Here is a 113,451-nt window from a genome sequence, read left to right as displayed (position 1 = left end):
GAGTTGCAAATGTGTTGTTTCATGACTTTGGTGTTTGAAATCTGTTGTTAAAACAATAAGTATAGAGTTACATGTAATATAGTCACATGTAACTCATCCACTAATGTTCTTGTTGTCAATAGTTTTGTTACTGGGGAGTAGAAAATTCAATCAAAGAGCCTGCATAAATGATTCCCTTGAGTTGTAACATACATTTGTCCTTTGATTCTGTTTTTTATTGTTGTTTTAATAACAAGTTGTTTTCACAAAAGGCAAAAACACACTTCAAACTGTGACAAGATCTATTTGACATGATGACATGATGAGAAAGACATCTGAGACACAAATATACAAGGAAAATAAAAACTATTTAACAATGTTAACCCTTTTTTCAACTTATTTTGCAGGGTTTGAAAAAGTTGAAACCTCCTCTTAATTACTTTTTATGTCGTTTTTAGTTGGAACATTGAAAAAAAAAAAAGATCATGCAATTATTGTACATTATTTTATGAAAAAATTACAAGGGGACATGAGGAGATACTTATTTTAGCCACTTGACAAAAGACTCATCAATCTATACCAGCTTTCGTTTACAATGTCATTTCTGTGCACGGCTTTATCTCACATTCTTTTCCGCCTGGAAACTGAAGTCTGTAAATCGCTAGCTCTCCTGCACCAAAGTCCACAGAGAACATCAGTTTTTCTAGGATTCTAAAAATAAAAAAATGAGAAAATAACGCATTTAGATAAGGCTATCTAATGGCGAGATAAAGCAGCAAACATATTCTTAAGGTGTAGACCTTATTAACTGAGTTTTGTTGAGTGGCTAAAATCTTTTTAACCGTCTTTTGTCCTTCGTATCCCTGCGGGCAGCCGTGTTCTCCGGGAGAGCAAATACGCTGTATATCCAGAACACAACAAGACATTTCAAGAAGGGATAGTTTGGATTTTTTTGATGTACGTTGTATGATGTACTGATACATACTCTAGTCACCAGCAAAGTGCATGGACGGGAAGAAGAAAAGACGCCTGCAGTCTTTCATACCCAGTAGAATGGGATGTTGCACAACAGAAAGCTAAAGCACATCAAAGACTCTACTGTACAGACTTGAAGACACAGATTAAAAGCTCCTGCTAATGCAATAGCAAAGTGGTACAGGTCTGATGGACTGTGTGTGTGTGTGTGTGTGTGTGACTCAGCGTGTCTTCATATATTTTAGTGCTGAGTCTTTCATGTTTGGCACAGTAGCTGCATATGTATCCACTCCTGGGATCATCTATGACAACAGGCACGATGCACATCCTTGAAGTGTGTACTTCTTAATCCCTGCTCTTTCATCTCAGGGTTTAGGACATTTGAATTTAAATATAGAACAGGTACAGTGTGTGTAACACACTGCAGGGTTTGCAGTAAATACTGTGCGTTTCGTGTTTTGGATCAGAAGCTAAATAAACCGAGCGTTGTGAGAAAGTGTTTACATCCTTTCTGGTCTCTGACGGCCACCGTAGTTCCCCCGACGCACTTGGGAAAGGGAGCGGTGGACTGACTTCATAAAAATGTAATTTTGTGGCACCACAAACATTTCAGCAAACATTTTCACAGCTATGGTTGTAACAGGCTGCGTCGTCACGTCGCCCATTAGCATCGGAATTCCCACGGTGAAGCCTCTAATTACGGCGTCATGTTGATCTTCTGCATCACCTGCAAAACAGCTGCCACTCACACCGGTGTCGTCTGTTTCCCTCTAAATGGGAACGTCATTTGCAAATGTAACATCATGCGATTACCAAACGTGGTGAATGGGCTCCATATGATGACCATGGTAAACATGAGCACATAGAGAGATCGATAACACCTTTTTTTAACCAAGGGGAAACCAAAATTGAAGTCAGCTTTACTGAGAAGACAGTAGAGAGGAGTGATTGTCGAGAAAATCCTGCTTTTTGAGGAGCCGTCACAAACACTTACTGCGTTCCTAGAGGCACATCCAGCTTTTCACATTGTTGCCAAAGAGCTGAGGTTGCCCAGTGGCCTGAAGGTCACCGCGTATGTGAGAACAGCAGCAGCCAAAGCCAAACCGCGCTGAGTGATGAGAGGGTATTTGTGGCAGATGTGACCGGTTCGCTGAAAAACCCTCACAGTGACACTCTCCCCTCTCTACTATCAACCATCAGACATGATTACCACTCTCACTCCTTGATCCAGCGGCTGTCGGAGCTCGCTCCTTTGATTTCTCGTGACTCTCTCTGTCTATCTCTCTCTCTCTCTCTCTCCTGGAGCCAAAGTAATCAAACATGATGCTCAGCTCAGACAGAGACTTGACCCAGGGACTACATTTGTTCAAGTCATGCTGCAGATGGGAACAATTTGTCAAACATCTGTCATTTTTATTCTGAGTAAATGAGGGCGTGCTTAACACTTTTTTTTGTACTGCTTTCCTCCACTCCACTATTTAACAGCTGACTGGAGGGAAAGCAGACACTTAGACATGAATTAATCAGCTTTTAATCCACCTCCATACATTACTTTACGTATCAAAAACATGAATTATATAACATAGAGTGATAGCTGTCTGTGTCCAAACAGTCAGACCATTACCAGTGTAGGAAAGTAAAGCAATTTAATGACATCAAAAACACCAAATAACATTGTTTTTTTTACCATGCAACGGATGATTTTCTTTTTTTAAACAAAACATGGAGACTTTTTGTGATCACGGTGCTAATGAATAAACAGAGTAAGGCTTGTTAGGACTGGGGTAGCACTCGCTACGGAATAATGCAGTGTTGGTGGATGTCAAACACGCAAGCAGATCCATCACAGTAATCTGATCGCAAGAGTCCATATGATCCAATACAGGGATGATGGAACTTTCTTCTCCACCGACTTCACGTTTTCCTGAAAAGTGCCGAGAGCCACTCAACCTAAAAATACTCGCCGTCCTCTGTGGCTCTGCAGCTAAATCTGAGTTATAACACTGATGACGTCATCCTGTTGACGTTCATATGTATCTGGAGTTGCAAACACGTTTAATAAGAGGATTTCTGTGCTGCAACAGATCTAGACATTTCTGGTAAGAAAAAGAAAGAAAAAGAAAAGATATTTAAGATTATCAAAATGCTTGTATTTCATGACCCATGCTGCGGATTCACAATATCTAGGCTTCTGCATATAAAGTTGATTTTTTTCTACCCTGTCTCTGCACAAATAAGAACAGAACATTACGTCCCTATATCATTATTTAAAAGAGTTGTTTCAATTCTTGAAAACTATGCTTTCTTGCCATGAGCAGGTTGATAGCACTCCTGTGTCTGTTTGCGAGAAACAACAAGTATCAGCTGAAGCCTGTACTATGAAGCAGGATTTGCGTTTATCCACATAGCGTCAAGTTGAACGCGGGTTTTTTTTGATCCTACAAAGCTGCTTCTGCTTCTTATAAAGGTAAATCGCTATGGCAACTGATGTTGAAACTCTAATCTGCCAAACCTAACCACAGAAGGTTAGGTCAGTGACAGTGGACACACGCCTGTCACTGAGTTAACCACTAACCAATCAGATCACAGGCAAACCAGATCATCATTTGGACAGAACAAAAAAAAAGTATTCCTGATTTTTCCCCCGCAATAAATCTGAAGTTTTTTCAAGCTCTGATATTAATCAGTGTTGACGCTGTGACTCCGACTGCTGAGAAGCCTCTGATGTGATTTAGTAGGAGAAAAAAAAAAAAAAACACTCCACACACGGATCAATAATTCCAGTGAAGAAAAATGATCAGCTCTTCTCTTTACATCTGATATCATCTTTACTTTGTTCATCAGACAAAGAGGTAAAAACGGTCATAATTCATTGAGCGTCCCTGTGTTTATCTCTTTGTTTGTTTTTTTGATATATCCTTCGGTTTGCCATTTTATATTTTGCTTTATTAGACATCACGTCTGTCTGTTATTGTAACCGACACAAGTGTCTTCTTTTTTATCATACTAAGACTTTATATGAGGCTCTGATGAACTTGGTTAAGTTTGGATTAGTCTGCTTATGTCCAGAAAAATAAATGTCTCAGTGTCAGTGTCGCCCAACCCAGAGTCACAACAACATCAGTCAGTAAAAATTTCCCTGAGGAGTTAATGGTCTCAATCACTAGTTTCAGCTCTTCCTCTTCCCAATAGAACATGATGTAGATTTTGTGAATTATGTTCCCATTCCGAGGTACGGTGAGTGGACATGTAGCTTCATATTCAGAAACACAGACACCAGACTGGTATCAACCGTCTCATGCATTCCCTGTCGAGGAAGCAACTTGTGTATTTCCCAAATAATGTCAAACATTTCGTAGAAAACTGTGACACCAAAACCAGAAATAGGGGGTTACACGTGTGAGACATTTCACATCAATCGTCTATAAACTGGAATAAATTGTCATTTTACTTATTAAAGTATAATCAGGAACATACTGTAATGACCAGTAATAGATAAGTCTTACAAAACACAGTCATTTCTTTTGCAGTTTACACTGTCCAATAGCTCTAAATGTTCATAAGCAAAGTATAACTACTAAATTACAATCTCCTCTAACATCACAGGGAGGTTTATGGTTCAAGACTCGATGCTTGTGATACAAAATGATATGTCAACTTTCTGGTTATCTTGTCAGGTATAAAACCACTGGGAAAAAAAATAAGTTAATAAGCAACCTTTATACACATCTTACAACATATTTACTGTATCCATTTCAAATACAAAAAGGTCAGTAATATTTGCTCCAATTGGAAAAATATCCACGTGATGCCGCGTGTGGGCCGCTGCAGGATGGAGAGTGAACTCGTTTTCTACAGACAGTAATACAGCTGAAGTCATGGAAAGAAAAAAAATCAAAGCCCTATAAATGGTTTGTGTGATAATAATTATATAAAAAAAAAAAGACACTCGGCACGTAGAATATACACTGTATATACACCTTTTTTTTTTTTTTGACAAAACAGAGCTTAATACAATGAGAAGTGTGCAGTGTGCAGCTGGCAACGACACATCACATTTGACACAAAACGTGCGCTTAGTGTGGATAATGTCTGTCTGTGTTTTGTTTCGTCCCGGGGGGGGGTCGAATGAAAGCGGTGGGGTGTGGAGGAGGAAAGACGGATGTATGTTTGCTCCTCACGCCGGGGTCTGAGTGGTGGCTTTGATCTCAGCGGAAACCCTCTTCTCCTTTCGGCCCGCGTACTCGCCGATGAAGGAGCCGTCCTCGTTGAACTGAGCGTCCTCGTCGCCGTAGTCGACCAGGCTGTCCCCGCTGTCCGCCGCCTTGATCTCCCTGCTCAGCGAGCGTTGGCTGCCCTTCAGCGGCTTCTCGTCGTTGTCGCTGCATGAAAAGGGGAAGAGTGGATTTGAGAATCGTCTCGTTTCGCCCGTGGCTTCACGCCCGCGGCTTACGGAGAGGCGAGCGGGCTGCGGGCGTGAGCTATCGCCGCCCTTTCTCCCGATGAGCCGCTGTGATTGGCATTAGTGTTTTCCTCCGGCTGACCAATTGGAAATGATCTCACTGATGCACCTGCTGAGACAATTATCAGTGCTTCTCCCTGCATGCACCAGAGCATCCGACACAGTGAGGAAACACTGAAGGGGACAATAAAATGGTGCTGAGACTAAAACTGCACACTGTGTGGTCCTGAAATGCACTTTTACAAACGATGTACTTTTACTGGATTAGTTTTTGTTAGTAACTAACTTTCCAAACTCTCTGCTGGTCAGAAATTGTCATTCAGCCTCATTAGAAGTAATTGCACAGTTTAACCTTAACCTTTGACCCTTTCCACTTGAAACTGAGTTACAAGGGCTCGTGGTTAAAATCTGGCAATACAAAATGTGACGCCCCCTACAAGACTGTGCTGTAAGAGTTTTGCATAAACCAGATTCAGATTCAAGTGATTCTGACCACTATCAGACCAACACCGAGACTGACTGCGGGACTTTCTTGGCGTTGTTGTTGAATCATTTCATAATAACTTTTCAGCATAGTCTAAATCAAGCGATCCGATCTGTTTTCAGAGAAAGTGGGTGCGCCTATTGGCTATTTTACGACGCATATTCTGCATGCGAGTCCCTTCAGCGGTGTGATTGCCACTACAGTACTGGCGACAACTCTCTATGCTGCAAATACACCGACAAATATGCGTCTGAAAGATAATCTGACAACAAACTAGTGTTTCAGTTGTTTATGAAATGAGTGCGTATATAATACAGAGTGAAAATACCTTGGAAGCAGATGGTTTTTTTTTTATGTGACCAGGCTGTTTTCATGTGAAAACATAATAGTATGGATGTAGCCTATTACTTGGCTCTGGAGTCTCGTAATCTAGTCTTCAGCCAAGAGACAGTAGCTGTTACATGCTTTTTTTCCCTCTCTTTGGGACTTTTTAACGTCATTTACCATTTTAATAGGATGACCCGACCACGAACTCGGGAAAGAAATTTGTGACAAATTAAACAAAAAAGAAAAAAGGAAATCCAGTCACAATTTTTCTGTGACTTCATCACATCAGCATTTGTTGTGCAGATGCAGATTGTGGAATTACACTGGGGCTCTGTGCTGCAGCAGACTGTTATGAATTGGACCACTACAGGATTAATGAAACGTGGCCAGATATTACTGCCCTGGAGATGAGCCGCTTTCAATTACACTGATTGGTTTGAGCCTCCTGCTGTGCACTGTGCAGTCTGCATTTAGCTCCGCGAGGACGGAAAATGGCTGCATCTGATCGCCACTGTGGATCTCTTTATGGCGCCAAATCGAAACACATCTCACACCAACACAACATCAAAGCTACAATCACGATGTCCTATAAAGGGGAGGCTAACAGTCCGACAACACTGATGTGTAAACAGCTCAGGGGACACGAGCGCTGTTCATCACATACATGCCAGTTACTCAGTTCATCAAATGCCTCGAACAGAGGAGGTGTGGGGCGCCGCGTGAACCTCGCGCACGCTGGGTCGTCATTTCAGCCAGAGGAGAAATGCACAGAGAGAGAATTACAGAGAGAAGTTAATGGAAAAGAGCTGCGAGCAAACGAAGAAATTCATACACTGTTGTGCGTGAAATAGCGCTGCCGCCGTTACGCTTACCTGTACTCGCAAAATGTGTCGTCATTCATGCCCTGGGACTCAACGTCTGGGTGAAGGTCTTCTTTTTCCTTTACTGGTGCACAAGAAAAACGAAGAGGAGATATCAGTGGTTTCCTCAGGAGATGGCTACCAATGAAAAATCACAGTTTCCCCCTGACTGGCAAACGTTATTTGAACGAGTGAGATTCTCGCTCCCTTATTCCCTGCACTTATTCACTGGATGAAAGGTCACGGCGATAGCTAATATAAATGTACATTTCGATGTATTTTTTGGTGTAAAATCTCAGTTGTGTGTTGTGTAAACATTCTGATTTAAAACAGTAAAGAAAAACACTGTCAAATGGCTTCACACAGAGATGAATAATCAACTCCACACGACTCTCCCCGTGTTTCTCAGTATAGCAGTTTTTAGATCTTGTGTCACTCGGCAACATTACCGTACTGTACAGAGGGAGTGATTTGCCTTATGTCAAGAACACACAGACACACAGACGACAACACTGTGCTAGTAAAGCGAGGTGACGGCAAACAGGTTTTCAAACTGTTTTAGCGGTGAAAGTAGTTCAGCAGGAAATGCTCCCTGATAGTATTGCTTGACAGAGCCCTTTTTCAGACAAAAAAAATGCTACATCATTTCTATTCAGACCAAAGAGAGACAGGAAATCACACCTTCAACAAAAATGACCAAAAGTACATTTAAAAAAATGCATGTAATTCTATATAAAATCAAAATAAATGTTATTATTTTCTAAAAAAATACAATAATCAGTTGGAACAGCGGGATTTAAAATGCTATTTTCCTATTTGCAGAGTGATAGGAAAGGAAGCACACGGTGCAAGTGTGTGAAAAAGGAGGTTGTTTCGAGCAATGGGCGATAATGAGAACTTAATGAGAAAACAAGGGACATAGCAGCTTCTCTCTCTTCTTTTTTTTTTTTTTTCCCCGCTGACAAGTGAAGCCATCGTTGCTCAGACGACAACCTGATGGCCATTAGCTGTGAATAATAAAGCTGATCAGGACCCTCATGTCCACAACAGGAGGCACATCGCTGAGATACCACAGCGCTCGTCATGGCAGCCGCCCCGTGCGCAGCATTTGCATTTTGTCTCGCTGTGCGCTGCACTTTGTTTAGATTGTGGCTGGGGAAAAAGCTGTGTGTCTAAATGATGTCACATTCAAATGCTCCATCCACACACACACACACACACACACACACACAGTGTAGAAAGGCTCATTTTCCTATCAATACAAAAGCCTATTTTTATGTATAAATTTGCATTAAAATAATTCGGAGGTCTGGGGAAAAGAAAAACATATCAGCTTACATGCAGGTATTCTTGTAAAGGCTCCCAGGATAAATTGATCAGTTCTTTCATAGCAACAAACAAGGGAAATTGGAAAATAATGACGCTCTGTGCAGCTATTATTATTTAAGCAAGGTGATATCTGCGTGTGTGTGTGTGTGTGTGTGTGAGCACCTACCGGAATACTTTCCGCCTTTATTTCTGTTGACAAAGCAGGCGATCAACACAATGAGTGTGAGCAGAGCAATGGCGCTCATCAGGCCGATAAACCAGCCCTGGGTGGATATTCCTCCGTGGATGCTGGCCAAACCTGAGGAGACAACAACAGTCCCGGTGACTTTGACACACCTTGGCCTTTTCATCCCGACATTTGATTGAATGTTTACATTGACAAAGTCTATCTGATGCAACCGCAGACGGCGGCGTGGGCGCTTTGCAACTGATGGAAACAGGCCAGTGTTAATATTAAACAGCTAATCCTGCTTGTCTAATTAATCAACGAAGAAATGCTGCCCACATATTAAAATTCCCCACAGTGAGTCTGTGTGGCTAAGATTCTACTGATGCCTTGAAGGGCACTGTGTTCCCCTTCGTTCTCTTTTTTAAAATCAATTCATGCTGTTGGGTACAGAGGTATACTGCATTCACCTGACCTGAAAATGTTTATAAAAAAACTCGGGTTTTTTTCTGAATTGCAGAGATAATAATGAAAAAGAAAAAATCACCTGTTTTGCCATCATATAACCAAGGTTACCAAGTGGGTACTTTAAGTAAAACTTTGTTAGCCAAACAGGAGAGGAAACGTAATTTGAACTCATTTTAAATAGGACATTTCTTATTACGTGAGAAAAAAAACTAAAATGTCCTTTCTTTCTTTTTAAAAAAAAAAAGTTATCTAAATATATCTGGAAAAAGAGCAGAAAATAACATATCTTCTTGATTCAGAAAAATACCTGAAGATTATTGTCACCAAATTCAAAAAAACTATTTATTGAAAACATTGCTTGGTGCTTTAGAAAGGTAGAGTTGAATATATTATATTATTTATAAAACTTGAAAAAAACAAAAACTGAGTAGAATATATTTTTTGGGAAAAAAATATTGTTCTTATTCTTGTTATTTAATGAGAGCTTTGCTTGGTAATTCAGAAAAATAAAGGTACTGTAATATGCTTCCATAATTTTGGTCTCCCTCCTCACCTGTGGAACACCTTCAAGTATTCTATAATTCTCAAGCCAGCTTCTAAAGGCATGAGTTGCACAGTGTAACTCAAGCAACTCATGCGTTTGACAGGTTAAAGCCTGTCAATGATATGGATAACATGAGCATACAGTTCTTCATGTTCGCCTTCAGATATCCTGATATTTGCAAACCGGTCACTAACAGCTGAGCTGACATTTAACCAGGCCCAGAAGTGATGGAGTAATGAGAGAAGAGGAAGAAGGAAGAGAAATAGTCAGGAAGAATTGGTCAAAGCAGGTCAAAGTCCTCATGGCACAGTTAGTGAGTGTTGTCATTATGAGACGAAAGATGTTATTCTTCACCTTCTGTGGAGGAGACGAGCACACGTCTGACGTTATTGTAAGGACATATCAATTATATAGACAGGAGGGGACACACACACACACACACACACACACACACACACCAAGTGAATCCCTCAACAGCACACACGACAGGAGCGACGTGGACGTGGAAACTTCTTTTAAAGGTGAAGAATAAAAAGATCTTTAAGGGTTAACAATCAAACACAAATATCTGTTTGCTTGTTATCTAGAGTCCATTTTTTCAGAATTGATTGATTGTTTAATCCATAAATGACCTATAAAAAGACCAGTTCCCAGACTCAAAGGCAGTGTCTATGAATCTGCCTGTACAAACTAAACAAAGGGAAGAAGCTGAAACCAAAAGATAGTAAACATCTTTGCTTGGATATATGATTAAATAAATAAATAGATAAATAAATAACGTTTCACATAATATTAAAAATTGTACAAAAAAATAGCTTAATCTAAAAATTTGAATGAAGAAAAACACAGTAAATGTTAAATTATGTTCAAGAAAAACAAGTCAGCCATCCACACTTGAGAGTTGTAGTTCTGGTTATATTTCCTTCGAGTACTCAATTATTAACGCTCTCTTTTATGATCACATATCTTTTTTTAGTTGTGTTATTTGCTTTTAAAGCAATTCAAAGCTTCCAATAAGTCCCGACACGAAACGCGCCTTTTGAAACTGAACAGAAGAGAAAGGGGAAAAATCTAATAAACGTGGTGAATGATATGCATCATTAGTATGGTTTTACAGCAGCTGTCTCGGCGAGTCAACAAAGCACAATCCACTTCATTTCCCCATGGCAAACATGCAAATCTTCCACTGCATCTCCAGCTCAGGTGTGTTATTTGCTCAGGTGATAATTCAGCACACAAGGACACCTGCGTCTGCGGTGCCACTGCCCACCCCAACCGCTGCACATGACACCCTCAGACTAATGTTGATGGATTAGTCCCCAACTATGGTAATTCCAATTATGAGAGCTGTGTGATGACTTCAACTGACATGGACCGCCGTACTAAAAATATCTCAGAGGCTGTCGGCTGTGGTTTTGTCACGACATTTTCTCGCCTTGCTATTAAATGCGGCACAAAGCAGCTGCTCGCCCAGCGGGGAGTCCAGGCTCTGGAAGACGCCCCCCTTCAAAGTCAGGACGACTCGTATGGAAGTGGAGGCTGGGAAATATTCTGATATAGGAGCTCTCTACAGCTTCCACTTATCCACTTATCTCGGTGTCCTGTGCATATTACCCTCCCAGTATGAGTTCACACCTCACTGATGAAGCTCAGGAGGACATTTCTCCTCGCTGCCGTCACTCGGCTCAGATGTTGCCCTGGACGACTTCTTCTCCCGGAGCTGTGTTGCTGTTTACACAGTCGAAGATTACATGGAAATGTCAGGTGACGGTTGGGTCAATATCATGCCGTGTACAGAGGGACTGGGGGCCCGAGAAATCAATCACTGACAATTAGACATATTTGTCTCTTTCAATCGACTCCGCGCTCGCATCAGGTTATGGATCTAGAATCCAAGATTTCCCCGTGGTACGGCAGTGAAATTAAAACCAGCTTTTTCATTAGCATCCACTTGTCTTATAACAAACAATGAAGCAGAGCTAATACTCTACAGTCCAACTCTTGGAGCCACTGGAAACCAAAGGCATATGAAATACAAAATTAAGTGCATTAAAGATTACAATATATAGACACTCATGTTATATTGCTTTGAGTAGTGTAGTCACATGAGCCAAAATGTTTCCCACACTCTTAAATCCACGGAAGTCTAAGTTCAAAGTAATAGGCCGTTTCATTTTGGGCGCCTTTAAATGCTATTGTTCTCTTTATCCGTCTCCACTGTTGAAAAAAAATGACAATTGATTGCATTTAATGAGAACTAGATCAGGCAACAACAAGTACAACGCACTCAAATCGCTAGTCGATCACTTCCATGTCTCCCGTAAAGGATATAGCAAATGTGCCAAAACATTTGCTCTCACATATGAGACGTCAGAGTGAGGAAGGACATATTTGGTACGACTAGTTAGCCAGTGTGTTGTCTTAGAATTTTGCATTTTGATTGTGTGTATTGTGTATTAAGCGTGCACGGAAGTGGTGACTTTAGTGAGATATCTGCCACACAGATATCCCATCCAAACGACGTCAAAGTCGGCACCGGTTTAAGGTCTGTCAACTTGGACAGTTTTCCAATTAACAGCCAGACATTCCTTGCACTTATAGACAAGATGCTAAATTGAAACTGATAACAGAGGTGCGGATCAAAGTCACAATTAAAAAAAAGAGGAGGAGAAACAAAAGTAGGGTCTGTGTCAGTAGTTTTTCAAATTGAAATCGCAATTTGAAACAATGCAAATAGCAAAATGGAAAAGGCGGCAATTGTATTCTTCTACAGTATTTTTGATTGTTATACCATGTAATAGAAATGCAACTCTTATAGTTTGCACATATTAATCCTTGTATTAGTATAGAATTTAGTGTACAATTTTTATTGTGTCGTGTGGTAACGCATCATCATTTGTTGTTGTATCTACGACACGATGAATACTGAAGTGAAACTTGACTAAATCGCAAATAAAATCAGAATCTGTCAGAAAAAAAAAAAAACATTTAAACAATTCAATATTTTCTACTAAATGCTTATTCCGAGCTGAAAGAGGAGAGAAAATTGAATCAATGTGGATTATTTTCTCATGGACAGGTATGCGATAAAGCTTCAGCCAACCAATCTCTCATTTATCAAAAAATAAAACAGAAGACAAGGTAGCAATGTGCAAGTATGTGTGTGTGCATGAACACAGCGTAACAGCGGCGAACAGCACAGCTCCTTGTTTCCCATCTTTCGGGAACTTCCGGGCAAGGAAGCCTCGAGTCTGGGGAGAAGAGGCCAGTGCTTCCAATATTTGAAATTTGGTTTGCAGAACTTGTCTGGAATGTTAAAGGTCACAATTTCCTATCATTTACATACGGAAACATTGAATACAGAAAATGAAATGTAGATAAAGTAGCTCATTAGCCTGCACAATACACGTTTCATTTCTGTTTTTCGGAATATCGATTTTTACGGTCGTAAAACCTAGAACCTAAACAAGTATTTGATTCTATTTATTTCCCAACTTTTATTTGACTTTATGGTTTGAAGCCTGTGGTGTGAGAATGTGCTGCAGCTCTACCTATGGTGGAACGAGTGGGTTTGGTCACTCGAGACTTTGGAGTGCGTGGAGGTGTGGGGGAAGCTGACTTGCCTGAAACGAAAAACAGATCTTGTGGTTATCAATTGGGGGATAGAGCCCCGGGCGCTACCTTCTACTGTTAGCACGCATGCCACTTTCAGCTCGAAAATTAGTGACTACATACAGAAACATCGTCTAAGGAAGAAAGAAAATGACATTTTTCATGTGTATACACCAGGTGAGATGTTGAGACGAATAAATCTGATCTTGCCTTTTAACCGCAGCTCCATTTTCTTTTTTGCACATCATTAAATGGGAGAAGGATGAATGTTTGGCATGTCTGATCTTCATTCCCGGCTTCATTTAATTCGTCAGCTTGAGTTAGACGTGTTGCGCCGACTCGGCTGTTGCTCGGATAAAAGTCAATATTCGTTTACAGTCGCTAATGAGCCCAGATTAGTGTGAATTCATAATTAGGCGACTCATTACCATTACTATTAGAGAGGAAAGCGCAAACTTTATCTTTGAGGAGAAGTTGACATTTTTCTAATGAAAGGAGGCATCACAGATCTCGCTGCTGACGGCAAGGGCAAACAGCCGACAAGGTCAATTATCTGTGCGGGAACACAGTGTTTTGCATTTTTTGATAATGTACAGGAAACATAAACTGTGCTAAGATGTTATGACACCCACGCCTTGACGAATAACTCAGGCTTGCAGCATCCACACCTGTCCACATTTTCTAAATCTAAACATGCACTCACTACCGACAGAGCTCCATAGTGACTGTCAAACATGTCATACCCACATAGAGATTCAGAAATCTGCAATTCCAAAGAGGACAAGAAAATTACAGTACTGCATGTGTCAGTGTTGAAGAAATAGTTCTCCACCTGTCATTAAAGGGTTGAGAACTTTGTTAAATAACTTAGTTAAAGGTATTGTGTGTAGACGTCACTTCGATCAACAAACAGAAAAGGAATACAGTATGTTTTTATGGGCAGAAATTTGATTTACTACCACTAGTATGTTTGTATAAGTGTATCATCCTTTTAAAAAGAACATATGGTTTTCATATGGTTATATGGTTATATGTGCTTTAGGCAGGGGCCTTAGTTTATGGAGGTCTTAATGTTCTGAAATGTTTGACTTTTGAGGTGGAAGCTTACTTTGCAAACAAAGAGCAACAACAGGGCCACCGTAGTTTCCTGACACTCTTTGGAAAAGGATGGTGATGTCACTAATTCCTGTGTTTTTGTTACCTTGCTAAAACCTTCAATGGATTCTGCCATTGTTGGTTGCCCACCACCTTTGAATCTGTTACGCATTATATATATATATATATATATATATATATATATATATATATATATATATATATATATATATATATATATATATATAATCAATCAATCAATAAATATCACAAATAACGTCACAATACCCGTCGAAAAATGTCAATTTGGTATTTTTTCTGCTGGAGTATGTGTAGGTATGACATGCTACAGTTTCTACATAGACACAGATCTACATACTGAGGCCAACAGTGGAAGCCATAGTGGAAGCTGCGGGGAAAAGCAGAGAACAATCAAGGACAAAGACAAAGCAGCAGACAAACATTGCATTGCTAGGCAAACGATTACACAAGCGCACACGCATACACATTTTGAATAATAACACGCAGTATTATCAGAGGTAATGCTGACGGCAGTGCTCTTTTTAGTGGCAGGAGAGCGATGGCAAGAGAGCAGCGTTAACTGTGCACAGTAGAGTTAGCACAGAGAACTACATTGCTCAGCGCAAACACACGCAGACACACACAAGACACACAACCACTGGACTGAACATTAAATTTGTTTTTAAATTGTCCTTTTCACTGTTATCAATTTTTCTGGCTTTTCAGCATGCAAAAAAAAACCCTACCCTTCAGCAAAAATGAGCTTTCTTACCATCCACAACAAGTTATTTCTTGCATATTTAGCACCTGCAGTGTGTTTCAACATTACGTTGAGCTAATGAATTATTGAAAAACACAATGTGTGTACGCTGCTCCTGCTGCGGGCCCATTAAAGGGACACTCGGGTGACTCCACATTCATTTTCCGATTTCATTTCCCGTCCGACCGTTCATAGCGGTGGCCACTATCACTCAGGAGCTCGGCTTAAGTTTGAGCCAGCTGAAAAATGGTGTGCAGTCCTCACTCACAAGAAACGACATGTAATTGAAACGAAAAGATTACACGCGACAAGCCGGCTCATTATGATTACTAAGCCACCGACTTCATCGTGATTACACCGTTCAGCATCAAAATCTTCACTTTACCTCCTGCTAAAAGCTATTTTCTTTCTTAGCTGATTGTTTCATAGCTCATGCTCTCTGTCCAATCAATAGGCACTTTCTCTCTGGTGAGAATTGAAAAACCTCCATGACACCCACATACAATTGTTTATCCACAAAAATTACTTAAAAGGAGATATGAAATGCTTGGCCTCCCGGGAATGGATCATATTCTGCAAGTTCAATGCCATTTTCGAACAGTGACACGGCCTCGTCACCGACAGAAGATTCCTCAGCCTGAACGCAGCCTCGTTCTCGCTCCCTCATTCACACTCACATAAAGGAGGGTCCAAATATGCACCAACCAATACAGAAAGCTCCTTTCTGACCCCCCCCACCCCCACCCCCATCACTCACTTGTTTCTAAGGTGGTGGTGCACTCCTCGCTAACAACAGGCCCGCAGCCCACTGTGGTGCATGAGCGCAGGTAGAACTTGTATTTGCTCAGGGGCTCCAAGTCGCGCAGGATCCGTTTGGTGGTCATCGGGTTGCTGATGTCGACCGTCTGCAGTGGCCCCACCTCTTCTGTGTCGTTAACTAGATGTAAGAAAAAAAAAAAAAGGTGAAAAACCCAAAGACAGTAGTAATGACAAGAGGGAAAAAAAAAGGAACATTTCCCCGTACATATACTGTACTTTGTACTGAGCTTCATTTTATATGCCTCATCCCTACTCACATTTGACTAAATACCTTTCTCCCACATTTTCAAGTCCTTGTCCTCAACATGTGACATGAAGCCATTTCATTTCCTTAGTTAGCAAATTAAATCACACTAAGTGCTGCTCCTGGTCGTTTTCTGCAGTGTTCATTTCAAAAGTGATTTTTCTTTCTTTCTTTTTTTCCAGAGAAAATTAAGTACTTTTGGTCACAGTCTTAAATTTATGATGTACTTTGGAACACTCCATCGTAGAATTACGGAGCTAACCGATTTCCACACCCACCCCCGTCACCCTACACATATAAAGCAATTCTAACGGCTCCTACGCAAACACATATCTAAATTGTACTGAAATTACAGTCACAAAAAGGTGAAATAAGTGACCTTATTTTTAATTGCTATTGGCCGTTAGTTCAGATCCTGTCTTGTCCTTATATCTCGTTTGCACTTATAATAAGCCTGTAAACCAATGCTTTTTATTTTGTAATTACATCACATCTTTAAATAAAATACATCATTACATTTATTTTTCAACGATTATACCCAATCTGTTGCCTTCATCATTTGTGTGTTGCCCCTGTTTCCATTCATTCAACTTTCTCTATGCCGGTGGATCAACACTCACTATTATATTTACTTTCAGTGACAATTTCCTTCAAGTTAATTATAAAATAATTATCTAGCATGTGATTTAAGCTCCAGTGTCTAACCACTGTCTCCAAAACACTGCTAGCATCACTACTCTCTCTTTCCCCCCCAAAAGTACATGGAACAAGGGAATTAAAGACAATAAATGTACTTTTCTTAGCGGGTTTCCATCTCAAGCTTAAAAACCACCTGCTGGAAGTAAAAACAGACATGTACGAAGTTTTTGCAGTGAGTGACAGGGACGCTGCTCCGAGGAAGACATGTCTCCTCCTGCTTTGTGACACTCACACAAAGGCTGTCTGCACGAATCAGGACTATGAGGATTAGGAGGAAACTTTTCTTGGACGCTTCTTATAATTTTCACCCAAGGAGGCGGACAGTGACATCAGTCTTTCTCCACTCCTCAGGTGAGCCTGAAAGGATTAGTCTCGGTCCATATTCTAACTTTTACTCTGCTGTCTTCCTGTCTTCCTTTACCAGTGTCACTGTTGTGCTTCTGCCGTCCCTCCGGCAAACACATCACGCCGTGTGCAGTGTGGGAATGCCGTCACAGACACACAAACAGAATACTGCATTTATATTTAAAAAGTAATGCACAGCAGCTTTAAGTGTTTACTACGAGGGGCCAGGTCTGGCTTTTGCTGTGTTGGCAATAAAAATGGCAATTTATAAAAATGCAACACAGCAGCTTTTTAGACATAGTACAGTGTACAGTGGTCACCAGGATTTTTGCAGGCATTAGAGCGGGTGGTCATTCCGGCAACAGGAAGATTATGTATGCCCGTTCTCATCTATCCAGCATGATACAGACAATTAATTTGTTAAAAGCATCAAACAAAAGAAATATCATTTCAATTGTTTACTTTGCTTTGCCAAACACCAAGTGTTCAGCTTGTGCAGTTTCAGAGCTGCAACTCCTCCAACAAACTGGCCTTTCAAAACACGCCCCACTGACAATTACAAGACATTTCGCCAATGCCAAAGAAAGCAAATGTCACTTGTCAGTTTGAATTGCATGTTTTCGTTTTTTTGGCATTATTGAGGATTGAAGACTTGTTATTTGCTGCTCTCTTTTCTTTCCTTTTTTTTTTCTTGATAAATGCTCCTTTCAACCTCATTTGAATTTAGCAAACACATGCATCTGTATCCCGCACATTCACATGTGGAACATCTCCGTGTTGTTTTCTGCACTTTGACTATGCCGGGATGGGATCTCATTTTTCACTACGTTAAAAAAAAACAAAAAAAAACACCAGGCAAGTAGGTAGAGCGCTGGCATTTATGTTCTTTGTAACAAAAACAAACACAGCAGGTGTTCGAGGTGACCTTTGCTGTGAAAAAGGTGCGACGTCTCTTTGGTAGCAAACAGCGACAAGAATGTATTGGTCTACACCTCTTTTTCCTCCTGCGTACCACCTACTGTGATCAGACATTGCTTTTTTTTTGTGATTTTTTTTAAACAATAAAAGCGATCTTTTTCTGGTAAATTATGCAATACAAGCTGGTGCCAAGTAGAGGCCACAAACATCCTCTTTCTTCTCTGTGGATGGATTCTTTCTCACTTATCCAGACACACTGACGCTGGTGCACATGATCTTATAGGCTTGGTAATAACATCCATCCTGAGAAACACAATCACAAGTAGACCGTGTTAAAACCGTAGTGTGTTCCTTTTAAATATAACCAATATCCATTATTATTCAAAGGAATGACCTATGACATCACACAGTGCTGATTGTGCTCCACCAGCTCCACATACAGCTCTCTGAGTTTCTCAGTGTAGCAGTGTTTATCTCTCATGCCCAGTCATACAGTAAGTGACAAACTCATTCAGCGGTTTGATGGGATAAACGCTTCTCGTCCCCTCCTGCCCCTGCTCTGCTGCTGTATACACACAAGCGCTCCCTCAGGTCAGGTCTGCAAGTACTGCTTGACCGAGCAACCAAGAAATAGTTGCTTCATTGTTTCTCTTCGCAAAGACCAAACAGAAGCAGAATAATAAAATCATCATCAACAACAACAACAACAACAAAAATCACCAAAAGTTACACACTTCAGCTTTAAAGTTGTCTGTTCATTAGCCAGAGCAATGAGTAGAGACAGAGTTATAAAGAAAAGTTGAGAGGGGCTGAGTAAATCAATGCATGCAGCTCTACCGTGAAATAAGATTTGAACCAACAGAACTAGAAATTACGTGTTGATCGGGGGTTAATACTGTGCTGAATGTCTACAAATAACTAAACACATGGGCTGTGAGAAATGTTTCACTCCTCTGAGTTCACTGTCAAAATGCAGCGTGTCAGACGGCGTCAAATGAGGAGGCGGGCCTTGGTGCATCCTGAGGACGCATTTGCATACAAGGCCAACACTGAATGTGGTTTTAATGGTGAATATGGATCTGAAGATGCATTAGGAAAGCAATTTGGGTGCGTTTCAACTGAACTTTGATCCGAACACTTTGGTAATCGGGTCACACAGGATGGATGTTAATACCACGTCTAAATGGGCCAATTGAGTGAACTGGCTGAAGCTGCAGAAAAGCAATACGTCCAAATATTCTTCAGCCTGCCGGGGCCAAGTGGGCTGGCCTCGTTTAGTGTAGAATAAACAAAGACTCTGAAATCTGTGAATTGCCCAACCAACCGAAAGAGTGAGTTTAGCCCAAAGGAGAAGTAAAACAGAATTAATTGTAGCCATTATCCACCCGTGTGTGTGTGTGTGTGCGGAGTATAAACTTAAAGTGTTCTTCTCATGGCAAGTTACTCCACTGTAACAGAATAAAATGCTCTTTTAAAATTCATCAATGTGTACACACACAATCGCTAAAAATCCTCACATAAGTTTAACTTATGTACGTATAACTTTACCTTTAGAAACAAAATTGCATGTATAAGAGAAAGTGCCCAAATGGACATTTGTGAGACGGTTCTCTTCGTCTTGACTTGTTTTGTCATGTCTGTGTACAGCACTTTGGCCAACTGTGTTGTCTCTAAAGTGCTTTATAAATAAAGTTACTGGCAGTTCTCTGAGGAGCTGTTCTCATGCAGCGTCTGAAAACGTGTAAAAAATGTGTGGAAAGACCCGAGTTGTTTAAAACTATGAGGCATGAACATTTGCTTCTTTGATTGAAAAAAATAAATAAATCAGTTAATGCAACTATTTGTAATTTCATTAAAAGAGAAAAAAAGAAAACGTTTTAATCAGTCTCTATAAATACACCTTAATAGTCGTGAATCAAAACAAAAAAAAAATCCAAACAAAGACAGCGGAGTGTCAGGATCCCATTTCCCTCACAGCAGCTTTGCTGATCAATGTGGGTGCAAAAAACAAAACAAAACAATAAAATATCTAAATCTGTGTGCATCCTCTCATTCAGCAAATTATTCAGGAGCTTTGTCTGAATGATGGAGGTTTAAAGCTTTTTATTATTTTTTAACTTGCAAAGACTAGTTTGACCTAATTCTTTGGCCCGAGTTTAAAAAGATAGACTCAAAATGCTGCATTCCAAAAAATGGATATATTTTTATCTCATTGCAATAGATGCGCACTACATTGCTTGTGCATGTGACCACAGCATCTACACAGCAGCGAAGGAAGCTTCATGACAGATATATGTATATATAAAAAAAGCATTGATCTTCTTCTGTGGCAACTTGACACAATGATCAGAGGTTTCACATTTCAAAGCACTTTAGTAAGACCTGTTAAAGGAGCCTATTACCACATGCTTGATGTGTTAAACAATATTATAATAGTGAAACCTGTGAAACGTGAAGCGATTAAAAGGCTGCTCTAAGGATGCGCGTAGCGCGTCTCAAACAGCTGTCCTGCAGCAGGAGATTCCACTTGTGTCACTGATGATTCATCGATACCCCTCAACATTTCTCGCCTGGCTTCCTACGAGAGGACTTCAAAAAAAGTCACACTTCAAGGAGTCCATCAGCTTTATGGCTGTGGCACAATGAAAACGTCCTCCCCCTTGAAATAGCGTATGACATTTGGCCCTCTTGTGCAGCCGCCAAATCAAAGTCAATTAGCCGGGAAATGTGGCGCTGAAGCGCTGTTAAAAGTTAGATGTTAAGCTCCGTTATGACTTTTGTTTAAAGTCATAAAAGGCTAAGTGAATGTTTGCATGTGACGTGATAAGTGATGCTATCCCCTCAAGACTGTAAGCCACAGCTCAAGACATTCCCCTGCAGACAGTACGGAGTCAGTAACACTGGACCTTAACAGCCTGTGACACGGAGGCCTTGGTCAGCACTAGTTTGGCCAAGATTGGGACACACAGGGCAGGAGACGTCACCCTGACAGGTTTCCTATACACACACTCTGACCTCACTGTGACCCTGTTTGAGCAGCACAATGATTTTTGCTTCCATGCCCAGGATCATGGATTAGACAATCACCAGTGAGTCTAAGATAAATCACCGTTCTTTCACTGATACGCTCGATGAGTACTGCACACACTTGTGTTTAAACTGTACATGTTTTGTTACCACTTTGTTTGTTGCTGCCACTGAAATCTCAGAGGAAGAAGCTGTGCGTATAAAACAGTGAGGCTACTTAGATCTCTGACACGCAGTCATTTCATACATTTACATGACATTGGTAAAGAAGATTTGATTACTGTGCTTAAACCTGGACTTTTAAAATGCATGTAAACACGTTAGTCTGCACTAAATCTAATTTCCCCAATGTCGGACTGACACACCAAGACACAGGAACACAGAGGGATGTGAACACTTGTTAAACTCAAGGGGAAAACAATGTTTTGGTAGCAAGACTACTGCATCAACCAATGTATACACTGTAAATGTTTAAGGACGAGACACAGGTATACGTACTGAGCTGATACTCGAGGAGGTACCCAGTAAGAATCCCATTAGGCTCCAGTGGTGGGGCCCAGACCAGGGAGACGGTGTGTTTCTGAACATCTGTGACCCTGAAAACAGGATTTTTCTCCGGGACTGTGAGGGCAAAAGAAGGCAACAAACACACACACACACACAGTAAGCATTTGGTTGGATTCTGCAACCCAGTTTCCTTGGCTATTATTAGATTTTCTCTTCAGTAGTGGCGAATCAATAGACTTCATGCTGTTTTTCCACAAACTCACCTCCCTCTGGGGTTTTGAAGTTGACGGGATGGCTGCCGGGGCCGTTGCCCCGCCCGTTGAAGGTCATAACAATGAGACTGTATTCGGAGAAAGGAGTTAGTCCCGGTATCTTGGCGTGGTTCCGGTCCCCGGGGACTGTCAGCGTGTTTTTGTCTCCGTGGTTTTTCTTTGAGTCCACCAGGCTGCGCAGACGCCACCAGTTTATCTACAATGTTACAGACCGTCACACACTCAAAGACATCAACGTGTACGTCATACAAATTGAGGTCCTGATTAAGTTATTATTAATCTTTCTTTTCTGGTGTCTTCAGCATAGAGACCATCAAGCTGCCCGAGCAAAGGACAAGGGAGTGGGGTGAGACATGCAAACGCTGAGGGCGAGGTCAGGGCCCTTCCTTTTAAACTGTGTCTAAAAGCAAAGGTCTGTTTTTAAAGTGTTACCCTGTAGCCTCCCAGATGTCCATGTAGCTTGTCCTTGTGTACACGCATCCAGCTAACCTTGACCAGCGTGCTGTTCATCACTTCCACAGCAACATCATCAGGCGCAGCAGAGGGAACTGCAAAGGCAAACACACATTAGACTTCACAGTCAACTGAAAATGAGTCAAAGGGGAAAGCAGAGCAGTGTGGGGGGGGGGGACTTAAAATAATACTCCTGAAAGTTACTATTTTGTAATTATTAAAAGACAAAAAGTACAAAACACATAGATACATTTGGAGATCAGCTATTTACAGAAACACGCACTGGGTATTGATCAGTCAATCAATACAAAATAAGGGACTAATGGAGAATAAGGGGTAAGTAAATACAGCAGTTTCTAACACCACATTAGAGCAAGGACACTACAGTGAGAAGTGTCATGACCTGAGGTGACCTCCGTGGGGCAAGTCCAGAAGAAAGCTGAACACAGGAAGTAGAGGAAGGCTCTATAAAGATCGTGGCTTCATCCGCACGCTGTTTTATTTGAAAATGGCATTTTCAAACTAACAATCTGCATTTTTCAGCTTTGTATCAGGAGAAATTGTTACTTTGCAGGTGTGTTACATACTAACACACCTGCAAACATATATCAGGTGACTAGTCAGGGACACTGAGCATGCACGAGCTGCTGTAGACTCTCAGTTTGCTTCGTTTCAGAAAATACCACAATGAGAAACAACAACTAAGAATAACAAAAATAACAAAAACAATGAATCATCAGCACTCTAAAAAAAAAAAGAAAAAAGAAAAAAAAAGCTGTGTCTGGATGCATCCTCTCCTTTCAAAGCTAATTTCAGAGTAAACAAAGACCAGTTTCACCTACTTCTTTGGCCGAGTATCAAAAGATACACTGAAAGTGTCTGCCACGTTCAAAAATGTTGGGTTTTTTATAAATAAACAGATGCACATTGTAGTGGATGGACATCATGACCGCATCCCCTCATCTCCATTGAAAAAACCTGAAAATCTTAAACCTCTGGATTTTGGTGGCTCTTAAACCCCAGAGTAGTGTGAAAATCACTACCACTAACATAAACAGAGGAGTGTGGAAATAGCTTGCATTTCATTATGAAAGTGTTAGGCCTGACTCACAGTAGACACATGGTGTGTGCAATGTAGCTGCATTCTGTCACGTTTTGAATTTTCACACCCATGTTAACAGATGAGAGTGTTCACACTGCCGGTATAATGCAGATATTATTGCTGTAGAACAAAAGACTTGGAACTTTTAAACGTCTCCTCATTCTCGAATTAGGTTTAAAGTTAATCACATTAGCACATTTTAATGTGAAACCACATCGTTCTCTGTAAACATCACATATAATGAAGCGACGCTGGCTACTTTGCACTTTGGCAGCTCCGAATGGAAGCCAGGAGGTGAGTGTGAGGTTTTGTGCAATTCGATCTTCTAATTCCCAGAAAACCATTTAAGTTCACGTCAGTAAACTTCAGACATATCCAGCTGGACGATCTGCAATCTCCCCTCCACGGGAAATAGCAACAAGAAAATTCATCGGTTTAGCTTTGGTCAAGTTTTCTCATCAAAAGTGAATTAAAAATATTTTGTTTGCCTAATGGAATTGTGTTATAGCAGCATTTGTCAAATGTTTAGTTCATGTCTCAAGACCAACACTATTATTAAGCTTATAGTTGTTGAGGGGTGAAAGAAATGGCACAACAAGCAGATTAACATGACATCATATTTGACTAAGAAAAGCCAACCACCAACCACCTTATAAACAAATGTGTAATCATAGGTTTTTGGTTAAAAAAAACTGTGCTGTGAAACCGATTGAGACACAGCTCCTGCTGATGGTTGCCGAAGTGGGGACACAAGGAACAACAGATTTGAGCCACTTCATTAAAGGCTCCCTTAATAAAACGTGCTCCTCTGTAAGTCTATATGATATCTCTCTTGCTACTTTATCTCGATGTTAAACTGCACCAAAGTCCATCGTGAAAATATTCATGGTCATGGTAAACAGGAGTTGTTGACACACGATTGCAACCATTACAAGGTCAAATGACTTATTTTGTATCTACTATCTAAGAGGGCATATATGTACATATGTTGGCGATTGACTATGTGTCAATACTACAACTTAAACTATAAATGTAACATTTTTGGTCAGCTGAAATAAAAATTAAACTGCAATAAACTGTCCTTTATGGTGAACCAGTGGAGGAGCCTGTCAGTTAACTGTCCACACAATTTTTTTTTCTTTGTGTCCGCTGACTTGCATTACTTCCTATGAGCTACTGGTCACATTAGACCAGATAAAGCTGCAGCAGCAAACCCAACCCTTGACAGTATTGAGCCAAGTGAGGTTACATTTCACTTTAGGAGTTGCATTTCTTCGCACTTAATGAATTTATGTCCAATATACACTCTCCATTTAGCTCTACTAACTCCCGGGGGAAATATCAGAATCTTTAGCAGTTCAGCATTCCACATGTTCACAAGGCAGTTACAAAGAAGCTATACTCACAATCCTCTCCTGAGTAGCCGGCCACTATCTTGGGCTCGGGGCCCCATCCCTGATGGTTCTTGGCTTGGATCTTGATCTCGTAGGGAACAAAGGTGGGAGTGTCCTTCACCACGAATGAGTGTCTCTTCACCATGTGCTCCTTCCAGTCCTCGTCCACGTCTTGTCGTCTGTAACTCACCTTATACTCAAGGCCAGGACCATTGTGCTCGATGGGCAACAAGGGCTGAGGCGAATGAAAGTGGGCACAAAAAAAGGAAGAACACTAGTGTGAAGAGTTACAGACTGACTTTCGCCGTTGCATAAGGCGCTTCACTGCTCAATGTCACTGCCTCTGTGGGATTAAGATGACAAGCTAGACCAGTGAACTGTGTTTGGATCACTGGCAGATTTCTATCCCTTTCTCTATTAAAACAATGGAACAATTGACCTGGTCTTGCAGAAAGGCTTTTCTTTAATATAAAGCCTGGTATATGTCTTCACTTGGTATAACCCTAACCCAGATGAAAAGATTTATCTCCTCACAAAAGTCTGACCGTGAGAAATAGAATGAGACACGCTTTTTCTACCAAGACGAATCATTAACAGCGGGAGAGCTCATGAATCCAGGATTCATGACAAGGCGGCCAGATAATAAGTGAAGGAGAGATTCATCTTTCGACAATGAAGCTGAATTTATTACTGTACGCATTAAAAGAAAAATGTTCACTTTCACGGGCCCTCCTTTCTCTTTCAAATCAAAGAAAATGAGCACCTTTCATGGCCACGCCAGAATATGGCCTTTCTAAAGATTTGAAACACAAAATGAAACATCAAAAGTGGGCAAATTCCATTTCTTACATTCCTATTGGTAATTGCTTATTGAACACTGATAAAATATTATCTCTATTCTTTTAGAGAATATCTTTGACTTCCAAAAGCTATGATGGATGTGAATAATTCGCTTTGCAAGGGTGATACCCATTACAGAATCTACTGTGAGAGGATAATAAAAGACCAAACTCCTTTCCTTACCTCCCAGTTGATATCCATTTCGTGTGGTAAATGACCCTCGATTTTGATATTTTCAGGGTTCTTATCGGGGGCTGTAGAAAAAGAAGGGATATAGATTTTGTCAGCATAGTGGAATAAATCTCCAGTGAAATAGGCACACAGCCGAGCAGATTTTCAACAAGAGTAGAATCAATTATGTAGCAGGTCTGAGTGTTTCGAAACTTCACAGGGCTGCAGCGTTGGCAGCTCAAGTGGCCTGGAGGAGCTTATCAAAAAGTATAATAAACAATAAGGGAAGGGAGGAAGCCTCAGACCTGCTGGGACGGTTTTGTATCTCTCTGTGGGCTCACTGGGAGGGCCCTTCCCCACAGCGTTAACTCCAGACACGCGGAAGCAATAGTCGACGTGACCGTGGAGTTTAAGCATGGCCGAGTTGTGGTTCCCGGGTACTCGAAGCAGCTCCTTCCAGTTTCCAGGCTCCCACTGGCTTTCCTCGTACTCGATGATAAACTCTGTTGAAAGGTGGAGAGACAATCAGCGCTGTGGCTCTTGCCAATGGAACTGCTTATCTAACCACCAGCTGTGAGGGAAAAGTCTTCAAACTTTGCTCTGTGCCTGTATATTCCTCAGGGAGCCTCATCATAAGTCGCGCCTGGATGAATCAATAATAGACTCATTTTTGAAAGACACCGTCAATCTAATCTTTCAGCACGCAGCGACGCCCTAGATGTGTGTATGTCTTATGAAAACCAGCCAGTGCACGATGCATTTATCCAACACGTACTATGAATATGCTACTACACTGACACCTGTGCACATGAATGCTACTTTTACCTGTGATGGAGCTGTTGTGATCGTCCCCGGGGATCCATTTCAGTTTCACGCTTTTGCTCTTGTATTCAGACAGCATCAAGTTTTCAGGCGCATCGGGGACATCTAGCAAAACATCAAATCAACAACACAACCACATGAAAAATCGCAGGCACATCAATGTGTGCAGTGACAAAAAAAAAAAATGTAAAAAAAGGCCAACGGAAGGAATGTTCAATGAAATCAACAGCCAAACATAAACAGATGTGGAACAAGCTGCATGGCTGCATGGGCTTCCACTGTTTATTTTAGACTTAAGGAGGTTGACAGTGTCTCACAGACACAGCACTACACTGCGCTAATTAAGCTACAGTGTGCGAGTGCATGCGCTGCTTTGGCTTCCTGACACATCGATCCGCGTGTGACTGGGTCATACATTAACGCTGCACCGGGGGTCTCCCGGTCCTTTGACTCTGCAGCAAGAAATACTGTTCACATGTGAGCTCACCTAAGACCATGAGCAGCGCTGAGGCCGTGACTTGGTCCACCGGGGTTCTTGCCACACATGTGTACACACCCTGGTCCCCTTGGCTGACATTGATAATGTGAAGAATACCATCCTCCACTAAGTATCTGTTGACAGAAAGATGGAGACACAATATTGAGTGATGAAATGGAAGAGAGTACAACGACTCTCCGGTGAGTCTGCAAGAAAAAAAAAAAATAAATAAAATAAAATCAAGTATCCCACCTTGAATTCTCGGTGTAGTTAAGGGCTAACTCTATATCATCTTTTTCCCACAGGAGCTCAAAGTCGTTGCTGAAGGACTTGTCGTACTTTGCCAGGCATGAGAGCTGGGCCGTGGTACCTATTAAGATCTGCTGGTCCTCCGGGGCCGTGACGATGCTCGTGGGATCTACCGGGGAGAAGACTGTGTTAGATACACCTCGAGGACTGTGGGGGCGCCGCAAGCACTGTTGCATGGCAATGTGCAGTTTACCTTTCACATAGAGCATGGCGTCGATGGCAGAGGAGCCCTCGATGTTTTTAGCCAAACATGTGTACTGGCCCGTGTCGTCTTTCTCAACACTATAGATCTCCAGGGACCCATTATCGTGAACCGTAAATCTCGGACCCTCCACAGATTCCGAGGAGTCATCTTTGCTCCTGAAAAACATAGCAGAAAATACTTTGCATTTTAATAATGGATAGGTACACACATATATAATCAGCTGATCACATGGTAGCAACTCAAGTCATTTAGGCATGTAGACAACAGGTCTAGACAGAGGGAAAACTAAATTTAAAAATGCAGTGTGCCAGGACAACTTTATGCGTGTTTCAATCTCAGGGATTAAATTATGGAACAGTCTAACAGATGAGTTAAAGCAGAGTACAAACATACATCAGTTCAAAAGAATATACAAAATACACATTTTAAATAAATAGAAGGATGATGAACACAGCCAGGTGTTTAAAGCCAGACGTATTCTCGTGTTGTGCTGAGAACATCCAGAACATCGTATACAACACAGTAAATATGGAAATATTTGGTGATGGGATAAAGTATAAAATGTATAAATTGAGAGTTGTGTGTAATAGGAATGGGGTATAGGTACATACAAGTTAACACTTCTGCGATGTAAAATGTAAATGTGTCATTGTAAGTGTTGCACAACGAACTATAACTATAAGTTCAAACTGAGCATCAGAATGGAAAAGAAAGGTGATTTACAGTAGGTGACTATTAACTGCTGATCTGCTGGATTGTTCCACACAACCATCTCTGGTGTTTACAGAAGTAAAAATAGATTCATATCTCGTGACCAGCAGTTCTCTGGACAAAAATGCCTTGTTGATGCCAGAGGTATCATTAAATTCAAATGCATAAATAAACCGAGTATAAGGCCATGGATGAGGGAAGTGTCCAACAATGAAAGGGAACATAAATGATGAGTAAACAAGGCAATTTTAAAAAGGTCTGGGGACTTTTTTCCAGACCTGGTTTGGATGAGTGATGTTGGTGACCTGCTGGCTAATGAGGAAGCTTCTAAGTGAATTGTACTTGGGACATCTGATGGATCTATGTATTGTTTTTGAAACGTGCCTAAATTATGATTTTGCAACTGAATCAAACTGCTGTAAAACGTATTTCCAATTATATTTGACCACTGAATAACCCATTCATTTTTTGTTTTGTAAATATTTGTATCTCTACATAGCATTTTTTATGCATAAATCAACAAAAGCAATAACCCGACGGATAAACACTACACCGTGAACATGAAATTAAATTTGCTGACAATAACATGCCTGTTAAGTGACAGGTGTGTTTTACAGAAGCAGCAGGTCGGTGATTCAGATGAACAGTGCACAAAGGGATTGCATGCACCAAGCAGTTGAGAGCTACTGCTCTCTGCTGGTGTGTAGTAGACAGGGAAGAGGAAAAAAAATGCAGGCTAACCAGGTGATCGTGGAAGGAGGAGAACTGAAAACCTTGCAGTGCATCATAACTCCCTTCCGCTCCACAGCAGAGTAATCCTCCCCGTCTTTGGTCAAAATCATGGGGGGCAGATCTGCAAACAAGCAGGACAAGTAGAAACGTGTCATCAGTCAAAGGTTGTTAGGAGAGCAGAGGAAGATGGAACAAGTTGTGACTGCAGAACTGTCATGACTATAAGAAGGCAGACAATACATCTACCTGTTTAAATAGCAGTTATCCACCAATGAGTGTACATTTCAACCGATTTATGTCAGTTAACATTTTCCTGAGGAGTAAATGGTCTTAATTGCAAGTTTCAGGTCTTCAATAGAAGGTGATATCAATTTTAAAGTATGAGTCTCCATTGTGAAACTGGAAGAAGACATCACAGATGTGCACTTTGCAGTGTAGCAGCTTAAAAAAAACAACAACACAGCAATGGAAAGGTAATCGTGGGTTAAATGAGCTCACATCAGCCAATAAGGCCATTTCCTAAAACTACTGTCCTTGATCCAGGATACAAACAGTCGTGGGGAATCGATTTGGTTGGAATGAATTGTGTTTGACTCAGCTACTCTAGGTGGTAATATGCCAACGTTCACTCACCCTGCTATAAGTTGATGTATCATCAAAATAGTCTTGGAGACATTATTTGAAGGGTGAAATCCTACACCGGATTGCTTTAAATAAAGGATACATATTGGCAAAATCTCAAGTTGCATTTCGTGTCTTTCCGTAGCATACATTTGGTCTCCTGGTCAGTCTGAAAAATGCAATGGTCTGAATCTTGCAGATTGTTTTTCTCACTGTTGTCTTCATACGGAGGTGTGACCAGCGTAACATGCACAGAACATACACATGCAATTGTAACTACACTCCAGAATTCCATCAAATAGAATTTCAACATGTTTACATGTATTTTAAAAGTCTGGTTTTAGTTGGACTAACAAAATAATTTTAAATTCTTGTCTTTGTTGTGCTAATTGCAGGGTTGTTTATGGATTAAAAAATCAGCAGTCAGGCTGTCAGTAACCTGTAATGAAAGCAAAGACGTAAACAATAGAATAATGAGTTAGCCAAGCACGTGCACCTTATCAGTGGTAGTCGAAGCTTCCCATTAAAATTGTCTGTCTCGCCTAATCATTTACAGAGCCAGCAGCTGGGACTGAGCATTCAGACGCTGTCCAGTGTTATTAACTCCTGTGTCACCGAGAACAAAGTCGCCACACAGGTGAAGAGCGACGTTGTTTTTTTTTATCTGCCTTGTAAAAGCAGCACATGTTTGTCTTATGACACCGAAATCAGCATGGGCTTGTGGGGGAGATCGTAAGCATATAACATAAATGTCAAGGAACAGCACTTGTTGCTCCACAGGGAGCAATTCCAGTCTGATTGAAGCAGCGCAGCTTGTAGAAAGCCTCTCTCGTCCGCACCTTCCCCGGAATCGTCACTGCTTTATGGGCAAACGCCAACATCATCTCCGGCTCAGGAGTTCGACTCATCAGGCAGCAGTCTGCCAGTGACTCACCACAGTGATTCATACACATTGGAATAACATGACACAGAAAAGGATCTGTGTGACTACAGCTGTCTTACATACTCATAATCATGATGTTTGCATTGGACAGCAGCTTCCCATGTCTGTTGGAGGCCTCACACTGATAGACAGCACTGTCAGATGCTTTGGCGTTATGCAGAACAATGGTGTCATCGAATGTCTTCCTGTTGGCTGCCGGCGTGTCTGTGATCAACCAAAAGTAGAGTCAATAAAACTTTCATTCAATAAGCATTCAATAAAGAGGTAATAACATATCAACTGGTAACTGACATTCATTTATAGTAAAAGCTCAACAAAACCTCCTGTAAAATGAGTACATTTGGCAATTGAACCTTGCAAATGTAAACACAGGACATAAAAAGGTGACACAACAATAAGAGATTAACAAAGCAGAAAATGACACAGTCAAACACAACAGAAACCAGACAGAGCCTGCAAGCTCATTAAACTAAGAAAAAGAGAAAAAGGGAGTTTAGTCTGTTTGGGTTTAGGTGCATTTTAGTTCTATAAGGTTTTAAGCAATGCATTAAACATTATGTTGAACTATAATATAAATACATTTCCATAGTTACATTTCTTGGTGATAGTATTATAATTTGTGTTAAGTGCAGCGTCTCCTACCATTATCACTCCCTGCTCCTTAAATAACAATTTAACAAACTCTTACTCGTTAATTGTTTTTTTTTTTCAAACCTTCAAAAAAACACTGCCCTCATCCAAACAGCCACGTTTGCTTCTCAACACATTTCACATCTGAGTCCTTCCACTATATAATGTAAAAACTGGGCCGTCACACTTTTCATCACGAGTGGCATTGTGGTATGAAAGATCTTTCTGGTCCGTTTCCCTTTCCCTTAGACACAATGTTTTCTTCTCACTGTGTGAAATTCAATTTAAAGAATCCAAAGCATTTGACGGCTCGGGATTATTCTTACAGCGTTTCACGGTGGATTCCTTCAACACCCATTTAGTATTTATGGCTTCAGTGACGTTCCCACCGACTCTCCCACACATGTTAAACCTGATGTAATGTGTTCATCAGAAAAAAGGCAGACAAAATGTCAACAAGGCAGGAGGAGTTCATGTTTTTTGAAGTGTGGCTGTACGACGTACTGACACATAATTAACACTGACTGCACTGTGAGCACAAGCAGCACGAGAAACAGAGGTTCTGCCAGTGGGGACCGAATTTAACTCTTAACAAACGGCTTATCTCCTAAAATCTATGCCTGACTTAAGCCTACGATATCTTTGTTTGTCACTTAATGTCACAGTTATACACCCTTTTCTGAAACTGAAGGTTGTGCCACTTTGTAAACCACTTACTCACTGCACCAAAGTCCATAAAGAAAATGATCGATTTGATCGGTGTTGATCCAGTGCTGCCTTCGAAGGCAAGTTCAAATGTGGTATTTGGTAACTTCTGTGTTTGAAATGCTTTTGTGGGTTTACCTGAATGACATCAACGAAACAAATGCACATTTTCTCTGGGTAACACGTGGTAACAGTGAGCGTGAGACTGACCCTGCAGAGGCACACCGTTCACCCTCCATGTTACAGTTGGCTGAGGAGTCCCACTGGCCGAGCACTTGATGATCACCTCTGAGCCGATCATGCTGAGCTGACTCTCAGGCTCAAACTCCCACTCTGGAGGCTCTGTGAACACACAGTCAGCACAAACTGATGAGTGTGAGTTTCACACCGAGTATTTACAGCAAGGTGACAAAAAACCTCAGCCACACATGTTATCCAAGTTCACACTCCATGGCTAATACATAACATGAAATGACCAGAGACAGGGGCTCACACCAGCCAATCTTTTACCAGGAGGAGCCCAGATTAGTTTGTACAGTATCTAGGAATACACTCAGTACATTGTTTTTTCCCTTTCTGTCTTCTTCTATGGGATGAACCCCTGATATTTTGCTGATCAGGTTTCAGCTGCCCTCCCTGGTCCTGGTCTCTGAATGGCTGGGGTGGCTGGAGTCGCAGCAGACAACTAGAAATGAGATTGTGGTCTATGATACAACACTGAGGTGTCAGCGGGCTTTTGTGGGCCACATATTTGAGTATTTTACACTTAGCGACTGCTTAGAGTGCCCATAAAGCAATAAATCATATCTCCTCTGATGTTGTCACCCCACAAATGTGTTACTACAATAACGATATACTTCACTTGTGTATTTATATTACCTTATACCAGGGGTCTCAAACTCAAATGACTTGTGGGCCACCGACGGTCTTGTCTAGTCAGTCGGGGGCCAGTCAAGTAAAAAAAAAAAAAAACGCCCAACTTTTTTGGGAAAAGCAACAGTTGTGGTGGACGTTATGAGCTCATATCATCAATATGCCGTATTAATTCCTTTTTTTGATATGTTCTCTATTGCCTCGTGTGAGCTTTTCTGTCTTTTACTTCTGTCTTTTATCCATTATTCTGCACAGCACTTTGGTCCACTGTGCTTTACAAATAAAGTTGGATTGGATTGGATAATTTCAAAATATAAGTGGTTGCTTTAATATGCAACAATAAAAAAATATACTGTATATTTATGATGCAAAATTAATCTATTCATTTAAAAATAAAAACATATAGAAAAGACTCGTTACAACTTAATATTGTTTGGAGGGCCACATGAAATCGATTGGAGGGCCACACTTTGAGACCCCTGCCTTATACTGTATTCAAGTTACATTTCTCCACAAGAGGAGCTTTAAATCCACTATATACTGTATATGTAGTTGCTACAAATTATACTTTCTTTCTTACTTTTCGTTACACAAAAATGCAGGCGTTAGATATTAAACGCATGTTTCATTTAACTGTCAACTATTTCACAAGAAAGAACATGGGAGAAAAGTTCAAAGAAAAACAAGTACACTTGTAATGCCATAATAAGAAATATCAGTTGGGGGTGGGTAGTTATTTATGATTGAACACTATTTACATTGTAGTATTCACACTTTTAATTAACCGATGTGAGTTTTTCAACCAGCACTAATCTGGCTCTTTTTAAAGGATCATTAACTGGCACTGTTACTGTGCAACCGGCACTCCTACAGCAATTCTGCTCCAGACACGCGTTCAAAGAAAAGTGATGGATCAGAAAATGATTGTAATGACTGTAATGAGTCAGTCGGATGTGATCGCAGCAGTGTAACTACCTTCTACTGTCACTGTGAAGTAATGCTTGGCTTCTCCTAATTCGTTCTTTGCCAGGCACATGTACTTCCCACTGTCTTCCTGGTCAACTCTTGGTACAATCAGCAACTTTCCATGATTCTCCTTTTTTGCTTTCAGCGGAAGATGATGACCCATCTTCACCCACTCGACCTGTGGAGTTGGACTAACAGGAAGTGAGACACACAGGTGAGTCAACAAGTTGTGAATTATCACCTTAAGTAAAACCAAAGACTGTGTGTAATATTGTCATTATTACGATATGTTAAATCCATGTTTCAACTTCTATCTTTTGAAATCCTGATGATGGAGGGAACCTTTTCATTCCTGTTCTTGTGACTCAATCATTATATACATACTTGAAAAGGGGAAAAGTAAAGCCAAGGAAGTAAGATGGAAGTAGCAGTTAATGGGCGACACTGCTGGTTGCAAAAAAACTCAATGGAATTTCAATGGAACATTTCTATATACAGACTATAATTGAGACATGTTATATAACAACAGTAAATCTAAAACCTGCTATTTTAAACTCAAGTGGCTTCCAGTCATTAAAAAAAATCTGTCAGGTAAAACTATTTTTGGTTAAAAAAAAAAAAATCTAGAATTACTTACAATCCCTCAGCAATACACTCCAATTTCAAGTCCTCTCCTTTGACCAGCTGTGTCTGTGACGTGTCACCAGAGGGCGTCAGAAGAGAGGGCCTTCTCTGCAGGATTGCGTTAGCTAAGGAAGTACAGCAGGTAATCAGGCACTCGTAATGCAAATCAGAAGTGTAAGGAACTTCACTTAAGGCAACAGATTTCAAACATTGTGCATTGTGCACATAGCCGTGGATGATGCACAGCACAAGGGTGATTTGGTCACAAAACTTACCAGCTTCTGGACTCAAGTCACTTTTTTCTAAAATGGAGGTGAATGAGACAAAAAAAAACAATAAACACGAGGGCAATGTAGATGCATCATGGCAAAACAAGACAGAAATCTCAACATAAAAACCAAGATGGTGCATGAAACAAGACGGCTTGTCATTGGGATGGCTTTTGAAGTTATGTAAATGTCAACAAAGATAATCGCACCATGCACGATTTTGAGAAGAAAACAGAGTTTTGATTGTAGGCAAAGAAGCTGTGGAGAGGGGACACCTACTTGTCTCGACAATGACAGACATGGCGGTCTTCTGAACGATGGTTCGTATTTTGGGGAAGGCGGCGAAGCAGCAGTAGTCCCTCCTGCTGTCCTTCTCCACCGCATGAGAGAAGTAAAGGTCGCCGTTTAAGCCCGTTGAAACGCGCTCGTCCTGTTCTATGTGCTGGAGATCTGACAACAGACACAACATAAGTTTTAAAACAATGCATTTCTACATTTGAAACCAGGGCTTCACAATCTCTATCTCTTGCAACTGTTTATTTAAATGTTATGTCACCTTTGGGTGCCTTGTGTTTCAAAAATCCTCAAGCCTCTGTGAGTTACAGTAAAATTATTTTCAGAAACAGCTTTGAACAACTTTTCAGCTTGTTTTCTTCTTTAATAATGAATGAGCTCATAAAGCCTCAGTTCTATATGATAAAGTATAACTAATTCCCACGACATTTAAGTGCAGAACTACTACTTGTATGTTAATATCTCACGAAATAGTGTGAAATATATTTTTAAGTTTGAGCAATGTTTATGTAGATTTTAGGGATAAACACATTCAGGGGGTGTTACTTTAAACTGTGAAATCAACTGTTAATTTCTCAGAAATAAAAGGTTTTAACTTACTGATAGTCATCCAGTAGATCTGCAGGGGTGGTATTCCGGATGGTGGGTTACACTGCAGAGTAAAAGGCTGACCTTCCTCCACCACCACAGGATCGATTGTTTCTTTAGGAAACTTAGGAACATCTACATTGAAGTGAGGTGTCACACAAGGGGAAATAAAATAAGTTGGTGCATTTCAACTTCTCTCCAGCAGATGTCAGTGATAGCATTCAAGAACGTTGTGACGGGCCTGGTGCCTGAGCTCTGTCTGATTCATTCAGTAGATTGGGATTTTCTCTTTTTTTTTTTCCAATCTAGAAACTGAAAGAAAACAGACTTCCCTGTGACAATTGTGTGTGGCTCATCTCCTACTGCAGAGTGGCTGAAACACAGCCAAATTTAGTCAAAGAATTTGTTTGACAATTTATGGACTGTGCTGGTAAAGAAAATGTAACAATAGGAATGGAGAGACCAAATAACGTTTGATGTTCTCTCCTGTGCAGATGCTGGTGGAGAGGTGGAGCAAGCCTCACGAGCCTCAATGACTTTCTGCCACATCCAATGCAGTAAAAAGCTCACAATGAAGAGGTGCAGTCATTACACAGGACTGCCGCTCCTGAATCACTCTGAAAGCACTGTAACAGAGCACCACACACACACACACACACACACACACACACACCACAGATTTATATTACTCACTGGGCACAATGAACTCAATCTCCTTCGATATGGCGGTCCCCAGTTTGTTTGAGGCGTAACAGCGATAGTTTCCCTGGTACTCTGTAAGGTTCCCATTATTGGGTATCACAAAGGTCCCAGAATTCTCTTCTTTCATTAACCGGGGGTCGAGAGAGGGGTCGAATTCCTGGCCATTCTTCGTCCATCTGAATCTACATAAAAGAAAAAGGCAGTACTGAAATGTCAGGTTCTAAGGCTGAGACTGCGGAGAGCTAAAGCAGAGTCCATCGCGGCCATGGCATCAATGGCCAACTGTTGTTGTTTGTTACTGTTGTGTGTTTGGCTGCGAACAGGCTCTTCATCCTCAATACTCACTCTGGCTCGGGATTCCCTTTGGCTTCACACGTCACGGGGAAGCTCTCGTCGAAAGGGAAAGCAATGAGAGAGCTGGGCGACTGGGCTGTGATGGTGGGCAGCTGCTCAACTGGGCAACAAACAGGCACACGGGCACAGGAATGTGAGAACGCAGGCTTTCGGTGCAGAACTCTGTCACACAGTACAGTATTTGAAACGTCATGCTACAACAGTGGCTTCCAACCATTTTCTTTTGTCTCGTGATTCCTTAACACAAAGCAATGGCTTCTTATGACCTCCGCATCAGAGGTTATAAGACCTTAAAGTGATCTCTGACTGCAGCTGCTGTGTCCAATATTCTTCCTTTTTTACTCCTTTAAACATCTTGGGATTACTCCTGCTGTGGTCTCATGAAATGGAAAGGCAGTGTTGGCAATGTGTTACTTGTGCCGCAGGATCATTTACATTTACTTGCACAAGTCATTTGAGTAAACACAACCTATTAAGCCCATCAGCTCCAAACAACATGTTTGTCTGTAAAGCAGTGTTTAGATATGTTGGGTCACCCTTCACGTGAACACAATCAGACTACTCGTATCACTTTGACTTATAGTTAGAAACCACTTTGAAGCAGAGTTTTACACTAAACACAATAATGTTCGACAAAATATCACAAACATATGTAAATGGTTTTTTTTTATGACTCCGGTTATTTTGGAATAAAACTCTTAAGGGCAGATGTACAAACATGTCTGTGCTCATTCCAGACGTTTATCTGTTGCAGTGCATGTACAATCAGACAGAACAAGGAAACGAGCTGAGAGTATTTTCACCACAAGGACTTCTCGTCTTTGAGTTTCGGTTTTCTTTTTCTAAAAGTTGGCCTCCCTGTGATGAATAAAAAATGAACCATATTGGTCAGAGAGTAGTTTGGGTCCCATTTTTCTGTTCTGTGCAGATAACATAAGGTGAATTTGTGTGACCCTGTCCTCGGGAAGAAGCTGTTACTATGGTTACTGCATATTTACAGAAACATACAGTGCAAATGACTGCCAATACACACATAAGCCTAGTTTCAACTGCGGTGTGTAGCAAATTGTGCATTTATGCGTCTTTCCATTAACTGCTGTAAGCTAATATTGTACGTATGTTACTGCTTACATCTATTTTCATTCAAGGAAGGCTGTAGTTGCCTTGTCAGGGCAGGGTCAAACTTACTGCGTTCCATGTCCGCACAGAGCCTCTTTGCTCTTCCAGATTTGCATACATGCCAGTGGCTCCATTCATAGTTTAATGAGGGTTTGCGCTAATATGGCGCTGCACGCATGCCTACACAATTTTACATTCCATTTTAGTAGTGTCAGTTTTCTCACCAGGAAATTGCCATGGTTTGTATTTTTCATGTATTCTTGGAGTTGTGCAAATATGGGTACCAGTAGACTCACTCATATAACTTTAAGTTTGTTTCCAAGGTTACTGGACTGCAAAGTGTTGCACTTTCGCCGTGTAGGGTCCATGCACAATGAAACTGGAGTTGTGGGTGGATTTGTCTGGAGAACGACGTGGAAATTGGCAATGACCAAATTTGTCATGCAGACCCTAGCGGACCTCTACGCACACGAAACACACAAAGTATGACCTGGCCCTCAGTCATCTTGCCTGATTTTCCAGCACAGTGGAATGATGTTTCAGTCACAAGATTTCATAAACGTGGTCCTCAATTAGCTGAATCTGCTTCCATTGTGCTCATTCACATTTACTAATTATGGATTGGCCACTTTTTCTACCACATAAAAACTATGTTATGGGATATTTCAAGATTTATTTGAAATATCAAGCCTTTTTTTTTTTCTATTTGCGCATAATGTGCATACAAATTGGTCAATGAAATCACACGAGTAGCATAATCAGTGGTTCTCCACATTAACTTGATCGAAAGTTTTAGAAAGCAATGACGTGCACCGATAACCACAATAAGCCCGAGGCTCGGAATATCCAAAGTAAAAAGAGGAGGCGGCACAGCGTGTGGTATCTGTGACCTGGCTTGGTCACTGTTTATGCTACGCTCACAAACAACTGTACATCTGCCCCCTTTTGTCTTTGATTGATCTCATATGATGGCTTTGATGGCAACACTGTGACATGTGGTAAATGTGGAAAACACACAACACCATATGTGTGACTGCAGGAACGTGTAAGTATGTTTAAGTAAACAGGATGAGTCTTAGAAGTTAAAATACCAGTGCTATGGAGTCATGGCTGATGAGAGATGAGAATCGGGGTCAAACACATATTGTTACATGTAGAGCTGCTGCTGTGTTTGACAGCAGATGAATTGAAACAGAGCTAATGATGTCACTAATACCAGCTACACCACAGCAGCGTGAACTTACTGTTTACGTGACCGAAAACTACACCATCCACGGCGGCAGGGAGAGAATCACAAGTATTAACAAAGGCTTTTGAACACAAACACATTTTAATTCAGAACACAAGCTTGAATGAAAGTGATATTCAGACATAAGTAAGCACAGAAAGGCTTGTGCCTTTTCAGAAAACCAGTTTGAACTGCTCTTTATATAAAACCTTCAAGGCATGTTCCCAAATTATTTAGAGGAAGAGGATCGCTATAAAAGAAAACTGGAAAACATAACACAAAAGAAACAGGGAAAATAGCTGCACATGAACCCCGTCAACACAATACTTAAAGTTCGCTGTGGTGTGAATTATTTCCTTCTAAATGACTCAATGCCTTTCTCCCTGATAAAAGCACGACAAGGGGATACATTCTCATTAGAGGAGCAAAAATAATGATGCGACTCCACATAACCTCTCCTTGTTCATTTATTCAACTGGTTCCTCGTGTCTCTATAATTCACTCTGTGTGAGTTGCCCATAATGTGTGTTTGTTCTGCTTAAGTGTTTATTATCTAGACATGCAGCGGATTCATTGTGAAATATTGGACTGCAAAACACTGCGTGACTCAAATCATTTGCATCATGAGCTGAATGTAAAGAAAGAATGGCGCTAATTTAACTGAAACTAAAAATATAGAAGCGCAGTTTCACATGACGGATTACTGAGCATTTCACATGACCATTAATATCAATGTGCCAGGAAAAATAATCACTTTGAATTTGCACGAGTGACCGCCTAAAGCTGCAGATTAAGATACACAAGACAAACATGTATTATCTATGACTACTAGGCCAATTCATTTTTAAATGTGACTTGAACTGATATGGGCCTGATATGGGATTCTCATAACTTGAAATCTTATGACTTATGAATCAATGTACAGCATAAAAAGTTCTAAACTCAACAAATCAGGTTGTCTACAGAAACATTATAGATTAGCATATTGGCAGAGGCTTCAAAACTCCACCAACTCTTTCATTGACTTGCTGGTTTCTTTGCTTCTCTATGACACAAAACGGAATCTCTTTGGTTTGTGGAAGAAAAACAAGACAATTGTGGATATCATTTGAGAAACACTGAACAACATTTTTCCGCAATTTAAAGATGAAGAAAACAATTGATTAACTTAAGAGAGCGTTGGGCAGATCAACCACTGAGGAAAATGATCGTTAGTTGGAGCCCTAGTTTGAAGGAGATGTGTGTGATCTGTGTATTTGAACTAGTTAAACAGTGCCATTATGGAAAGGAAATGGGAAAGGAAATCTCTACCTCACAGCCATCTTGCACCTGGTGCCAATTAGTACATGCACCACAAAGCAAAGCAGTGTCACAAATAGGGCTGGGTGATATGGACTAAAGCTCATATCCCGGCTGAATGGCAGTATGCCCTTTGTATCTAATTTGGGAATAACTCAATTTGTCTCTTCTGTCTAGCATCTAAGTTGTTTAAATGGCACTCATACTTGGGCTCACTGAATCCCTGTGAGTGTTTTGAAATTAAGTTCAGTCAAGAGTATTGTTGGCACGGTGCTATCTTGAGACGGTGGGAAGCAGCGACTTGGTTTGAAGGAAATTGTCTTTATCTTTTTGAGTCTATTAATAGCTAAAGGGCATTTAGAATGTTTTAAAATCCAATTTTGCTGCTGTAAAAAAAACAAAAACAGCCAATACATGAGAAGCATTATCTATTACCATTTGGAGAAGTCCAATGCCATTTCACTTTTCAATGAGAGATGGCACTCATTGGTCTTTTGGTTTGAAAACATGCAAAATAAAGCAGACCTGGACACACCCTAAATGTGCTTTAGATCTTTAAAATAGAGTGTGCAGTGTTTATGGTTTGGCAGCTTGCAGTGTTTTACAGTGTACAAGTAAAGATTTAAACGGTTAGTTCATCCAAATTATAAAAAGTATCTCACATATCTATGATCTCTCTTTCTATTCAGTTTTGGATATGCCTTTCTTTCAGATCTACCTGTCTGGATGCAATGTCTTATATGATACTGATCAAAATGAAACATTTCTAATTCAATAACAGTCTTTTTAGATTCAATGTCCTTGGTTATTTGGATAGAAATCAAATAAAAAAAATCAAAGTGTTACCAGTGCGTGTGTAAAAAGGAACACGTGTTTTTGCTATCTGAGTGAAGTGCCCCTTTAACTGCAGCACTGATTGAAACCAGCTTCCTTTGTGAGCATGTGTGAGTTAGTGTTCGAGACTCACCCTCCAGTGGGATGTCAGTGGCAGCAGTCGTATATAAGGCACAAATACAGGTGATCAATTGCAGCACCGCGACCACTCCTGGGCTCCTCCTCTGCGACCTCATGGTTTCACTGTAAATCTTTGACGTTCCTCGACAACAACAACGCGTGCTCTCCTCGGCGTCCCTCAGTGCATTTCTCTGGTGATGCCGAAAAGACGCTGTACCTGTGAGAGCAGCACAGACGGAGAAGGCCCCCATGAATCCACCCACACACACTGGCTGGCAGACAGAAAAAAGCAAACCCCAAACACCACAAATCCCCCCCCCCCCGACTGGGAGCACGGCTGCTCTCTGCTCAGCCAGGCAGAACCTGCTGCTGGCACACCGTGCATTAGCATTTGCATCAACAGGAGCTCCGGTGTGCGCTAGTTCACATTTGCGTCAACAAAGAAACACTGACATTAGAGCCTGCTATCGTCGGTGCGTCCCCTGGGACTCAGATTGTGTTGTAGTTGGATGTCTGTGGCAGCGTCGAGCAGAAAGTGAGGTTTTTTTGAGAATGGAAGAAAGAAACAAATGAAGGAGCGAGTGGATTTATTAATGCAAGACAGATGCGGGGGGGGGAGTTAAGTCACAATTGAGCCGATTTCATCAATGTTGTGCTGTTTTTGATCAGCGCCTGCATGATTCTGATAACAATGACTCAGAGAGATTAACAATGCAGCTACACGTTTATCTACCGCTGCAGCAAAGCACCGCTGCCTGAGGGAGGTTGAGGCATAAATGGTGTGTACATAGTTAGACAGTCAGTCAGAGCAAACCGTCTGACTGCGAACACACTGACAGACTACAGAGTACAGGACCCTTTTCCAGCTAACAGACCCGAGTCTGGACTATAATGAACACATGATTGGTCCAGAGCGCACAAATGGAGCAGGGAGGGGCGTGAGAGAGGGGCGATGTATGGGAATTTTAGTGTGTGTGCTATCCCTATGTGTACGCTCTGGGGGTGTCAGCTCATTAGTCTTCCCCGTGTTGGCTGTGACCCAGCTCGGCAGGTCGTGTCGCGGTAATTAGCTTAACAGCTTAACATACAGCTTAACAACAAAAAAAGAGAAAATATCAACAAAAATATAAGCGTTCTGAAGAAATATAAAGTCGTAATGTTCTTGGTCTGAAGGATTATTTTTACTGGCGTTTGCATTAAACAGATATGGTTAAGCACGAATGAGCCACACAAGGTTAGGACGTCCAGTCATTGCATTTAATGTCCTATTAGTATTGATGGAGCATCCAATTTAAGGGATAGCTCAGCTTTTGGATGTGTTGGTGAATGAGGTATTGATATATTATGAGAGAAGGAAAACCACATTGTTGCCACTTAACCAGAGGCTTTTCGAAAAAAATCTAGTAAAGTGTACTAGTGTACAGCGTAAAGTATGAACATGTTTTTCTCAAATGTATTAACTTTTTCCATTTGACAGCCTTTTTCAGCATAAATCATGTGTTTTTATATCACGGAATAAAGGAGTTGATGGTCCACCGCTGCCTCCAATAATATGTTGAACTATGTTATCTTATGACTTTGGTGTTTGAAATTCTTCATTCTTCACCAACAGCACCCGAGTCCTTATGAGTCAAAAATGCAAACTCAGTCACTGGACTTTGGTGAGGAAAAGTAAGTGGTTTTGCAACTTTAACTATTGATATTCTATAGATATCATAGACTCAAACAGTGTGGATTTTACTCCTTTTGCTAAAATTTGTTTTTTCCATCTTTTCCTACTGGAGTATTTCAGGCACACTTGTCAAAGTCATAGTAATAACGTGCCAATACCTCATACAACCACAATTTAAAAAACCCGAACTACCCCTTAACTATCCCTGTAATGTCAAGGAGGGCATGTGTACGGTAAATAGCAATGTTCAACCAGCTGTGCAGTGTCTAAAAAGCTTGTCTGAATTCTTGCTCTTCCCTCACGCCTTGAAGTCAGTGTGAATCACCGAGGTCACAATACTGTTGGAGTGATGGAATTGAATAATTGACCAGACAACAAAAGATTCGATTTCGTTCATTCAGTGAGCGATGAACGTGTGGACCTTTCAGCCCCCTCTCATAGCAGTGGTATTAACTCTGTCTGGGACTCAATACTGACCTTTCTGAACCAACTTTTGACCCCACTCCTCCCACTTAACAGCATCACCAACAAGGCACGAGACTCCGAGTGCGTTATATACTTAATATAAATTCACCCCACTCAATCACAATTTAGATCCGACATTTGAAGATTTACAAGTCGTCTTACAGCAGCGCCTGGGGCTCCTCCTTCTTTGTTTCTCTCTTTCCCAAACGTGGGGATTTACGTATGTTGCTAAACACAGATTAAAATCAAAAGGTAAGAGCTTTCTGCTAATTGGCTTGTGCTGTGTTGGTGAGACTGGTCTGGTTAAGAGGAACGAGGGGGGATGGAAAAATTCCCACAAGACAATGTGTTCTCATTGACCTACTGTGCTGGCCAAAAGCCTTAACCAAGCTAACAACACCTTAGATGGATTACACTTCATTCAAACTGTGCTTGATCATTTGCCTTTTGATTTAATTTGTTCTCCCCTCGTTAAACATTTATTGGGAACCAACTCGGCCATCTGGTGGAGGGAGGTCTGCTGAGGGCTTAACTGCTGAGAGTAACAATGTCTGCACTGAAGTCAGGGGGTATATCGTTCCTATTGGGGCTATATGATGCACACGAGGGGGCCCCCGGAATACAGCTCTTCTGATTTACAGGCCACAGGCTGTCTTAATCCCCACTCCTTTCAGCAGCGATTGCACCAGCCTCAGATTGATGACGCTGGCAGGAGGTTAAAAGCCGCTCACTGTGGGAAGGCCAATATGAACCCTAACCTTGCTTAGCCAAGACTCAGAGGGGACAGAAGCTCAGCCACAGAGGGTGGCACAGAGAGGGAGTTAAAGTGTTGTGGACCGAGTAAAAATCTGCCTCCATACTTTAAAGCCGTTTCTGACTGACAGATATAGAGCAGCACTGCCTGACAAACTTTCCTCCTCGTGAACAAGACCAAATCACAAGCCACTGTGCACCAATTTGGCACAAAAGACAATGTAACCTAATTTTACGCCATCATCATTAATATATTTGTCACAATAAGAAGCTGCACAGACAGCTGCCCTAAATCTTGTCTTGAGCTACACGTTAATGTACAAGCTTGAACTTAAAACTGTCGCACGTACCTTTCTGATGAAAAAACAAAAGACGGAGAAACACCGCTCTCTGTGTTTCTCAGTATAGCTGCACTCAGATCTCATGTCACCTGGCGACATTTGCAAACAGGAAAGGATTTGATTTATGCCCAGACAGACCGAGGCAACCACAACACTGTGCTAGTAAACCGAGATGACTGGACACACAAAGTGCCTATGAAACATTTCAGAAGTTACTTCTAAATCCCAGTCATTCAGCATTCTAATGAAATCAATGCTTCTTGTACCCACCCACCCCTGCACTGCTGCTGTATACACACAAACACTCCCTCAGACAGGTCTGATAATGAGGTGAAGGACAAATCACAACATTTCACAAAGACCAAACAATAACACCAACAAAATCCACCAAAATTTGAATATTAATTTACAGTATATTGCTCTTTGTTATTGATATAATGATACTGCAATACATAATGTATTGTTTTATCATCCCGTCCTTCTTTAATCTGTTATTCTATATCAATGACTGCGATTGAGCAGCGTTCTCTAACTTGTGCCAGCAGACCTTTTTCACAGCAGCCAGTCTGGCACGAAACAGCGGGCAAACACAGGTGTTACGGATCTCATTCATTACTTTGTACCTGAACAGACCGAAAGCTTCATTAATGTCATCAGTAATACCTGTGTCCAACTGCTATTTCATGTTAAAATGGCTGCTGTGGAAACTTCTGGCTCTCTACTATACAACTGGCATGTTCGGTCTGTTTCTTGACTCCTATAGTTTAGCCATCTGTTCGTGAATTACACCTTAAAGGGAAAGTTCCGGGGGTTTGAAGTGTGGTTGTGTGAGGTACTGACTGTGCTTTTGTGTGCCTGTGCACTCGCAGCAATCTTAAGACTTGGATGATTGCTCTTACAACATGGCTTCCAGTAGGGACACATGGGAAAACAGATTGATCTACACCTGCTTATGTCTATGATATCTTAATCTTAATAATACGAGAACATGAGGGGCCTCTTTATCTATAGACAGCCTTTTTCACTGAAGTTTGTGTCATTTTTTTCAAACATTTAACTTCCAGCAGCAGCAATTTCATATCATGGCACAAAGGAGTTGATGGTCCACTGGTGCCTCCATCAATCAAGTTCAAAAGTTTGTAATCCTTTGCTGGGATTTACCTAAGTAACATAAACTGAAGAAACAAGGTAGAGGTAGACCAGCAAATCCTAGTTACCAAAAGCAACACAAGTCCTATCAATGGTTAAACACTAAGGTTAAGTGGTTAAAAATATTCTTAAAATATCAGCCTTTTGTTGAGTGGCAAATATTAACCCACTGGCAGCCATGATTTCCATAAAAGTGAGCATCTGTGCCGAAAGCTGCTTCTCGCCACAGGGGGCAGGCCGAGGGTGCACACGGCTGCCTGTCAGCACTTCAAAAAACACTTCATGAATACATGTACAAACATAAAATGTAGGGCAGGGTGATAATGGCCATAAATGGTTTGATACAAATGTTCAATACAGTTGATATTGATGTTATTGCAACAAATATCAGATCATTATTGACGAATTTTGGCTGAAACTGTTTGTGGACCATTAACGTGCTTATGGGTAGCACAGCAAATAGAAGATAAAATATACTGCCTATTTAGCCCATTAAAGACTATTGTTGTGGAATTCTCATGATAAAATGTATCACACATATAGGAATCATAAAGGTCATATGTTATAATCATAAGTTGTTTTGAGGAACATGCTTTTGTTGAGTAGTGAGGTGCAGTCCACCATTCAAAGTTCACTACAGTAAACTGTTGAACTGGAACCATGTGCTGGTTTCTCACACACACACACTTACTGTAGTTTAACGTGCAAGCCTGTAACAGGATTAAGCAGATCCTCGTCTTGTCAGGCCGGATTAAAATATTCTCTTTTACTAAAAACCTGCAACGGCAAGACAGCAGATCTACACTCTTCTCTCACGGCCATGATAATGCCTCCACACTGATTCCCACTTGATCATTTAGGAACAATTAAGACAAAGGCAGAGCTGATTAACACTAAGCACCAACTGACTTGCATTGTGTTGCTTCTGAAGTGTGTAATGAGTGCACAGTTTGGTTTTTCAGATAGTCATTTTGTCCTTTTCTGTCCAATCAATTATAGCCAGCGACAAATCTGACACACTACCTGGCTCTTTTTCAAAAACCAAGCTTGTGCAAGTGGAACTTCTTTTGTTTCGTTTGTGGTTTTTTTGAAAATTGAATTCTCCCCTCTGTTTATAGATTTCTAGGAACTCTACCATAAGTCAACAAAATGGACAGTACTTTTAAAAAGCTCTGACATCAACACATCATATTATTATTAAATAATCAAAACCACATAAATGTTGATTTGTAACAGCAGTGCACTAAAGGACGTTGCTTCCACTGTCTGCTGCAACTGCTTTCACTCAAGAGGAACTTCTGAAAGAAGGCACTACAGTGAGATAAAGGGAACAGAAAACGCAAGACAAAAATTATACTTCTAAGTATACTTTGAAGGAACAAGTCCGAGACGAGTCCGAGAAAGCAGAAATCGGTCTCGAGACCAGTCTCGAGTACTACATCACTGCCTCCACCAAACGTTAGGTAGTTAGTCTGTGGGTTGGAGCACATCAACATTATTAAATACACAATCTGGGATATACTATGATACGTGGACTTCGGCTTGTAATAATTATACAAACAAATGTTTTGTTCTTTCAACTACGGTAGTAATTTACTACAAAATATAAATTACTCACAGCCCTCCTCATAATCATGGAGTAATGTGAAAATAAGATCCTTTATTAGTCCGTACTATGGACTAATATATCGTACTATGAATAATAATATAGACTATGAAGATAAAAAAAACAAATGGAATAAGTAACCAAAAATATACACAACATGAACTTGATATTCACAGATCAAGTTCATGTTGAGATTTTGCACATACTATATATGAATTACAGCGGTTATGTCGCACAAGAATGGATCGGCATGCGATGAGATACATTATTGTTTCTTAGTGTATAGTAAATATTCACCAATTAACATAATTGTCATTATATTATATAGAAAAATGAGTCATTAAATTATCCAAATAATTGCTGGATTAATTGTTAAAAAAATAATTATTTTGGACAGCCTTGAACAGTTTATTTGTTTCCCTTTTCTCTGAATTCAAACTAAATTCAGCTCAGACCACTGGCAACAAGACACATTTCCATAATCTAGTACAAGCTTGTCCATGCAATTCATCTATTATTCAAAAAATAAATGGCGATCGCGCGAGAGAGAAACAAACAAGGTACTAAATGAGATTAGGAAGTGGGAGCAATATCAGATAACATGGTTGTGTAATTGAGATTTGGTTCGATTTGACTGCACTTTAGGAAGCACGACAGTTCCATTATCACACCATTCATTTCAGAGGGTTTTGGCTTCAGCGGGCTCAGGAGACCTGGGCTCTGGATAGAAGAGGATGAGGAGGGAGCAGCGTGGGGAGCAGAGGAATGGGGCTGAATTGCAGGCAAATATAGAGCAGCAGCACTGATGAACTGTGCGGTGCCTGACCCGTGTGTTCTATGTGAACTAATGAAGGACGACCTTCATGACCCCACCCCGTGCATGTACCGATCAGTGACCCTGCAGCCTTATGTAACTACACACTGCACCACAATGGGATATTCATGACACCAGCTGGGACTAGACACCCTGGAACAAGTGTATGTATGAAGTGGTTTGTTTGAAAAGAGAACAAAATAAGGACGAGGTTTTTGTATCGTCATTGAAGCGCTTTTGTCTCGTCGGTATTGTGCAGTAAATTCTTTTTTTCCGAAATATTCTCATGAATAAAAGAGGATGGAGGCTTTCTCCGGCTTCTAATTAGCGTCTGTTTTGTGTGTCTGAAAGCCGGTTTATGGTACAATACAAAAATGTGCTGCTAATATAACAAACAGGAATACAAATCTGGACTGTATCAAACCTACAGTTCTCTCTCCTCGGGCTGCAAGAAAAGCTCAATCCTTAATCCTTAGATGCTTTATAATTCTTACTTTTTATGAACCAATAATTAATAATGTATGTCCCCACTGTCTTTCTTCTTGTTTAACTAAATTCAAGTTAATTAGAGTACATATTAAAGCGTGTAAAAAAATTACAAACTAACCTGACCCTATTCGAGCAAATTTGTTCATACAGAAACATTTACAGCTATTTTTGCAATTTCTCAGTCATTTCTAAGAGATACAGTATGATTGATAACTACATGTACTACATATACACATACATCTTGAGTAAGAGACTAGAAAAGATTCCACACATGTATTTGGCAATGCAAAAACTAAATCTCCCATGACCAAATCAAATGTTTCAGCAGGACAGGTTTGAAGCTGCCGTGCACAACCATAACCCATTTACTCGTGTTATTATTCTGCCTCTGGTCTTCATGTGCAGAAACAACAATGAATGTAGCATTACTTGTATGCTGCGTGCTTCATCTGCAAACGGTCTCTGTTGAGAGATGTTGCTGTTTCCGCTATATTTCTGTACATAAAACAAATCACTTCCTGCGTCTGCAGTGTGGTTACGTCGCCGGTTTGAATCCCGGCTCAAACAAGGGCTTTTCTGTGAGGAGTTTGCATGTTCACCCCGTGTGTGTGCGTGCATGGATTTTGTTCGGGTTTCTCCAGTTTCCACCCACACAAGTCCAAAAAAGAGGTTAACTGGACACTCTAATGTGACCATGTATGAATGTGAGAGTGATGGTTGTTCCAGATGAAAAATTACACCAATGTCTGCATCAGCTAGACACACTGTTGTTTCCTTTCTTGTTCCATTTTTTATTACAAATGGAGATTAATGGAAGTTAATATGTGTAATTATTTAATTATGGATCTATAATTGTTTTACAATTGAATCGTAGCCCCCCGAATCGGAATCAAATCAAACTGTGAGGTGCATAGACATTACCACCTCGACTCTCTCCATATCAGAGCTAATAACTGTGACTTTTAATTCCAGCGTGATGCATAATTTAGGTGCATGCAGAGTGAAACACTTACACTGATCCTCAGAGCATATCACACGACACGATAATAAATCCTGCACACTGTGTGTGGCTAAGAGTACACAGCAGATGATACTGGAGTCCTGTCTTTGAACCTGTAATATGTTTAAAGCAAAGGAAAAGGTTTCAGAAAGTGCACTGCACCTGTCTGCATCACAGCTACAGCTTTTTTTTTTTTTTTTTTTTTTTTTCATTTTCTCTCTGATCTGCTCTCTTTGAAGTCCCACAGGAGTGTCCCCTCGCCCAGGACAATAATCACATTAGTGTGTGATCCTCGCTGGCAGAGAGATGAATCCGCGAGTAGGGACTGCAGGGACCGGGATGTTTTTCTTTCCTCGAACTAACATAACCAACTCCTCTACACAGCCATTCATTTCACCGGACTGATGCTGGAAATTACCTCAGATGAAACTGTGCCACGGCAGGAGATGATCGATGGCTCTCATATCCCAACATCCTTACCTCCTTCAGTCCCTGGGGCAATTTATTTCTGCCAACAAATTTCTCGTGCCATTTCTGATGGCACTACAGCAAACACAGATGTGCGGGAATAACTACTTTTTGACACAAATCCTGTTCCTATGCACCCTCATCTTTTCTTAAATCCCCTCAGGTGTCTCATAAACACAGTCTACGGGGAAAAAAAATCTTAATTTCATGTTGTGAAATGAGAGGATCTGCTCTGACTGTAACTCAGCATTTGACTTTCCTGTTCCTTTCCTTTGCTCGTACAGCTGAACATCTGGACACCATTACTGTGGGTAAGCTGTTTGACAAAGCTGTCGGATACAGTATGTGGCCCAGTTCCTGTCCCTCTCTATCATTTAACAGGGTTGAGCTGAGGTTATGTTGAGAGCAGGTGAATGGAATGAGTTCAGGACCTAATGCTTGAAGTTTGAGGTTTTAAAAATATGACAGAGCAGAGTCACATTATGTACAGCGGGAAAATAGCAGAACAGCAGTCAGCAGAAAACGGTCACATTTAAATAAAAAAAAAAAAAAATTGTCCGCACCGACTTTTCCTTTAAGGTCCAGTGTGACATCTCACGGTGAGACTGCTCCACTCACTCCTCAATTGCTCAAGCATTTAGGGAACCATCCTTTCTGGTATGAAAGGATGTCAGTCTTCTTTTTTGTTTGCATTATTAGTTTCCACTTCCTGGTCTGTCCATTGAGGACGGCACGTTTAAATGCCTGACGCCTGGTAAATTCAATTTCTGCATATAAACCCTGCTAAATGTCCTTGGGCTTGCAAATGTCGTACATTTCCTTCCCTTATAGGTGAATGGGTCTTTTTCTAAGTTAAAATTTTAGTTATTGAACATTAGTTATGAGTTAATTAACAGAGTTTGGTTACTGTATATTGTAGTGTACTGTAAATACAGAGTAGTTTGTACTGAATACTTGAAATATTTGTCCCTTGTAGATGATAAAAGAAACAGGCTTTTTTTGTACCATTACTATTTTACAGTACGTATGAACTCGCAAGTATTCAATTCACAGTTAACGGCTTGTAAAGTGCGAGTAATGGGCGGTCAGTGAATGCACCAAATGGTCAGTTTCCATTGCAGTCACTGTTTGATGTAAATTTGCTTTGGCAGGAATCAAAAGGCAGAATGGACTTAAGGGAATGTGACTAAAGTCTGTATTTACTTAGCGAGCACTCTGGAAATGTTCCAGACATACCAGGGCTTGACACTAACCTCCCCCCCCACATGTGTTTCTAAGTTGAAACATTTAAGAGTGTGTAAAAACTCGAAGTCTTTCAGGATTTAAGTCTGCGCTGTCCTTTTAGACAAGAGATATATTACTGGTCCCGCAGGTTGTGTAAGCAGGTTGTCTGGCTGCTTTGAGCTCAGCCAGTGGTCCTCAGCAGGACTGGGCTCAAATTGCTTTACTTAAGGCCCTTACACACTGATCATGTCAAGTCTCCAGTTGAAAACTCTGTGGCAGCTTCTAGTTCTAGGAATCTCCACAGTGTAGAAAAAGTGGTGCCCAAAGTGCCGATCATGTGGATGTTTTTGTTGTTCGTTTTCAATGAAAAATCTTTGGTTCAGCACTGAATTGTTGATGAGTTACAAAAATGGATGAATAGTATGTGCTTCATTTTGTGATACTCCCAAAAAAAACTTCACATTTTGCAGTTCATCTAAACATGTAAATATTCATATTTTCTTAATAATAAATAATTAAATGTGAAGACTGAGCTCTGCATGCTGTGTTATTAGCTGAGCTTTAAATCAGGCTACATCCAAACTACAAACCTTTTCATCCAAACCAAGTATTTTAACTCCATGCCCACAAAAAAAAAAGGAAGTTGATTCTCTTCTCGCCAGTTGTTTGCTTAGTTTCAGAATATTACTATCAAGAAACAACAATGGTGAAAAATAAGAGCAAGGAATTATTTCATTGGACTGAGATTGAGCTGAAATGGAAACAAAGTGTTTATCGAGAACTGTCAATCAAAATGAACTCAGGTAACTGCATCAATGTTTTTTTTTAAGGTCAGTTTTTCTGCCCATCTATATACAAATGTAGCCACAGAGTTTTTAGAAAAGATTTGCATGCATGGGAAATGTAGCCGTATGGAAATAGCCTCTCTAATGTTGTTTAAAACCATCATTTCTGCACTGGAAATGACTGCCATCCACATTAGCCTGACATTTTTGAGCCCCCAAAAACTGTCACGTTCTTTCAGTTTCACTTTAGCCTCTAAAGATCTGCTGTGCAACGTTTCTGTGAGACCCTGATGGACATTGGTACCCCAGAAACGAGTGCAACATGTATTAAATAGTAACCTTTTGGAATAAAAAAGCTAGGTGAGACACAAGGTACTACAACTATGCAATAAATCAACATGTCAACTAATTAAAACTGTAAATCATAAGCCAATAATTTCATCTGAATCAACTGAATGCCTACCAGTGTGTATCCTCCATGTGGAAAGACCAAAACACGCTTGACTGAAACCACCTAAAAGACATTCTCAGATACTAAAGAATACTTAGCAGATTTATAATCATTTTTAGATCTTGTCCTCCCGAGAGAAGAAAACAATCCCCTTCCAAAGCAGCAACATCCAGAATCAAAGAAAACCATGACTTAGACAAAATCCGACTTCCGTGAAAATGGAGAGTGCTGAGCTCGTTCTCTGTCATGTCATTCAAGCTGGAGAGGGACAAGAACTGATCAACTGTAGTCACATACGTTGCAAAAGCCTTGAGCTGGGCAAAGAAGCTCATTAAGCTACTGACAATCATTCCCACAAAGCCCCATCTAAAGGCTATTCACCGCCTGTGTACAAAGCAGAGTGGTGGAATGCGAGTTCCTATCTGGACCCCTGTTCAGCGTCATGAAAGATGTTTCCTGCACCTGAAAGCTAAACGAAAAGTGTTTATTTGCAATCATCAGTTGAGAGAAAAAACAAAACATCTGAACAACGTACGAGCACCAGTCACCCACTGTGTGGAAATCTGTTTAGTTTGCTTCAATCTTCTTCTGTCAGCCACCAACAATCTCCTTAATTGCTAATACTGCTGTGGACTGTCACCGAGCATTAATCCAGTATTTTTGATTTCAAAGCACGTTTCTCTTCTTCATCTCCCTAACAGAAGAGGATTTTTGGTTGAAAAACCAAAGCTCTTTTTTATTTATTTATTTTTATAATTCTTTTAAATATGCGCCTGGATTGAAGTGGACCTGATTGTTCCACACTGTTGAACAGGAACAGGAGTGTGACTCAACCTCTATGCAGATGGACTTGAGTGGAGGCCAGGGTAACATGTAAAGCAAAAGCTCAGCGAACAGAGAATGCTGAATCCGTCGATAAGAGCCTTTCCACGAGCCAAACAAAAAAGCCGCAGTCTTTCTCCCACGACGCATGAGGGGGAAGGGAGGAAGCGACCCCCAGTCTGGATGATGTATGGTGCGGACTCGGAGACTTGGGTTTTAACCGGGAGAAAAGGAGAAAATGAAAGAAGGGAGGAGGGTCATGCTTGAATTATGCTGATGTGGGTCATAACCGTGATGAAAAAAATCAACCGGGAGCATGGCTGCATCAATGGGACAGGCAGTCAAAAATAACAAGGTTATTATCACACAGGCCTAACAAATGCTGACACTTGAGAAACGGTGGAGGTGATTGTACCTTTAAAGGACAGATGTATCTCGAAATGTAGCTTTTTGAAAAATTGGATTACCTCCACGAAGGAGGTTATGTTTATGATGCTAATTGCACATTTTTATTTATTTATATTTTGCAGGATTACAAAAAACAACCTCAATTCCACTTTTTGTGTCCAATACAAATACAAAAAAAAGCTGTTGTTGCTATGGGATTTTACGTTTTTCTTTGCCAATCCATCCCTACAGATTTATTTTAATCTTTGAGAGATTGGGAAGAATCCACTCAGTTTCATTGTGCTTTTGCGACACCGGTGAGAAGTATTAATACCTGACAGCTGGCTAGAATATACCAGAACGTCCACAGATTGATTTCAACACAAATTTACATTTTATTTCCTATACATTTTTTTATTAGTTACCATTTATTAATGTATATATTTATTTTCTTATACATGCACTTGGTTTGCAGTGGCGGTGGAGCAAAATTTAGTTTTTTTGTCAAATGTTTGTGGATAATGTTTTTTTTTCCTCAAATAAAAAGTATAATAAACAAGGAAAAAATAACAGAATAGGGAACATGTCTGGTGGATCTCATTGAGGGGTTAATACATGAACACTGTGGGAAATATTCTGGCATATGTAGCGTGCTAATACACGGACAGTTCAAATGTGGTGCAGACTCAGATAATGATCCAGATTTTTGTGTCGGCGGAGTTTTAAGTAGATAAATGGACTGAAGTGAATGGACTGACTTCATTGTATCTTGCTTGAGGTTTCCATCTATCAAATTAGGGTTTAAAGGAAGAACATGATGAAGGAGAATCAGATACTGGATGCGGAGATGTGGAGAAGTCCGGTAATGGGGGTGGGGTGTGAAGGGGGTCTGGTCTCTTTCATAATGAGAGTAGTCAGGCAAAGTCAGTAACTGAGAACACTCACACGCCTCTGCAGCGTCAGCGCCAGGCCCTCAGAGCCTATAAGCACTCTTTAAACTACAACAGGATGGAGCTGCCATTATGGTGACACAAACAGAGGGAAGCCTTATGAACTTTGCACAAATGCTTAGTGCTCCGGGGCTGGGCAGCTCTGGAAGCCAGGGGAGATGGGTAGGTACCGGGGCAGTCTGCCAGTTCCGAAATGCTTAGTATTGGTGCACTCGGGCCAGACAAACGTGACATTGTCCTGGGCACTGCCCCGGGAAAAGCCCCTTTCCCTTTCTCTCTGCTCCTCTGGCCCATTCACTCTTCCAGACCAGCTGATTGACTGCTTTTGGACAAGACTTACAGAGAAAAGAAGGCAAACATTTATTCACACTTTGAACCAAAATGTTAAAATGCCACAAAGGAAGTCAGGGACAAGGCAGAAGCAGATCACATAGATCAATAAACTCTCAGAAAGTCTGATTAATTTATGCTGCAATTTGACTGATACATTTTTCAATTTAGGGCTTTGACATACAGTATATCATTCAGAATAAAACCAGCATACATTTGTTGTGATGCAATGAGGTGTGATGTAGGGTCTATAGCAGGGGTCACCAACCTTTTTGAGACCGAGAGCTACCTGAAGGGTAGAGAATAATATGGAGGGCTACCATATTAACATTTTATGCAATTTACCATTTAAATGATGAATATTATGCATTCAATTGCATACACATCAAATCCAGTGCTTACTCCTAATGATTATCACAGTTTTTATAAACAATATCAGGACATTTTACTCAGTGATCATTTGGATACATGCAAGTGAGGTGAAGTGAAATGAGCCCACGGGCACCTCGCTGGCTGCTCGCGGGCTACCAAGTGCCCGCGGGCACCACGTTGGTGACCACTGGTCTATAGTGTGTTGTTTACATGACAACTTTACTATTACTTGAGTCAGACATTTGAGAGAGCTTGCATGACACTGGAGTGGCTGGTCGTGCCGTTTGCTGGTATCCCTTTTGTAAAATCAGAATGACGGATATCAAACACCAAAGTCACAAACCAACTCAACTGAACTTATTGGTGTCTCGTGAGCTAGAATCACTGCTATTCCTCAATGGTGGCCTTTGGAGTAGCAGAGTTAGAGGTTTATGAAGCAAAACTTCGGTTTCCACAAAGTGAGACTTCAGTGAGAAAAGGGCTATTTTTAGGAGGACAGAGAACAGCAACAACAAGATGCCTTCAAGGAACCCCATAAGTCGGAACACTTCCACAAACACACATGCACTCTACCAGCCAATGCTGTTGCCACCTTGTGGTAATAGATGCCCTACTAAATTGGTATTCATCAGCTCATTGGAAATGAATTTGAAGTTTTAATGTATTAGGATTATAACATACAGACTACAAACTTCCTTTCACATGCACATCAGGAAACTGCAATGACTTATGTATACCATAAAGGAGGAAAACATTCTCCATTCTCCCTCCTTCTTCTTTGGTTTTGTAAGCAAGGTAGTCTCATTGATCATTTCAGATTTTCAAAATCAGGCATTGGGCGGAGTTAGCTTCAGACCAGGGGGTTTAGTTACTCTTTAAAATTAGTTAATCCACTGCACTCGCACAGATATTTGTAGAACATCTTTAATTTATAACATATCTTATCTCCCTCAAGCAGCAATCACTATGCGTTATCTGACCACCACAAGATGGAGGGCTGCAGCCATATCATGTCACTGGAATTAAAATGAAGCTCTCTTGACCCGCTGCTCCCTGTAGGCGGGTCAGAGTGACTGAGAGGACAGCAAAAACAACACAGAGCCCCAAAGAAAACTGAAGCCACAGCGCTTCTCGACTGACATGCTTTGAGAGCAGAGGAAGAAAAACTGATATGCTTGCACCCACAGTTTATGGCCGCACTAAAAGCCCAAAATAGGAGTATGTTTTCACTACAAGTGCTCACATGATACCCCCGAAACCTAGACATCAGAAGTTAGTGAGCATCAAAGGGATTTAAAGGGATTTAAAAATGAGATAAGGTGGGCCATCAATATTCCTCAAGGACAACCAGGCTGCTGAGAAAGCACCAAGACTGTTTTACACTTTTCTCACCACTTGGCAAACATTCCGTCTACACACAGTGTGAGTCTTTTAATTGAACTTCAGGCACACAGCCCATTTCACAAAAAAAAAGGTCGTCTGTTATTCAGTCTGTCAAAAACGGTCAATAAGCCTCTTACCTGGCACTTGCAGAAAACCGACATTTTGCTCATGCTACAGGCTTTTAATCTCTGCACTCTGAATCGATATGAACACGAGTGCATTTCTGTATGTGCATGGTTGTCTCACAGGTTGCCATAGTAACAAGTAGCCCCTATCTTCATACTCATCGCTGAGGGCACTGATGAAAAGTTTTCTTGTGCTGATGCAATGCGGAGCCGTTGACTACAGTGTACTACATGATGGTGTATGTATATGCTTCTTTCATATATTTTAAAGACACAAACATGTATGACGTTCTGTCTAAGAACCTGTGAACTACTGCCATTACAATTGTGACATGTTGTGCACTTTATGACCTGTGACTGTTAATGAAAAACAGGCAAAATTCCAGCAATGAAATTGCCCATATTTATGTGCAATTCTCCATTATCCATGGCACTTTAATGGTCCTCTCAATTATTTCCAGATCCCTGATGACAGTTGATTTATTCAGCACAGCACACTACAAAGATGCTGATCAAACAAAAGTATCTAAAAAAAAAAAAAAAAAAGATGCAATAAACAGATGAATCACAAAACATCCAATGGGGGGGGTCTACCGTGCACACATTCTGTGGTTTATCGAAACAATATCAAATGTTTCATGTTGTAATGGTGGTGTCATTTAAGATGTGTCTGCAGGCAAGCGTTAAGTGGTTCCAGGTCTTTCAAGTCAAGAAAAACAGTTTACTCATGCAGTGTGACGGCAGAGCTGAGTAAAGCCTTGGGAGGAAAGGACAGAGACTGAGCAGCAGACTGTTACCCGTCTCTCTCACTGCCAGACTGCCGGCCAGCCGAGCATCACAGATGGTGCTCTCAGCGATCATGGCAGTGATCAGGGGATCTCTACTCCTGATTAGTACACCTACTGAACACAACTTGCACAACAACGTCTGTTCCACCTACGGCTGCACCACACCCATAATACTTGGGTCTCATCAAACAACAAACACGATTGTCTCTTGTCTCTTACATGGCAGTGAAAATCGTTGAAATTTAAAATTTGCAGTAGCATTTACATCATTATTATTATTATTATTATTATTATTATTATCATTGTTAGTAGTAGTACTAGTAGGAGGAAGAGGAGGAGGAGATGGAGCAGTAGCAGTAGCATTAGCCAAGGGGGTAGTAGTAGCAGCGTCGCCGAGATAGTAATAGTAGTAGCAGCAATAGCAGTACCAGTGACAGTAGTTGTAGCTGCAGCAGCAGTAGTAGTAGGAGTGGTAGTAGCAGCACTAGAAGCAGTAGACCAATTTTGCCATTCACACATCTTTTACATGCTGCTGGCACACTTGTTATGTGCCATTTGGGGTTCAGTGTCTCATCTAAGGACAGCACACACATTGGAGGTGGCGGGGAATCTGGTAAGTGGGCTGGGCCTAACCATGATAATGTGTAGATTTACAGTAGTTCTGAACTTTAATTCACCTTTAACGTAACTGGTCATATTTCAGGTCCCCACGTCAAGAGTGACCAGTGGTCGATTTTTCACTTTGAGGGCTCAGAGTTATGAGCCTATCTGTGCCATTGAACCCTGTGTAGAAGGAGGTGGGGGGTTAATTTCAACACATCAAAGAGAAAATAGTATAGCAGAACCCATACAAAAGCACACTGGCTCCTATAGTTTCCTATCTCCTCTCCAGTAGACAAGTTCAGATAAAGTGCCCACTTAGAACTCAATTTAATCATGTCCACCCCCACCAAGAATCAATAAGCTTTTTCCCCAGGTCACTTTTTGCAATGGAAGAGGCCTCTACTCCACTGCTATTTAGAGTGTGTACACAGCTGACAGAGAATACAGAGTCAAATATAAACTTGAATAATGAATTCATTAAGATAAACGCAGTGTTTCTCAGCATAATGTGTTGGCATGGCAACCAGGCTTGGCTCTGCTTTGAGATATACCCTGGACACACATGGTTTCAAATCATTGGATGGATCAGCATACACACTTTGGCCCAGAGTCTCCCTGTGTGCACACACAAACACACACACACGCACACACACACACACGCACACACAGATACACTCACATTATGCACACAGACCTGCTCACACAAGTACACACTCGTAGAGCCGGAATCAAATCCTCTTCTCGGGAGAGGGCGGCTCAGTTGTAATTTAATGGAAAAGTCCTGCAGGCAGGAAGCTAAATGAAAAGATGATCACCTCCATCAGTTAACAGCCCACCTGCCACAGAAAAGGTTCATCAGGAAACACTCAAGGCACCACCAGTGTGTTCTCCTGATTCCATCCAGTAGGATTAATTATTTCCAGTTGGATCTTATTATTTTTTTTCTTTGCCCAACAATCGCAACCTCCCACCCCTCAAGGGTGACTGTACGTAGCAGCAGGGATCTGTTTGGCTCCACCCACTTTAATATCTCTTCTACCAGTGTGACAGAGTATAATAGCAGGTGTGAGACGTTTACACAACTTGCATTTGTGTTTGACTTCGGCTAACTGCGTGGGAGTGAGACTAGGCTGTGTGTGTGTACAATCACCTGATTGTGGAATGAGCCATTTTATTACACATCACAAGTTGAGTCAGCTCGATAAAGGCTGCCACTTTGGACTTCAGATTTTGACCTTTGAGTTTTGATGCTAACTAAAGGCTACATAGGCTCTCCAACATACTTGGAAAGGAAAGGTGAACTGCAACATGCAACTTCACCAATACATTTTTGCTTAATTTGATAGACTGTACCTTCAAGGAGCCTCACCACATGACGCCATCTGTGCAGTTGCCATTGTTTCTCTCTGAACTGGTCTAAATATGAGGTGACTTCACTTGCCCTTGTGGCAGTGGCTTGTCATTCTGTGTTGTGGCCTCATTCCTATACTGAGGTGTTTTATTTTTTTGCTGTTATCCTGACCGCCCCTATTTCCCAACTACAGTCTTACGACAAGGAAAAGCAGGGGAGATAATTTAGTTGCACACCCACCCATAATAAGCCGTAAGGATCTAATGGCCTTTTAAGGAGCGCCCTGTCCGCCACCTCTTCACACACACACTTCCGCTGGGGTCAGCTCTTTAGGAGCACTGAGGCAGAGCGGCCCGTCGCGCTACACATTTAATCCTGAGGTGGAAAATGTCGACAGGATCCGTCTCACATGGTCGCACAGCAAGAGATGAGGAGGCAGACGAATTAAAGATGTGTGTGTGTGTGTGTGTGTGTAAGTCTGGGAGTGTGTGTTTTTACAAAGAAATGCTCATCAATAGGCTTGCTACACAACCTTTCAAACTTCATCCTCATGGTCATTCACTGAACACAAAAAAGCAACTCTACTTCAGTGTGTGTGTGGGCTGACAATTTTCTCTCTATGTTACTTTGCCTTAGCAACAACTAGAAATCATTGTATCTCCAAAATTAACCTTAAAAATTTTACTTTTTTTGTTTTTGTGGTTTTTTTTAATGTGGGAAACACTAGTGAGAATCCTGCAGTCCTATATTTCTCAGAGCCTCTCTTGGTAGCCAATTAGCCCATGTGAGGTATAATAGCCCACAGGCACAATTCCTTTTAGTGTACCAGGAAACCATGCAAATATCCCTCCTGGCTTCACATGATGGATTGCTTATCAATGTCTACTTATATTTTTCATACTACATATATTCCTTGACAATCAAGCACAGCCCAGGATATATGGAAAAACTCAGTCAATAATAAATAATTCACTGAGTGCAGAGGGGCCTGTTGAGAAAGTGCAAGAACCCAACATTTGCCTACAACTTCAAGTATGACACTGACAGCTTAGTACATTATGGGGGGGGGGCAGAAGAAATTTATGAATGAGTGTTAAAGCAGCACCTGCTGACTTGGGGCATAACAGGTACAGTCCCTTCATTAGGTGAAAAACTGAAGAACCAGTCATAAAAACGGCTGACTTCCCTTTCTGTTTCACTCTTTATGGGCCGCAGTGGTAAAGTGCAATGATAAAAGAGGAGAACAAAAACCATAAAACAAGAAATGTGACCACAGGACAATGTAGGCATGATGAAATATGTATCCAGCATCGTAACCACTGTGACAGATGTGGAGTGTGTCACCAAATAAAGAGCTTAAAGCTCTCAGCGTTTCAGAGAGCCAGTATCATTTGAAAGGATGCTCAAACAAATGTATAACAAATGCCCGTTTCAAACTGAAGCACAAGGCACACCCAGAAAGTTATCTTTTCACAACTTGAAAGGACACATGGGGCATTTAAAAAAAAAAGTGCACTGAAAAGAGCTTTTGGAGTTGGTGCCTTTGTCAGGCCAACATCAAAAGCTCTGCCTGAAGACAGAATATTGCTTTGTGTTTTCTGTGTGGGTGGAGGTTGTGCTGCTGTTTGCTGTACAAAAAGTCACATAGAGGAGAACTAACAGCTGTACTTTTCCCACATTCAATTTATGATTTCTTTCTGTTTATTTCAACCAATATTGCAGTATACATGGATAACAGTCTGCTGCTCAGTCTCTGTCCTTTCATCCCAAGGCTTTACTCTGTCACACTGCAAGAATTGAATAGTTTATTTTTTGTTTTAAAATTTTAAATATATTTTAATTTATTTATGACATGGTACTAAAATTACCGAATAATGTGGAATAATGTGAACATTTTTTCTATATTCTTTTCATTCTCATGAAAGAGCATAAACACAACAACCTATTTCTGAATAACACAGCAGGCAACTTCACTGGAGCTGATTATAGCACAACAGGTAGGGCATTTAGGGTGGGCTTGATACCACTTTTTGTGTCTGAAAAGATACCGACATCATAACCTTTCAGTCTGACAGTTTTTCCTGCTTTTAAAACAACATGTATTTGCCACATTTCCTTCTTACAATATCTGATCCAAGGATTCGGGCACTATCAGACTAATACTAAGTACCTTATCAGTTCACCTGAGGGCAATCAGAGGGAATATTGGACTATGACTAGAGCTGTCATGTTTCCATAAAAGTAAGAAGTAAAGCAAAGTAAAAACAAAATGCACATAATTGTCATTGCAACAGGCTGTGTGTAAATGGTTAAACTGTGGGAGTTTGAGAGATAATAGCAACAAAAACATCCTCATTCCAATTGCGCAAAGAAGGAGATAATTCAAGTCTCAAGTGCTATCAAGACGTTGATGCCAAAAAAGACAAGAGTCCACAATTTCTGAATATACATTTATGTTAAAAGTACTGAGGCAGCAACATCATTTACGTAGCTTCTGTGCAGCAACAGAACTGAGTGGGACAAGATCTAATTTGTGGCAGGGGGAAGGAAGAAAATGGAGGAAAAAAAATCATTATTGATGGCATTCTGTCTCTATCTGCAGCCAGGGGAAAGAATGGTACTGTCATCATGCATACTCCTCCAAACACTTAACATAGATTTGTTTTGTGGTTTGTAATATATCTCAGTAGCCAGTTGGCCAGTGGTGATCCAGGCACAGACTTGTAGCTGACCTCGCTGTGGCCGCACATGGTGGCTGGATAATGAGGTTAACTGACGATGGAACAAATGGCATTGTGAGCTCAGCAGCACAGGTCATCCAAAGGCAAACAACACACATGTGAAGTGCTTTGTTTGACTAAAAGGTACCAGCAACTTCAAGCTCATTATGTCTTTTGATGCTTATGTCAACAGACTGAAAGCGCTGAAGATGCAGCGTACAATCAGTACTTGACAAGAAAAGAGCTGTGGAACAATGACAACAAAGGTGGTCCATCAAAGAGAATGTACCACTCACTAGAGAATGTACCACTCACTATAGAATGGTACGTGTTTTTTATGACATAAAAGCAATTCAGTCTGTTCATGGCAGACGGGCCAAACATTTGGCCAAAAAATTCTGAAAGTTTGCATTGACCAGCTTGTAGACATGACGGGAGATCATTCTCAAAATTATAACATTTACTCTGCACTTAAGTGCATTCTTGCACTACATATATTTTTTGTAACCAATATTCTAATAATGCCTTTGCTACTTTATCTTACCATTTAAGTGATCACCCTACTGCACCAAAGTCCATAGAGATAATCCGTGTTTTTAGCTCATAGACATAACAGTCAAGTGTCATTTAAGTAAAATTGATCTAAGGATTTTATACACTTATGTCACATAATAGCACATTTAAACTTTGTGGTGGAAGCAACAGCCCTTGAACAAACAACCCTTGTATACCAAATCTGTGATTTAGGTAGTGGGGTGAGTGGTTTACAAAGCAACACAAACTTCCGTTTCCAGTCAGGAAAGGTTGCGTAACAGCGAGATAATGTGCCTATGGGTTTTCTGCTGGTAGTCTGGCTTACTCTCCCACAGTCCAGAGACACGCAGGTTAGGACAATTAACGATTCTAAATTGCCCATTAGTGTGAATGGGAATGGCATGAATAGATATTTGTGTCATGTCAGTCTATGTCAGTCCTGTGATAGACTGGTGAATGTCAGCCCAATGTCAGCTGGGATTGCCTCCAGCCCCCCGCTACACTCAAAGGGCAAATCTGTATTGCTAATGTCCGAATGAATGAACACATCACACAGTGTTTTATTTCACCTGTCATTGTGACTGATGAGAAAGTGACCTCGACTGTAACAAACCTGGTATAACTTTGTTCTTGGCACAATCATTTATTAATATCCAGCTTAACAATTTTGTCCTTGACTTAAAGTAAAAAGGAGCAAAGAGATCTGGTGCACAAGTGGGCACTTGACCATGACAGAATTAATGAAAATGATGGTAAAACGCAGAATTTAAAACACCATGAAATAAGGTCTGGGTCGAACTTTCTGTGTTCTGTGTCCACTTCGCATTTCTGAATGCGTGTACATGGCCCCAACTCCAGTCATACTAAAATGATGGTGTGCGTCTGTCTAGAATTACATGCATGTGTACTCACTTACAATTTATCCCAATAGCAGTGATTTCTCACCAGGAGTTTTGTTTTTGCTTTTACTCTTTGAACAATGGCTTGGACATGTGTGGTTGGTGGTGGAGCTCCTCTCCTAACCTCAAGCAAACGTTTATGATTACCATCTTCTTCAATGTCTGTGCAACACTGACTGGAGTGGAAAGCGTTGTGCTATAAAGAGCAAGCTCAGACAGAGCGTGCAGTCCATGAGGTCACAGATGTTGGGGAGTTCACATATGTCCACAAAGGGTCTGCGCATGTGGAGTATGAGGCAGGCCTAACTAGGGTAAAATGTATGAAAAGACTGAATCCACAACAATTCACTTCTCTTGAAAAGAGGTACTGAATGCAGTTGGTCACTCTGTTGCTCTACTGTTGCACAGTCAATTTACACTAAAGTTTACTTTGTACTTTCAATTTAAACATACATCGATAACGATGGCACGATAGGGAGCGTAGTCTTTGGAGACAGTTCAATAATGTCAATCCACTTTTTGGCTTGTCACCAAATGGCCATCTGGAAAAGCTTTGGATCGAGAAATGCCATATTGAAAATGGAATTAGGAGTTGAGAGAAAGCTTTGACACATTCCTTTGTCCAATCATTCAAACTCATCGATGCACCACTGAGACCTGTTCCACAGGTTAGCCACAATGTCATTCAAGAAATACCTTCTGAGAAGCTGATGGAATGTCAATGCAAAGGGACCTGGAAGCTGAAGCCTCGCTCTGCTGCCTGCCTTCCAACACCCATGCAGATAAGGAGTAATTGCTTTCTCAAGTTAAACCCAGTCTGACCTTCATTTATTTGCCAGCAGAAACTTTCTCCAGTACAGAATTTTGTGTTGCTTCCATTTACATACAGATGTGCATAGTTACAGGAATTCAATATAAGGCACTGGAATGGCAAACTTACAATATCAGCACCCGTACTATTGGTTGCTTTATTTCTGTGTTTTCCCTTTTAACCATTCCAACAAAGACCGCAACTACCCTCATGTGTGGGCTGTTGTTGCAACAAAACCGCTTCATGCCAGTAACTTTTTATAGACATTTTAAATGTCAGGGATGAGGCTCCACTTCGAACAGAGGTTTCAACGGCCACAGTCAGTGACAAAATAAACCTCAATATTTTGTGTGACATAACATGAATCTTTTAGGGGGAAAACAGGGTTTCCTGTTCCCTGGGTAACCAGCAATCTTGTTGTCATATATGTCATGTTCTATAATTTGTCTGGCTTTTTCATGCGGTCCACAGCCACAGCCACCATTAGGGGTAGACGATGCCATGTCGTGACATGGGAACCCTTATAAACGTGTTAAGAGCCGGAGGCATTAGCATTTTGGACGCTAGTGAATAGAGGCATTTGTTCCTCTTCCTGTGCCTCCCTGAAAGACTCTATTAAAGGGCTTAGGAATTGCTCTGTTTTGGACATATTGAAGTTGGGACAGCACTGAGAGAGAACATTTGACAGCAGACTTTCCTACAAAATGTTTTCCTTTTATCTGTGCACTTCTTTTTTCTACGCACATGCATTTTAAAAACCTGTAACAAAATAACATTTGTTTTTTTCCCCAAGTTTTGACACTTTAAACCTTAATCCTCAAAAACTTTCTCTTTTTGCTTCAAGAAGTGTCAAAGTTCTGTTTAAAGACACATGTAACACTGTGCATTGAATGTTGGTCTTCTAAAGGGTTTCAGTTTGACTGAAGGGTGTTTAGATCAAATAAAATATGTCAATAACAGCAGCCAGTGCTTCATTTATTACCTGTCTTTACTGGGACAGGACAAAATTGACCACACAAGAAAATACATTTAGTTTTTGAAAAATAATGAATCTTTAAATGTATCTACTTTGGTACTTTTTTTTTCGACAGAATTAACACATGAAAAGGACAGAAGTGGCAAATGTATTTCACCTTTTACTGTTTTGAAGAGGCTAGTAATGGACAGAACTTTACAGTTGTTTCCATTAGTGAAGACTTTGATTGATCTCTGAGTCTATCTCATGCTGTGTGTCACAGTAGGGTTTGTGGTCGGCGTGAGGCAGGCTCTTCACTGTCTGACATCCTTACTTTTATCTCCAAACACTCATAACACAGTTCATGTGTAATGTGGACTGACTGACTGCACCATCCATAATGCATATTCCTCAGCTCTGACTAATGATGAACAATGGACAGACAGTGCTTCTTAGCAACAGGCAAATGCTTTGATTCTCTAAAACCAGTTGTCTGCAGTGCTGAGCATTTTGCTGTTAATCCTGAGGAGAAAAACTGAGGGGGAACGGAATTAATACTGTTGTTTGTTGTTAGAGGGTCACTGTAATTTATTTTGCTAGTTCTCTCAGAAATCTTGTTGCATTTAATAAGATAAAGGAAGTAAAAACATGCAAGTAGAAATTATGGATCATTAAATACACTTTTTTTGAAAAGAAATGCAATGTTAAATGTTTATAATCAAACTGAGGCCCTCTGAATCATCAAGTCTAATATAATCCCAAGGCACCAAGAGATTCTCACCTCTGTTGGTTTTAAAATATTTTTGCTCGTGAAAATTATAACTGACATCAGCCCCTGAGGTCCAGTTTGGTCACAACCAACATTTTTGTCATTGGGGTTCCTGACCTCTGCTCAATATGGGGGATTGATCTCACTGCAATGAGTATTGATCCGCATCAGGTAGGAGCAGAGCTCAGCCATTGGGCTAATCATCATCAATGTCACCCTACATGCCAGAATCACACTGGAATCAGAAGTAAAAATGTAAATTCAGTATTTCTTTTTTTAAATTGTGGCAAATCTAGCCAAACCAAGAGGAAAACCAGGCACTATTTATCCGCATCCACTTGAGTTAACCCTGTAAAGGGCTTACACAGAGAAAAATGAACGTGTAATGCCGTGCAGGCTGTGCCATGACATCAATTAAATAGCCTTTTTGGGAGCGCAATGACAACAGGGAGCCATGCTGATTTGATTCTACTGAAGATATACAGTGGATTTGCTGCTTAGAGTGTAAGTACTCAGGGGCATACAAAGTTAAATTACTGTGAAAGCTTATTGATTTGTAAAGTGTACATTCGAAGGAGGGAATGATTGTGCCCAAAACCAGGGAAAAGCCATGCACAATGACTGCGGGCTCTTCACTATAGAGTTCATTCTGATGGCTGAAAATCTATACTGCCACTACAAAACAGCAGAAAGAGGGTGAGACTATGTCCGCCTTTGCATGTAATTGGAAAAAGATGGCCATTTAAAGCTTTCTGCCATGACTGAAGAAATAAACAAACTTGATGAATGTGCCTTGTCATGACCCTTTATTGATTTTCAAATATTGCATTTACCACTTTCTTGAGAAACTGAGGTGATAAATCTTCATTTGCTGAAATATGCACATAGACATTTACCACCATACCTTCTGGTGTTGGGAGTATTTCCCTTTCAAAGATGTTTATGTAGCTATTTGAAATCTTAAAACACAATTAGGAGTCCAGGGACTGCACATCCATTGCCCGTCAATTTTACCATCCCCCCCGTTTTAACACTGCCACCACTGTTTCCACATGCTCGCCCCCCCCTTCTCAATTTAGAAACAAGTAAACAACACCATCATTTCCAGGCTTTAAATGGAGACAAACAAGGACAAACTCATCCATTAGCATCCTTTGATGATTCAATGGGATGGCTGAATGTGTGCAGTTGTGTTGGGTCCTCAATATAAGGGTTTTCTTATCCTACATCTTGTTCCAACGCAGGAAAAGAAGCACTGAATTCACCTCGCTAGAATTAATTCATGTGTTCACACCCTCAATTCTCAGATGAGTCGTCTAAATGTGCCGAGGCAGCAAAATGGGGACAGCCATTAGTGTCCACAGCCATGCAGCCCTAATGATGATGGCTGAGGACTTGCTGTTCTCTGCATTCTGGGCTCTGGAGCTTCAAGCACTGGTCCGACAGGGAGGGGATATGAAAGCTCTTGTGTTGATAGTAGCTTTTTACATTTACTGGGTCAAGACCAGAATCAAATGACTCAGAACATCTCTTTCATACAGTGAAGCACATACTTCTTTGATCAACCCTGTTTACTTTTCCTTTCATGTACTGTAAATCGTTTTTTAAAACACATCAATAAATAAGGCAAATCATAGCAATGGATTTTCTTTTTGGCCAATCTGGTTGCGGTTTACTGACTGTGAACTAGAATGAAAGCTTCGCCATCAGTTTAATCACCCCACCTCCCGCTTTAACACAGCAGCAGGAAACTGGAGACATGCAGACTTATAAATCAGCCACTGTATGTGTGGTGGAGAATGGGGAGGCAAGGCCATTTTGCCACAATTTTCACCACTTATTGAGCAAAACAAATCCCTCTCTGGTTTCAGTTGGAGCCAGCGTAACATCTTTTCAGGCTCAGCACTCTAACAGTCTCTGATCTAGAGCTACAGACACACATGCCCAGTTACAGCATTCTCCTCCAGCTACATACAATATGAATCACCACATGGACAGCCTCTACACAGAGGATGAATAGCCATCACTCACACCACATATTCAATGTGTTCCTATCTCTCCAGGGTGGCGAACATGCAATCGTAAAATGATGGAGGATCCAGGCCTGCTTGATTATTATATACTTTTGACTAATTCTATTCAGTCACAGCTGTTTTACCATCTGTGTTGGAGTTAAATAATTACACATTGTTTATGATTAATTGGCAATCAAAATACCAACAGTGAATCATGAACATCCCTAATTACAGACTAATGTCTTTGAAAAAAGCCTCATGAAAAGTTTCAAGTAAAAGAATGCAAGCTTAGCGTTCCTATTGACACCATTAACGTGAAATCACATATGAAGTGTGAACAACATCCCTGTACTGATTTACATTTCCCTGCTGCAGCAGATCAAAATACCACTGCTGTGATTGCTGGAAACCCCTCCTCCCTTCACTAAGATGCTAAAGGGACTCTCTGTCAAGTTACAAAGTGAGCACCAGCCTGTCTTTGTTAAGTTAAGACACACACTCCCACAAACACACAGTGGAGAAGAATCATTGTTTTTCACTCCATTTGAATGAAGTCTTTAGACTCTGGCCGTGTGTAGCGAGAGAAGGGATGTTGTTTACTTCATGACTGAGACAGCTGAAGCAAACCCAAGGAGGAGCAGCTTTGGTGTAAACAGGAGTTGAAAAATGAGGGTTGTGTAAATGGGAAGAAAAGAGTGTCCACTGTTGCGAAATCTGCATGAAGGTTCTTTGAGAGCTTGCTAACTATGTCCAAGCTCACTGGAAGGAATGCAATCTGCTCTAGAAAGAACAGAGGAAGAGTATGCTAGAGGAACAATATGCAGGGTTAATAGCGCGGCTTCTGGCACACTTTTGACCCCAGCTAAAATCCCACCACACTGCAGGTGGTGAAGAAAAAGAAGGGCTCACGTATTAAAGAGGCCTCTGTGTGTTGGTAATGACATTCGACACGGAACAACAGAGGAAAACCTGCCTGTATAACCTTCAAGCTCCCAGCACCTTTTTTCACTAGTGAACCACAGGAAGAGGCAAAGCCATCTGTAACTTTGGTTTGGCTGAAAATAGGGACCCGGGGACCGCTCAGTGCTCGGGGACATGATTCAAATGTTTCAGCGGCACGTGAGTTACACCACACGGTGCAGAGCCAGAGGGACTATACAGCACCAGTTTAACAAGAAGACAAACATGCTGGGGGAATCAAACCAGTGGACAGACTTTCATGAGGGCATGCTGGCCCCTGCTTCACCCACTTCACACATTGAATAAGGATAATCACATATCCATGAAACAGGGTGCAAACTGTGGCTCAGCTGGGGCAAGTGGTTGTTAGAGAGGAAGTACTGAAGTGTAAAATGGCTTAAAAAACAGAAGGTATGAATTTGTTATCTCCGGGAAGGCACGCGCAAATTCATCGGCTGTCAGAAAAGTGACAGACATCAAGGCTAACGTTGTCAATTATAGTGGCTTTCTGAGGTGATCTCCGCAAACATCCAGTGTCAAACTGTCATCCCATGATCCCATCCCACCATGGCCTCCTTAATAATCATGACCCCTGCAGAGCTGGCACACTCTTTGACTATTTTTATAAAGGTGGATAAATCACATATGTGACATCAATGTGACTTCAAAGAGCTTCAGAGTAATGAACCTATTTTTCCAGGCAAATGGTAACACTGAACGGGTGCTATTAACCTTTGAGGATGTGAGTGCAATGTGCACAGGTTTTTAATCAGCTGCGTAAGGCTAACTCCAATCAGCATTAGTGGGAACACAAGACCCCGTGAACATGGGTATACCCAGAACCTTTTTGTAGTTCAAAGGTTCTGGGTATACCCGCTTATTTTAATGCGAAAGAGGCTTTATAGTAGCACCACTTTGTTGTAATGTGGTCCCCACTTCACTTGTCGAAATTTAAATTGGTCAAAAATGATTGAGTTCAATTTTCTCTCCAATATGAAGAAATGATTTTTCTTTGCTACAAGAGAAAAAGCCATCACCCATGACAGACTAGACTTGACTTTAATCTCTAGTTTGGAAAGAATTTATGAGACACAAGTGATCTGTCAGTGGCTAATGTGTGGTTCTGGTGCACTATAAAACTGAGTAAGACCACAATTCCACTGCAGAAAAATCCTGCTCCTGTTATCATGGTTGTAGCAGATGCAAGACACTCAAGAGGCAAAGCAGGCGACAAAACTCTGTCACTGTCTTGAGAAAATAAATCACGGCAGCATGAATCCAATTTAAATGCAAATTTCAACGTTAAAGACAACAAACCATCCACAGCAGTGCGTCTTAAAAAGTTGTGACGATGAAGGTGGATCACACCACTGAAGACCACCCTGACTTCCAAGCCTGTGTTACATGTCACGTTAGAACTGATGGGAGAATTCAGATATTAAAGCAGGATTTCTTCAGGATCACCAATTATTGATCTGTTTTTGATTCTCAAATCCGTCACTTTGAGCCTTTAAGCCACCTCAAATTGGCAAAACCACTCACACTAAAACCGTATAAGGTTTGCACATACACCAAAGTAAACCAAAGAATTTTGATTGAGTTCAAAAAATGTGGCTCCACATTTACAACCAACAACATTAAACATGTGTTTTTACCATGGCCTACAGATGTCTGCTGTTGTTAAAGGAACAGATGTAGTTTTACCTCCACAAAAAAAAGAAAATCACATTCACAGCTCAGACATTCTTATCAAAATGTCTTCCTAAAACAGTGTGTAAGATAGAGTAACACAAGTGCAATAGGATGAACACATGCAGACAAATCAAAATAAATAATTGCTGGGGCTGCAGGGCACTCTTTCTTTTCAGATTGATTTTTAGCAAACACACATTTCCTTCCCTATTTCTGCAATTCTCCAACACAATACCATTGTGACTAAAAGTTACTTTTGTGTTTTCTTGTCTGGTTTAAACAACTCTTCTTAAAAAAAAAAAAAAAATTTATAACATAAATTCTGTATTGTGCCATCTGTGCTGAGGAAGTTCACACAACAGTCACAAATACACTGTCTTTCTCACCGGCTTGAACGTTTTCTTCCATATTACAGAGGACAAAAACACTATCCATCTATCAATCATTTATACCACTTATTGTTTGTGTGTGACAGAGATGACAGCAGATCCAAGTGTGTGGTCATGTGGATTACTTCATGTTATTTATTCTGCTGTTTAGACATGGAGAAATGTTTTTCCTCATTAGAACTACTTATTCTTGTTGATTCCTGGTTAAAATTTAAAGAGAGCGTTATCTTCAGTTAGAAATAAACATACTGTATCACTATCTTTTTCCTGAAATCCTGCAGCTCTAACTCGCATGCACACCAATTGACCTAGCCCCAAATCTAATGTCTTTGGACTTTTGGGAAGAAGCTGAAATACCTGGAGAGAATATGTAAACACCACAAAAACCTGCCGCAATCTAAACAGGATTCAAACCAGGAACCACTTTTCTGTGAGGTAACATTCCTCCACTATCCAGGTAAAAACCTCAATCGACCACATCCACTGTCTTCACAGTTCAGCAGTTCTGCATTAAAGGGTTTGTTTGCTTCTTTCTTAAATGAAAATTATTCCAATTATAGAAAGTGCTCAATTGGTTGGCATTTCCTAATGAGCACCACTCTCAAAATGTGCCCCATTCTGTTAGCTGTGTACAGGAAAACCTGCATTACACTGATTAGCTAATGCAATTTAACAGTACTTACCCATATCACTGCCCTCTTGCGTGTTCAAATGAGTCAATTTGTGACTAAAATGCATAGTGATTTAGCACCAAGCTATTTTCTTTAAGCCTCAACATCATAATAGCTCTGACTCGAATGACAAAATGCGACTGGTCTCAATTTGGCAGCAAAAAACAATCACACCACAGTCATTAGAATTCCACTTGAAACCACACAAAGTGTTACAAGGTGAGGTTATTTGGAATGTGCTATGAGGCTACAAAATATGCTCTGCGAGAGGTTGTGGTTTCCACCCAAAAATTCTGGAGTTGTAAAAATAATGAGGTCAACAAGGTCTGAAGTTCATAACTGCTGGTCTGTGGGTCACACTTGTGAAAATGGAGAGCTGAGCCCCCAAAGCTGATTAATTAATTTGGAATATGTACGGGCTTGGCAAGCTTCTTCCACTCAACATTTGCTAAGTCTGTTGGTGAGCACATTAAGAAATAGGCACGCTGTGTTTTGGCTCTTTGTAGGAGACGCTAAAGGACAAGCGCAAAGACCTTCAAAACTATCACAACACTGAGCGGCTGAGCATGCGAGTTGTGAGGAAAAGACTGAAAACAACGATAACTGTGTACTCAACAGGGCAGTTCTACATCATATTATTCATGATAATATCAATGTGATATGAGATTAAAAAAAAAATGCCATATAAGGATAAACAATATAGTTTCCACTGTACTCACATGGGGCATGTGTTTAGTTACTTGAAGGTTACTTGAATCAAGGGCATGTGTTACATGTAATTAAAATTTCAAGATGGACAAATGAAAACCAGTATCTGACTGCAAAGATGCAATGCACCACAATACCTGAATAAAGATTATATATTATATATATGAGTTCATTTGTTGTCTGCACATTCTCTGCGAAAGTAAATGACAAACTGGGACACAAATCAATGAAATGGCAACAAGAGAAAACAAGAAAAGGATTAAACTTCTTGCTCATGTGTTAGCCCAATTAGCAAAGTGCCCACTCAGCAGCTTGGGCATACTTGTTTCATGATTCAGATCATGTCTAATCTGCACCCTAATCTTCCATTTTGGACGATAGTACCGTGTTTGACTCTGGGCCTCACTAAGCCAATAAAAAGCCTCCTGCTATGTGGAGCAGACATTGGCATTCGCGTGTTCACACCAAATCAACATACATGTAGCTGCAATGGCTTGGGGCTCCCAGCAGTCCCACCAGTACCCAGCGGAGTCTGACATGGTGTAATGAGGTCCCAGGGGAAGCCTTTGGACATACAGCACCACGCCTGTCACACCTCACCTCAGTCACATGGACACATTTCCTCTTCTACTTCTAGACAGACTGCTACAGCACTTAAGGGACACATTATCTCCGACAAATGATGAAGTACTGATTTGTATGGCACCAGAATATGTTTTTGACAGAGGCATTTTTTTCTGAATATGCATAAGCAAACTGAGTGCTACTAGAGGTCGTCCGAAAAAGCCAGTTGAATAATAATTACAGTTTGAAGCATGAAACAGGCAATTATTATTATTGTTGGGCTGATAGCCCTCTACCCCCATTAAAGCCCGTCATGAAAAAAATATCAGTGATAAGGTCACAGTATTACAATTATTGCACTAAAAATATTACCGACAATATCAAAAAAGACACAAAACTGAACGATGTTTCCAAATCATTCAGTGTATTGTCTTCACCCGTGACCTAATTAGAAATGCTTCTATTTCCAGTAAGTGACAACAGCAGCAAGTGTTTGTTTACTGAACTGCATGTGTGTTTGCAGAAGCACAGAAATTTCTGAGGTTTACCTAGGTCACCCAGTGGTCGCCCCCTCTACACACTGTAGACCCTGCATTACACCCACTAACTCATGTTCCCCAATTAGCTGTTATTAATATTAATCCGGAGAAAGACACATACTGTACACAGTCAGGAAAACTGGCCTTTAAATTAAAAAATATAGTCATTGACCCATTGTGTTTGGCCTGATACTAGCCAGTGGCAACAATGCCTGTGGAGCCTTATTTCAGAGCAGTTATCTATGTCTCCACATAATGTGCAAAGGCTGCACAGCCATTGGCCATCATCAGAGATAATTCCCACCAATGCCAGTAAGTTGCTAAATGTCCTATCAGAGACCATAAATTGGCTAAAACAATTCAGACAACCTCTGGATGGTAGGTGCACCATCCCTGCCGAATACCCTCCCCCTTAATTTGCAGGTTCTAATTTGGACCTGCCAACCTGTTTAAAATGACTGCAAATTGAATGAGGTTTGGACTGTTTGTTGGGCAAAACAAGCAATTTGAGGTTTGGGAACATTTGATGAGTGATTACATTAAATGAACTGGCAAACGGCACTGGCTCCACAGCATTTTTGTATGAGATGAGGTTTACGGGTCTCTGTATGTCCTCTGTGTCCCCTGCCTGTCACATTGTGTCCTCCCTCTTCTTTTGGTGCCCTTCACGTCCATGTCCCATGGGTCTTCTTGTAACGTTATCCATGCAGCCACACACACACACACACACACAATACCCTTCCTGGGACACAAAGCCAATGACAACGGGTTCCTCTGTTCCATTCTCTACATTTGTCACTTTTATTCCAATGCTCTTTGTTCGTTTCACCTCTGTATGCATGACTTATCCCAAATTGAACCCACAATTGAAATGGAAATCATCCCAGTATCCCAGTGACTTGAAGCCAATAACTTCTTACTCTTTGAGACATTGCTGTCATGTTTGTTGCCCCTTGGAGAATCTTATGGCTGTGTTGCCCTTTTTACCGAGGGTTTTAATATAAACATTGAATTTAGGGGATATGTAGCCCGTAATTCAACGGCGGCATTATAAATCTGAGCAGGCATGCAGGAATCAGGACAACATGATTGGAAAATGGGTTAAATGCTGACAGCAATGCTCAGAGGGATTAGCATCCTCCTCATAAAACACCCCCTTATTGTTTCTCTTTACTGGTTATGGTTTCATGTGAACCTAATTTGAATTCATTAATTAAACACAACTATGACGACAAAGCCATATGAGGATATCACTGTCTTTGTGCTGAATCCAACAGATGATGGGAAAAACTCCCATGAAAGACACGTTCACAAAGAGCCTGGAGGTCAGGATGTGAACACAACAAGTGGATGATGCGTAACAGAACAACAAAGAGAATGTCTTAATTTTTCTCTGGATGATGACATGTAAACAAGAGATATCATGAAAGACATTAAAAGCATGCAAAAAGCCATGCAGCTGGCAGCCAATACAACAATATATGTTGCATGTTCTGATACATGTTCTATTTATGCTTACCATAGAGAGAAGACAATGACCTGCTAAACTCTACCTTCAGGCATGTAAAGCACATTGTCCATGCTGGATACTGTCCTCTCATCCACTCCTGCTGGGAAAGAAAAGCCCTGAACCCATGAGATAACATTGACCTGACTGTGGATTTGCCCTTCAGTTTTAAAATCACTGATTAATTGTCCATGCACATTGGCCCTGGTGCTATAGTGACCTGTTAAATAAGAAATAAGCCTTTCATTCTGATAATCAACTCCTATTACCTTTGCATCATCTAACAGCCTCTAATGACGGTGGTGAGGGGATTCCATTAATAACCTCCGTCTCTCCACTAAATCAGTCATAGGTATGATTAAAAAAAAAAAAAAAGAAGAAAAATCTGGTAAATAAATACACACCATTGCCAGAGAGCAGGCAAGCACATGAATATTTCATATAACCAAACACATTTCCAGAGCATACTGGATAGAAAGTGTCTTCCTGGCTGTCAGCGGTGACAAACATGAGAGAGGGGGAGCCTCAGGTACGACGGCGCTGCAGCACTCTCTACTCTGCCTGCAGCATAGCGAACACGAGTCGTCACTGTAATTGCTTGTAGTGCCGGAGCCTGAGCTGAACGTCAATTAGAGCATGGGTACTTGCTAGGTCGGCTGCACACATTCCCACCACATCTGCCAGCCACATTGGGACACACAATGTTAACAGCTCAACACCACCAGGTATGACTACATTGTTTGTCATTATCACAGTTTAGGTTTCACACATTTCACACATTGTATCTAGGCATCAAATCACTGTTTTCTTACATCACCACTAGCGACACCCTACATACGTTTCTCTGCTTTGTCGGATACAGCGTTTCACTCCAGCTCACTGCTGTCTGCCTGTTTTCTCTAATCTCTAATGGCCATCTTATGCTCCAGAATCCAACCGACAGACTGAATCATAGCCTGAAAATTACACTGCTGAAGCTGATAAGAGATGCATCCAATGCAGATTGTGCACAGATAAGACAGTGACAAATGTTTTAGAGTGGTTCAAATTCACAAATTTGTAGTCAGAATTTGTCAGACACTTAAACCTTTAATACAAATGTGGTAAATGCCCCTTTTGGTTGCCCCAGCTTACACAGAGGTAGTTTACTTGTCATCAAGAGGTAAATTAATTCTCCAGTGGGTGAGAACACAGAACACAAATGAGAAAACCTTCAGTGTTAGACACAATGTAGGGTTTACAGGGAACTTAATTGCAGGGTTCAGACAATGAAGACAAAGACATGGATTAAAACACTACACACTGAACTTTAGGGGGTTTAGTTATTTAAAGCTTGTATGGCTCTATAGGAACAGAGCTCAATCACATACTGTAGGTAGTCTATACTACAGCCAGAATTATTGGGGGCAAAGTGCTGGAAGAGTGGGTGGTCTAGGTTGACTGTGAGAGCGTTCCAGTGCGGGGATGAGGTGACACGCTCGGATAAATTGGGGGTGGGAATACAAATAAATTTGCTGGCTAAATGAGCGATCATCAAAGGTTGGTTCTTGAGCACATGGAAAACGGTTCAGGAGTTGAAGATGATGGGTTCGAACAGACAGCTGCAAGTTACTCTGTTACACCCACACATCACTCAGGCTTCACTGAATCTACATCCATGGTTTTGAAATCACAACAACTGGTGAGCTCAACGTGCATGTATAATTTACATTTAGTGAGTTATTCAGACTGTTTGTACTCTGCATCTAGTTGGTCCTCATAGTCTTTAAAATACACTGATATGCCAACAGAAATTCTCCTGAATGGTATTTTTTTTTAGACTGAATAAACACCTAATACTACAAGCTGAAAGGGGGCACATCTCCAACTAGTGTAGCAGAGGAGGACACACTCCATTCAAAAAAATCACATACTGTCCTGCATACTGGGACAAGGAGATTTGTCCATATAAATGTCAAAGCATAACTTTGCACAGAAATGTACCAATTGTCTGGTCTATCTAACCACAAAGAGAACAGCTCATCAGAGGCAGAGTACAGGGCGTGTCGTTGCCTCTTGAGTACCACCTGCAGCTGAGCTCCTGCCACCTGCCGTCAGTCTAATTAAAAATAATGTGATGATATTTTCAAGAAGACAACATTTAAAATGTAAACCGCTGTGGAAAAAGACATTTCTGTGAGATATGGAGGTTTGGGGAACACTGTACACTGAGTTGCTACAGGATAATTCCAGGGTGACAGTGATGAGTTGTTTTGTGTGTTGTGCTCCAGACACAACAACAGAGGCATGTTATTCGTCACTGAAAATAAACACTAACCATTTGTTGTTACCATGAGCACAACAAGCCTCACACTGTCTGTATTCGAGCCTCTTATTCTGTCCCTACGGTTCACTGAACAGCATTTTGACATTAGGACTTAATTCTTACCATCTTATAGTAAGATAAATGTGCTTCAAGTTGCACGATCTCTGATTTTACATTATCACACACAAGAGCTGTTGATCCACTGATGTCTCCTTCGTGTTATTTTCTTTAGTGTTTGAAAGCCTTTGTTTGGATTTATCTCAATGACTCAAACTTACAAAATGAGGCCGCAGTAGACGGCAGCTCTGATGTCTCTGCAAGCTACAAATGCTGACTTTCTCTATGGACTTTGGAGTGGGAGAGTGAGCACTTCACAAAAATATGTTTCCAGCTATAAAAGTCTGTCTACAGGTGAGATAAAGCAAAAAAACATTTTTTTTTTGCAGATATAGAGTTCATTGGGTGGCTAAAATCAGTTTTCATTGTGTCCCAGCTGGAAGCCATGTTTTCAGTGAGAGCAAGCATCCGTGTCTAAAGCTGTTTTTTCGGTGCAGGGGGTAGGAACAGCTGACTCATCGATGTGTCATTATCTCAAAACCACATTTAAAATAATAAAAAAAAAAATGAATTATCACTTCCTGCTGTGGTTTTCTTTCATCTCACAGCCACCTTGGCAGGTGAGTGTTTTTTTCAAAGCCTGCATACATCTTTTAGTCAGCACTGTTGTAGTCCAAGTGCATATGGCCCAGTCATAAAGAAACACTCAGTGGCTTCACTCTTAACCTCAACCTATATGTACACGAGACAATACACTGAGCACACACATACAGACATGTCTGTACTCTGCAGCGCCTCACAAACACACACCTGTATGAAAAAGTAAAGGCAAAATCTGTTTGATCCTCAGTGCACGTGCTGCCTCAGATCCACTCTGTGAATGTGTAAGAGATGAGACCAACGCAGCAAGATGTAGGCTGAGGCATTTTTATCACCCCATGCATGAGCAGCAGAGACAGCCAGATACCTACTGTGCAAAAGCCCATTGATGTGAAGGTGGAAGTTTGATCACAACAGTTAACATAACTGTGTGTTTCTCAACATTTGTTATTGATAAGAGTATGCCAGCCCCTAACAAATGAAGAATGGGGCTGTCTGCTACTACAAAGGATGTTCTGTTTCCCGCATTTTGTAATCTAAACGATAGAGAAAGAAGGAAAAAGGTCCATGAAATGCGCCAGGTTGGAGCTGCATATTAAGTGGAGAGTGGGCAGGCTGACATGGACTGGTTGGAAGATGGTCGACACTTTGCTTGTCCAATTACTGGCTCCCGCTCAAATTGTTTGGTGAGAAGCATTCGACCTACTTCTGGACACAAAGCACCACTGCCCTGAATACAGAGCGGCTGGGGACCACATGTGATGACAAGTGCCATTAGGGACTCTCATCTTTTGACCTAGAAATTTAATTTAGCAATTTACCTGCAATAATTCTGGCTGTATGAACACATGTGCACGTGGCACTGACTGCTGGGATGAGCAGTTCAGAACATAAATAGGACCCACTCTTGTTGGAGAGCAGCTTGAGATGATTATATCCACTAATAGAATCAGTCTGACCTTCAGAAGGGCTTTGTGTTTAACATTTAGCAGCAGCTGGATCCATATCAGGAGCAGCACCATCACAACTGCAAGTCAAAGTGGTAGTGGAGTGCTTACGACAACAGAAGTTTTTGTCTTCAGTTTCTTTGAAAACTGTGCCAATAACTGTGTTAAAAGACAATATAGACCAAACAGAATTTGTTGGGAAAAGAAAAGAAAAGCATCAAAAGAAATATAAATATGAAATTATGGATAAACTATGTAACATTTCTCTTGTTTCCTGGGATTACCCTCAAAGGCATCATCTGTAATGAGACACCACACACCAACAACACTGTGAAAACCAACATTTGAATTTGTGGCACTTCCATGCAGCGTGTGTGATGGATTTGCATGCCTCGTAAATATTCATGCGGAGGGAATCGCCACGTTAACCATGTGAGATATGTCTGAACTATAAATGCAACAAAAACATCAAACATGCATGCAACAACTGTTCTTTCCACATCCTCAGCAATTGCCAAAGCTAGAGGTAACAACCACAACACCAGTCCTCTGATTTAAATGTCACTGTAATGTGATTTTAATCACACCGACTGAAGTCTCATCATTCATTCTAATCTTGTGCCATGCAAGCATGACACTTGTGCGACATAATACAATAATAATACAATACAGAGCAATTACATTAAGTGTGGAAGGGGAATCGTTAATCCCCTGGTTTGTTTTGTCCGTGAAAATACAAGTTTCCTACAATGAATGAATTGTTAGTGCCTCAACTACAATGGATGCAGCCTGAACAAAGAAATCAAAATTCCTTTTTTCTCCAAACACAACATGTGTTGTTGCAAGACTTTGGGGGCTCTGTCTAGTCCCACATGACACCACTTACATTTTCACAGCATACAAGAATAAATCACCCTGAAAAGGTATGCAGTTCCTCTACATTAAAATCTGCCCACAAAGCATTACTGTACACACACTCACACACTCACACACTCACACACATGCAGGGCTGTGCAGCTATTCTTGTTAGGACACTGCAATGACTTCCATTCATTTAAAAAGTGTTGCTGACATGCAACAGGAACCATGTTCAGAAACAGATCCTCTCTCACACTGAAAACATAGCTGCCACTAAGGATGCAAGAAAAAAACTTATTTTAGCCACTTAACAAAAATAAAATGTTCACCTGTATAAGTCCACAATCCATTTCACAGCAAATTCAAACAAGGATTACAAAGTCACAAAATAACTATATTTGAGCTTGCACTGGATCAACAACTCCTGTGTGCCGTGATGTAAATTCACTGCTTTGCTCAAAGGACTTTGGTGCAGGGAGTGAGAGGTTTTACAAAGTGACACAAACATCCGCTTCCAGTGAGAAAAAAAAGCTGTCTGCAGGCAAAATAAATAGTATATTCTTAAAATATCACAGACTAATAGGTGTGCCTTTTGTGGCTACAGTCTGTCTTAATGTCCCTTTGCCAGTGCAGTCAGTAGTGACTATGTGTCAGTATCTCATCCAAACACACTTCAAAAAACCTGAAATATCACCTTAGAAATGAGATTCTGCTTCATTAAGACTGAGCTTCAGTTCCCAGGAGGACTACTGGTCCTGGCCAGATCAGGGTTTACGCACACATCCACTTAAGGCATTTTCTCTCCTGCAACACACAACTATCGCTAAGCCCCACCGTACCACATGCAAAATAAAATGCACAAATCCACTGGCAACACTGAAGGAGATAATGCTATTCAACACACCGGATGACGAGGTGTGATTCAGTATTGTGCAGGAGAGGCAGAGATAAGCAGGCTGAGATCATTACTGTGTGATGGGTAAGTCACTGTGCCAGGAAGTGAGAGGGATGGTTGGGTGTGATCTACGATCAGTGTTAGAAAGGGGATACAAATTAACTTTACTGCTCACGAAGGCATTAATTCAGACATGTCACCTCTACAAGGCTGCAATTCTAGCATTATATAATTCATTTGAAACTGTATTTAAAGGTACAGTGTGTAGGTATTACTGACATCTAATGGTAAGACCGCAGCAAGCAGAAGACTCTATTTTCTCTCTTTTTTCATAGTGTGTCAAAAAACTACAGTGGCCTTCACATACCAGAACTGGTTGGAAGATACAAACACACTCAAATTGTGCGTTAGCTGATGAATTATTGATGGATACATTTAAAAAAAAAAAAATAATTGGTTTATTCATTAGTTCCCTTCTTTTTGTGTGATAAGCTTCATTATGTGTAATGTGTGCAGGCTGCTATAGACACATGGAAAGCAGACTTTTCCATAAAGTATATATAAAAGGCTACAAAACAGCAAAACATGCTGTACTTATTATGGGAAGTTTGCTCAATTTCTGCCAGTAACCCCTCCGCAATGATACAAACAGGACCTTTAAAGCTAGTTTTGGCATCAGGTTTAAGTGGACAGAGATATTTGTGCAGTAAACTTCTGGAAACATGGCACCAACATCATTAAGGTACAAGGTTTATTGTAAGCCAGGCCTAATGATTTTAGTCCAATTTAATTGTGATTTTTTATTTCGATCAACAATTTAACTTTTTTTATTATTATTATTTATGCACTCACCATGACCCTTATTCTACAACAGACATCAACAAAATATGATACTTGAATGCAAGGATGAGGAACTTGTCTAACATTTATGTATTATGTCTTTTAAAATTTGCATAATACAACTTAACCATAGTCAGACATGTACTTGATTACATTGTAGCCTTTAGTATTTTTTTAGTGCCACTTTTAAATCACAATTTCAATAAAAAAAACAACAACTATTCAGCCCCAATCCACAATGAAAATGAAATCAAATGTATTTTGATTGTCGTTTAACACTTAAAACATTGTCCTAAATGTTACAACAACTGTTACATACTGGACCTTTAACTCAAAGGTTCATGACAAGATTTAATGCAGAGGATGTTACATTACATCTTGCCGTTTTATCCCTGTTATTATGACTCAACCGAAAGTCCACTTCCCTATTCCAATCGTGACAATCTGAACACAAACGTGACTACGTCCCCCTTCTCCTGCTTTCCTCTCTCTCATCATATTTTTTTTTTTTAATTTGACAGCAACGTACAGGTGCGTCCTCAACCTGCCACGCGTGTTCAAAGCTAGCAACATTCTGTAACAAGTGCGACAAAACTGAGCAGAAGGGGATGTGAATGGGAGATAAAGCGCCATGTGTCAGAGAGGTTGTTAAGACAGAGAAAAGGGCAAGAACTCACCTTCACGAGCGGCGGCTGTTCACAAAGTTGAATATGTGTCCACTGCTGAAGGGAGAGGATGACAGAGAGGAGAGAGAAGCGAGGGAGGGCAGACTGTCAGCGGTGCGCCGCTTCTGCGTTTCTCAGTTGGTCGAAAGCGGAGCACCTCCCTCCCTTCCTTTCCTTCTACTCCCTCGGTTGCTACTACTGCCCCCCCGCACAGCCTCTCCCCCGCCCCGCCAGTAAAAGTAATAGCAGTTTCTTCCTCCTCCTTCTCCACAAAGACAGACTCAATGAAAAGAAGGGTCCCTATCGCATTCAATAGTGGGGGTTTTAAAGTAAAAACCCATGGCAACGTAGAAAAAACGGTACGGCGCAACTTACCCACGTTGTGACCGGGTTAAAAACCTCCAATCCCCAGGAAGGAGGCTGTACTGTCTGCTCCTAATGAGCAGAAAGGTTATAGGCCACCATTAGGTTTGTTGTGTAATCAACGTTAAAATAACCATACAGTATAATTATTTTTAAGATTTAAAAAAAAGAAAAAATCAGAAATCACAGGTTGAAGTGTTAAGTATTCAGTGTGACCTTCACTGATACTTGAACAATAGCACGACCTTGGCTCTGTTAAAACTGAAATGCAACCCTAATTAATGTTACTGGTAAAACCTGGGTTTGTTCTACTGTTTCATGTCAAAAAATATCTTCTGTGAAAAAGGTCTATTACACTAGCTTTATTCAAGACATGCTGTATGAGTTAAATTGAGTTAGAGCCATTGACAGCTTGATATTATACAAGTCTTGCAGTCTAGGTGTGTTTCTTTGTAGTGAGCCTCAGAGAGACCGTTACTCAGTTTCGCCCAATTTGAAACACTGCTACTAGCGAATCCTTCCATGATTTTTTACAAATTAAACAATTTTATACATATATAATATACAAAATCATTAAAGCTGCAGTGTGTAACATTTGGTTATTTTTTTGTTGACGTTATGAAGTGTTTCTGGTCTTTGTGAACAGAAATAATGTAACATTATTTGTTTGCTGTGTCCTGTATCTCGGGGTGGGTGGGGGCAAGACGTTTTTACTGTATCCCGTGAAACTGCTGAATGACCAGGTTTGTTGAGCAGTAGGGTTTTTTGTAAGAATTTCTTTATGGATATGGAAAAAACAGGAAGAGACGCAAAGTGCATAACAAATACAAATCATTTATTAGACAAGGAGTATAGTGAGATGTTCTTAATCAGTGTTATCAGTATATGTGTGTAGTGAAGTGTTGGCTGCTGATTATTGTGACCATAATCATGCTGTAATCTACTCTTCTCATACCTCGGCAACAAATCCAGAGGCAGACATGTCACTCCCACATAGAACACGCTTACTGACAGCAGCAGGGGCGGTCATGTCAGTCATACTCACGCCGGTTTGTAGTCGTCTTGCTTTACTAGCGCAATGTTGCTGTTGCCTCCATCTGTGTTGACATAAAAGAAACCACTTCCTTTGGTAATGTCGCCGGGTGACACGAGATCTAAATATTCGCTCTAGTGAGAAACACAGAGAGTCGTGCGGAGCTGAGTTTGTCATGTAGAGATGAGGCAGTGTTTTTGTAATTAATCCAAATTCCTCATGGGGTAAAAGCAGTTCCACACTGGAGCTTTATACATTATTTATAGGTTGGGTTTACAAGGCCGGAGACATTTCTGCTTGACATAAAGTTTTTCCAGAATGTCTGAAAATGAAGAAATTACTGTCTACACTTATTGTCTACCAATTTATCCTCCACATGGGGATCACGAGAGAACTGGAGCCAATCGCAGCTGACATATGACAAAAGGCGGAGTACCCCTTGGATAGGTCACTAGGTCACCAGACACAGAGCCAAAAATAGAGAACAGTCATTCACGCTCACATTTACTCCTACAGTCAGTTTGGAGTGTTCAATTAATCTAATCAACAACCTGCTGGAGAAAGCTGGAGTACCCAGAGAAAACCTACAGAGAAAACCCCCTCGGGATTTGAACCGATGACCTTCTTGCTGTGGGGCAACAATGCTAGCCATTGTTCCACAATGTGACCCCAAGGATAAGGAATTATTTTTGATAAAATGTGTCAAAGAATTTCTGCAGCACTCTTCCAGATCTGATCTAATTTTGATTATATAAGGTGCAGTTTGTTGATGGTAAAGCTTTTGTTTTATGCAAAACACACATGGTCTGAATGGATTAAGGATAATCGTGTCTAGAATCTTAACATGTTTGATTGTTTCACCTACTTTAAGGCTATGTCATTATAACCAGAATCCAAAAAAAACACTTTTTAACATCACAATCCATACATTCTTTATTTTTCAATGGTGGAAGAATGTCAGTTTAAGGGTGAGGGTTAGGTTTACAGCCGATAAATAAACACACAAGCCTTATAATTTAATTCCAGCACATTCTTCATAAATCACTAAACGGTTTACTTCACAACCCTCTGAGGTCTCCACATACACTTATCGACCACTTTAAGCTTCACTAATGCCATCTTCGCCCCATTGCTGTTGTATTGGATTGCATTTCATTAACAGGTGTTCATATTGTTGTGTCACCCTCACCATACATCAACAGTAATCCCTCCTCCCTTCATCATAATGCCAGCAGTAGACTAATAGTCTCTGTTGGGATCTGTGATTTCAGTTCCTCTGACAGCACAAGATCATTAAGAACTCTTTGCATCAGAGGAGCAGCCAGTAAAGGTCGGCTGAAAATCAATTTATCCAATAACCTCGCACCTAAGAGAAGAGGATTTCCAGACTGGAAATGACGAGGTGGGAAGAGCCACTGACCGTTGCCAGTAATGGGAACTCACTTTCTGTCAGCTGTGACTCACTGGGTCATTTTATATTTCACTACACTAAATATTTGTCTGTTTGTTGTCATACATAAATAGATGGAGATATTTTTTCTATTTAATGACAGAATGCAGGTGGTAGGACTCAAAGGGAAAAAAAATGATATATATATAAATATAGATTTTTTTTTAATGCAGTAGACAAGACATCTCCTCCAGATATATTGTCTAGCTTCTCCCTCTCCCTGCTGACATCCATCTCCTCCTCTCATATCAAAATGTCACTGTCTGACGACACCTGTCACTGAGGTCTGTGATGAGTTTCGGTATGGAACCTGTCCAACCTTGTCTTCCCCCCCAAAGCTCCTGGCAAGTCTGTATCTGTATCGTATTTTCCTGTTGCCACCATCACTGTTGTTAAAATGTTTGCACACTATTGTTTTTGCTGTACTTTCACAGACAACAAAAAAAAAAACGGAGAAAACAAAGTGTAACAATGAGTATGTTGATTCAGTTTGATGTTGACTGATCTAATCTGAAGGTATTTGCTTGCTTGACAAAATATGGCAAGATTCAACAGCCAATTATCACAAGTTTAACAACTTGTATATGTAACTATTTATCATTAAGTTGAGTTCACTCGTCTTTTTAAGGCATAGGATTTGTTTTCTAAGTCCAACCACTGTAGAAGGTTATAGTCCCATGGATAAATGCAACCTTTGGTGAAACTCTGACTCTTTTGATTGATATCTTTTGACATTTTATCGTTTCTTTTACAGTTGTCATTTTTTAACTGTGCCTGCCATTCAAACACAGATAAAAGACTTTTCTGTGCAAATATCTGCCAAACCAAAAATAGAATAAAAACTCCCTGGCAAGAGACGATCCCATATGCCAGCCACCTGAACAGACAGAGGTCAGCAGGTAAAAAAAAGTTATGGGCTCTCAATCACATTGTCTCCCTGGCTTTTCAACTGTGCATTTGTCTTCATCCAACGAGCAAAACAGAGGAAAGACTAAGACCTCTCAGTTTCACACAGAAGGGAAGTGAACAGATTGACTTGAATCCAAATAACCTGATTTGGGGGATCATAATCACACTGAATGGATTAACACAATGGCTTGACTGAGCAATAACTGTAACAAGATACCTTTGCGAGGTGCACCATGTTAACAGTGAGTGCTCTTATCAAATCTAATTCGATTTGGTGAGACATCTGCTTCCTCTTTTCTGCAGGAACTGTCTCAGATATAGGTGGTAAATGTGATGGAGAAGCTTATAGGGCCCAGTTCTGTGCTGACCTCAAAGAGGCCCAGGAGTCCACATGTTTTAGAGCATCTCGGTTTTTGCAGCTACACTTTAAATTGACATTAAATATAACCATTGTCAAATGCTAATTTAAGTGTGTGTAAAGTACTAGCACTAATGGATTGGTCTTCATCCCAAAATCGTTCTGGCAATTTACTTAAAATGAATAAAGATGAGGAAATGAAGTATGAATGAGAACAGAAAGAAGGGCCGACTCCTGCTTTCTCTCCTTATGGAGAGGGGGGAAAGGGCTGTTGTTGTTTAACTGTGACCAGAATGATGAAAATGTCACTTGATACCGAATAATCTACAATTATATTATGTACACTGATGAGCAGTGGTGTTTAGCTTCTTTGGTCTTTGGTGTGTGTGTGTGTGTGTGCAGAGAATGTTACCGAATTTTACATGATTGAAACCTCATTTTAATCAGTCAAATTTGGCAAGGTGGTTAGTGACACACTGTCCTGTGGGGTGTCAAGTCAGAAGATGTACTTGTTATTGCTTTAAGCACACTTTACACCTACCAGCTCCATGTGGCTCTCTCTGTGTTTCCCAGTATAGCAGTGTTTAGAGCTTGTCTTGCCCTGTGACATTGCCATGCTGCACACAGGTGATGATTCATTTTATTTCCCGACAGACTGAAGCTAGTAAAACGAGACGGCAGCATAAAAGTTGCAGTATGACTGAAAACAGGAAAAGTTTCAGAAGTGACCTCTACTCCTCAAAAAACCCAGCCGTTCAGCAGTCACCACCCCTCCGCTGCTGCTGCTGTATATACTCAAACACTCCCTCGGTCAGGTCTGATAGTTATGCTTGACAGAGCCTGTTTTCAAAGGGAGGAAGTAGTATACAAATAATATTACATTTCTTAACCATTTATTTTCACAAACAAAAGTTTTTACCATGGCGTTGCACTTACAGTTTGCTTTGCCGTCCAGTTGTCCAACTTAATGACATTTGAGACTGTGCTCATCTACCATCATATGTTTCTACGTCTGGTTCTTTTCCTCTATAGTCTGGGTCATTATATTGCTCTGTAGGATGAACCTCTGATAACAACTGTATTACCTCCTGCACTACAGTATCATCAGAGAGCATTAGAGTGTGCTGTATCCAGAGACTGGATAATACATATAGTCTTAGGTTGTGGGGAGTGAAGCCAATGTGGAAGTGCCTGACACCTGCATTCTCCTGAATGAACTGTTTGTATAACAGTAAAAATGTTCATGAAGACCTTATAATTTCAGTTTGTCTTCAAAACAGCGCGTCCATTTTGTAAATCAGGGTCCCATTTGAAGTCAAAAACATGATAATGCACAGCATATAATTAGGCGATTGACCCATAATGATGTCCTATAGTTGCATGGTTGCAGGTGTAGGTGGACATGAGTGGATGAGCTCTCAGTCAGGCTCCACCCCCACTCTCCCAAATATGGTGTCCTCTGGTTTCAACATGGTGCTGGCCAAAATACTAAACTCAAAGTTTCAAAACAAGAGTTCACAAACCAGTGCGTGATGTTACAGTGGGTTGATTCTTGGGGTAAAATGTAAAGCAAAGGCATTTACAAAGGTTTTTGTTCAGCATTTAAGTGGGGGAAAAGGTGTTGCCACATTAGCTTACTGATGACTTAGATTACTGATGATGGTCAGTGCATTGTTCGGTCACATTTGATCATGGTTCCAAATAAGCAAGGTGCCTAAGCTTTGAAGTTGTCAACATCTCAAGGAGTTGTACTTGCTGTACATGCAGATGTTTTTCTCCAAACGTAAGGGGACCATGTGGAGTTTTCTTGAGAAGAAAGTTTGTTTTACGTTCATGGTGTCTTTGAGGTTAGAATTTACTTTCCCATAAAACGTTTGTGAAAACCTTTAAAGCCCACAGAGGGTGGGAGTGGAGTTGGGGATAATGGTGGCAGTTCCCACCCCCTATTGATTAGTGGAAAACTTGGAACCATTGACAAGGATGTGGTTTGCCACCAGTGAATAGTCATCCTTGTGCATGTGCAGGAGGAATTTACAACACAGCAACTCATGTACAATTACGATGCTCGTTAGTGCTTCCAGTGGTAAAAGTTAACTTTGAAGATATCTTTGATTAGTGAAAGTGAATCCTATGGAATTTTGGGGCTTTGGCGTGCTTCAGTGTAAGCTTACCGTTTATTAGGAAAAAGATGCATAATATACACATTAAACAAGGTATAGAATCATATAGGTTATGTCGGCCATATTCTTGCTCTGGTTTTTGCAATGAATGTTATAAAATTTACAGACAACATAGCTTTACAAATTATACACAGAATACCAGCTGTGTCATTTCTCAGGTGACATGTTGTTGGCCATAACAAACGCACAGCTACAGCGAAGAAGCAAAGCCCAGATATATAATCATGGCACCTCCCCAGCCAGACATTGCAGGGACTCATTACATGACTGCGAATGTGAAATTTCCAACGGCGACTGAGCGAGGGGGAAAAGAATGAGATGGTGCCGTCAACACAGGGTCTGGAAACAGAGGGTACCTCTGTCAAAGGTGTCAGAGTTCACGGGCAGAGCATGAATGAACGTACTCCCCCCCCCCCCATCGCCTTGCTTCCGCCTTGTTTTTCCTGATGTGTCCCCCCAGCTTTCTCCCTCTCTCTCCTTCTCTCTTCTTCTGTATTATGGAATATCACTGTGGGGCAGAAATCCCCTCATTGACGTCTGCAGGGCTGCATAATGAGAATAAATGAGCTGGAAGTAAATATGCAGGCTGTGTGCTGTTTGCCACTCTATACCAGTCAGCCCATAGGCTTTCATCAAAAATTAAGATGGATCGTGTTGCCAAATGCCCATAACAATGCTGCACAGTGTTTTATTTATCTAAAGCGAAATTCAAAGGCCATTTCAAAAGGCTTTAACGTGTACATTCATTCCCATTATTTATTTGTACATACGTCCTTATTGCTGGTGTTTATTTTATGTGCATATGATCGTTATGATCCAACATGAAGGACCACATTTGCTGTGTCATTTTGCAGTTTAACAAATAAACACAATTTATAATAATGTGTATATTGTGTCTTTAATCAGAGTGGAGGAAAACAAGTATTGAACCTTGTGTAGCAGCGGTGGTCCACTGATGTGAATTAGCTGCACCTCCTCCCCTCAGCCTCCTGTAGCTCAGTTGGTGGCTCTTTGATATGTAATCCAGGCCACACAGAGGCACTTTTTGTAACTAATCACTCTCTGCGTGAAGAGGAAAATATACTCCACATCTGAAATATTCATGAATATTACCAAGCCAAGAGTTGTGATATCAGATAAACTTGATACGCAAACACATTTTTTCTTTCTCCATTTGAAACTGAAAAACTGAGCAGCGCTGTGCGGGGCTGAAACCCACACAACACCGATGACAACAAACAATGAGTTGTCACGTTGGATTAAAGTGCCGCTTGTCGGCTCCGAAGCCACTAAAGAGAAAATCTCCCTCTGAAAGAGTGTGTTATCAAGCTGCTGGTCCACAAACACAAACACGATTTATATACCGCACTGAAAAAAACATGCATGCAAACAAATCCTGCATAAGTAATATTTTTGAAAGGTTAATGAGATGATAGCATTTTCATGGGGTCTTTTGGGACTTTGGGGTTAAAAAAAATACTTGTAATACTAACAGTAGGTTTGTGAATAATGAAGATGATAATGACTGAAGGCTTCTGTTGTACATACAGGTAACTGTCACTCTGTTAAGACTTACTATGAGTTTATCCGTGGGTTGTTGAAATACTATTTTTGATGGATTGCGCCTCTTTGTCCTGAGCTCTTCAGCTCTTGTTTTATATGCAACAGATGATGCAATCAAGTGGCAATCCGTTGGGATGCCACTCATCAGAATCTGAACTCCCATTTTGAATGCAAGGCAAGTTTATTTGTATCGCGCCATTCTTACACAAGGCAAGTCACAGCGCTTTACAGAAGCACGTAAATACATTCGAAACTAAAACAAAATAAAGTATAGAAATAAAAACAATTAAAAAAATTCAACAATTTAAAATGTTTAAGGACGTCATAAATTGAGTGAGGAATAGATTCCTTTTCCCCACAGACTTCCACTCAAAGGGAGATCTTTTTGCAACCAGTGGAGTCGCCCTCTGGGGGCTTTTGAGTTTATTGTCACCTCCTGATAGACTTCAATGAAGTTTCCTCAATTATTACAGTCTACGGATGCAACCTCTGTGTCTCAGAAACTATCTGGCAATATTGATACATTGCATCTTTTATTGCTTTTACTGTTAATCTCTCCTTTAGACTCTTAGGTTTCTTTGCAGCGTCGACAGTTGTTTGTGCTAGAACACCAGTCCTTCCACTAACATGACCGGTATACGGAGTTACTGCCCTGTGATTGCTCAAAATCTTTTGTGATGATACACATTCAGCTGTGAGGTTGTAATCAGGTGGCCACACAGTGGAGCACATGACTAGTACTGCATGTTCTCCATGGGTTTTCTCTGGGTTCTGCAGTTTCTTCTCACATGTCCAAAAACATTCTGAGGTTAATTGAACACTCTAAATTGCCCTCGTTTATCTCTATGTGTTGGCCTTGCGATGGACTGGCTACCTGTCTAGGGTGTACCCCGCCTTTTGTGCTACGTCAGCTGGGATTGGCATGTGGAAGATAAAGTGGTAGACAATGGGTAGATGAATGGATGGTTGGTTGTTAACAGAGCTGTGTCATTCTCTGTCAGATCACTTACAATGATCAATTTGGGGAAATCATTTTTTGACCAAAATGCCAGAGCAGATGAGCTAAAAAAGACCCACACAGAGATCATGTAACACAACATTGAAATGTAAAACATTTCCTCATGCTGGCAGTGTGGCTGCTATAATCTGTAAATACTGTATGTGTGTCTAAAAGAAAACCTAGATCTTCTGTCAGGGTTCGAACAACAGAGCTTGGAACAGAGTCAGATAGGTAAAATCAAAAATCCGGCTCTAGTGCTCTCTCAAAAACATGAAAACGCTATTAGAAAAGGCGAAAAACGTAACCTAGATCAACTTGGATCGTAACTCTAAACATGAACAAGGTAACGAAGAACATGGAGACAAAAACTCACTGACAAAAGGAAATGAGTGACTTAAGAAGGGGAAAGGGGACCAGGTGCTGACAATCAGGGAATGACACCAGGTGCAAACACTCAAGGTAATCAGACAAGACAAGGACGAGGGAGACAAAGTGCAGACCAACAGGAAACCCTAAACCCTCACCAAAATAAAACAGGAAATGACAAAAACGTGACTCCCAAAACAAACATAACTAACACATTTGCCGACGTGTTACATCTTCCACCAGTATGGCCCCAGTCTTATTGTGGTTACTGAAAATACTGATACAAAAACTGCAAGAAATGTGAATCGTGTAAGAAATGTATCATTCTAATTTCACTGTTGAATAAAATAGCAGTCCTCCAGTCTGAAATATCCCTCCAGGAACCAATATGGCTGATAAAGATACTGAAATCAGTTGAATGCCAGTGTGCTGTGGGCTATATTGCAGGGATACATCATGGCTGTCGACACATGGGAATCTTAGGCTGAGCACATGTTGTATGATCACTGAGGGCAGCTGTGATTTATTGCATGCAGGCTTTCTGGCTTCCACCACTAAACCTGCAGCAAAGGGTTTAGAATAAACCAAGAGCTTCTTCCACTTTCCACTCTAAGAATGTGTGAGCAGCATCTGTAACCTCCCTGTGGCTCCTCGTAGCCCCTCCCAGCATAGCACAGGAAGTGCTGCAGGCATAGTCGTAGCTTTCGATTCGTAATTAATATCAGCAGCAGGTTGGGGTGAGGGCGTTGTCCCGTGGCAGATTACTCTGCGTAGGCACACGTCTCCCCAGAGAGCACATAGCTCTGCGTGTGGAACTCCATCATATATGCCCTCATGGAATCTTTCATGAAAGCATCAAGGTGGATCCTCTCACCCAATAAAGGCTGGAGGATACCGTGGTGTCTGGATGAAAGCGGGAGGGTGGGGAGCTGACAATATGAACGCTGTTGCCATAGCAATCCAAATATTGCGACTATGAAACTTGAGCTGAGGTGGGAGACGGGTGCCAAGTGGCTGTCAGTCATTTAACAAAGGAGGAAATGGGTGAATAAGCTTTCCCTCTCTTCACTTGATAAAGATGGAGGGGTTTTTATCAGCATGCATGAGTGCATGGTTGTCCGCCGCAGTTTTATGGCATTTTGAGGTCACTGGGACGAGACGATCGATTCAGCTGTAGTGATGGATCCCATACTCTTAAATTGCTAAACCAGACAGATGTACTGTATTTCACCACTGTGAAATAAGTTTGAACATTTATACATTTCAAATTCTGTCAATTTATTACAAATTAAACAAATGAATTGCAGGATATGCAGTGATGTATTGCTATCTTTGCATCTGAAGTTTGTTTGACTACCTTTTACGATGTGTTTATGGTTTTACTTTGGTTCTACTGGGCTTTAACGGCTGATCCCGATTTCACGAAAACCAAATGACGGCTATTTTAAAGCAATTACACACTTGACTTTACACTGGGTGGTAAAGTCACTTTCTTCCAGGAAACCCTACTACCTAAGTGTTAGATACTGAACCTGTTGGACTTGAAAATGCATCTGACCATGCTTCGCAGTGAAGGACACAAAGCACGACAGCAAGAAAACACAAGGGCCAGAGTGATTACTCTACTCCTCTGAAAGAATTTACCATTAGATAATTACATTTGTCTGTGGTTGGATGCAACACAATGACTGTGTGATCATGCAAATAATTGCCTTTCCGCACGTACTCGGGCAGATGGGTCGACAGGCAGTATCAGATCTCAAGGAACACAAGTGAGTGCTCACAGCTAAACACATTGATGTTTGGGCACTAATTCATTATTGTGTGAGTGGATGTTTTGGATAAACAACATCATTGCCCTGGAATAAGTCATATGGTGGCTTTATTAGACCAAGAAACCACCTTTCAGCCATAGGTGAAATCCCAGGGTGTGGATGATGCACTCCACATGTTAGATTTGTTTTGCAGTTGCACACACAATGCTCTCCTGGGAGGTACATAAGCAGGTAATAGAATTGAGGCCACAGGACAACAAGGGTGTTATTTTGCCTTTTTCAATTAAATATCCTCGGGAGCCATTCTAGTGGGGCAACTAAATGTTTGGTAGTGGGGCAAATGCAGGCCACAGGGGAGCTGGAGGGATTGGTAACCAGCAGAGTGTCTTTAGAGTAGTTTACCAACTGATCAATAATTTTAGATCAACAGCCCCATCTAGTCAAGACCTAAGCCCTCGGGCTAATTAAAAAGAAACAATGGAAATCAATATAAATTATCTTTTACATTTGCTTCAGTGTCTTTGCACTTTCCCTTTTTAATATCTGGAACATAAGTCCAAATCGAAATTCACACATACTCACAGCTGTTAAGATAATTAAAAGATAATAATTACCAAACGTATTCTTTTTATATTTCCTGCTGCACAGCTATCACACATTTTCATCAGATTTTGCACATAAGAGTCTCTGTGTTGTTATCTTGACATTTTAAAACATGATAAGGAGACATATTCAGTTGGTGGGCAACATTATCCTTGCAATTCGCAGAAATGATATCAGTGTTTCTCCACCTTTTCCGAGTAGTATAAGGGAAATGAATATATATAAATCGATAATATAGCTGATTTAATGGTCACATTATTAGTTAATTAGTTAGTTTTCAACCTGATAGTGATTTTTTTGTCTTTCTTTGGGGAAAAAAAATCTCCTGCTTTATAAACATGAAGCATGAAATGTAAGCATTATTGACATCTTATGGTGAGATTACAGATCGCAAAACATTCCCAAGCATGTCAGGGAATTACATCGGACTTTGCATACCAGAAAGGATGTCCTCATCAACAAGTCTGCTGATGAGGGTCCCATAAATAAAGATGTATTTGTCTCTGTCAATTTCCCCCCACTTCATTGTAGGTTTATGCATATGGATTGATGTGGGAGGGGCCGTTCTTCTTTGTTTGTGTAATACACACGAAATGCGCGCTGTGGCCAATTCGTTTGTTTAGGCTGCTGTGGAAACAGGGGGGCGCAAGACGGCAGACCTGGTTAAGGCTAGGGTACATTAAAAAATGGGTTACAAACATACTTGTGGGCCGTATGTTACATTTCTAACCAATAAACCATCCGAAGTGTGACACACTCTTTGAAATGTGCCACACCTTTTGACTGCAAATGCAACAAAATAGCTGACAAACTCTTCGCTGAACATGAAAATGAAATACAATATGTATTTCTACAGAAAAGGCAGCGATTTAATCAACACAAGCGGAGGAAATGAAGTGTCATCGCAGCTAAATAAAAATCAACTCGGTTTGGAGGAGCCTGGTATCGGGGGAACTTGTTTCCAGTGCAATTTACAGCATGTTTTTTTGAAGCTGATTTCCTGTGTCCCTGCGTGCAGGAGGAGAGGTCCTGGATCTTGTTACTCGTCTTGTGTGGACACATGATCTGACGTACTGGGGGGTCAGCGTGTCTGTGAGGGTGAGCGGGGGGGGATCCACAAAGGCGTCGCCTGGAGGTCCGCAGTAGTGATTCAGGACTGGTTCTGTCACTTTGACAGAGAACAGAGAGGGCCATGTTGGTGTCAGCGGGGAGCCAGACTCTTAGATAGTCCCCACTCCTCCTCCTCCTCCTCCCTGTCCTCCTTCTTCTAAAATCTCTTTTTCATAACCTTACCTCACCATCTCTTCCACACAAAGTCTCAGTCATTAATACTCCTATCAGATATAATCTGTGTAATTAAACCTCATTATTCCAGTAATAGCATTAGCAGTTTAGTTTGAAATGGGAACCGAGCTAAAATGAAATCATCAATGTATTATTCAGAGAAAGGAAGAAAGCCGAGTGAATGGAGGCTTTTAAAAAAAGAAAAACTTTTCCTGGGAGCATGAAAAGAGATGGTTGGTTAAGTTGCCATGGAGATATAGGGCTACGTGGGATTCAGGAAGTCAATTAGCAATCTGGCTGCATCTCATTAAAATGTTCTCTGGCAGCGGTGTGTTGTTGAGGTTGGGATTTATTTTCACATCAGGCAGAATTGCTCTTACAAGGATCCATGGATGTCTTATCCTGCAGCGTGCTTCAGCAAGCAGCGGCCGGTTTACAATCCGTGCATCTGTGACCTGTCACCAGGGTGAGGGTTGACGACTCAGAGCTCCATTTAAACGCTCTAATGCAGCTATTGTGGGTCTCCAATGAGGTATAATCTGGAGAGACCACATGTGTTTGTCTCCACTGCCTGTGTTAAATCCAAAGGTGCTGGAAGCTGGGGGACGGTCACAAAAGGCCCGCCGATAAATCTGTCTGTGCAACAAAGTCCTCAAAAGAAACACACATGCACATGCACGTACACGCGCATGCGCACGCGCACGCCCACACCCACGTACACACACACACACATACACTTGTCTTTCTATAGTTGTGGAGACACTCATGGACCCAAACTTAAACAATCGCAACCTAACCATAATTTTAACCCTAACCCTGAAACCAAATCTTCAAACAGATGCATTCAAATCGGTTGTGTGACCAAATTACATCAAAACCTATGCAAATATGTGTCATAAGCTTCAGGCGGCATGATGCATGCAATTCAAAATGTGTTCTCGCATCAAACACTACACACAAGTTCTACTCATGTCACATGTCGCATTGTCACGGGTTACCAATAAGCTTTGAGAGTTTGGAGGACGCTAACCGCTGTCCTGACGTCATGACTTCGTCTCAGATAAGGAGGCCAGAATAAAAGCTAGAGAGATCAATGCGAGCAACTTAAGCCAAAGCTTGATGGGGAAAATACATAGCCACTCCTCCTTTTCTCTCTGCTGGCGGTAAAACTCAGGCTGCCGGAAACTACGTAATTGGTGGATGACAATGTTCCTGCAACAGGCCACACATTTGATAGACGTGGAAAATGTACAGATAAGCCTTAAAAATGAGTTGTGAGAAACTGCTAAAATGTCTTCAGAACAATGACTGTATCCTCACGGCCCTGAAAAAGACTCACATGCTCATTTACATGAGGCTCCAAAAATACTCTCAAGAAGTTGATTGTTTTTCTGTTTCACAGCTCTATTGTGTCTCGGAGGATCAAGAGTGGAGCGCGAGGAGTGAGCAGCAGCCGCCGCACCACAACTAAACCAAACCCCAGATGCACCATCAAGCGGCTCGTGATATTGCTTGTGTGAATCCCAAATAGATTCGCAGCAGCACTAATGAAAAGCAAAAATGCGCTCACCAAAGGCGGCGCAGACCTTATCATTGGCACAGGATGTATCATAACACATATCAGACCACAAGTATCTGGGAAAATGCTAATTCATTTCTCTTTCCAGTATCAGTGCCGGGACCAGATTCATTGTAGGACCTGATGATTCCACCAGTAGATTCCATTCATCCATTCATTCTCTCATTTACAAACGGCTCCCAGCAGCAGCGAGGCTTCCTGTCATTGTGTCTGACAGACGGATGACATCAGCGCGCCCTCGGGCAGCTCCGTGGATGCGACATCTCTTCCTCATCAAGCAAAATAAAGGGGGACTTTGATGGTATCGTCTTGGAGTCACAGCCCCCACACACACAGTCACTGTCACACAACAGGAGACTTCCATTCCCCAGTAATGGAGTTTCTGTCTCGTCTCTTTGTGCTCACATGAAGCTCTGATGAAGTCCTCCCCCTTCAACAAAACCTCTTCACCCCGTCTCTATATAGAACACCAGCCTCTGACTGTGTTTGAGTCAAATTATTTCCCACTTCAGTACACACAATGAATATTTATAACAAGAATTAGAAGATAGAATATGAGGATTATTCTGATGTGACGTGTAAATTTTGAATAATTAAGTGAGAACATGATAACATGTTTCTATGCGTCAAGACACTTGATCTCTGTGGAGTGGAAGAAAAGGCCAATAGACAAGATCACTGGTCTGGAGATAAATACTGGAAGACCACACTTGAGTAAATAACCTTGTTCAAAGTAAAATTCACCAATCATTATACCACTTAAAAGTTGAGTGAGGAACTTTAAAACAAGTTCACAAAAAGCTGATGAAGGCGATCAACTCCACACGACTCTCTTTCTCTGTGATTTTCTGTATAGCATGTGTTTAGATCTCGTGTCACCATGGCAACATTTCCCAATGACACACAGGAGGTGATTTGTTTTTATGGCAATACTTTTATGGAGTAATCAGCAACATGGTGCTAGTAAAGTGAGACATTTGCAAACAAGTCAGGATTACGACTGAAAAAAACAAAGAAGTGCCGACAAAAAAGTACCAAATCTGACCAAATCTCAGTCAGGATGCAGCATACAAAGACACAACAGAGGCAAGAGCAATAACAGTAACAACACAACAGCCCGGAGGGAAAAAAGGACCAGTGTCCTTCCCAGCGTGATGCTGTTGCTGATTCTTTATGACAGCGACCAAACAGGAGCCACTAGGAAGTCGAAAGCTGTCTGTTGTCTTGTAAAGAAATTACTACAGCCCAAGAAATTGTTTTTTAAATGTCACAGTCTCACTTTATACTCCCATGTTGTGTGCTCACAGCATTAGCCTCCAGAAGCTGGTCGATTTAAAGACTTTGGTGTGTGTCTGTCCTAATGGATTTGTATGTATTTATGTTTCTCTTTTATATTGGGTTGCTGTTTTTCATAACTTATTCTGCATTATTAAATGTTTAATAAGCAATTTCCTTTTCGTGTTTAAGACCTACAGATTCGGATTCTACAGTGATGTGAAAAAATTTAATGATTCAATTTCCTTATTAAAAAATATGCTTTTCTTTGCCTCCATCTCTCTCTTTTAGTTTGGAAGGCTTATTTTCCAAACATTATATGTATAAAGATATATAAGTGACTTTCTCTTGTTAAATCTTTTCAGTGCTTTCGACTTCAACAGTTTACCATCTGCCCTAACAAGTGTCAGGCTTTGATAAGTAGATTAACAGCGGCCCCCGTGCTAATAATTTGTGTCACAGTGTGACCTTGACTGGCTTGCTAAGATCAGTGATGTGCTGAGGGATTGATGTCACACATCATTTTAATCCTTAAAACATAATGTGCAGTTGAAGGGCGGATTGTGGAACAAAGATAACCCCAGATGTCTCTTCGGTGGTCAGCGACCGACACAAATTGATTTGTGGCCTCAGATCCATTGAAACCATCAAAGACTTCAGAGTGTTGCCTCCTCGCCCTGGCTGCGAGGGTGCTATTAAAAGTTGTGCTCTGCTGCCCTCTGTTGGCACAATCAGGAATCACATTTTCTGAAAAAAATAAAAATACACAGCATCATTTTTTTTGTAGGTTGTCTCAAGCGCCCTCCTCTGGCTGCATTTGTTACTACCACCCATCCAAAAGTGATGTTTGGATCTTTGTGTCTTCATGGTGAAATGACTAAAAATGATAAACTGTTCCTGATGTATTAACACCTGCCAACAGAGGGGTAGAAGGGACTGTCACCAGCAAAATTAAAAAGAAAAAAAAGAGTGATGTTTTTTAATTCAATATTCTTTTCAGGCTCCTCTTGACTTTGAGCTCCCCTTGCCACTGGGGTATCACATTATTCCCCGCACAATTTTCGCTTGAATATATAATTAAAGTCCCCTTTTTTCTACTATGTCAGCAGGAGACATTACACAGGGTCAATAGCACAGTAGTGATTTAACACTGGAGCGATGAATCCAGAGAGCCACTCCTTTTCACGCCCTTGAGCAAGGTTCTTGTCCTTAATTGGCCCAGTAAAAATACAGTTGTTCCAACGCGCTCCTGTGTGTATATATATATAAAACACATCATATTTCTTAAAGAGTTATGTGCTGAGGTTGTTATTAAAGAACTGCAGCAGCAATATTATTCTACTTTATGGTAGCAATAACATAAAGAAGTCATTTTCTTTTTGATTCCCCACAGCGCAGCCATATGCAAAGTAGGTGCTGGTCAGTGATTACTCAGTAATTCATCCTGTTATATATAAACTTGTGGCACACAGTTCAGTCCAGAGGGAGAAATGGAGCAGAAAACAGCATACAGCACTGCGTGCTAACTGTTTGGATTCCTTTAAAGAGAGAGAAAAAATATGTTGCACTTAACATTCTTCCCCTGAGGTGCTGGAGAAACAGTGTCTGAAGCCGAGTTGGGGATACAGACACATATGTAAATCCACTCCTCCACAGCGCTGGTACTAATTCCCATGGAGGAGCTCTCAAAACTCAACTCTCACCCACAGCAACTTCACACCAGCACCAGCCTCCTGCGATGTGTCAATGCCAGTCTAATCTCACACCCCACGCCATCTGCTGTAAACCACCCCCCCCCCCCCCCCCGCCACCACTCCTCCAATTTGGCATCCGTGGCTTCTCGGCACACATTGACCAGACTGACTGATTCAGGCTGGAGCACGCAGGGTTATCAGCTGAGACGCAGGCAGCCCCTCATGCGCACAACAATGTCACATATAGATCTTTATGTTTGTCATTACTGTAACTTCAGTGGCTGACTTCTTTTTAAATATTAACAAATCTTCTCGAAAGATTCAAACTTTCTGCCGCTGAGTGCTCCAGCTCCACATAACCATCTCTCTCTCTCTCTCTGTGTTTCCCAGTACAGCTGTATTCAAGGCTCCATCTCAGAATCTGAGTGCATCTGGCAGCTTTTTTTAAAAAAAATGAGGCCGCTCATCTCCTGCCTCCACCTTCACCTGGCTTACCTTAACCCTTAGTGCTCATGCAACACAACTCCTTATAAGGACATCCTGGGTGTGTGTTTATAGGTCACATATTCAGGCTTTAAAATATTTGTGTTGTTGAGTCAAAGTTATGATTCATTTTAAAATTGCATTTTTAGTAGAGCTATAAAGTAGCAATAATTGTGCAGAAGACAAAAAATAGACCGTTTATTTTTTTTTATTTTTGTTCATAAAAACGAGCCAAGTGAACTTTGAACTGTGACGTACTTCTAAATTTCACAAATTCAATCCGATTTGAAACATATTGAGTACTTTTCTCTCAGGTGTGTTTATATAGTTAGTGAATATAATTACGTTGAAGAAAAGGATATAAGACACTCTATAATGGACGTTCTTACAGCCTCTGTATATAATGTATAGTGATCTAAGGCTTAAAAAGGGTTTTTATTGCTGTTTGTCAGTGTATTTTTCCTTCTTTCTTGCATATTGTTAAGTGCGCGAAACGCTGCAAGTCATCTTACATCACACACTGTTTGTTATATTTATGTAACTGGTTGCCTAACACAGGCTGACTCTGATGAATAAAGATCTTCTTGGTTTAATTCCCTCCTATTTATATATCTTCCTGCAAAGAACCAGAAGCCACTACGCCTTCAGTTCCTGTAACGTCTTTCATTTGACCGGGGAAAGAGCGCTGCCCCCTCTCCTTGGAATATTCTCCAAACTCAAGACAGCACTATGCAGGTTGGAGTCTGACTGAAAACACAAAGGCTATGTTCCCATTACTATGACTCATATCTGATTTTTATGTTTGACGTGACAGAGAAAGCCCCCATTTTCAAAGCAGATTTGTGTCACTTCAGTGTGTAGTCCTCGATCAGATATACAGTATATCCGATCTGTGGCCATGCAACATCTTTGATAAGAGTCTTTTTTTGCTTCTATGCACGCACTGAGCATCGACATCATCGACCTGCACCACAAAAGTGCAGCAAAATCAAGCAACGTTGGTGAAGAGTGCTGTTCTCTACAGCTAAAAGTCACTCATTCATTTGATGCAATGGCTTTTGGATATGAATTTTGAATTTTTAAATAAAGATGCTTCATACATCACAGCAGGTAGCCTACATCGCGTTCAGATGCTTGAGTCTTGAATCGGGTTTGAACAATATGAGTATTTTAATACAACAACATTTCTGTTCACAAACACCGAACAAAGGCAGAATAATAACAACGAAAATCACCAAACGTTATGCACTGCAGCTTTATGTTTAATCTCATCCTAATCCTGCAAAAAAGAGCCATAAGACTTGTACGTAAATAAATAAATCAAATGAAGAGCTCTAACGTTGATTACAAAACTGTACAAATCATGCACAGAGTGAGAAAACCACACTAGTTTTTACACATTTATTTACACACTGGTCTATTCATTATCCCTTTCTTTGTATATAGTTATAGTAAAGTGTTCGTAAAGTAGTTGGCTTGCTCTGTTTGCAATAAACGGGACTGCATATAATTTTGCTGTTATTTTCTGGCTAGAAAACACAATTCAAGTAACATATTCCAACATAGTCTTCTGAACAACTACACAACTTCATTGTATTACATTTAAATGATTTGTGTTTATAATGTAATAAAAAAACTGTACAAAAAAAAGAAGAAATTAAACCGATCCTTTTTTTTAAAAAAAAAAAGGCATATACAAAAAAGATGAATACATTGGTGGACAGGATTAACATGATTTAGTACAGTGTGACTTTTTGACTTGTGTTGATTTTTGTTTCTTTGTTTTATAATTAGAATTTTTCTTTTCTCTCTCTCTCTTTGAACGTTTCTCCAAAGCTTTGGTTTTGCCTATTAGAGTTTACAAAGAAAGAAAGAAAGACAAAAACATGGAGGTTGAGCTGAAAAAGTTAACTCGCTTTTGAAGACTTGTTATTATTTTTATTTAAAAAACAACAACAAAAACCCACAAATGTGCTGTTATTTCCACTGTGTTATTATTTGGCAAAAAAAAACACCATTTCTTTTACACAATTTAAAATGCTTTATGGCCAACAAATAAATCAAGAATAAACATGAACAAAAACATTATCAGAGGTACATTTGAAATAAGCTATTGAAATAAAATATCCACCACCATTTTACCCAACAAGCAGAGATAAAGTCTTCCGTGTTTCTTGTAAATTGTTGTTAAGTCTGAGCAGCTCTCACATATAAAGGTAGGCTCTGCTTTTTTCCAGTCTTGATTTTGGCACGAGTCGATAAACCAAATGTTCTCCTGTTAGTTTTGTAAAGCCAGTATAAACTGTTGTGTGCTCACTCCAGTCAGAAACTGTAGTGTTTTTCATGTTTGTCGAGCTTCTCCACGTCTGCCGCTCTTTTTCTCCATTTGTACACACACACACACACACACACAAAAAAGAATATCAAGAAACACTGTGGCTCTGGTATCAGCCCCAGAGACTGGTGTTCTCGACGCCCCTCGTTTCTAAAGTGGTTTGAACAGAGCGGCAGACAGTGCTGTCCTTGCTCTCACGTTGTGTTTGTGAAGGAGTTACTGATGCTGTTCTTTCACTGCTAATGCTTTTACGTCTCCTCTCGCTGGTTCTTGTATAAATAGTCATTCTAACCAATGTCGTCGCCAGGATCCTGTTGCCATGGTGCTTTTATAGTTAGCTTTTAATTATTTTTCTAATTTGTGTCTTTTAACTTCACACTTTCTCCCTCTTCGTCTTCTGATTATTGTTATTGTTATAAGATGTCCTTTATATGTGGGAAAAGGAACTTTTGCTATAACAAATTTAACAGATTTATTTATTTATTTGCCAGGTCTGAGCTATAAAATGATCAACATGTCGTAGGCTAAAAATACACATATTTTACTCAACTTGATCTAAAACTGTAAGCTTGGTGCTTTTTCTTCACTTTGTTACTTGCCACAACTGTCCCCCATGGTAATATGTATGAAAAACTGTTCAAAAACATAACATAATTACATAATTACATATATACATACTTATACATGTTTTTTTCTGTCCAGGATGTACAACTGCACGCACATTTCTAATTGTTTGCAGAAAAGGGAATTTGCCATGTTTTACTTGGATATCAGGCGGCAGTAGTCGTGATAGTTTATCACAAGTATCGACATTTTGTGTATGTGTAACTATTGTGTTAAATTAATAAAAGTAATAACATAACAGGAAACATGACACAAACTCTTACTGGAAGTCTGTACTTGTATATAAATCAAATGAATTGTACTTTTATATAGAAATTGTATTGCCAAAAAATGTTAGTCAATATACAGAAAGATACAACGTTTTAAAAAAATAATTTTATAATCAACTTTGTAATAATACATTTTATGTGTATAGCAATTTACAAAGTGCTTAACAATCAAATCAAACCAAATCAAATATTTCAAGGTGTTATGGTAAGACGTGGCTATACCAAAGAATTCTCATTTCCTGGTTGGCTTCAGAGCAGTTAGTTTGTAACATATGGTCTATGCTTCCATGGATATTTCAACTCCATTTCAACAAAAACAGACGTTCCCGTCCATCATCTTTTCCTGATTTGACTCAAAGCACAAACAAAGGATGGGAAGACGCCATTTATGGCACTTCCAATCCTCCATCCATCCACATTTAGAGACTTACCTTTGACTAACAGTGAGGAAATAAATGCCATGGTGCACATTATGCTACATGTAATTCTCAAAGGAGATCACGGCAAGACTTAGACTTATTTATTATGTGACACACTGTATTATTATAATGTATGTCACACTTAGTAAGCTGCTCCTTTGGCTGCTGTTTTACATTACACTTAGGGATCAGTTGTGATGCCTTGCGAAGGGACCGTTTTCCTTGGATTTTCGGTTGGAGCAGTTTGAGATGCTTTTCTGCTGCAGGATATATAAAAATATTATTTTATGGTCCCAGTGGATTTTTTTCCTGGAAATACACCAGGTGTATAAAATAAACTTTTCAAGAACTGGGCTGAATCCTTAAAATGGATGTGTACAGTGTTCTAGCTTTGCAAGATTGACATGATTTAAGGTGTTTGTGTGCCCAGGCTCAGTGTGAAGAGTAAGGGCATCTTGTCCTCAAAGCAAAACAGCTTGTTTCAGCTGGAAGGTTTCTTTCTGTAATCTGTAGGCAGCAGTGGTTGCCAAGTAAAATGTTTTTTTATTTTTTTATTTATTTCTGGCTGTAGCATCGTAGACTGTATATAAAAATGGGTGAAGTGTCTCGGTTTCAAAACAAGCTTCCACTGTGAAGCCTCTGGATTCATGCTTTGACCGCCAACCACGTCAGTTTTTGGAAGTTCACCTACAACCTACAATCAGGCACCTACTGGATAATGCAGCTGTCAATTCTCCTCTAAATGGGAACATAGTTTACAAAAATGACTATGTGCTGTTGAAGAAACATGTGACTGAGACCATTAAATACATATTAGGCTTATTTTACCATAGGCTTCCATTCAAATGGAGTACTTTTGCAGATAGCACAGTCACCCTGGGCTTCACTTTTCAAACTGGAGGACTAAAATAATTTTTTACCTGCAGCCTATGAGCTTTCCCCACAGATTCCAGATAATCTGGACGACATAATCCGGTGCTGTATAAGAAAGTGTGCTTGGACTCAGTGGATGAGTTTCACAGCATCTCCGAAGAAAAAGACCAAATCGTGAGTCACATGAAAGCTTTTCACTGCAGTCCTTAATGGATGCATTATCATAGTTATTGCAAAGCTATGTTTTCAGTTCAAAGCAGGGGGGGGAATCCTTAGTCCACTTTCTATCGAAAAAAGGAATTCAATTAAAATAAATAAAAGTCAAGTTTGTCTTTCTGAGTTCTGAGCAAACAGGCATGTCATGAATGATGGCTCTGTCAGCCTTGGGGAAAAAAAATGTGTCCACAATGTGCACGTGGGCAAACACTGCTGCTGCTGTGGCTGCGAAATATTTAATTACAGCATGGGAGCACGTTTGCCACCCTATTTTAGCCTTGCTAACAAGCCCAGACAAGTTCCCAATTATTAGCACTGTCAGGACCACTTCTCAAGGGCTACAATCTTTAGAAAAAAAATGCAAAAGTGAGCAGCAGAAGGCCTTATTTGATTAATCGGTGCAGCCAGTGTAAAGTGTGTGGCAGGCCCTGAGGGAGAGAGGCAGTGGGTACAGGGAGCAAGCAAAGCTGGCTGAAGAAGCAGCGAGGAAGACTGTTGACAGTCCCCAACCTCATTAGAGGGCTAGTCAGAGGAGGCTATTTGCAGTGCAGTCTGCTGGAATGTGTCTCCACTGAATAACTGGAAGGGCTCTAAAGTCTGCTGGTGCGTTGTAGCCATGTCAGGCCGAGAGCAGAGCCCAAGTCTGTTTGTACCACTGCAACTGTTTTGACATTAATTATCCTCCCACGTCCTGCAGGCTGAAGCTCACAGCCAGCGACTCGCTTTATAGTGGTGTGTTTAATTTTCTAATTTTAGTTTAAAAATTGTCCTAATGTAACGTCAACTTTGTCTATCTAATACTCCATTGACGTGTTTTTTGGTCAGTGGGAATGCGTTTGATCGGCACTGAAATGAAACCTTTTATTTACACGAGGGCATTCTCGGATTTCAGAACCCGCTAAAGAAAGGCAATTAGCGGCATACTCACTGCCAGTGGTTTTTCTGCCCAGTGGTATTTTTCATTTCTTCATCTGGGTGTGAAATGTGACATCACAAACGTGCCAGAAAGAAAAAAACAGTTCGAGGACGAAGAAACAAAACAACAGGAACACAACGGAACTCAGTGGTCGTTAACATTAGTCATTTTTTGTTGCTTTTGTCTTTTGGTCCCTCATTCAAACTCGGTGTGTGGACATTCATGTCTTAGCACTGCGCCGGAAATGACACAGGAATGTGCATCTCTGCCAAAAAGGAAGCAGATGAAGTAGAAAGGACCGTGTTCACCCACTGTGCTGTACTTTCCCACTAAAAGGCCCTGACATACTTCCACACACATGCCGCGCGTGTCGCGGGACTATCCTTGGCGACTACGTCTTCTGTTGTCGAAATGTTTTTTCTGTTTGGAGAGCTGGGCTTATACTCCCGCACCCAACTGGCAGTCACGTCATGCACACGATGCACGATGAGTCCTATACCAGGGCCTTAATGCCGATCAGAACCTAACACAATAAAAACCTGTTTGCACTTCAGATTCCTGTGAGTGAATGCCGATAATCACGCTGTTCAAAAACATGGAATTAAACTTCTGTCTAAGCACTATATGGCACACATTCATCTTATGGCCGTTTACATGTAAATAGAATCTAACTTGGGACAACTTGGACAATATCAGACAATAGGGAGCTTTTCTTCAAAATTTCTAGGTATTTTTGCTCATTTTAGTGTGAAAGAAGCTGAAGGAATTTTCCACTTCTATTTTATTTTTTATCCTCTCAATTGTATTTCATATATAGAATATATGTACAGTATATGATGTGACCTTTTCTTCACCTGTGTAAAAAAACAAAACAAAAAAGCAGTGGCTGAACAAAGCAGAAATTGGCAGCTGTATTGTGCTGTACAATGTTGGCCTAACTCCACATCCCCAGAATTGGGTTGAGACTCTGCAGCACTGGTGACATCCTGCAGCTCAGGTAATGTGAGATAATACTGACAGAGCAATAACATTTCCACCTTCCCTAAACGGCTGCAGTGGGAGCGAGGCGTTTCCAGAGGAGCAGACGGGATGGTGAAAGTGGCACTCGGGTACTTATTTATCGCAGACTTCAATAAAACGAGTTGGAATCAGCTGTGCCTTGCTCATATCCCCAGTTTAACTGCAGCAAAACAAATTAATGCAGCTTTACCTGTGAGATGACATATCACCAGTGAATAACCTGTTGCAGGATAAAAAGGACTGTAAAATGTCGAGAGCGAGGCATTCTCCTGCTTCTTTTTTCTTTAAAAAAAAAAAAACGAGTGAAAAATTGTGTTGTGATGCTCCCAGATTGCAGTCAGTGAACACAACAATGCCTCAGCGCTCCCCGGAGAGAGAAACATTACACTATTTACAGCTCAGCTCTGTCCCAAGAAGCAGCTTGAAAAACAGCACATGTCACTTGCCAGTGGAATGCGGGGGCCAAAGTAATTGTGACGAGAGACACAATTATCAGAGCGGGGCGACATGCAAGAAGCAGTCACCACTCACTGCAAACTGTTCTGCAACAGCAGAACTCGCAGCCACTGCATGAGCAGCATGGATATAAACCTTCTGAATACACACCCAGCTTGCTTTACTTTATGAACGCTTTAATGTGCTTGCACATGAACATTTTGTGTATGAACAAGACAAAAAAAACACACAACTTCAGGAGAGAATAGCTTGTAAGTCAGTTCCTTTATACATACAGAAACTAGTGCAGTGCCATTCCAACGCCTGTTTTGTTTTTTTTTCTCTTGCATTTCAGACGGACGTGTCTTGAGTTTATGTATAAATTAGTGGCGGTGCACAGGAAAATGATCATTGTAATCTTGAAGCTACATATGTACAGCACTTAAAGCATCTCGATAGCTGCAATGCACAATGTGTGTGTCTGTTAACAATATATGATATAACTGTGTGATCAGGGATGCACAAACTCACACACACACACAAAGTGTGTAAAATGAGACAGCTGCAACCAGGTCGGAGTCTGACTAAAAACACAAAGCAGTGCCCATGAAAAGTTTTAGAAAATAATAAAAAAAAAAGGAAAAACGTTGAGCAGTTTGATGGGATAAATGTTTCTTGCCCCCGCCTGCACAAAAAAAACAAAAAACACTGCAGCTTTAACGATCAATACAAAAAATATGTAAAAGAAAGTCAAATTGTGTAGTGTGGTGTGTGGGCAGCCACCATTACGGAGAGATAAAATTTCATGAATAAATAACCAACACGAGTGCAGTATAGTAGACAAACTGACCTTAGCTTGGATTTTGCTGTATTTGCTGCAACCTCCTCACCATGACTGCATTAGTCAGATATTCTCACTTTCACACATCTTCTCACATTTCCCAGTTACTAATCAACACTCTGTATTATGTTTGGATCAAACCAACAACGGGGGGGGGGAGTTTGGATTGGCTGTTGTATGTGTATGTCTTTGTTGAAAGTAATGACGGATTGTCAGATGCAGTGTGACACAGTTAAACAGAACTTTTCTTCTAACTCCAGAGGTTGTGCACTCCTGGTTTCATAGCCTCTCCATGTGGCATCAGCCTCCTCTTCCTCTGCCTCGGTGTGTTTCACGGGTCCAGGAAACACAAAGAGAATAGACAAAGATGGGGGGGCGGGGGTTTTCCAGGAGACTGGATGCTGCACATGGACGTTTGAACCAGGTTTTCCAGCTATGGCTGTCAAAGGCAAAGATACCTGGAGTGCGAAGGTGCACCTACACCCTTGCAATACACTGCAGTGAACAAAGAGACTGAGGTATGAGACTTGTACATGCTACACTGAAGCAGGGATAACGCTCTGGAGCAATATCAACCTCCCATGATGCCCCTGGCCTGTGTCTCATAATTTACTATTGATGCAAACAACAGTATTGGCATCATAACTATCTATTATTGCTAAACCAGAGGCCAAAGTTGGGTCTGCAATGTACACAAATGTGCTGCTGCAGCAGCAGCAATCAGCGTTCCTCAGATGTTGCTCATTCGGTAACTGATCTATGTGCACATATCAATGTGTCAAGCCCTTTGTCCTTGAGTTCCACCCTGGAACTAATTTGCAGCCAGTTGAGGAGCGTGAAGCAGCAGCCGCAAACACACCAATTAAACTGACATTCAGCTTTCTGCTCACTTGTCTTTCAAAACACATGAGGGTTACAGTGCTGTAGAGCCTGCTGAGTGGAAGTTCACGCGTGAAACCCCTGGATCCCTGAAAGAGAGCAGAGGCAATAATTACTGGCCAACACATTTGATTTATTGTAGCTCCACAATCCCCTGGCATGCTTAGAAAATACTCCCAAGACCCGCTTGAATGTAATGCAAAGAAGCTGTAGCATCCCACATCTGTACTCTGCAGTGTTTCTGGCTTCATATTACAACATTAATATTTAATCTTGCTTTGGGTTTACCAAAACTAGATATGAATGAACTCTGGTAGAGTTCAAAGCATATTTCACAATGTATTCAAGGGACCATCCGTGTCAATTCTACCCTCTCTTGTGAGTGTAGTATCAAATAGAAAATGGAGAGAAGGCGACGTCTTGAGACAGGCAGAGTGACAACGTTATTGGTGAACTGAGAAGGGAAGAGATTGAAGGCAAACCTGATATCCTCCTTAAATCTGTGATTGAGTCCCTTCTTGGCGTATGCTGATGGCTGAGCCACTCATGAGCTTTAAATATCAGCCAGTCGATAGGAAGTCAAATAATGAAACGTAATGGCAGCAGAATTATGTACAAACGTGGCAAGCCGAGCAATGTCATCGTGAAACACGATAGAGTGGTGAGGCCTGACATTGTCAAATTTGAGATCACTATCAAAGGTCTTTCTTCGGTGGAGCAGTCTGCAGACGCATGATCAGATAACGTCTCTTTAAGGCAGTCATTCAAGGGTCTCCAGAGACTACAGTACATCCAGAGCAGCACTGCAAAGATCCTGATGAGAGTGCAAATATACCAAAAAACAAACAAACACACAAACCATTCTCCACTCACTTCACTGGCTTCCCAAGATCACCCATGGCACTACTCCCCCATCTGACTGACTCCACTGACCCCAACAAGATCCTGTTGTGATGAAGTTTAAAAAAAAAAAAGCATTTTTTCAGATCAAAAAAGATTTTCATCCAGACACACTTCTCACCTCTCTATCAAACACGCCTTACAAACTGTATATCATGTGACCATGTGAAGCTGATTCTCTCCTCTGCAGTTGTTTTCTCAGTTTCAGGAAGTGTTACTGACAATAATAGCGAAAAGTCAGAGCACTGATTTCTTGCATGAGGCTGGAATCAACATGAAACCATGGACTGTATTATGAAAAGGTGGCATAGTCTCCCATTTGTAAAACAAACTTACTTTGTGAAGCTTTGACATTTGGCTGGCACTGTGTCAGATTTTGCAAATGGAACTTTACAGGTGTCTGTAACCAGGCGACCACACGGTTTGTGTAGTGGTCAGAACACTTGCCTTTATAGCACAAACATACCGATCTCCAGTTTCCTCCCACAGTCCAAAAACATGCAGATTTGGGGATTTGGCAAATTCGAACCTGTATAAATGGAAATTGACCGTAGTTGTGAGAGTGGAAGGTTGTTTGTCACTATGTGGTGATCTGTCCAGGGTGTACCCCGCCTCTCGCCCCATGTCAGCTGGGATTGGCCCCAGCGCCTCCCGTCCTGACCTTCATGTGGAAGATAAAGTGATAGAAGATGAATGAATGGATGGATGGATGGATGGATGGAACCAGGCTCCTATTAGACAATACTAACTGACAGTCACTCTGGTGTCCTTTCATATGTGCTGTGCTTTACCGTCTATTTTCGTCTAAATAGGATCATAATCAGCTAAACTGACAGCATATTCTATTGAAGAAGACCTGACACTTGAGAGTGAGACCATTAACTCCTCAGGAAAATATTTACCGCCTGTTTTTTATTATCAGACGACCATTGATGGAACCTCTGGAGTCAGTGATGAGTTAAGTTGAAAGATTTTATTGAAGACGAGGAGAGCTGAGACAATGTCTGACATCGGGAGAGTAAGGCATCATCGCAGATCCTCTCAAGCAGCGTGCCAGGTCTGATACATACAGTTAGTAAGCCTTGCGATAGTGTATCCGGTCCAGATGCCTGGTGCCTTGGTATCTAGGGTGGGAACTTTTGTGTCTTATCATTAGTTATGGCTGTTAATATTGTACACCAGGTCTGGTTATAAGAATGTGTGCGTAATTAAACTTAAAGTGGGCTGAAGATTAGAATTTCCTCTCACACGCTAGTTTTCCTATTGCCTTCCATTAAAACACGGTTCTTTTTGCCACAGAATCACCTGTTGATGGTAAACTTCTGCTTCTGCTCCACATCCTAGGCTTGGAGGAGTAGATTTGTTAAAATATTTCTTTTTTTTTTTAACTTTACATTTATGCGTTTATAAGTAACATGCACGAATGACGCTGTGATCCCTTTATCAATCATATCTCTTGGAAATGGCTAGTTTAACCTAGGAAATAATATTAGGTATTACAGAAATGATAGTATAAATAGCCAGAAACAAATTTGCTCTCGTCACGATTTACTGTAACTTGCGAAACTGGGTCACGATAGTTTGTCATCTTGAGAAAGTGGGTCCCCGTATAAAAAAGGTCGGTAAATACTGCTTTAAGGAGCTCAGTGCCTGATCGAAAACCTCACAGAAGCCTTAAGACATGAATAAAAAATGTTACCATGTGTAGCCGGTGAACCACATCATACAGTACACACCATCGTATACTGAATGGCATTTGTAAAATGGACATTTGGAAAAATGTGGTTTCTAAGTGTCAATGTTCCCTAATGGGTTGTGCTGTAATCCTATAAAGGTTACAACAGACATTATCCATCAAGCACCCTCACAGCCTGAGCACTGCTATGGCTGCTTACCTTCTGAGCTCATGCTTTAGAAGAAGAAGTTGCATATTTAATGCTAATTACACAATAAATTAGCCTTCCAAGTTTTATAGACAGACTAAAACCTCTGGGTGTCTTCCTTTTTTTTGTCACCTACTAATGTGTTTCACACTGGATTATGAATAAATTTCTCTCTCAAAGAAACGGAATGTCTCTGCTTGCTGCGTTATGTCCCACTTGTGAGCACTACCTTGCATATTTTAACGTGAGAGCAACTAATGGGAAGTGTTGCATAATATATTGGAAACAAAGTCTATATTATCAGTTTTGGCTTACAGTTAATTATGTGACTGCACTACACTACAATGCTAGAAACAGTTTCTACATGGAAAAAAAAAGTCCTATATGACAATATTCCTCAATGCCATAAATACTTTTTGTAATTCAGTAAATAAAAACCCATAGGGCCAGGTTCTGACAAAATATTTGAAATGATATTCAAGATCAAGTTCTCTCATGTCTAGCTACTTGACTATTACATTTTCATTACACATTTTTTATTTTGGGCAGAGCAAACTCATGTAACATAAAACCTATAGCTTTAATGAAAGAGGATGTGACTGTTTTGGGCTTAAGTGGAAACACAGAACAGCCTAAAACAGTCACATCCAGTTGATTTTCTCTCTGGCTTGCTGGGACAGAGAATGCAACCTGAGCCACACTTCTCGAGAATGAAGCCAGAAACATCTTGATTGCCTGTTTGGCTGCAATATAGGTAATAAACCCTGCCTGTGTGCAAGTTCAACATTTGGTGCCACTGAGTTTTGGGATCAGTCACCAAGAACAAACACATTTTGGTGCAAGAGTACAGACACAAAACAGTAACAAAGTGGTTTCCAGAACCTTTGACCTCTGGGATGCAGTTGCTGCATTGCTTCCTGCAGCTCTGCCTCTCCTGACCGGTAGATCTAAGTTTTTACTGAAAAAAAATTATGTCAAGCTCTTTCAGATCTTGCCACAGTTCCTCTTGATGTAATAATAATGACATTCCAGACAGTTGTAATTTCAAGCTGGGAGCACTTTGATGTCTTATGATAACCATGCCTGCTTTGTAGGCATCACTTTCAGATCCTCAGTCTGTGGCTCAGAGGAGCTCACGGTTTCTTGAGTCTTGCCTAAAATTCTTTATGATTCAGAAAATGTATTTGCTGTATGGCTATGAGATACAAATTAACAGCACGTTAAAGTGACAGTTTTTAGTGAGATACATGAGATACGAACACATAGTGAGCAGCATACAAATAATGTAATGGGGTTCCAAAACAGAGGCAGAATAATCACATAAATCTGCAACAGCAAAAATTGCCATAAATAAGGCACTGCGGTGTATGTGTACGATCTTCACCACTACAATCTTGCT

General features: G+C 40.8%; 1 protein-coding gene across 7 annotated transcripts; it reads right to left on the bottom strand.

Annotated features, from left to right (window-relative positions):
* Positions 1–2,583: 2,583 nt before the first annotated feature.
* Positions 2,584–82,679, bottom strand: chl1b (cell adhesion molecule L1-like b). Of its 7 annotated transcripts, XM_058631520.1 has the most exons (30): positions 82,540–82,679; positions 41,313–41,516; positions 39,063–39,080; positions 36,691–36,799; positions 36,337–36,527; positions 35,656–35,778; positions 35,041–35,211; positions 34,768–34,794; positions 34,506–34,617; positions 33,878–34,059; positions 32,240–32,371; positions 30,758–30,898; positions 29,140–29,251; positions 27,676–27,842; positions 27,426–27,591; positions 27,183–27,307; positions 26,699–26,800; positions 26,179–26,376; positions 25,886–25,956; positions 24,875–25,097; positions 22,346–22,461; positions 21,905–22,109; positions 21,633–21,755; positions 15,840–16,019; positions 14,681–14,710; positions 13,146–13,217; positions 8,583–8,714; positions 7,100–7,172; positions 6,892–6,962; positions 5,215–5,336 (listed from the first exon to the last, which is right to left on the bottom strand). In XM_058631520.1, the coding sequence occupies exons 2-29, from the start codon at positions 41,413–41,415 to the stop codon at positions 6,911–6,913; spliced, it is 3,456 nt and encodes a 1,151-aa protein (XP_058487503.1). In that variant the 5' UTR covers positions 41,416–41,516; positions 82,540–82,679; the 3' UTR covers positions 5,215–5,336; positions 6,892–6,910. The 7 variants fall into 7 exon arrangements, with proteins under 7 accessions (XP_058487497.1, XP_058487498.1, XP_058487500.1 ...); XM_058631514.1 differs by lacking the exon at positions 6,892–6,962 and having other exon boundaries at positions 2,584–5,336; XM_058631515.1 differs by lacking the exons at positions 6,892–6,962; positions 82,540–82,679 and adding an exon at positions 49,602–49,662 and having other exon boundaries at positions 2,584–5,336.
* Between the last annotated feature and the right edge of the window lie 30,772 nt (positions 82,680–113,451).

This window comes from Solea solea, chromosome 6, assembly GCF_958295425.1.
Source record: "Solea solea chromosome 6, fSolSol10.1, whole genome shotgun sequence".
NCBI classification, from domain to species: domain Eukaryota; kingdom Metazoa; phylum Chordata; class Actinopteri; order Pleuronectiformes; family Soleidae; genus Solea; species Solea solea.
The sequence above is the reverse complement of the archived record's forward strand: the minus strand, read 5'-3'. Positions and strand labels throughout refer to the sequence as shown.

Coding starts and splice junctions, on each gene's coding strand:
- chl1b (XM_058631514.1), bottom strand. CDS start 41,415: ATGAGGTCGCAGAGGAGGAGCCCAGGAGTGGTCGCGGTGCTGCAATTG. Junction 22,110..22,345: donor GACATCTGGGAGGCTACAGG/GTAACACTTTAA, acceptor GTAACATTGTAG/ATAAACTGGTGGCGTCTGCG. Junction 14,711..15,839: donor CACCACCACCTTAGAAACAA/GTGAGTGATGGG, acceptor TTTTCCCCGCAG/CTTCCACTATGGCTTCCACT.